The sequence below is a fragment of the Cricetulus griseus genome, chromosome 7, assembly GCF_003668045.3.
Source record: "Cricetulus griseus strain 17A/GY chromosome 7, alternate assembly CriGri-PICRH-1.0, whole genome shotgun sequence".
NCBI classification, from domain to species: domain Eukaryota; kingdom Metazoa; phylum Chordata; class Mammalia; order Rodentia; family Cricetidae; genus Cricetulus; species Cricetulus griseus.
Window position 1 is genome coordinate 87,438,035 of NC_048600.1, and position 144,179 is coordinate 87,582,213.

General features: G+C 39.7%; 7 protein-coding genes, 1 long non-coding RNA gene and 3 pseudogenes across 8 annotated transcripts; 1 reads left to right on the forward strand and 10 right to left on the reverse strand.

Moving 5' to 3' along the window:
• Nucleotides 1-5,681: 5,681 nt before the first annotated feature.
• LOC100761499 lies at nt 5,682-7,710 on the reverse strand (annotated as a pseudogene).
• A 4,102-nt stretch (nt 7,711-11,812) lies between these two features.
• Nucleotides 11,813-12,748, reverse strand: LOC100761786 (olfactory receptor 1496). Its single transcript, XM_027426154.1, has one exon. It carries the CDS (start codon nt 12,746-12,748, stop codon nt 11,813-11,815), a length of 936 nt encoding a protein of 311 aa, XP_027281955.1.
• Nucleotides 12,749-20,731: 7,983 nt separating this feature from the next.
• Nucleotides 20,732-21,422, reverse strand: LOC100762076 (annotated as a pseudogene).
• Nucleotides 21,423-37,224: 15,802 nt separating this feature from the next.
• Nucleotides 37,225-38,196, reverse strand: LOC100765282 (annotated as a pseudogene).
• Nucleotides 38,197-59,688: 21,492 nt separating this feature from the next.
• LOC100762375 (olfactory receptor 1468) lies at nt 59,689-60,627 on the reverse strand. The gene has a single exon (XM_027426153.1). The coding sequence runs from the start codon at nt 60,625-60,627 to the stop codon at nt 59,689-59,691; it is 939 nt and encodes a 312-aa protein (XP_027281954.1).
• Nucleotides 60,628-75,358: 14,731 nt separating this feature from the next.
• LOC100762667 (olfactory receptor 1496) lies at nt 75,359-76,297 on the reverse strand. Its single transcript, XM_027426152.1, has one exon. The coding sequence runs from the start codon at nt 76,295-76,297 to the stop codon at nt 75,359-75,361; it is 939 nt and encodes a 312-aa protein (XP_027281953.1).
• A 16,802-nt stretch (nt 76,298-93,099) lies between these two features.
• On the reverse strand, nt 93,100-94,035 carry LOC100762958 (olfactory receptor 1496). Its single transcript, XM_027426151.1, has one exon. It carries the CDS (start codon nt 94,033-94,035, stop codon nt 93,100-93,102), a length of 936 nt encoding a protein of 311 aa, XP_027281952.1.
• A 6,594-nt stretch (nt 94,036-100,629) lies between these two features.
• Nucleotides 100,630-101,268, reverse strand: LOC107980378. The gene is made up of 2 exons (XR_003487213.2): nt 101,209-101,268; nt 100,630-100,817 (listed from the first exon to the last, which is right to left on the reverse strand). It is a non-coding gene; the product is annotated as an uncharacterized LOC107980378 (long non-coding RNA).
• Nucleotides 101,269-116,545: 15,277 nt separating this feature from the next.
• Nucleotides 116,546-121,512, reverse strand: LOC100763247 (olfactory receptor 1496). The gene has a single exon (XM_027426791.1). It carries the CDS (start codon nt 118,286-118,288, stop codon nt 117,350-117,352), a length of 939 nt encoding a protein of 312 aa, XP_027282592.1. The 5' UTR covers nt 118,289-121,512; the 3' UTR covers nt 116,546-117,349.
• Nucleotides 121,513-124,552: 3,040 nt separating this feature from the next.
• LOC100763532 (olfactory receptor 1468) lies at nt 124,553-125,491 on the reverse strand. Its single transcript, XM_027426792.1, has one exon. The coding sequence runs from the start codon at nt 125,489-125,491 to the stop codon at nt 124,553-124,555; it is 939 nt and encodes a 312-aa protein (XP_027282593.1).
• Nucleotides 125,492-138,588: 13,097 nt separating this feature from the next.
• On the forward strand, nt 138,589-139,530 carry LOC100765576 (olfactory receptor 1468). Its single transcript, XM_027426150.1, has one exon. It carries the CDS (start codon nt 138,589-138,591, stop codon nt 139,528-139,530), a length of 942 nt encoding a protein of 313 aa, XP_027281951.1.
• Nucleotides 139,531-144,179: the final 4,649 nt, after the last annotated feature.

The following is a 144,179-nucleotide window of genomic DNA, read 5'->3' on the forward strand; positions in this document are numbered from 1 at the left end:
GGTATGAAAAGGGTTTCTCCTTGACTGGAGACCACACTCTTGTGGGGAGAAGTTCAGAAAGCTGACTGGAAAACCACCTCAAATTATCAGGTGTTATTCTGATTGTTAATGATTTAAAGTGTCTCATACAATAAAATGTTACTTAAGAAGCTGTCAGAAGATTTTTATGGGGGGGTCAAAGGGGGTCATGGGAGAGAGAGGGAACTGGGATTGAAATGTAAATCAAGATTGTTTCTCATTTTAATAAAATTTATAAAAAGAGTTCTACAAGGATGACTCCAACTTACAATGTAAACAATAGTGGAGATGCTACCTTAAATGCCCTCCCCTATAATGAGATTGATGACTAAATTATATGTCATACTAGAGCCTTCATCCAGTAGCTGATGAAAGCAGAAGGAGACACCCACAGCTAAACACTGAGCTGATCTGCTGGAATCCAGTTGCAGAGAGGGAGGAGTAATGAGAAATGTGTCAAGAACATAATGTGAGAATTACCAATAGGGAGTCAGGTAAAAAATATAAAGGTGTTTATTAGAGAGATGCCTTACTTACAGAGCAACCTAGCCAGCCAGCAGGGCACAGAGTAAATACAACAAGCCGATGATGAAAAGGAAGAAAGGGACTCCATGTGGGCCCCTCACTCTTAAACCTTCTCCATATCACCCTAACCACACTCTCGAAGGTGTGGTCAAGCACACCTGTAGCCAGTTCCTAGCAGGTGTGGTTACGGTGTCCCCTACAATTCCCCATTTAGTCTAAAAGAGGATTAAAACTTAATAGTGTAAAGTATCCAAAATTAACAATCATAAAGGTGAAATATAAGAAGATACAACAATCTGCTTATGTCACATCCTAACTATGTCTATTTTAACTAAACCTAAAGTCATCTGAAAGAGATGTCCATGCCTGAACACCTCCTTCCAATCCCAACCAAAAACAATAGGAAGCTACCCTAACTAGGTATACATTATCCTTAGTGACAACAATGCGGGAAAGGGAGCATAGCATCCTCCAAGTTACTTCCTGCTGAAAAGGGATGGCAATAGCCTCATGGAGTCCTGTAGGAAGAAAATGTTAGTGTAGTCAAAGTCTTGAATGGATTGTGTCCAGTCCATGTTAGATGGGATTTGCTTGGTCAAAGATCTCACTTGAAATCCTCAACTTGATTGAAGTCAGTACCTGAAGCTCTGGCCAGAGTGTCAGTTGAAATGGAGCAAATTGGATCCAGTGCAGCGAGGAGGTGTGGCACATTTTCTTTCCGGGGAATCCAGGGATTGCTGTCAGGCAGGTCTTCATTGGCTGTGTGGGACTCAAACATAAATGTTAGCAGAGAAATGTTTGCTTGTGTATGTATGCATACTTGGAAAGGCAACCATGGGAGAATAACAATTATGAGAGGGTGTACACCTTGAAAGAAAGAGCCAAGAAAAGACAAAGACTGTTCCCAACTTTTCTCTTATTCTGTATTACATCAATTGGCTTCTTGATATAATACAGAGACTCTAAAGTTTAGTTAAACAACGTGCTTGGATTTTGGAGGAGCAAAGCCAAATCCACCTCTAAAGCCAGCATTGGTTTAATTGAATAGGGACTAGGAAATAAAGAGAAATAGAGTTCTCTGAGAGACAGCTGTAAAGTTAACCATATGGCATATTCCCTTTTTTGAAGGTTATAGCTACCTTCTCTTCTTAAGTATCTACCAATGCAATGTCCTTTGACTTGTGGAGATGAGTTTTCCTATCAAGATAAAAGCAAAACACTCCCCCTTTCCTTTGGGAGGTTTCTATTTAGTTTATGAGATACCTTAGTAGAATACCTGTCATTTCTCCTCATCAAGAGGATTTTCCTTTTCAACTCGAATCTTGATCAACTCTGATGGTATCCAAAGTTTGTCTTCTCCTGTGGAAACAAATTCAAAACCCCTTCCCCAGTGTAACACATGTCCTGGTTTCCATACAGAGGTTAGTACATCTTTGAAGTACACCAGCTGACCAGCTGATTCAGTTTAGCAGGTTTATTTTTTCCTGTGGTCCAATGTCTTTCTGGTGCTGTTTATCCTTTCTCATTGGCATTTAGAAAGTTTAATGTTAATAAAGCATTATGCAACCTATGTTTGGGGGATTTTGTTTTCCCAGCCTGTTATGGAGCATCTCCTTTAGTGTTCTATTAGATATCCCAACCACTGTTTGTCCCATAAGATTGTGTGGTATACTGGTGACATGCTTTATGTTATAATATTTGAAAAACTGTTCCAATTTTGTGGAGACATATGCTGGAGCTTTGTCAGTTTTTATTTGTGCCATCATAAACGCTATCACCTCTAGCAGATGTGTAATAACAGAATCATCTTTTTCAGAGTTAAGAGCAGTAGTCTCACATCCCTGAGAATGTGTCTATAGAATGATGCACTTATTTCAAATTTCAAAATTCTGCAAAGTGAAAGACATCAATCTGCAAAACCTCATTTCTCTGAATGCCCTTAGGATTACAGCCTGCTGGCAATGGAGTTTGATTATAAAAGGAAGAAGTAGGACAGTTTCTCACTATCTCCTTGTCTTGTTGCCAAGTGATGAAGAAGTCCTTTTTCAAACCTTTGCTATTTACACGATGTTTCTTATGAAATTCTGAGGCTTCTAGCACACTTCCTAATAATAAACAATCAATCTCATCATTGCCTTGTACTAGTGGGCCTGGCAGACCAGTATGGGATATGATATGTGTAATATATATATAGGATTAATTCTGTTTCTGATTGTTTCCTGTAATTGTATAAACAGTGGAGTTAATTCTGTATTATCAGGACAGAATTCTGCAAGACTCTCTCTGCATGCCTGCATGTCTGCATGACATGACTCTCTCTGCATATTGAGAATCAGTAACTATATTAAGAGGCTCTGTAAAATCCATAAGCACCATGAGAATTACATATAATTCTGACTTCTGTACAGGTGAATATGGACTTTGAACTACTTTACTTACCTCTCCTGATTTATAACCTGCCTTACCTGATTTGTTGATATCAGTGTAGAAAGTAAGAACTCCAGAAATGGGAGTTTGTCTTACAATACATGGAAGAATCCAGACTGCCTTTTTATGAATTTAATTCTGTCAGTTTTGGGGTAATTGTTGCTAATCATTCCCAAAAATTTAGTAATAGCTATTTGCCAATATTCATTATCCTTCCACAAGGAGAAAATTTCCTCCTTAGTTAAAAGTACTATAATTTCTGCTGGATCTTTTCCAGTCAGGTGACAGAGTCTTAATTTGCCCTTTAGAATCAAATCAGAAATCTTTTCTATATATGTCTTTAGCTTTTTATTCTGTTTATGTTGCAGAAATACCCACTTCAATATGGTGTCTTCCCTCTGCATCAGAATCCCAGATGGGTATCCGCTGGATGGCAATATAACCAGAATACAGTCCAAATTAAGGTTTATCCGATCTACATGCACATCCAATATTCTGTTTTCTACCTATTGTAATTCTTTTTCCACCTCAGCAGATAATATCCGAGGACTGTTTAGGTCCTTCTCACTTTTAAGGGTCATTTTTAAATGCTTTAAGTCATGTCCTTCTATCCCAATAATCATCTGTAATTGAGAAATTTCCCCTAATAATTTCTGAAGAGAATTAAGAGTTTGATAATAATCTCCCCTAACTTGTACCTTCTGTGGCCTGATTCTTTGTAAGTTTATCTTGTAACCTAAATAGTTAATAGAATCTCCTCTTTGTATCTTTTCTGGGGCAATCTGTCACCCCCAATGAGGCAGAACTTCCTTCATCATTTTAAACATATATTCCAGAGATTCCTTATTAGAATCTGATAAAAGAATAGCATCCGTGTAATGGTAAACAAGGCAATGTGAAAATTTCTTACGAATTATTTCCAAAGGTTGCTGTACAAAGTGCTGACACAAAGTAGGACTATTTAGCATTCCTTGTGGCAAAACCTTCCACTGATATGTCCTAACTGGCTGTGAATTATATTAAGAGTTAGTATAGTAAATGCAAATTTTTCTCTATCATTTCTTGTAATGGCATTGTGAAAAAACAGTCTTTCAGATTAATGACTATGATCAGCCATCCCTTGAGAATCAAGGAAGGCAATGGCATTCCAGGCTGTAGAGAGCCCATAGGTTGAATGACTTTATTAATGGCTCTCAGGTCTGTAAGCATTCCCCAGGTCCCTGATTTCTTCTTAACAACAAATACAGGAGAATTCCAAGGGCTGGTATATTTCTCTATATGTCCAGCATCTAGCTGTTCCTGAACTAGTCTTTCCAAAGCCTCTAGCTTCTCAGAGGTCATAGGCCATCGTTCTACCCAAACAGGTTCATCTGTAAGCCACTTCGATGGTAAGGCCTTTGGCTCATCTGAAGGTCTATCATTTGTATTTAGTTTCTGTACAGCCTGGATGGTTGGTGATCGTTTTCCATAGTGACTTACCAGAACTTTTCTATTATCTAAAGATCGTACATAATTTGTATCTGACACTGGAGGAATATTAATCTGAGTATTCCATTGCTGTAAAAGATCACAACCCCCAAAATTAATAGCTATATCTACCAAATACGGTTTCAGTCTCCCTTTCTGCCTTCTGGTCCAATGCAGACCACCGAAAACTCTGTTGAACTCTAGATAAAGTTCCAATTTATAAAAATTGTACATTCGCCTCTCTAAGAGACTTTTGGGAAATAGTAGTTACATCTGCCCCAGTGTCCATCCCAGTAATAACTTTATTATTAATTCTCTCTTTTTTTGTTTGAATAATACTTTATTTACAAAAACAAGCAGTAGCCACTATCTGTGATGCTTTGCTCCTACAGGTAACAATGGAAGGGATCCTCTGTAGTTTGACAAGTACAGGCTTTCATAGTGGGTGGTAGAAAATGTAGATGAAGAGAACATTCAGTGACCACAAACACTGCATTCTTGTACAGCTTGGAGGTAGGGATGTTAATGGAATATTTCCTTTGTTCATGTTGATACAAACATTTGTGACAGCACTACCTGAGCATAACCTTAACTCATGGTTTGTCTAAGGTAGGAAAATTAAGTTTGCAATTTTCAGTATCTAAAATATGAACAATTTGACCTCTATCACCTTTAGCTAGAACTGTCCCTTTTACCAGTCTGAAAGAATGAGTACCAGCTGGCTGAATTCTTGAGATCAGGTTTTGAGTATCCTTAAAGGAGGGAGGCTCTCAAATCTTAAATTTCTGAAGGATAATGATAATAAATTACATGGTACAGAGGAGGGAAAGTCCACGGCCTATCTTAAGTCTTTTCCAATTTGGTGGTAACATCTAGATGTATGATTCCTTTCTTACATATGAACCAAACCTAAACACGATTTATTGATACCCATTGTTTTCTTCGGTATCTTCCATACCTTGACGAATCCATAGGGACATAGTAAATGCTCAGTACACCACTGTTGTACAAACAAACCCACCCAACAGATGTCTTAGCGTAAAGGATTCAGCCTTTGGATGGTCAGCAGAGACATAGCTAGCCTGTTCCCCACAGGAATTGGAGGGTTTATCCCTCTCCTAGAAGAGAAGGTAGCATCCTTTCACCAGTTTGCAGGCATCTCTGATGTTTAATAACTGGGGAGGTGTGTTACAGACATCAGAAGGTGGTAGGATGAACTGTTACTTCATTTTATGAACTAGTTTTCAAATCCCAAAACTGCCCAGAGTTCCACCAGCCTGGGTATAATACTTGCTATAATCTAGCTGGAGCAGTAACTGAGCCAAATCTGAGTTGATCTGGTGATTTCGAACACTGGAAAGAATCTTGAACAGAATGAAGACTGGTGACTAAAGCCCTTCATGAGAATGCTCAGCTGGGCAGCTCCTCGCTCATCCAGGGGACCCAGGTTCTGACTGACCAGTGAGTAAAAACTGTGACAGAGATCTAGGATTTCATTCAGGCAGTGAAACACAGGTTTCAGCAAAATAAAGGACTGGGCCAGCAAATTGCTTAGGAAGTGATTGTGGGCCAACTGGATGCTTTCAAAGTCCCTTGTAGAATTGATCTGATGAAGAAGCTGTGAGAACTGAGACTCCAACACATCTACCTGGAGATGGTACTGAATATCATCTACTAAGAAGGCCATGTGATTTCTTAGGCGCCACTTGACTGCATCTGTCTGGTTAGATTTGAGGTCCTTGCACTGCGTCTGGAGGGCCCAGCAGTGCTGCAGTTCAGCTTGGACACGGCACACACTCAGTAAGTACTTGAAAACAACATTGTACTTTTCCAAGACAGCTGGGGTGAAGAGAATATGCAGTGGCCACTGTACTTTGTAGGAGAGACCTAGAGCAGCCCAGCCGGAGGCAGGGGCTTCCCGGGGGGGGGGGGACATTTCCCGAGAAGGCCCTTCTCTTGGCTGGGTGGCATCTTTGTGGTCCTTCCATGATACTCGATTGTCAAGTGCAACAGAGGGAGAAGGTTGTCATCATCTAGCAGCACCTTGTGTGCGGACTGTTGAAAGGCCACATTCACATCATGCTCTGTTACTGCAGTGGGTGGTGTTTTTAACATGTGTTGAGCTGTGTCAATGAAGGCCTGGAACAGTTCTCCTTGTCCCAGAAGGGAAAAGTCTTTAATGATCTTCAGCTGACCCAGTAAGTCTGACTCCTCTACCATTAGTTTCCAGAGGTGCTCAGCTGCAGTGCTACGAATTCGATCCACCACCTGCTCAAAATCCACGAGGCTGAAGAGTGGCTGCTGCTTGAGCCAATGCAGCTCTGCATATGGTTCTTCAAGATGGACCCTTTTCTCTTCAGGTTCACATTTTGATTCTCAAACATCTGAACAGATTATCCAACAAAGAGGATTTTTTCAGCAACCCTCACTGGAATGTAGGATGGTAAAATCTCTACCCAAAGGAAAAACTGCTTCAGAGATGGGGCCAGCATGTTCTCTTCTTCAATTAGGCGCAGGTCCTGCGGTTCTCTCAGCTGTTTTCCTGTCAGTCCTCCAATACCCAGATCCTCTTCATCCTCTTCAGCCTGGGCATTAATATTACCAGAAGATGGACCCTGTTTTATAAAAAAAAAAAAAAAAAAAAAAAAAAAAACCTCTTCATGCTGGTCCAAGAGGAGTCCATGTAGCATCCAGGCCGAGAGCCGTTTATACATGACTCCAAGGCACACAGTTAGGATTTTTTCCAATGCACTTTGAACTGGAGGCAACCCCCACCACAGCTATGTTTGTAAACTGTTTCCAGGATTTGACAGCCATGAATCTTTTGGCTTTTAATTTGTTCCACTACAACCATCACAGAGGGAAAAAGGAGCTGGAATTGATCTAAGGAGTAATTGACATGTGATAGGGAGAGATGTGTGTCCCCCAGGAACTCCTTCTCACCTCTTGTTCCAGGTCAAACAGTGCTTGGCGATATGGCTGCAAAACTGAATCCAGCCCTATGCAGAAGGCCCTCGGGTAGATACCATGTAGCCCACCTTGGCCCGGCTGGGATGGATGGTGATCCTGTTGCTGCACATGGCCCGTGTTCTGTTCAATGAACTCAGTGAATCGCATGTAGTCTGTGCCAAGCCAGCAGAGCCGATTCAGGATGCTAGTCTCACTGGGGTGACGAAATGGGAAGTCTTGGGAAACCTGCAGGCCACTCCACTTATTCCAAGTGAAAATGGACCCTGGGTACCCACTCAGAGCCAAGAGCAATTCGTGAATCATTTCTGGGGTGGCCTCTGAGCTCCCAGACCTACCGCCTTCTCTTTGAGCGCCTCTGCAAGCGCCCAGTCACACCCAAACGAGTCACTCGCCCAGAAACACTGCAGATTAGCGCACGTGGAGCCTTCACAGCACCATGACCTGGAAGTGCTTGAGGCTCAGAGGCGCCCACCCATTCACTCCCGCCAGGGAGCGTCTCTTTTTTTTTTCTTTTCAGATTTTTTTGTTTGTTTGAATTAGAAACAAGATTGTTTTACATGCCAATCCCAGTTCCCTTCTCCCTCCCTTCCTCCCCTACCACTTCCCCAACTAAAACCCTACCCTGTGTAAATGGAGAGGATGCAGAGAAAGGGGAGCATTCCTCCACTGCTGGTGGGAGCATACAGAGACTATGGAATTCAGTATGGTGGTTCCTCAGGAAAGTGGGACTCAGTCTACCACAATATCCAGCAATGCCACTCTTAGGCATATACCCAAAAGATAAACATTCATACAACAAGGACATCTGTTCAAGTATGTTCATAGCAGCATTATTTTTAATAGTCTGAAACTGTAAGTTACCTAGATGCTCCTCAACTTAAGAATGGATAGAGAACATGTGCTACTTTTACTCAATGGAGTTCTACTCAGCGGGAAAAAAAAGCAATGGAATCTTGAAATTCACAAAATGGACAGAACTAGAAGAAACCATCCTGAGTGAGGTAACCCAGTCACAAAAAGACAAACATGGTATGTACTCACTCATATATGGATTTTAGATATAGAGCAAAGGATTACTATCTTACAATTCACACCACCAAAGAAGCCAGGTAACAAGGGGGACCATAAGAGAGACATACATAGTCCCCCCGGATAAGAAAAAGGGACAAGATCTCCTGAACTAATTGGGGGCATGGTAGGAAGGAAGAGGGATTTAGGAGAAGGAGAATGGGAGAAAAGGGGGGGAGAGGAGGACATGAGAGAGCAGGAAGATTGAGTCAGCAGAAGAATGGAGGTGAGCAAGAAAAAAAGATATCATAATACAGGGAGCCATTATAGGTTTAAAGATAAATCTGGCACTAGGAAAATGTCCAAGGATCTACAAGGTTGACCCCAATTAACAATCTAAGCAATAGTGGAGAGGCTATCTTAAATACCCTTTTCCCATTATGAGATTGATGACTAACTTATATGCCATCCTAGAGCCTTTATCCAGTAGCTAATGGAAGCAGAAGGAGACACCCACAGCTAAACAATGATCTGAACTCCTGGAATCCAATTGCAGAGAGGGGGGAGTAATGAACAAAGACCAGGCTGGAGAGACCCACAGAAACAGCTGACCTGAACATGGGTGAGGGGAGCTCATTGACACCAGACTGATAGCTGGGAAAACAAGAGAGGACCAACACAGACCCCCTGATGGTGTGGGTCACTTAGGGGGCCTGGACAATCTATGAGGCCTCTGGCAGTGGATCAGTATCTATTCTTAATATACAAATGGACTTTGGGAGACCATTCCACAAGATGGACACTCTCTCAGCCTAGACACATGGGAAGGGCCTAGGTGCTTCTCCAAATGATATGACAGACTTTGAAGATCCTCCATGGAAGGCCTCACCCGCCCTGGGGAGCAGAAAGTGGATGGTTTAGGGGATTGGTGGGAGGCAGGGGAGGAGGGAAGGGAGAGGGAACTGGTATTGACATGTAAAACAAGCTTTCTTGTAATTTAAATTTTAAAAAGGAAAATAAAACCATGGGATGCTAACAGTAAAATGATGTCAAAATCAGTATGGTGGAACTTATAGGAAATATTAGAAGGAAGTCTGGTGTTGGAGAGAATTCATTAGTATTGAGTGTCATAAATTTATTACTTAAACTATTTTAGTTGATATATCAGTGAACTTGGAAATCAGGGTGAAGTGGTAAGTTGCAGCAAATTAGAATATAAGGAATGGAGATCATGTTAGAGAGTACCTCTTCCAATATACATTTGCAGGTTTGTCTAGGGGAGGTAAGAAGGAAGATACTGCCAGATATTAAAGACAATCCTACTTTACTCAACTAAACCTCCTCTCTTATGTTCTGAACAGTTATGAAGCATTCCCTTACTATGATAAGGGACAACATCTGAAATAAAATTTGAATGTCTGTGGATGGAAGTTTCTGTTCCACCTGGTCCCACAGCCATTTAGTCCCAAATAAACACACAGAGGCTTATATTAATTAAACAGCTTAGGCATTGGCTCAGACTTCTTATTGGCTAGCTCTCCTTAATTATTAACCCTTTTCTATGTGGTCATGGCCTACCAGTGATATTCAGGCCTCTTGACTCCTTGGCAGCTACATGGTGTCTCCCTCACTCTGCCTACTATCTTTTTCCATCCCTGTTTGGATTTCTTGCCTGGCTAAATCATGCCTGTCCATTGGCTAAAACAGATTTATTCATCAAACAATAAGAGAAATATCTTTCACAGTATACAAAAAGACATCCCCCATCAATAAGATGTGTCAGCTCTTGGCAACAACAATCTACTTCAGAGAAGATGATGGGCATTGAAGAAAGTCCACATAGAGTTTACTTTCTTTGTGGCAAAAGTAAGCCACTGTGAGAATGGAAGTTTCTATCCCACCTGGTCCCACAGTCATTTAGTCCAAAATAAACACAGAGGGAGGCTTATATTAATTATAAACTGTTCAGCTGTTGGCTAAGGCTTCTTATTGGCTAGCCCTCTCTTAATTATTAATCCACTTCTATTAATCTATGTATCCCCATGTAGTGGGCCTCTTTCTTCATGGCATCTCTCTGTTCATTGACTCTGCATTCCTCCTCCTCACCCTCTCCTAGACTGGTCACCCCACCTATACTTCCTGCCTGTCTACATCCTGCCTGTCCATTGGCTTAAACAGCTTTATTCATCACCAATAAGATAAGCATACATTCACAGCATACAGAAGGACATCACCCATCACCACTGGGCAAGAAAGTGCCCTTGCCTTGACTGCTGATAGTATGCTGTCCAAATCAGACAAGCAGGACACCAAACAGAGTGACTGCAAACCTTGGCAAGACAAGGTGGGATAGTCTTTTAGAAAATCTTGCTTCACAGAAGAGTCTGTCAGATAGGCTAGGCTTGTAGACAAGGGATGGATGCCCCAGAGTGGCTGCAAACCTTGGCAAGACAAGGTGGGATAGTCTTTTAGAAAATCTTGTTTCACAGAAGAGTCTGTCAGATAGGCTAGGCTTGTAGACAAGGTATGGATGCCCCAAAATTGCAAGAGTTTGTGGTGACTGTCCAGGCAGCCAGCTGGTTTTGTCATTTCTCACATTTTTTGGAAGTCTCTTACTAGCTGTTCCTGTTTACTCAGTCAATATTAATTCCTTCTTGGGTATCTGTATCTGAGGGAGTTGAAGACTAGATACTTTGTATAGTTATAGTTTTCATCATTTTCCAGACTCAGAAAAGAAGCTCACTTAGGAGCTGTAAGTATAAAAGTCTAAGAGACATTAAAAATTAATTTGATAATGCAAATTAGGATAGAAAGTAAATTAGGTACAAGATTTTGGACTCACCAAAATAGGATAGATAATGGAGCATTTTCTGTGAATTTCTAAAATCCAAATGGACTAGACATTGTTGATGAACTAATTACATGCATGTGTTGTATGTACTTATTGTACTTATTGTATATAGTTTTTCTTATGTCAGTAGTTTTTTGTATTATACAAAAAAGGGGAACTGTGGTGATATTTTATTTATGATTTAGTAAATCTTGCCTGAGGATTCAGAAAACAAAGTCAGCCTCAAGCTATAGAGATCAGGTAGTGGTGGTACACAAAGATGACTTCAGCACCTGGGATCACACACCTTTAATCCCAGCATTAGTGAGGTATACAAGACATAAGCAAGTTCTCAGAGCTGGCATCAGTCTTACAATTCTCCAGCCATGCTGAAGAGAGCATAGAAGTTTGGGATTCCAATCTGATGTATGATGGAGTCAGGATTGTCTTTCAGTCTGAGGTAAAGGTGAGATCTAGGGAGTGGCTGCTGTGCTTTCCTGAACTTCACTCTCTGGGTCTTCTATTTATCATGTTACAAACATCCTTATGTTTCTTACATAAAATCTATTATAATGAAATTTTCTTACTGTAGACAACTCTTCTTAGTGCCCCCTTTATATCTCTGTTCCTCAGGCTGTAGATGAAGGGGTTCAACATTGGAGTCACCACTGTGTACATCAAAGCCATGGTAGTCTCCTTCACAGTTGAGTTATTAGGTGATGGACATAAATAGAGACCAATAATTGTCCCATAGAACAGAGATACCACAGACAAGTGGGAACCACATGTGGAGAAGATCTTTTGGATGCCTTGGGTAGAAGAGACCTTGAGAATGGAGGAGACAATCCTTGCATAGGACATAACAATGAGTAGGAATGGTACAATAGCTATCAGCCCACTCATGATTAATATCATCAATTCATTAATGTAAGTATCTGAGCAGGCCAGCTTCAGGAGAGCAGATATGTCACAGAAAAAGTGGAGAATCACATTGTTCTTGCAAAAAGACAGTCTAGCCATGAGCAGGGTGTGCATCATGGCATGTAATGCTGTCAGCATCCACAGTGGCAGCAATAGACTAGCACAGAGCTTGGGGCTCATGATGCTGGTGTAATGAAGGGGGAAACAGATGGCCACATAGCGGTCATAGGCCATGACCATAAGAAGGAAGCTCTCCATGTCTCCAAAAACCATTAAAAAGTACATTTGTGTCAGACAACTCACGTAGGAGATGGATGGGTCCTGGCTCTGCATGTTCTGTAGCAATTTGGGCATTGTGACAGAGGAGAAGCAGAGGTCAGAGAAGGACAAGTTGCTGAGAAAGAAGTACATGGGTGTGTGGAGATGGGAGTCCAGTAGGATGAGGAGGATGATGATGAGGTTCCCCAGGACGGTGGTGAGGTACATGGCCAGGAACAGGACATAGAACAGGTGCTGGTGCTCTGGGGGGATGGGCAGGCCCAGGAGGAGGAACTGAGAGATGACAGTTTGGTTTTCAATCATGATCTGCTTCGAATGACTTTAAGAAAAAAAAATCACCAGTTTCTTACACTCCCAGTGGTTGAACCTGTGTGAAATCATAAATTGACTCCATTCTTTTGTCTCATATAGAAAGAAGAATTTTTACTTATTTTTATATTCTTTGCTTCAATGTGGCATGGAATATACTTAATCACTTAATGACAATTGTCTTTGATAGATTATGACATGCTGACCCAGTCCTGTATACTCTGACACTTCTCAATCCATCTCTATATCCCAGTGAAAACAGGGTTGTTTCTATGACACAAATGGTGTGTTGCATGTTCTTTATTAATTTATCTTATTCTCACTAATGTTATTGTAATCTCTACACCCATGTAAGTTTAGTCATTATGTTCATGAATGACTTTTCTTAATATTTCTTTAGCATTCTCTTCTATTCTAGCATTGCCCAATCACTCCTAATTACTCCTGCTATGTAAAATGTATTGAAATATCTCTTTCTTGCCTGCCTGCATCTTGTAGGCAACCATAGTTCACTCCATTCTATAGTTTCTTATTCTGTGAATTTTCTTGAATTATTTTTGTACATGTAATTCTCATAATTCTATATGAGTACCGAGAAAAACACATATACTTTTATGTGCTATATCACCAATTAAAAGTCAGATATAGCAGTCTCTCTAACCTACAGACTTAGTTAACTCATTGTTGACTAATAGTTCTCCTTGCTTTTTTTCTTCACAGGCATCTAATGCTCAATGCATCCTAAATTTAGTCCCTTCTCTCTCAAGATCTGTCTCCCATATATTAAATGCCAAGCAAAACCTTTCTTGTGTCACTAAAGAGACACAATAAAACTTGCTATCATGTTCCCTCAGCATCTTGTACTCACCTCACAGCTACTGATGACCCTGATCACTGGTTCACAACTGTTGTTACCATAGTCTACACTTGATGGCATTACTGCTCTCACCCTTCAGCAAGGCTAGCTATACCAGGACATGACCCAGTGTCCATTAAGATTTCTTGGTTGTGCTGCATTTATGTTGAGGCAAATATTCTTTCATTTTTAAGTTATAAATGAACATTAAATAAAGATAATTTCTTCTCTTCAATTTCCTGAGAGTATAATCTCATCATTTAGAATAAAAATTTGATACTTTTTAAAATTAGCTTTACAGATGCAATAATGCATTTATGGAAAGTATTAGGGTGGTATGATGCAGTGCTCTTTTTAATAATACTAATGAATCAAACTTTTCATGCTTCAATTCCTATGATTTCAATGATATTGATGCAGGAAAAGAAATACAATGAACATTTTATAAAGTAGAGTTCATTTTTATCTTTCTCTTGACATCATATACAGATATCCATACCTAACTTGATAGTTAATTATTATAGAAACTGGACTATGTCTTGATAGCAATTTTGGGCAAATTATACTTCTGGATACTTCTAAGAAGGTGTTTTACACTGTCATTAACATTTAAATTATTAATTAACATTAAATCAGTGTAAAGTAACTATAATCCTTCATAGAATGACTAACTTTCTATGAACAATTGGCAGAAGATACAGAAAATCTGAGGTCTCCTTAGAAACTGCATCCAGACTGCCTTGAATTTGAGACTGTACACTTACTCTTCCCAAGGTGTCGAGTCTATACCTACTGGACTTATCAATTTCTACTTTTGTGGATTTCATCTTTAGAACGATTTATTGTCCTTATTTGGTTTCTTCTAGAGAGCTCTGTCTAACAAACCCCAGTGCATATCAAAGCTTTCAAAGAAAAACGAAGCACTAAGACATATTGGGATAAGGACTGGGGTTTGGCTATAGTTATCTAGCATGCCCAAGGCCTTGAGTTCACCTCTAATTAAAAAAAAATAGAAGGAAAGGAACAACCCACAGAGAGGTGAGAAATCCTTCCATTATACTATCTGACTACTGAATCTAAATGCTGTGGTCTGCATCCTGCTAATGGTTATTAGTGCAGCTGCACTAACAATTTAACACTCTCATGCTATGCTTATTTAAAAAGGGTAGAGAGGGGGGAAATCATGTACCTAGTTACTGAAAATGATTCTTATTGGGTGAATGAGTGGGGTCCATGACTTATGGAGTCTTACATGGAGAGATTGCAAAGCAGAGGTCACCTGTAAAGCTTGCTGCTGATGACCTAAAGAACTTCAGTTCTGCAATCATTGAACTCACATTTATCGACATGAATAGCAGATAAGAATCTCACATGGGAATGGTTATACTAGTAAATACACATGCAACTTACCTTAGATTCTCTGGAAACAGTGATTCTTGGTATGAAACTGATAATCAACTTTATAAATAGACACCCAGGTTATGTCAATACTCTGGTCAATGGGTTTCAGTAAGGAACAAGCTCTTATTGATAGGAAAGTCTGCTCAAAGTTTACTAATTTTCCAAAGTCAAAAATACTCTAAAAGAAGGCTTAAGAACTCCAGCATTACCCCTAAATGAGAAAGTTGTTATTAGGTTGAAATCATTACCAAAATTATTATCAATGCAACTGCGGAACAAAGTATTTCTACATTATGGAAATGACAAAGGATGCTATCATACCCGAAAACTGACACTCATAACTGTCGTAATACTGGAAATACAAGATTCATAGGTTGGAGGACAGTAAGGTACCTCCTGACTATTTATCTAGGATGACTGAAGGTTTATTAAGGTCCCTCCTTGATTCAGACCATGATCACCTTTATTCATTATAAACACAAGAAAGAACAACCTCTGCAGTCAAGACATTCTGACATGTCCCCTTCTAGATACTTCTGGGCCCAGGGGCTCTGGACCCAGAGGAGTCCAGATCTGTGTAATTAACCAGGTCCTATTTAGGACCAATACTCTCAGGACCCTGAGGTGGGGGCTGAATATTCTTAGGGGAAGGTGGAAATGAAGAGAAATTCAGATGTATGATTACTCTTTGTTTGCCTGTTTATGGAATAATAGGACTTATGTATAATCCATCTTAATTTTTTGATTAAGCTAAAAGTGGGCTATTTAAAAACCATGGCAGTAATTTTAAATCATTTTTGTTTAAAGAAGTTGGATTTTTATCTACATTATTAATTTGTGTAGATGCAGTTGTTCATAGTATTCTTTGTTTATCTCTAATTTTCTTTGGCATGTTTAGCATGCCTCCTCTTTCATTTCTCATTAATATGACTGATGCCCTCTTCTTCATTTTATAGCTTGAGTATTGGCTGTTTTATTGCTGTATTTAAAGGACCAACTTAGCTCACCCGGCTAACTCAGTCGGTAGAGCATGAGACTCTTAAAGGACCAATTTTTGCATTCTTTGACTTCTGCTGGTCTTCTGGCTTTCAATGTCAACCAATTTCAGGTGTGTGTGTGTGTGTGTGTGTGTGTGTGTGAGAGAGAGAGAGAGAGAGAGAGAGAGAGAGAGAGAGAGAGAGAGACTCTGTGAGACAGAGACAGTGATTCAGAGAGAGAGAGAGAGAGAGAGAGAGAGAGAGAGAGAGAGAGAGAGAGACAGAGAGGAATATTTTTTCCTATCCATCCTTAGAGTTTAAGGCATTCTTCTTTTTCTAGGTTCCTAATAATATTAATCTTAGAAAATTTTCCTTTCCAATGTTTGTATTTTGTGACATAAATTTCCCTATAATTTTAAGTTTACTCTTTCCCCTAGAGCCTTCATTCAGTAGCTGATGGAAACAGAAGCAGACACCCACAGCTAAACACTGAGCTGAACTCCTGGAATCCAGTTGCAGAAAGGGAGGAGTGATGAGCAAAGGGGTCAAACCCAGGCTGGAAGGACCCACAGAAACAGCTGACCTGAACATGAGGGAGCTCATGATCTTCTGACTGATAGCTGGGAAACCAGCATAGGACTATCCTAGACACCTTGAACTTGGATGTCAGTTTGGAGGTCTGAACAATCTATGGGGACTCTGGTAGTAGATCAGTATTTTCCCTAGTACATGAATAGACTTTGGGAGCCCACTCCACATAGAGGGATACTTTCTCAACCTAGACACCCTGGGTAGGGTCTAGGCCCTACTCCAATTGATATGACATTAAGATCCCCAATGGAAGACATCACCCACCCTGGGGAGCAGAAAGGGGATTTGATAGGGGTTCAGTGGGTAGCAGGGGAGGAAGGGATGGAGACGGAACTGGGATTGACATGTAAAACAAGCTTATTTCTAATTTAAATAAAAAGCAACCCATTTAGGATTGAGTATTGCAAAATCTCTCAACCTCTGTATACTGACCATTTGTGGGCCTCTGTATTTGTTTCCATTGACTGCAGGAAGAAGCTTCTCTGATGATGGCTGAGCACTATACTGATCTAGGGGTATATACAGAATGTGGCTAAGAGTCGTTATATTCTACATTTCTGAGCAGTGTTTAGCATGGGATCTATGTCATGACAAGACCTTAAATCCAATTAGATTATGCTTTGTGACTCTCACAAGTTTTGTGCTACTATAGCACTAGAGTATCATGTAGTCATGTAACCACTGTAGACAAAGGGTTTAGGAGTGAGTTGATACTTACTTTTCCACTCTATTAGTGCCTTCTAGTAGCGTGAACATAGTCAGTAGTGTTAAAGACTCTCAATTTAAAGCAGCTCAGTTTACATGTTTAATGAGATATGTAGCCACTGACTTAGCAAGAGGGCCTTACCATCAGTTTGTAAAGAAACCATGGTGCCTAGAATGGGTTATATCTATTTGAGTTACAGACTCAAAGGGCACAATGGAAAATGCCCATGCAATCCAGACCATTGGTTGCTCTCTACAAACTGATAGTACAAATGCTCAATCTTCCAATAAATAGTGTAAAAAATTTCCACATGCAGAAAAAGAACCAGAGGCTTTAGTAAAACTGAGCTACCCTTCTCTAAGACATTAATATTTAGAACAAAGTTAATTAAAGAAAAAAAGAAGTTCAGCATACATAGGACTTACTAAATGGCACATGGATAATAAGACAAATGAATGAATGGAATAAAACTAGCAAATTACCGCTTTGATCATCTATTCCTTTTCTGATATGAGAGACCACAGGAGAGTGGGAAAGAAGAGGAACAGGCTGAAGGTGGGAGTTTTATTCATTACCTTCTGTGCATGGAAGGACAGCAGGGGAACAGCTCATTCTCCTGATAATTTCCCTTGGATATCCAAGGGTGAGTCCTAGATCCCTATAAAAGATCCTCCTCTTTTTATTCACTATGGACACAGGACACCTCCAGGTCTTTAGTCCTCGCCAGTGCCTACACCACTTTTCACACATTTCCTCTGCAAGGACCCCTCCACAATAAGCTCTGTGTCTCAGAGGAGGCCAGGTACTGCAGAAACTCCTTAAAGGCAGTAACTTTTCAGGACCTCTATGGAAGAGGTAAGTGATAATTGTCATGGATCATCCACTTGACTGCACTTTATGGGGAAGTGTACTGGGAAAGAAATTCACAGGTGGGCTTACCTTGTTTGTTTGGTGTTACCTGTTCTTTGTGGGGTGAAGAGGAGAGTTTTAACAATTGCAAAGCAACTCCATGTGGAACAAAATGATGTTTTTAGAATATAATATTTTTTAAGGGTTTACAAATCTTCCAACTTTATTGCTATATTTTGCATATGTTTGTGCATCAGAGATAATGAGCTAATATACACAGTATGTTTTATCTGATAAGTCAAAACTATTTCACAGATGAACAACAACAAGCTCAACAAAACCTAAATAAACAAAGAAGTAAATCAGTGATCCTTGGGAACATGATGGATCAAAAATAAGTTGTTGTGTATGTTAAATTTGCACCATAAAATGAACACAATCCAATTACAATGCACAACAATATATAACAAAATGCTCATTACAGAGCTACATTCACAAAAAATAAAAAATAAAGCTACATTCAGAGTAAAAATACTCAGAATGCTCAATGGGATTATGAAAATATAGTATACAGATTGCTATAATATGACTTTTATATTTACCATAAACATATGTGTACTCCAAATGTGTACAATACTTATGAAAGAATAGAGAGGATAGAGAGAAAAAGCCAAGGACAAAGGTAAAAAACTATAGTCGACTATTAATATAAAGAACAAAAGAAACTTATCCACAAAAAGTGTGATGTTATCCAGTTACCTATGAATCTTCTTGTGTATAGAGATTAAATAAAAACAGACTTCAAAACTCCAATTAAATTAACTCAAAGTGACCCTTAAACTGTTGTTTCTGACCTTTCAGCTACTGATATTTCTTCCAAAGAAAGATGCCCCGTGCTCTAGAGCTCTCTCTACAAAAGGAGGAGACTTCTGTCTATGTCTCTGCACACCTTAAATCCTCCTGTGGTTTCAGGTAAACCCAGTCCCACTACTGCCCAATCCCAAAACAACATGGAAGAATAATTTAAAATCTGCTTCACGACAAATGGATTATGACCCAAGAAGTGTATCCTGACCTAACTCCCTGCCCAACACCATACACACCTGAGAAATCTCTACAGACCAGAAACATGTTTTTGTCCCCTGGAACTAAACAGCACCGAATCACACTATTGTGGCTGGTGGTAGCAGAAATTAGAAAGCATTCTAATTAAGTATTGCTGAAAGACAATGTCACCATCTTAATACCATTGTTTAAATTATTTGTAATATTTATGACAAAAACCTGAAAGTGGAATTCAATATTGAGAAATTCTAGAAACGACACTGTCTGTTTTCCAATCTGTTCCCACTGCACACCAAAAGTGTTACCTGTGTGCACACACTGGGCAGTGATACTATAGGCATCATATCCTTCCATGCGAGGGCTGCAGAGTCTCCTTCTATCCAAGAAATCCATATACAGGGAGGCTCAGAGGAAAAGGACAACTTCCAAGGTCACTGTGTGGATCAAGAGAACTAAGTCTGTTTTATGTTACATACAAATTCCAGCAGAAATGAGAGCTAAACAGACTTGCTCTCAACACCCTACAGTCACCATGGTATAGATTGTGTCCTTCCTTAAAACTCCCTAGGGCAGAAGGAGAGGGGAATCCTGGAAAGAAATTGCAAGCAACCTGCCACCAGTACTCCTGATTGCTAAACCTTCCCAGAGTCCCTCATGGACCAGCTAGGCCTAGAATATTAGCAGCCCCCCTTCCAGGTAATCAGATTTCAAATGACACAGATAGCATAGTCCTTCCAGCTCTGCTCTTCGAGCCCAGCCGGCAAGCACCTAGGCAAGAAAGTTTGTATTTTATTAGACATTCTTCCACTCTCCTGGAACACATCCTGCTCCTCGTGAAAAGCACAGGGTGTTTTTGTGCACATTCCATTATACACTCAATGTGCAGTGCTACCAACCCTTAACCTCATAGCTGGGAAATACTGCAGCCAACTGTATGTCACATAAAACATTAACTGTTGTTACTGTGTAAGTGTTGTTTAAGAAAAACAGGCCATTAATTAGAAAACATTGAGGAGTCATGGTAGGGCTTGGAGACAGGAAAGAGAATGTGGATATTATGTTGTTATGATCTAAAAAATTTACTTTGAAAACTTAAAAAGAGCTTAATAGCCATGTGCTCCAGAGAGTAGAGAATTTCGCTTGGAGCACATCAAGGATTTCTCAAACCATTTCTCTCACACTTATATCTAAACCCAGAAAAATAACTGTCCTCTTAGGCAGGGCATAACAGTTTACCCAGATCTATTTTTGTTTAGCTATTGTAGCTATAGCAATTTGTTTTCAAGATAAAGTCTCTCCTTTATCCAGTTTCTTTCTTTTTTTTTTTTAGTATGAGCATTTATTCAATTTTGCATAGAGCTTCATAGATCACAGCCAATGCTGGACACTCCATTGTTACCACCTAACTCCTCACCAAATGAGAATAAAAAAGTGTCCATGGTAACTTATTTGGTGGGAGGGGACTCTTATGCCAAGGGAATTGTCACCTTGACATGACATGAAAGAAGGGTCAATTTGCTTGACTAAGATCTTCAGGCTACAGAGCAGCCACAGTTACACACAGCTTTGTGTTGTAGGGTCTTATTCCTGCTTGGCTCAGCCACAGTCTCCTCGGCCCTCTGAATCTCATGGACAAGCAGAGCAAAGGCTTCCTCTACACCTTGCCGTGTCTTAGCTGAGGTCTTCACGAAGGGGACTCCCCACTTATGAGCCAGGATTGCTGCAGCAGTGTGAGCATCTCCAGCAATCGTCACTAGGTCACACTTGTTGCCCACAAGTACCAGGAGCAGCTGCTGCTTCTGATGTGGGCTGCAGGTGGACCATATCTGCTGCAGCTGATCCAGAGATGAGGGGTCATCAAGAAAAAAGACACCCAGCACACCATCACCAGCTGCTAAGCACTTGACACGTAGGGCCTGAGGATATCCTGCCCCACTGTGTCCAGCACATTCAGAATGTAGCCACCATTGTCCAAGGTCACCTCCTTCCAGTAAGAATCCTGGACAGTGGGGTATGTTCTTTCACGAAGTAGTGGTGGGTCATCTGGATAGTGCAAGCACTTTTACCAACACCAATTGCACCCACTACCACTACCTTGTACACAGGAAGCTGCCTGCCAGCATCTCTGCATTGTGCCCAAACCTCATGGCTTTCCTCTGGGGATCTGGTGCACTGTGTGTTGAGGCTCAGGCCCAAGATAATAGACATTGTTGGCAACGCCATTCCCCAACAGTCAGCTCAAGGAAGAGATGTAAACAGCAGGCAATGTATCCCTGGATTGGCGATTCGCTGAGGGGCTGCAGGCGGCTCTTTATCCAGTTTCTTGATTGCTCTCATCTGGCTGTCACAGGAACTTCAGACAATCAGAAGAGAAAAGTAGGAACCATATCGCAAACAAGATAATAGATATTTCTCTCATCAGAAGGCTGGATGATGACTCTAGTGTTGTAGGAGTTTCATTCCTTTTTGGCTTCACTTCTCTTCATGGCTGAGGTCTTTGAAGAGGCCACTGCTGAGGAAGGGTTCAGGGCACTCTCCTTGTCTTGCATCCATTTTTTCTCATTTGGTCTTCTAGTTACACTCAAACGTCCGATATTTCCCTCCTCCTCCTCCTTGGCAAGTGTTCTATAGTTTTTCACTATCATGAACTGCTTCATAGAAAAGAAAGCTGGTATGTATGCTTGAAGTAGAGAAATCAATACTTGTCAGTTGGTGGTATCATTTGAGATGATTTAGGAAATGATGCCCTGCTATAGCAGTGAGTTTCCTGAAGTCTCCAGCATCATATCTTTATGGAGATTATTCTAGGAAGGACCCAGCAAAGCCCACTCTTTCTGAATGAAGTCAACATGCCCATCATCACAGGTCACTGCATTCCAAGAGGAGTAGACAGCAGGAAATTATCAAACTCCTGGCTGAAATCACTGAAAGTGGAATGTAATATCCAGAACTTCTAGAATCCAGACCTTCAGTTTTCCAATCTGTCTTCCCAAGGTTAGAGGGAGGGATCTGCAGATTAATAACGACAAAACAGCAGGTCCTAGGATACAAATTTTAAGAGGCTTTTAAAGAAGCACCATTTGTCATGGCAACCTGTGAATATATTGTAACTCCCTGAAAACAAGCCCTGTGAGAAATGAGTGGTTTATTGGCATAGATCAAACTTCTATGATCCAACTTAATACACCACTTTGTACATGCTAAGATAGGGAATGTGTGAAAATTACATTTCCCCAAATCATGTTTAATTGATAAGAAAATTAAGCACACATTTCCATTTTTAGCTGCTCATTTCTAAGAAAAATCTTAATAGCTGTCCTAGTTAGGATTTCTATTTCTGTGAAGAGACACTATGACCATGGCAACTCTTACAAAGGAAAGAATTTAATTAGGGATAGCTTGTGATTCAAAGGTTTAGTCCAATATCATGGAGGGTGGCAAGCAGGCAGACATGGTGCTGGAGAAGGAACTGAAGGTCCTTTTCTCCACAATGATACACTTCCTCAAATATGGCCAAACCTCCACCAGCAAAGCACCTCTAATAGCACCACATCTTACTGGGGCCATTTTCTTTAAAACCACCACATTCCCGGTACCCCATATGATTGTAACCATGTCATAACGCAAAAGTGCATGCAGTCCAACTTCAAAAGTCCCCATAGTTTAAAACAGTCTCAAACTTATTTGAAAGTCTAAGGTTCCAGGTCTCTTCTGTGATTCATGAAATCTGTTTACTGCACTCCCATGTAAATTCAGCTTAAAGATGAGGATTGCTTGCTTCCAACTTATAACAGCAGAGGATAAACATTACTGTTCTAAAACAGAGAAGGGAGCATAATGAAGAAACACTGGACCAAAGCAAGAGTGAAAAACATCTGGGAAAACTCTAAACTCTGCATCTCCATGTCTGATGTCAAAATGCTCTTTAGATCTTCAGCTCCTATGTCTTTGTTGATTGCAACACACCTCTCGTGTTATCTTTCTTGAAAAATAAAGGCAGTCTGAGGGTCAGAAAGTGGAGCTTGCCACTAGCTAACTATAGAGGTATGGCGGTCTGTACAGACAGACAGGAAGTAGGATAGCTAGGCAGAAACACATTATAAGCAGGGAGAAACAGGAACTGGCTCTCTTGTTGGCTGAGATGCTAAGAGGTAAGGTGTGCCTGTGGCTTGCTCCTTCTCTCTGATCTCTCAGCATTTTCCTCTATATATGACTCTGGGTTTTTAACTAAGATGAATTAAGAACTCCACTTACAACTTCACTCTCCTAGGCTGGTCCATTCCATGGTAGCAGCTCTCCTCAACTTGTATTCTATGTTTCTGGCATCTCCAAAATCTTGGGGTCTCCAAAACAATCCAGGCTTCACCTTCACAGTCTCATTCAATGGCCTCTCTGGGCCTACATTCATGCACACACCTCTGACACATACCTTACCTTAGCAGTTTTCCTTAAGTATGAAAAAAGATTCCATAACCATGGTCTTCTATCATTGGCCAGAACTACATGGCCAAAGTTGCCAAGTTCTGCTGATTTCTGGGGCTGAAACATGATCCCCTTACTCAATTACATCTACATGAGCTTTCCCTTTTCCATGGTTTCCTTCCCTACATAAGCTTGATTCTCCTTGAACTTGTTATAGAGACTAGGCTGGCTTCAAAATCAGAGATCTCTCAGCTTCTGCCTTCTGAGTGCTGGGATTAATTCTTTACAAATTGGAAATTTAGTATGGTGGGATCATACCTTGAGGTCACCATTCCCATTATTCTATTTTATATCAGGATTTTCTTTAATCCTGATATAAATTTCTTTATGTCCTTGAACACAGGATTTAGTTCTATTACACTTCCTGATGCTCCTTTCTTCCTCTAATTGTACATTTCTGTTTTTATTTGCTCAGCTTTCTTCTTCTTCTTCTTCTTCTTCTTCTTCTTCTTCTTCTTCTTCTTCTTCTTCTTCTTCTTCTTCTTCCTCTCCTTCTTCTTGTTTTTCTTCCTCTTCTTCTTCTTCTATAAATCTTCATTAGTGTTATCACTAATAGCCTCATGACAGAGTCAGTACTAGCCAGTTTGAAATTTCATTTGCCAATGCAATTAATCCAAAACTCTTCACTTTAGCCTCAGGCAAACTTTTAAGACAAGGGCAAAAATACTGCCACATTGTTCACCAAAATATCAAAGTGTCTAGGCACATTTGTAGCATTCGTCTCTGAAATCTCTTGACCCAGGATCCCACAGTTCAAATCACCTTCAAAACCACTGCCTTCCATGTTCTTACTAGAAAGGCATATTTAAAACCACTTAAATTGTCCAACTGCTATTTCATTCAAAGTCCCAAAGTCCATATTCCTCTAAACTAAAACATGCTTCAGCCTACCACAGCAATCCCCCAATCCCTGGTACCAACTTCTGTCTTTTAGGGTTTTGTTGCTGTGAAGAAACACTGTGAGCATGGCAACTCTTATAAAGGAAAACATTTAATATGGGCTGGTTTACCATTTCAGAAGGCATTGTGTCAGTGGAAAAGCAAGGTCAGAGAAGAACAATTTGCTGGAGAAGAGGAGAAGAGGAGAGTTGAGGAAGACATGATGGGGCAGGGAAGTTGAGTTGGGGGAAGAACAGAAGAGAGCTAGATAAGAGATAATATAATAGAGGGAAACATAGGTTTAAAGAGAAATCAGGCACTAGGGAAATGTCTGGAGAGCTACAAAGATGACACCAATTAACAATCTAAGCAACAGAGGAGAGGCTACCTTAAATGCCCACTTCTGATGAGATTGATAACTAACTTATATGCAATTCTAGAGCCTTCACCCAACAGCTGGTGGAAGTAGAAGCAGACACCCACAGTTAAACCTTGAACTGAACTGAAATCCAGTTGCAGAGAAGGAGGACTGATGAGCATAGGGGTCCATACCAGGATGATGAAACCCACAAAAACAGCTTACCTGAACAAGGTAGAACTCTTGGTCCCCAACCCAGAGGGATAGCTGGGAAACCAGAATGAGACTGATCCAGACCCCCTGAATGTGGGTATCAGTGAGGAGACCTTGGAAATCTATGGTGCCCCTTGTAGTGGATCAGTACTTATCCCTAGAATAGGAATAGACTCTGGGAGCCATTCCCACATGGAGGGATACTTCCTGAGCCTAGACACAAGGGGTTTGGCCTAGGCCTTATCCCAAAGGATATGGCAAACTTTGAAGACCCCCTACAGAAGGCCTCACGCTCCCTGGGGAGCAGAACGGGTATGTGATAGGTAGGGTATTAGTTGCTGGACAGGGGAGAAGAGGAGGCTAGGGACCTGGGATTAACATGCAAAATAATCTTCTTTCTAATTAAAATTAGGTGAGTATACACACACACACACACACACACACACACACACACACACACACACACCACATTATCCTGTGATTCTGTACAACAATGGCTAATGAAACTATCGTATCTCAATGCTGACAAAAGAGGAGAAATATCAAGAGGTCTAAGCAAGTTTCTCTGAAATGCTGCATCCAAGTCTGACTGCTTACATCATCATGTTCTAACAGTATTTTTAAAAAGCTGAATTCAGAGTCTGCACACATAGACATGTGGATTAGCATTGCAGAAGAAGAAAACATGCAGGAAAATATTATGGACCATTTAAAAAGATGCTCTCCTTATGTATCCAAGACTGGCCTCAAACATGCAGCACTCCTCAGCTTCCTGGGCACTGGCATTACAGGCATGTGCCACTGTGCCCAGTTTCGTCTTCTATAAATGAACAGTACCTTTGCATTAGGTAGGCATGTGTGCAAAGAATACAAGCCTGATAAATCATCATCACCTGTTACCACTGATGGGCCAATGTACTTCACACTGTTTTAGATATAACAGCCCACCGTTCTCAAATTAAACGGCAAATAGACATCCCAAGGGATATGTTTTTAACATTTAGTACACTTGCCTAATCATTTTGAATTCTGTAGAAGCACTGAGTTTGAATGAATAGTTCTTGTACTTCTACATGAACACCTAGATGATATTAATGTCTTCCTTGATGGACTGACTTAGGAGTAAACACAGATGTTACCACTAAAACACAGGTTTGTGAGCTTGTGCAAAGAAAATGAATCATTATCTTGGGTAGGACATTGCTCAGAGTTTGCTAAGACTCCACAGGGGAAAGTATAGTAAACAATTGTTCAGCAATACATCAGTGAACTCCATCTGTCAGTGCTGTTCCTGTGTTGAAATGGTGTGATACTGAAAGAAAATTACATAATGAGTAATTTGTAATGAATGCATCAATATGAAAACCATTGTATAATGACCATGAAGAAAATACTTATACAGTATGGTGAAGTCTTGGGAGACAGAGAAAAGAAAAATATTGTAATATACCTGAAGAAATATTATGCATGACACTGAATTTTCATTTGGATTGACAGCTAGATACCAGCTTATTTTCCTGAATGTACCCAGCTCTGATGAGGCTAAGTCAAAGCTTCTAGTTTAGGATTCTGCTCACCCTTATTTTATTTGCAGGCACAGAAACTGGTGGCCTCTTTACAAATCATCTATCTGTCCCATCACTACTCACACCCCCACTGTTCCCATTCCTGGGCCTTAAGGGCCCAACATCCCATGGGAGTCCAGATCCTGTATAACTCATTAAAGACATAGTAATTATCTGGGACCTTTGTATGACCAATTTACCTCAGGTATCTTTAGTGGATAATATTTATAGTCACTGATCACTCCTTCCTATACTTAGGAGAAGATAAAATTTGAACAACAACAACAAACAAAACAAATAGCAGCCACAAGAAAACCAAAAAAGGTGGAAATATACATACCCATTGACTGTTGAAACACTGAATAGGCTTCTGTTTGACTGGAGCCCACTTTGTTAGAGGGAGAAATGAAGAAGCTGACTAGAATACCATCCCAGATTATCAGGCATTATTCCATTGCTAATGTCTTAAAGTTTCTCACACAACAAAAATTTAAACAAGAAGCCTTGGATAGTTCTGAAAGTTTTGGTTGTGATCCTCAACTTTAATGGCTGAGCCATCTCTTCAGCCTGTCCCACAGTAGGTTTTTTTTTTATTTTACACTTACAATATCTAGTCTACTTATACTTGACAAAATTAAATATTTAATTGTCTGTCCTATCCTGGTAAATCTAAAGTTTTATGTCTGATAAACATTTTTATCACAACTAAGAAAACATATAATTATAACTATCTAATTTTCAACTCCATCAAAGACCTCAGAAGGAAATAATATTACCTGAGTAAGCAGAAAGCACAGGCAAATGGCTTCCAAAAATGTGAGGAATGACAGAAACAGCTGGATGCCTGTAGAGCCATCAAGGATCCTCTGTAACATTGGTATCCATCTTTGGCTTATAGCCCTACCATATCTGACAGACTTTCCTGTGAAGTAGGGAATTTTGAAAGAATAATCTAGTGGAATCCACATGTGGAATCCAATGTTGCCAGAACTATTTGTTGATGAGACATGCTTCTGCTCTAGGGTGAAACATAAGTCGTGTTTAGTTTTAATTATTATTGATTATATGAAACGTTGCATGTTAAAACATTAGGTTTTTTCATGTAGAGAAAACGATTGAACTTATATGTTAATATCTTTATTTTGTAAATTTTATTTGAATTAGAAACAATCTTACTTTACATATCAATCTCAGTTCCCTCCTCCTCCAATACTCTCTTGTGCCCCATCCACTCCCCAGGGAGGGTGAGGCCTTCCATGAAATATCACCAAAATCTGTAAAGTCATTTGGAGCAGGACCTAGGCCCTCCCTTGTGTCTCTAGGCCAAGACAGTATCCCTCCATGGGAAATAGGCTCCCAAAGTCTGTTCATGGACTATACATCCTGGTTCAACTGCCAGAGGCCTCATAGACTGTGCAGTGCTCATAGCTGACACCCATGTTCAGGGGGCCAAGTTTGGTCCTATGTCGGTTCCCTAGCTGTCAGACTGGGGTCCATGGGTTCCCACTTCTCAGTTCAGCTGTTTCTGTGGGTTTTCCCAGCATAGTCTTGACCTCTTTGTTAGTCCACTCCTCCCTCTCTGAAACTGGATACCAAGAGTTTGGCTAACTGCTTAGCTATAGATCTCTGCTTCTGATTCCATCAGCTATCGGATGAAGGCTCTAGTACAGCATTTAAGGTAGTCATCTTTCTCAATATAGGGGGAATAAATTTAAGGTAGCCTCTCCACTATTGCTTAGATTCCTAGTTGGAGTCATCCTTGTGGATCTCTGTACAATTCTCTAGTGCCAGATTTCTCTTTAAACCTATAATGGCTACTTCTATTGATGTGTCTCTTTTCTTGCTCTCCTCTATTCATCTCCCCACTCAATCCTTCTGATACCTCATGTTCTCCTCCCTGCTACTCTTCCACCCTCCTCTTTCTCCTACCACACTCCCTCTCCTCTCATGCTCCCAATTTTTTCAGGCGCTCTGTGCCTTTCCCCTTCACTCATGTATGTTTCTCTTGTGTCTTCCTTGATCCTAGCTCTCCAGAGGTGTGGTTTGTAGGCTCGTAATCCTTTGCTCTATGTCTAATATCCATATATGAGTGAGTACATACCATCTTTGTCTTTCTGTGACTGGGCTACCTCACTTAGGATGGCTTCTTCCAGTTCCATCCATTTGCATGCAAATTTGTTTTTTTCCCACTGAGTAGTACTCCATTGTGCAAATGTACCATATTTTCTTTATCCATTCTTCAGTTGAGGGGCATCTAGGTTGCTTCCAGGTTCTGGCTATTACAAATAATGCTGCTCTGAACATAGGTGAACAGATGTCATTGTTGTATGAATGTGCATCCTTTGGGTATATGCCTAAGAGTGGAATTGCTGGATATTGAGGTAGACTGGTTCCCATTTTCCTGAGAAACTGCCATACTGATTTCCAAAATTTCTGTACAAGTTTGCACTCCCACCAGCAATGGAGAAGCATTCCCCTTTCTCCACATCCTCTCCAGCATAGACTGTCATTGGTGTTTTTTATTTTAGCCATTCTGACAGGAATAAGATGGTATCCCAGAGTTGTTTAGAGTTGCATTTCCCTGATGGCTAAGGATGTTGAGCAATTTCTTAAGTGTCTTTCTGCCATTTTAGATTCCTCTATTGAGAATTCTCTGTTTAGTTCTGTAACCAACTTTTTAACTGGATTGTTTGGTGTTTTGGTGACTTGTTTCTTGGGTTCTTTGTTTATTTTGAAAATCAACCCTCTGTCAGATGTGGGGTTGGTGAAGATGTTTTCCCATTCTGTGGGCTGCCATTTTGTCTTGTTGGCTGTGTCTTTTGCCTTAAGGAAGCTTCTAAGTTTCAGGAGATGCCAATTATTAGTTGTTAATCTCAGTGTCTGTTCTACTGGCCTTATGTTCAGGAAGTGGTCTCCTGTGCCAATTCATTCAAGGGTACCTCCCACTTTATAGCCACAATTCTGCTCTCTGTTCCCATAAGTTCATCATTTCTAGGTTACACATAAAATTGAAATTGTGTGGCATTTGTCTTCCAGTGTGTCACTTATTTTTTGGCAAGCATATTAATTTCTTTTTTTAATAACTCAAAGTTCATCTCATGCAGGTCATTCACCTGTTTGGTAACAGTTTCCCCAAGATACTTTATGTTGTTTGTGGCTATTGATATTTCTCTGATTTCTTTCTCAGCCCTTTTATTGTCTCTATGTAGTAGGGTTACTGATTTCCTTGAGTTAATCTTGTATCCTGCCACTTTGCTGAAGATGTTATCAGCTGTCGGAGTTTCCTGGTAGAATTCTTCAGTCTCTTATGTAAACTAATATATCCTATGCAAATAGTGAAAGTTTGACTTCTACCTTTCCAATTTGTATCCCCTTGATCTCCTTTTGTTGTCTTATTGCTCTAGCAAGAACTTCTAGTACAATATTGAAGAGATGTGAAGAGAATAACAACCTTGTCTTGTTCCTGATTTTAGAGGAATCACATTGAGTTTCTCTCCATTTAGTTTCATGTTGGCTATCGGTTTGCTGTACATTGCTTTTATTATGTTTAGGTGTGTTCCTTTTATCCCTGATCTCTCCAAGACCTTTATCATGAAGGCATGTTGAATTTTGTCGAAGGCTTTTCAGCATCAATTGTGGTTTTTCTTTTGCACTTTTTTATGTGGTGGATTACACTGATGGATTTTCATATGTTGAGCCACCCCTGCATCTCTGGAGTGAAGCCTACTTGATTATGGTGGATGATGTTTCTGATGTGTTCTTGGATTCAATTTGCCAGTATTTTATTGAGTATTTTTTGCATCAATGTTCATGAGGTCTGAAGTTTTCTATCATAGTTGTGTCTTTGTGTGGTTTTGGTAACAAAGTAATTATAGCCCCATAAGAAGAGTTTGGCAATGATCCTTCTGCTTGTATTGTATGGAATAATTTGAGCAGTATTGGTATTAGCTCTTCTTAGATGTTCTGGTAGAATTCTGTACTGAAGCCATCTGTCACAGGGCTTTTTATGGTTGGGAGACTTTTGATGACTGCTTCTATTTCATTAAGGGTTACAAGTCTATTTAAATTGCTTATCTGTTCTAGATTAAATTTTTGGTAAGTTATATCTATTCAGAAAATTGTCCATTTCCTTTAGAATTTTGAATTTTGTGGAGTACAGGTTTTCAAAATATGACCTGATGATTCCCTGGATTTCCTCAGTGTCTGTTGTTATGCCGTCCTTTCATTTCTGATTTTGTTAATTTGCATGTTCCCTCTCTGTCTTTTGGTTAGGTTAGATAAAATTTTGTCTATCTTGTTGATTTTCTCAAAGGACCAACTCTTCGTTTCATTGATTCTATGTATTCTTTTTTTGTTTCTACTTTTTTGATTTCAGCTCTCAATTTGGTTATATCCTGTATCTACTCCTCCTGGGTGAGTTTATTTCTTTTTGTTCTAGAGCTTTCAGGTATTCTGTTAACTCTCTAGTGTGGTTATTCTCCATTTTCTTCATGGGGGCACTTAGTGCTATGAATTTTCCTCTTAGGCCTGCTTTCAAAGTGTCTCCTAGGTTTGGGTATGTTGTGCCTTCATTTTCATTGAATTCTAGGCAGTCTTTAATTTCTTTCTTTATTTCTTCCTTTACCCACAAGAGATGCAGTTGACCATTGTTCGATTTCCATGAGTTTGTTAGGTTTCTGTAATTTTTGTTGTTGCTAAATTCTAATTTTAAGCCATGGTTGTCTGATAAGATATAAGGAATTATTCCATTTTTTTATCTATTGAGCTTTGCTGTATTGCTGAGTATGTGGTCTGTTTTAGAGAAGGTTTCATGTTGTGCTGAAAGAAGGTATATTCTTTTGTGTTTGGATAGAATGTCCCATAAATGTCTGTTAAACCCAATTGAGTCATAAGTTCTGTTTGTTCCTTTTTTGTTAAGTGTCTGGTAGTCCTGTCCAGTGGTGTGAGTGGGGTGTTGAATTCTCCTACTATAAATGTGTGGGACTTTAATGTGTGATTTGAGTTTTAGTAATGTTTCTTTTAGGAATTTGGGTGCCTTTGAATTTGGTGCATAGATGTTTGGAATTGAGACTGCATCTTGATGGATTTTTTTTCTTGTGATGAATATGAAATGACCTTCTTCATCTCTTTTGATTAATTTTAGTTTGAAGTATAATTTGGTAGATATTAGGATGGCTACACCAGTTTGCTTCTTAGGGCCATTTGATTGGAAAATCTTTTCCCAACAGTTAACTCTGAGGTATCCTTTGTCTTTGAAGTTGAAGTGTGTTTCTTGTATATAGCAGAAGGATGGATACTGTCTTCTTATCTGTTCTGTTATCCTGTATCTTTTTATAGGTGAGTAAAGACCATTGATATTGAGGGATATTAGTGGTCATTGACTGTTCATTCTTATTTGTATTGGATTTGTTTTTGGTGGTGGTATTGTTTGTGAATTTCCCCCCTTTTCTTGATTTTGGTAAAGTGGTATCTATCTATTGCCTATGTTTTGTTAGTATAGTTAACTTCCTTGGGTTTGAGTCTTCCTTCCAGAACTTTCTGAAGGGCTGAATTTGTGGATATTTATTGTTTAAATCTGGTTTTGTCATGGAATATCTTGTTTTCTCCATCTACAGTGATTGAGAGTTTTGCTGGGTATAGTAGTCTGGGCTGGCATCCGTGGTCTCTTATTGTTTGTAGAACATCTATACAAGACCATCTTGCTTTCAGAATTTTCATTGAGAAGTCAGGTGTAATTCTGATAGGTCTGCCTTTATATGTTTCTTTTTGTTTGTTTGTTTTTTCCCTTTTTTATTTAAATTAGAAAGAAGATTGTTTTACATGTCAATCCCAGTTCCCTCACTCTCCTCTTCCCCTGCTCCCCACTAATACCCTACCTATCCCATACCCTTTCTGCTCCCCAGGGAGGGTGAGGGCTTCCATGGGGGATCTTCAGAGTCTGTCATATCCTTTGAGATAGGTCCTAGGCCCTTCCCCTTGTGTCTAGGCTGAGGGAGTATCCCTCTATGTGGCATAGGCTCCAAAATTCCATTCCTGTGCTAGGGATAAGTACTGATCTTACTACAAGAGGCCCCATAGATTTCTGAGGCCTCCTCACTGACACCCACATTCATGGGGGTCTGGATCAGTCCTATGCTGATTTCTCTGCTATCAGTCTGGGGTGCATGAGCTCCCCCTTGTTCAGGTCAGCTGTTTCTGTGGGTCTCACCAGCCTGGTCTTGACACCTTTGCTCATCACTCCTCTCTCTCTGCAACTGGATTCCAGTTCAGTGTTTAGCTGTGGCTATCTACTTCTATTTCCATCAGCTGCTGGATGAAGGCTCTAGGAAGGCACATAAGGTAGTCATCAATCTCATTATCAGGGGAGGGCATTTAAGGCAGCCTCTCCACTGTTGCTTAGATTGTGAGTTGGTGTTCATCCTTGTAGATCTCTGGACATTTCCCTAGTGCCTGATTTCTCTTTAAACCTATAATGGCTCCCTCTATTATGGTATCTCTTATCTTGCTCTCCTCTATTCTTCCCCCGACTCAACCTTCCTGCTCCCTCATGTCCTCCTCACTCCTCTTCTTCTCCCCTTCTCATTCTCCTAGCTCCCTCTCCCCCGTCATGCTCCCAATTTGCTCAAGAGATCTTGTGCCTTTCCCCTTCTCCAGGGAAACATGTATGTCTCTTTTAGGTTCCTCTTTGTTTCCTAGCTTCTATGGTAGTGTGGATTGTAGACTGGTAATACTTTGCTCTATGTCTAAAACTCCATATATGAGTGAGTACATACCATGTTTGTCTTTTTGTGATTGGGTTACCTCACTCAGAATGGTTTCTTCTAGTTCCATTCATTTGACTGTGAATATCAAGTTTCCATTTTTTCCTGCTCAATTGTGTAAATATACCACATTTTCTCTACCCATTTTTCAGTTGAGGAGCTTCTGTGCTGCCCAGTTGGGAACTCCTGTCCTGGGGTCTTCAGGCAGTTCAACTTCCTTTGTATGTTGGTTGGCCTTTGTTCTTTATTGCTCTTAACATTCTTTCTCTATTCTGTAAGTTTGGTGTTTTAATTATTATGTGGCAAGGGGAATTTTTTGTGTGCTTTTGTTTTTGTTTGTTTGTTTTTGGTCCAATCTATTTGGTTTCGGTAAGCTTCTTGTACTTTCATAAGCATGTCCTTCTTCAGGTTGGGAAAGTTTTCTTCTATGATTTTGTTGAATATGTTCTTGTGGCTTTGAGCTGGACTTCCTCACCTTCTTCTATACCTATAACTCTTAGGTTTGGACTTTTAATGGTGTTCCATATTTCTGTATATTTTGTGTAAAGGATTTGTTGGAGTTAAGATTTTCTTGGATCAAAAAATCTATTTCCTCTAGTTTATCTTCAGCACCTGAGATTCTCTCTAACATCTCTTGTATTCTGTTGGCTATGCTTGCATCTGTAGTTCCTGCTCATTTACCCAGCTTTTCTATTTCCAGTGTTCCCTCAGTTTGTGTTTTCTTTATTGTCTCTATTTCAGTTTTCAGGTCTTGAGCTGTTTGAATTGTTTCTTTCATCTGTTTGATTGTTTTTTCTTGGCTTTCCTTGCTTTTTTTTTTAAAAAAAAAGATATTTGTTGATTTCTTTCATTTTTTGGTTTGTTTTCTCTTCCATTTCTTTAAGTGATTTTTATAACCTCTTTGCAGGACTCTATCATTTTCATTAAGTTGTTTTTAAGGTTATTCTCTTTTGCTTCATCTGCATTGGGATGTTCAGGTCTTGCTGGGGTGGAATCCCTAGGCTCTGGTGGTGTCATGTAAGTCTTTCTTTTGTTGGCTGTGTTCTTATACTGTCACCTTCCCATCTCTTCTTCCAGGGAGTACATTTGGGATCTCTTCCTCTCCTGATGGGTATGGGTTCAAGGCTCTATCCTCACTTCTCTCCAGGAGGGGTGCAGTGGCAAGACAGGTATGGAGGCTGATACTGGATGCTTTGTTCTGCCTCCAGGCCCCTCTGGGTGATATGGTGGCAGGAAGTGTCTGGTGGTCCCAGGTCAGGGGACTGGAAGTGGGCATATGTTAATATTCTTTATCATTGATGATTCTGTTATACTATGCCACTGAGATTTCAGTTTATCTATGACAACAACTGCTGTGACCTTTGCAACCACATAGAGAATAATATTCCAGGAAGAATATTCCTGGAAAAAGTCACAGCATAAAAGCTCTATGAATCATTGTCATCTTTTATGGGTAGTATGCACATACATAAGCATCTGTTCAGGTAATTAGGTGGGAGATGATATTATAAATCAAAACACGAAAGGACAAGGAGAAGATCTGATAGAACTTAGTGTTCAAGTTTGTGGGTGTTAAGGTTTAAATGCTCACAGAACCTTACATTAAGATGTCCACTGGACAGACATGCAGAATAGCAGAGAGCTCTAGGGGAGCTGGTCTTTGAATGAAAATGAGAAAGTCAGTGAAGTCTAGAATACAGGAACAGATTTAACATCATAACTTGTAGGGACAAACAAGGGAATGAATAGATCAAAATAAGAGACCTATTTCATGGCAGACTAAAGTGTGTAACAGTTCATGTGACATGAAAGTAGTTGGACAGCATATTTTTCAAGTATTATAAAATATCTGCATAAGGAATTTTGCAGGAAAAAGAAAAAAGAAAACAAAAGACAATGTTTGAAATTGAATTTCCATTATATTCCAGCTTCTTTCTATGGTTTGGGGCAAATAAACTTTGAATGGCCCTCATCTAATAATTCCAGGGAAATGGTACAAATAACAGCATTATATAAGAGGATGACAAAAATTTGTCCTGAGTCAGGATAAGTCATTAAAAACAACACAAAAATTAAAAGAAAGGGGAAGGATAAGAGATGAACTAATGTAAAAATTAGTAGAGTAAGAACAGTTGGGGGCATTAGAAAAAGGTTGTGTTTGAGTTATTTGGATGCTATTGGAAATCATCCCAGGATCATGATATATCATTTACTCATATTTAAATATTATACTGCAGTCAACACAGAAATTTGGATAGAGTAATAAAATTTTGGGAAATTTTGGAATCAATCTACTTTAAGATCCAGCTATATGCCCAAAGGATGCTCCATCCTACCACATGGACACCTGCTCAAGTATGTTTAATGCAGCTCTATTCATAATAGTCAGGAACTGGAAAAAGCCTAGATGTTCTGGGTTCCATTTGGTTGAACTGTTGGTTGTGAAAATCCTGTGCAAATACCGAAACAACCCAGGATGATGCTAGAACAGAAGTCAGTTCACTAATAGTGACAGAGGAGCTAATTGCCAGAGATAACATCTGTGCATCACATTGAACATACTGAGGTTGAGTTGATGAAATCTCATAGCCTTCACCCATATATTCTCGTCTCTTTAACGTGTGAAAGAACTCTGTAGGCTACAAAAAGAGAAACCTGGCCACCAACCCAGAAACAAACCACTCCACCTATAATCTGTCCTGCCTACAAGATGTGCTGGAGAAATAGTAGTACAGAATTTGTGTGAGTAGCCAATCCATGCATGGTATGTGTTTAGGCCCATCCCATCAGAGGGATCCCATGCCCTGGATGGCCAGGAACCAGGGACTGCATAGTCCAGGGACCTGGGTAGAAACAAACTGCCAAAATATCAAGGAAATGATTCCTAATGATATTCTTCTGTTCTCATAGATTGGTGCCTTGTCCAACCATCATCATAAGAGACCTCCTCCAGCAGCAAATGAGAGCAGGTTCAGATACCAACAGTCAGTAATTAAACATAGAGAACATCTAAATTGGATGTCTCCATCAGGCTACCAGTGCCCTCCCCTTCAAGAGTAGGGAGCACCATGGAAGAGGTCCAGGAAAGATTATAGGTGTTAGAGGGCATGGAAGACACCAGAAGAACATGAACCACCGCATTGGTTAAGTAGGGCTCACAGAGATTGAAACTGAAAGAATGGGGGATGCATGGTTATGTACCAGGTCCTCTGCATATACTTAGGACTGTTAACTGGGTGTTTTTTAGGTATTCCTAACAGCAGGGGTGGGGTTATTATGACTCTTTTGCCTGGTTTTGAGACTCCATTATTCCTACTGGTTTTCCTTGCTCAGCCTCCATTTGAGGGCCTTTGCCTTGTGTTATTGTATCTTTTTTGGTTGTATTTGGCTGTCATCTCTTGGAGGTCTGTGTTTTTCTGAAGATGAAACAGAGTAGTATTAGATATGAGGGAATAAGGAGGTGGTGAGGAGATAGGAGGAGTGGAGTGAGGGGAGACTGTGGTTGAGATGTATTGTATGAGAGAAGACTATTTTTCAATAAAAAATAAAGTAAGTGATGGAAAGCTGATAAAACAGTGGCTCTTACCTAATGATTTTCTAGGATCACACATGCAAAGCAGAAGGTGATATCACTGAGTCATTGGGGTCCCTGTCCTTAACTGAACAACTTTGCAAAATTCCTGTTAGCAAATGAAAATATTATGTAGTTTTTTCTTGTGTGGGGGTCTCATTGTAGGGAAATATTTTTGATATTAATGTCAATATATTTACAAGATAAATTTAAGTAAAAATGCTAGTATTGCCACTATAAGGAGAATTTTATTCTTGTAAGAAACTCTTATCAGGGCCTCTTTCATGTCTCCATTCCTCAGGCTGTAGATGAAGGGATTGAGCATGGGAGTCACCACTGTGTACATCATGGCCATGGCAGTCTTTTTCACAGTAGAGTTGTTACTTGATGGACATAGGTAGAGGCCATTAATTGTCCCAAGGAACAGTGAGACTACAGACAGGTGGGAGCCACAGGTGGAGAAGACCTTGTAAATAACCTGAGCAGAAGAAGCCCTTAGAATTGAAGAGACAATTTGTACATAGGAAACAACAATGAGTAAGAGTGGGATGACAATAACAAGCTCTCCCAAGATTAATATCATTAGTTCATTAATATAAATGTCAGAGCAGGCCAACCTGAATAGGGCAGATATGTCACAGAAAAATTGGGGGATCACGTTGTCGTCACAGAATAACAATCTAGTAAAAAGTAGAGTGCGTAAAATGGAATGCAGCATGGTAAATATCCAGGACAGTGCTACCAGATATACACAGAGCTTGGGGTTCATTATACTGCTGTAACAAAGTGGGAAACAGATGGCCACACAAAGGCGATAGGCCATGACTACAAGAAGCAAGCTCTCCATGTCTCCAAAAAACCATTAAAAGTACATTTGTGTCAGACAGCCTGCATAGGGGATGGATGGGTCCTGGCTCTGCATGTTCTGCAGCAATTTGGGCATTGTGACAGAGGAGAAGCAGAGGTCAGAGAAGGACAGGTTGCTGAGAAACCTGGGTGTGTGGAGATGGGAGTCCAGTAGGATGAGGATAATGATGATGAGATTCCCCAGGACAGTGGTGAGGTTCATGGCTACGAACAGGACATAGAACAGATGCTGGTGCTCTGGGGGAATGGGCAGGCCCATGAGGAGAAACTGGGTGACTGGAGTTTGGTTCTTCATTATCATTCTTCATATTCTTAATCTCCAGTATCCTAATGAGAAAATATCAGAGTCCATTACAATTCAAAATAAAAAATGAATGTATATTTAGCATACATATTCTAAAACAATGGATCTGACAGTAATCACAGTAGTTAGAATCTCAAACCCCAAATGTGTAGGGAGCCGTCCCTGCATTCTCCATTACAAGATGGCGCCTGCATCTGGCAGGCACCGAATGTAAACAAGTTAGTGCGCAGGCGCTGGGTAACTTTCCATCCCTTGGTCTCTGCCTCTCCCGTGGCGTCATATGGTCCGATGAGCTGCAGCGAGTCAGGGGGTAACACGTCCGAGGCGGCGGTTGCCAGCCTATATAAGGGATGGGTTCTTGGGAGTTCGGGGTCTCTGCCCTGTAAGCCTATGCTCTCCCTCTCAAGATGCATTAAAGCTTTACTGCAGAAGGATCCGAGTGTCCTGTGTCATTCTTGCTGGCGAGACGATCGCGCGGGACATCTGGTGCCGAAACCCAGGAACTTGTTAACATCGCCGGCACCGTGGAGACCCCTCGGGGGACGGGGCGGATTCAGAACTGCAGGGTGGTAAGTTCGGAGAGGTATGCTTAATCCTGATACCTTTTTTTTTTACTTTTTCCTTAATTTGTCACCACCATGGGATGGGTCAGTAAAAGCCTTAACTCTGGTCTTCATTCTTCTTTTGTTCATATTGGTCTTATATTGTGCTCATTGTGGCTGGTGTTTCAGTTCGCGACCAAGCTTACCCCAGGTAGCCGCCAGCATAATGGGCTCTTCAAAACAGAGAGACGTAATTAAAAACCGTCTAGAGGATGAGGCTTGCCGTCCCACAGTAGCAGAGAGTCAAAAAACGCTTAAAGAGGTACAGGATAATATATCAGAAACCGAACGAGATGAGAGATTAGGAGCTCAAAAAAGGAAGGACATGTCTAAGAAAAAGGGCCCTCCCCAGGATACAAAAAATGGGGGAGAGACGATAGGGGATGACCAGTCACACCCCGGTAAATTTAAGAGAAATAAAGACTCAAAACCTAGTCTCTACCCTACGGTGAAACTAGAGGCCTTGGAGCTGAGCAACTCAGACTCTGAGATTTTAGACTCTAGCGAGGAAACAGAGCTAGAGGAGGAGGCAGCACGATATAAAGAGGACAGATACCACCCAGATAGATATCAGCTGCCAAAAGTGAAAGCAAATATGAGGCCACCGCCTGTTAATCCAGCGGGTGTACTTCCATCAGCACCCTCATTATATGAGTTACAACAAAAATTTGGTACTGACTGCTTTTTACCATTAGAGGAGCGGAGGAAACTACAGATGGCTTTCCCAGTCTTTGACAGAGGAAAAGGCCGCACATGTTATCCAACACTGCTTGGAGGCCTGGGGTGCCTGGGGAAAGCCTCATATCCTAAAGTTGTTAAAGGTCAGAGAAAAGGTTGTTACAAGTCAGAGAAAATGTTCTGTTTCCTGGTAGCCAGCCATATGCAACCTGGTCACATGACTAACTGGTCGCCATTTTACTAAAGTTAAAAAAAAAAAAGGATACTTAAACCGCCATCTTGACTAAAGGTGACCATATGGAAATTAGAGGTACCATCTTAAAAACAAGTTTTTCAGTTAAGATTTAAAATGTTAATGCTTCTATATATTACAGAAAGACCTTAAGGGAATTTAAACTTCTTTTTAAAACCAATTTTCAAATGTTTGATTTTATTAATGTTTGTACTTAAAGAGCTTCAATTTAGAATTATTTTTAAGCAAAGCCTGACAATGTAAAGTTCTTGTTTTATAAAAGATGCTAATCTATTATAAGATGTTACAGTTTATGTTTTTAGAAGTTAAGTTTAGGATGTTGATAGCACACACCTTTAAGCTCAGGGTGTTGGTGGCACATGCCTTTAAGTTTAGGGCATTGGTGGCACACACCTTTAATCCCAGCACTCGGGAGTAAGAGGCAGATGGATCTTTATGAGTTCAAGGCCTGCCTGGCCCGGCAGATTGAATTCCAGGACAGGCTCCAAAGTCACAAAAAAACCCTGCCTCAGAAAGAAGTTAAGCTACTGTTTAAGAAATATAATGTAGCTCTATATAGTTTTAAGTTCAGCTGTATTACAGAAATAAGACTTTACCTAGCCACCTGTGTGCTTCTTAAAAACAGATAATGGGCCGGCTTATACCTCTCAAAAGTTCCGGCACTTCTGCAGACAGATGGAGGTTACCCATCTGACTGGCCTACCTTATAACCCTCAAGGACAAGGCATTGTGGAACGTGCCCATCGCACGCTTAAGTCTTATTTAATCAAACAAAAGGAAGGAATGGGAGCATCCTTACCCTCGGTGCCAAGAGTTGCAATATCCATGGCACTCTTTACCCTTAATTTTCTAAACATTGACGCTCAGGGCCATACTGCGGCCGAGCGCCAGACCTCAGAACCTGAAAGGCCAAAGGAAATGGTAAAATGGAAAGATATCTTAACTGGTCTTTGGAGAGGCCCGGATCCTATTCTCATAAGATCCAGGGGAGCTATATGTGTTTTTCCACAGGACGAAGAGAATCCCCTGTGGATCCTGGAAAGACTCACCGGAAGAGCCCCTTCGGACCCTCAAAAGTCAGAACTCCACCTTCTCCCCGGGAGTTGAGAGCCGCTATTATCCAGATTAACTCCACGCGCCTTGACCTGTCCTTGAAGGAGGGATTGTCATCATGGATCGCTTCAGCTGTCTCCTATTTTAAGGAATGGGTGGGGGTGGGATTGTTTGGTGCAGCCGTTTGCTGCGGATTGGTGTTGCTTCTCTGGCTGGTCTGTAGGCTCAGGGCTCAAACTAAGAGAGACAAGGTGGTTATCGCCCAAGCGCTTGTAGCTTTGGAACAAGGGGCTTCCACTGATATTTGGCTAACTATGCTTAAGCAATAGGCCGCCGGCCAGACAGCTCTTGCACACCCGGAGCCTAGGCTCATTGCACAGGGTAGAGTGTCTGGCTTGAGCAGCCCATGAGGGATGTCGAGCAAGGCATCGCACAGAGAGTTGCCCAGTATGCAGGCTTCTCTGGGAGGCATGTTGTCCTGCATAAGGGTTGCCTGCCCTAGTCTCCCTTTCCCAGAAAAACGGCAGAGGACAGGTCGAGAGCACTTCGGGTCAAGCTAACAGCCTAATGGCGACTCTCGTACACAGTCTTAATGTTTGATTGGGAAGGTACAACCTCTGCCTCTATCCCTCAACATATGGGTGACCTATTTGCTTGTAAAAATATGAAGCCTTATCATTAATTAATAAAAAAGGGGGAGATGTAGGGAGCCGTCCCTGCATTCTCCATTACAAGATGGCACCTGCATCTGGCAGGCACCGAATGTAAACAAGTTAGTGCGCAGGCGCTGGGTAACTTTCCATCCCTTGGTCTCTGCCTCTCCCGTGGCATCATATGGTCCGATGAGCTGCAGCGAGTCAGGGGGTAACACGTCCGAGGCGGCGGTTGCCAGCCTATATAAGGGATGGGTTCTTGGGAGTTCGGGGTCTCTGCCCTGTAAGCCTATGCTCTCCCTCTCAAGATGCATTAAAGCTTTACTGCAGAAGGATCCGAGTGTCCTGTGTCGTTCTTGCTGGCGAGACAATCGCGAGGGACACAAATGTCTGTAATCATTACAATCATCATTGATTTTTCTCAGCTTGTCTAAACAGATTTCTATCTCCCATCTTTTCCTAGACAGTTATATGTTATTTCCACTGATATACAAAATAGACTAATGCTTCTCTCTCCTGATACCTGCTCAACTCTAGTTTGTTCATTTGTAGTTTGTTCTATGTTATTTTGTATCATTCATGTTCTTGAATAATTTGGATAAATTTTAACATCATAATAGTATATAAATTTCTAGAAATCCATGGAACCCAGTCTTAGAGCTGGGAAACTAGCACAGGAATATTCCAAACCCCCTGAATGAGGATGTCAGTTTGGAGGTCTGGGCAATCTATGGGGCCTCTGGTATTGGATCAATATTTACCCCTAGTACACGAATGGACATTGGGAGCCCAGTCCACATAAAGGGATACTCTCTCATTCTAGATATATGGGAGAGGGTCTAGGCCAGATATGACAGATTTTGAAGATCCCCCATAGAGGGCGTCACCCTCCTTGGGGAGCAGATAGGGGTTGGGATAGGGGATAGGGGTCAGGGGAGGAGGAGAAGGAGAGGGAACTGGGATTGACATGTAAAAGAAGCTTGTTTCTAATTTAAATTGATCTAATTACATTATAAAAATAAAAAATATATAAAAATCTAGAAATCCTTGCATGCTCTAATGCCTTAGATTACCATTTCAAACTTAGACATGCATGTCTCTATAACATACAGTTTTCTGATCCACTGTTCACTAATTATCTTCTCTCCATTGCATGAATGACACACATCAGAAGCTCATAAACCCCAAGTGAAATTCATGTCTTCACTCTACTTTTTCACAAAGCATTCCTCAATCTCTTACCTCCAAGTCTTCCATTGTATTGCAAAAGAGGAAATTAAGGTTTGAGTGAGAATTCTATGAATTTTGATCCATTCATTTTTTCTTACATTCAACTGTTGCGGTATATTAAACAGAGTCTCCCCTTTATTCTTCTCCTATTTCATCAAATTCTTTCTGTGAGATTGTATCCACATATGAGGATCACATCTTGCCTTTACAGGAATACAAAAGCAGACTATATTCATGTCTATGTTCTCGTGTGTCCTGATCATTCTCTTTCAATCTGCAGCACTTACGCTGTGGAATTCTAACAGAGCAGTTACATCATCTCTTTCCTGATTTATTCTTCAGATTTCCAGTGTTGCTCTGAGAATGAGGACAAAGTTCCTGTCAAGGACACAAATTCTTTTTCATTGTCTCACATGTGTCAATGGTATATCCCCATATGGTCCCATGGTGACATTTGCTTTTCTCTCTTCATCAATTTTGGGATTAAAACTCTTCACCTCCAAAATTTCAGAGTTTCTCCTTCACTCTCCTATCACTTCCTCTCCTGTTTCTTTTTTCATCTGCTTCATCCTCCTTTATGTGTAAGGAATATTGCTTATCACATACACAGCTAAATTTACTCTCTCTCCATAAGTGAGAGCTTCAGCCATGTTCCATAGTATCCTATATGTATTCCATACACTTAATACTTTGACCACTGCTTTAAGATTCCTCACTACCAATTGTAAACTATGTGGAGGAAAGGTCTCATATGGTCTCTTTCTGTTTATTTATTTATAATCATTGCTAATCTCCTACTAGGACCAATACCTGTCATGATGTTTGAATTTGACCAGTGAAGATTTGTTACAAGCTGCTCAAACTAAAGCAGATTTCTTCAACTTAAATGATAGAAAAATCTCCATTTAAACAGAAAGACTTGGCAATTAGCAGTAAATTTTACACTTTATAATGAGTGCTGGAGATCTTTCTGCAGTGTTAGGGTTAATCATTTGTACCACTCCTCAGTAATACTGATACTCAAATCTTATACTTTAATCCACAAAATGTCGTTGATAGTGATGCAGAGGTTGGGATGAGAAGTTTTATGAATAATAAAAAGAAAAGGCAACAATTAATTTGGAATCTTCACTTGAGTTACTCCTCAGATACTGTGTTTGATGGTTAATTTATACCTTAAGTGGGTTAAGCCCAATACCAATTTTGGACAAATATTAGTTGCTATTATTCATGACAAGGTTTCTTGGTGTAACTATGCAAATATTCTATAAATGTTATTTAATATGTAGAGTTTGAATAAAGTAACTAATACTTCATAATATGATGAATTTCATGAAATCAGATGAAGGAACTAGAGAGAAAGGACAGTTAACAGTAAAAAAAATAATTTGCATTTTCTGCCAAAGATATAACTGTATAACTTCTACTCTTTTCAAGGATTCTAATATTCTAGACAGTTCTTCAAATATTGTTCTTATCAACCTGTCACAATGAGCAGTTTTTATCTTAAGTCACATGCATGGGTGCCGCCCCACCACATGTGTTATCTATGATTCTGTACAACACTGGCTAATAAATCTATCACGTTTTTAAAGTTGACAAAAGTGTAACACCATCATGAGATCTAAGCAACATTCTCTGATATGCTACACCGAAGTCTGACTGCTTGTATCTTCACAGAATGGCAGTGTTCCACACAGCTGAATTCAGAGTTTTCACACTTAGACATTATAGATTAGCATTGCAGAGGAGAAAACATTCAGGAAAAATATCATGCACCATTAAAAAGATGCTCTCCTTATGTGTCCAAGACTGGCTTCAAACACACAGCACTCCTGCCTCTGCCCGCTGAGCACTGGGATTACAGAAATGTGCTTCCATGCCCAGTTTCTTTCTCCTGTAAATGAACAGCAACTTTGTGTTAGGTAGGCAAATGTTCAAAGATTACAAGCCAGAGAATTTACCTTCAACTTTTACCACTGATGGGCCAATGGACCTCATACCATCATTGGATTTTCGGCCCACAGTTCTCAAATTAAATAGCACATAAAAATCTCAAGTGATACATTTACAACATTTGGTACACCTGGCTATCATCTTTGATTCTGTAGAAGCACTGAGTTTAAAGGAGTAGCTCTTCTTGTACTTTTACACGAACACCTAGATGATATTAATGTCCTCCTTGATGGACTACACCTAGGAGCAATCACAGATGTTACTACTAAACCACAGATTTGTGAATTTTTGCAGATAAAATTAATCATCATCCTGGGTATAACATTGTTCAGAGTTTGCTAAGATCCCATGGGGAAAGAATAGTAAAGAAATCTTCAGCATTACAGCAGTGAACTCCATCTCACAGTGCTGCTCATGGGTTGAAATGATGTGATATTGAGAGAAAATGACATAATGAGTAATTGTGATGAACTCATCAATATGAAAGTAGTTATATGGTGATCTTGAATACTTTCCCAGTGTGGTGATATCTTTGGAAACAGAGAAAAGAAGAATGTTACCGTGCCTGGAAAACTGTCCTCCACCACACTGGAAATTCATGATTTGACAGCAAGATACCAGCTTATTTTCCTGAGTACTCTGGTCTACTGAGTCTGAGTCAAAGTTTCTAGTTCTAGATCCTGCTCACCTTTATTTTATTTGCAGGCACAAATAGTAGTGGCCTCTGTACTCATCATCTATCTGCCCCATCACTTACTCACATCTCCCTGTGGCCATTCTTGGACCTTAGGGTCCCTGCATCCCTTAGGAGTCCAGAGCCTATATAACTCATTAAAGACATAGTAATTACCCAGGGCTTTTCTAGAACCAATTTACCTCAGGGATATCTAGTGGAGACCAATTATTATCACCCATTACTCCTTCTTACACTTAGGGGAATGTAAAATTTGAAGAAAACAATAAGCAAAAACCTAAACACATAGCAGCAACAAGAAAGCCACAAAGGCCTGGAAAGATGCTAACTCCTGCTTGTTCAGATAATGTGCTGGGTTTCTGCTTGACTGGAGCCACTTTCCTGGGGCAGGACGGGGAGTGAAGAAGTGTGACTAGAAAGCCACCCCAAATTACCAGGCATTATTATTTTTTTAATGATTTAAAGTGTCTTACATAACATAGATTTACACAAGAAGCCATCAGTAGTTTGTTTTCAGGGGGATTGTTTGTAAGCCTAGCTTTTAATGGCTGAGCCATCTCTCAAGCACAACCAACAGTAGTTTTTAAGCAGAGTGTGACTTTAGAAAACCACACAAATTGGGAAGGCTGTCAAGGACAGCATCTAAACAGGTATACAACCTTCTGGAAAATTTTAAACTTCATCAGCCAAACTTCTATGTGTACCAATATGTGAAAAGTTGGGAACACATCAAGCAGATGGCATTGTTAATGCTTCTGTAAGCCAGTAGAAAAGCAATCCACATTCCTATGTTTGTTCACTCATTTTGTCTTCTTCTCTATGAAACCTTAATTGATAAGTACAACTCCTGTGAACACTAATATAGTCATTTACTTGAATCAATTTTTGGTATGTATGTAGGCATATTGTAATTCTACATTTAAAGGTTATTTTGCTTTTTTAATTTTAATATATTATAAATTAAAAACTATTCTTATTTAGAGTAGCCCATAAGGTAGTTGTATTCCTTATGGCATTTTCATTATTAATTTTGCTCATCATCTACTCAATGCCTTTTTACCCTATCTATTCCCATCTCGGCACTAACCTTGCCACAATTAAATATTCTGTCTTCCATTTTTATATTACATGTATTCTATTGTCCTTCTGCATCTCCCCTTAAGGCCTCCATTTTTCCACTACCACAAGTAATTTTTTAGTGTTCTTCCCTCTATACACAATCCCACATAAACACAAATATATAACAATTATTAATGGGGCTGGAGAGATGAATCAGTGGTGAAGAGAATTTCCTGCTCCTGCAGACAATAGATTCCTTTCCCAGCACCAATGGGATAGCTCATAATCCCTTGCAATTACAATTCCAGGAGCTCCATACATTCTTTTGGCCTCTGTGTATACCAGGCATGCATGTGTTGCAGTATTTATATATGTATATGCAAAACACTTAGATACATAAAATGAAAAAGAATCCTTTCATTTAGTTTAGTTTAGTAAAATGGTGGTTATAGGCTCTTCTCTGAGATCCATAACTTCACTATCCCAAGGTAGTTTGTCCCACAGATTGCATATAAGTCCTTATTTTCCCTTTTAATTATCAGCTACAGGCATCTAAGATGACAAAAGGATCATGAGTAAAAGTGGGTATGCAAGCATCCCTGGAGAATACTTAGAGCATATGCTCAGAAGTGGTAAAGAATATGGCAATTCTATTTTGGGTTTTAGTAAGAAAAGCACATATTCATCTAAATATCACCTTCAACTGTTTACACTTTGGTCAATAGTGAACTAAGGAGCCCTTGCTCCTTGACATTGTTTGGTGACATTTGTTGTTTGTTTTCTTGATGATTGTCTTTCTTACTGGAGTGAAATGAAATCTCAAGGGAGTTTTTGTTTTGATTGTCTTGTGGTGAGGGATGGTGAATACTGGAAAACATATCTATTGGCCATTTCCATGTCTTCTTTTGAGAACTCTCCATGCAGTTCCTTTTGTTTCCTAGTTCTTTGGATTTTTGAGTTGTTTGTTAATTCTGAATTGTTAAAATAAATCTTTCCGCCAAAAGCCACTGAGCCCCACCGCCACCTGTGTGCTCTATGCCAGCCGCCCACCTGAGTTAGGGCCCCAATTAATGAACAGAGAGACTTGTATTAGGTACAATGCTGCTTGGCCAAAGACTAGGATTTCTCATCTGTTAGCTAAGTCTTAATTATCATAAATTTATATATTTTATAAGACTTATCTTATAGAGGATGCTTCTGCTGGCACCCTCTCTTGCCGGTGGCTCACATCTTGCCGCTGGAGGATGTGAAGGGGAAAAGGGGACACTTCCCGTTTCTCCTTGTTTAAATATGAGTCTCCTTGCTATGTCACTTCCTGCCTGGATCACCACTTCTCTACTACATTTCCCAGAATCCTCTTTGACTCCTAGTCCCATCTAACTTGCTGTCTCATTGGCCAAACAGTATTTTATTTAACAATCAATAAGATAAACATACACAGAAGTACTTCCCCCATCACTGAATATTAATCTTCTGTTTTTTTATTTTTATTTAAATTAAAAACAAACATTTTTCCATACCAATCTTGGTTCCCTCTCCCTCACATCCTCCCATGCTCCCCACAAACCTCCCATCATACCTGCCTGTCCACTCCCCAGGGAGAGTGTGGCCTTCCATGGGGTATCATCAAAGTCTGTCACATCATTTGGGGCAGGACTTAGGCCTCCACCATGTATCCAGGCTTAGAGAGTATCACTCCATAGAGAATGGGTTCCCAAAGTCCCATTCTCTATGCATAAGGATAAATACTGGTTCCAGTGCCAGAGACGCCATAGACTGCTCTGACCCCCAACTAACACCAATGTTCAGGGGGCCTGGTTCAGACCTATGCTGGTTCCCCTCTGGGGTCTGTGCACTCCCACTCACTCAGGTCAACTCTTTCTGTGGGCTTCCCCAGCATGGTCTTGACTCCTTTGCTCATCACTCCTCCCTCTCCTGGAGTTTGGCTCAGTGTTTAGCTGTGGATCTCTGCTTCTACTTCCATCAGCTGCAGGTGGAGATGGTATTTTGAGTGTGTTTCCCTTTTTTGTTTTTCTCTTGTGGGTTTATCTATTGTCTTTGTTTTGTGGGGGTAGTTACCTTCCTTGGGTTGAATTTTTCCTTCTAATACTTTCTGTAGGGCTGCCTGTAAGTTACCCCAAGGTTCTTCTGCAATGTTGGGGCATCCATCTTTGGCCTATGGCCCTAGAATATCTAACATACTTTTCTGTGAAGTAGGAATTTTGAAGGACTGTCCTATCTTACCTTGGCAAAGTTTGGCAGTTGCCTTCCTTTGTGTCCTGCTTGTCCAATTTGGACAGCATTCAATCAACAGTTGAGGTGATGGCAGTTTTTTACCCAGTGGCTAACTTTGCCACAAATAAAAGCAAACTCCATATGGAGGTACTTTGATGTCTGTCATTTAAAAAATAAATTGGTGCTGCCAGGAGCAGATGTGTCTCACTGTCATGAAAACCCTCATTAAAACATTTTAAATGTCATTCTGTATGTCCTTGAAGTGTTTGAACACCATCTATTTAAAATACATCTGCTTGACCTTGAAAACATACCTAATATGACTATAATTTTTATTGCTATAGATGACTAATTACTAGCATGTCTTTCTTTATTATCCTAAATAGATTTCAAAGACTAAAACTTTATATTTTAAAAATAAATTGCATAGGTACAATATCTTAAACAAGAGTAGAAATATATATACAGTAAAATAAAAATAACATTATATATTATATATATATATATATATATATATATATATATATATTAACACAAGTATGGATTGTGTGAATGTGTAGTGTGCACAAACCAGTTACAGATAATTTTTTAAATTTTATGTTTGTGCAGGTTAAAGGCATCTATTAATTTTATAAGTTTGTTTACACTGTATCTATCCATTCCATATGAAAGGATGGCATGTAATAATAAGTCATGAGGACTCTGTAGCCAACAAGATTGTTCATATTTCACCTGGTCTGAGAGCTGTTCCCAAGTAGAGGGACCAGCATATATGTCACTGTCCTTTAATCTTTCTTGGTTTCTTTCTTCATGTCTGAAGCCAGGATTTTCAGGAGGTCGCTGCTAACAAATCTGATCATTAAATGGAAGAGAATCATAACTTTGTGTTTCTTGTGGAAACAAAGGCATATAATCTCCCCCAATGCAGCACATTTCCCAACTCCCATTCTAAAGTACATAGGCTGGTTCAATTTGGCAGTCCCTTTCATAATCCAATGTCTCTCAGCAGCTGCCATTCACTCAATAGCATTCAAAAATACAAAGTCAGCAAAAACAATACACAGGATCCAGATATCCTATGCATTTCCCATCTTTATGTGGCTTTTTTCTATTACATTACTTTATTTTCTCTTTAGAGACTATTATGATTGTCTATACCCATTTTATACTGTATTTGTTTAAAGGTTTTCTCAGTCTGGACCACTTTATAGAGCTCCTGTAGCTTTCTCTGACCACATGAGCCAAATTTTAGAGTGTCATATTAATTACCATGTGACTCAGCTTAATGCATAGCTCTGGTGCATGGTTAGGACAGCTGGCTTAGGACTGCAGTTGCTGTGCCTCTAAATGTCAAGCACTGGGCCACCTGAGATTCCAGGACCAGAAATCCATATCCAGCTCCTTAACCAGAACTTTTCTTACCTTTATCAGGTCCTATATTTAGCTATTCAAGTCTCCACATTGGACACCATATGTAGACAGATTTTTCTTTGGACTGGCAGCTCACAAATAATGACACAAAGACTTATTGCTAATTATAAAAGCTCGGCCTTAGCTTAGATTGGTTCCTAACTAGTTCTCAAAACTTAAATTACCCAGTATTTTTAAATCTATGTTTCATAATGTGGCTCAATACCTTATCTGTATTTCCTATTCCCCTTCCTCTGTGCTGGCTGGTACCTCTCTCTCATGTCTAGATCACAGCAATATATCTTCACACAGTGTATGAGTATCCCACAAAAGAGTCTCATGGTATAGCTTGAGCTGACCTCACAGGGTCACACTGGGTTGACCTCACATTTGCATTGATGCTTCTTCCTGAGCCTCATGAATGCTGGGAATCACTGGCATGATTCATCACACCTGCATTGATTTATATCTTTTTTATTAAGTTTTCAGTTAACCTCTCTTTGCCTCCCTCCTCTTCTCTTTAGACCACTTCCATTCTGACACAGTCCATCCTCTAAATTATATATTGTATTCATCACATTGTATTATGTCATACAATTGTATAGGTTATATATCAGTTAAATATGTTTAAGATATGTACATTCTAAGCTATATTTTACATTGTAGTACTCCTTTTTTATTATTCAAAAATATATTTATAGGTCAATTCCATTAAAGTAAACAAATACTGGAATATACTGTCTGTTCAGAGCTTCATACTTTTTCCTTTTGGTGAATGGCATAACTTCTCAGCCCCAAGTGAAGCTGGACTCTAAGAAGCAGTTTCGTTTCTTCCATCTCCTTTACCTTACATACTTATTTCACTACCAAATTCTTTTTTTTGATGTTTATCCATATCAATTTTTATTATTTTTTATTTTTGAGATTATAATCACATTATTTCTTACTTCCCTTTTTTCCCCACAAACCTCCCCAGATATCTATCCTTTTTCCTCTTTCAAAACAATGTCCTCTGTTTTCACTAATTGTTGTTACACACAATATGTACCATCTACATATATTCTTTTTTCTCTCTTATTATTATTATTATTATTATTATTATTATTATTATTATTATTAATTCAAGTTAGGGAACAGGCTTGTTTCACATGTAATTCCCCTCTCCCTCCCTCCCCTCCCCTCACCCCCATTCCTTCTCCCCCACCTCCAACCTACCCCCCACCCCATCCACCCACCACTCCCCAGGCAGGGTAGGGCCCCCAACCGGGGCTCCACCAAGTCCATCAAATCTTCCTGTGCTGGGCCTAGGTCCCTCCCCATGTGTTAAGAGACAGAGTACATCCCTTCAAGTGGGATGGGCTCTCGAAGTCCCACACACACACCAGAGCAAAACACCAGTCCACCTCCGGGGGCTCCCAGGAGTGCAGGGGCCTCCCCGATGGCATCCATGATCAGGGGGCTGGATTAGTCCCCTACTGGCCTCCCAAAGAGTGTCTGGGGTCGATATGCTTTCCCTTTTTCAGGCCAACTGTTTCTGTGGGTTTCTCCAACCTGGTACAGACCCCTTCGTTCTTCATTCCTCCCTCTCTTCAACTAGGTTCCAGATTTCAGCTCAGTGTATTTCTGTGGATGTTGTCTCTGCTTCCATCAGCCACTGGATGAGGACTCTAGGATAGCATAGAGAGTAATCATCACTCTCTTTCTAGGGGAAGGGCTTCTAGGCCATCCTCTCCTCCACTGCCTGGACTGTCAGATCGTGTCATCCTTGTAGGTCTCTGGAGATCTTTCTAGTACCAGATCTCTTCTCGGACCTATAGTGGCTCCCCCTGATATGGTATATCTCATCCTGCTCTGTCTCCTCTATTCTTCCCCCAACTCAATATATCTGCTCCTCCATTTCTTCTCCTCTCCTCTTCTTCTTGTGCTCTTATTGTGGCAGCACCCACTCCCCTACCCTCATGCTCTCAATTAGCTCGGGAGTTCATGCCACTTCCCATTCCTGGGGTCCATTTATCCCTTAGAGTCATTCATGATTTCTAGTTTCTTTGGGGAAGAGGATTATAGGCTGGTAAACCTTTGCTCTATGTCTAAAAATCATATATGAGTGAGTACATACCATGTTTGTCTTTTTGTGATTGGGTTACCTCACTCAGGATGGTTTCTTCTAGTTCCATCCATTTGCCTGCGAATTTCAAGATTCCATTGCATTTTTCTGCTGAGTAGTACTCCATTGTATAAATGTACCACATTTTCTCTTTCCATTCTTCAGTTGAGGGGCATCTAGGTTGCTTCCAGGTTCTGGCTATTACAAACAATGCTGCTATGAACATGGTTGAACATATGTCCTTGTTGTATGAACATGCACTATTTGGGTATATACCCAAGAGAGGAATGGCTGGATCTTGAGGTAGATTGATTCCCATTTTTCTGAGCAACCGCCATACTGATTTCCAAAGTGGTCTTACAAGTTCACACTCCCACCAGCAATGGAGGAGTGTTCCTTCTTCTCCGCAACCTCTCCAGCATAGGTTGTCATTGGTATTTTTGATTTTAGCCATTCTGACAGGTGTGAGGTGGTATCTCAGAGTTGTTTTGAGTTGCATTTCTCTGATGGCCAAGGATTTTGAGCACTTTCTTAAGTGTCTTTCAGCCATTTCAGATTCCTCTGTTGAAAAATCTCTCTGCACCCCACTTTTTAATTTCATTGTATGGTGTTTTGGTGGCTAGCTTCTTGATCTCCTTGTATATTTTGGAAATCAGTCCTCTGTCAGATGTGTGGCTGGTGAAGATCTTTTCCCATTCTGTGGGTGGTCGTTTTGTCTTACTGACTGTGTCCTTTGCCTTACAGAAGCTTCTCAGTTTCAGGAGGTCCCATTTATTGATTGCAGACCTCAGTGTCTGTGCTTCTGGCGTGATGTTCAGGAATCGTTCTCCTGTGCCAATTTGTTCAAGGGTTATTCCCACTTTCTCTTCTAGAAGATTCAGTGTGGCTGGATTTATGGAGAGATCTTTGATCCATTTGCACTTAAGTTTCGTGCATGGTGACAGGTATGGATCTATCTGCAATTTTCTGCATGTCCGAATCCAATTGTGCCAGCACCATTTGTTGAAGATGCTATCTTTTTTCCATTGTATGGATTTAGCACCTTTGTCAAAAATAAGGTGTTCGTAGGTGCATGGGTTAATATCTGGGTCTTCAATTCGATTCCATTGGTCTATCTGTCTATTCTTGTGCCAATACCAAGCTGTTTTCAGAACTATGGCTCTATAGTAGAGCTTGAAGTCAGGGATGGTGATGCCTCCAGAAGATCTTTTATTGTAAAGAGTTGTTTTGGCTATCCTGGGTTTTTTATTTTTCCATATAAAGTTGAGTATTGTTCTTTCAATGTCTGTGAAAAACTGTGTTGGGATTTTGATGGGGATTGCGTTGAATCTGTAGATTGCTTTTGGTAGGATTGCCATTTTTACTATGTTAATTCTGCCTATCCAAGAGCATGGGAGATCTTTCCACTTTCTGGTATCTTCTTTAATTTCTTTCTTTAAAGTCTCAAAGTTCTTATTGTACAGGTCTTTCACTTTTTTGGTTAGTGTTACCCCAAGATATTTTATGTTGCTTGTGGATATTGTGAAAGGTGATGTTTCCATGATTTCTTTCTCATTGAGTTTATCATCTGTATACAGTAGGGCTACAGATTTTTTTGAGTTAATTTTGTATCCTGCTACCTTGCTGAAGGTGTTTATCAGCTGTAGGAGTTTCCTGGTAGAGTTTTTCGGGTCACTTATGTAGACTATCATGTCATCTGCAAATAGTGAAAGTTTGACTTCTTCCTTTCCAATTTGTATCCCTTTGATCCCCTGTTCTTGTCTTATTGCTCTAGCTAGAACTTCAAGTACAATATTGAAGAGGTATGGAGAGAGTGGACATCCTTGTCTTGTTCCTGATTTTAGAGGAAAAGCTTCGAGTTTCTCTCCATTTAGTTTGATGTTGGCTATTGGTTTGGTGTATATCGTGATTATCATGTTTAGATATGTTCCTGTTATTCCTGTTCTCTCCAAGATCTTTATCATGAAGGGATGTTGGATTTTGTCAAAGGCTTTTTCAGCATCTAGTGAGATGATCATGTGGTTTTTCTTTTTCAGTTTGTTTATATGGTGGATTACATTAATGGTTTTTCGTATGTTGAACCATCCTTGCATCCCTGGGATGAAGCCTACTTGATCATGGTGGATGATTTTTCTGATATGTTCTTGGACTCGATTAGCTAATATTTTATTGAGTATTTTAGCATCAATGTTCATGAGGGATATCGGTCTGTAGTTCTCTTTCTTAGTCTTATCTTTGTGTGGCTTGGGTATCAAAGTGATTGTAGCCTCGTAGAAAGAGTTTGGCAATATTCCATCTGCTTCTATTGTGCGGAACAGTTCGAGGAGTACTGGAATTATCTCTTGTTTGAATTTCTGGTAGAATTCTGCAGTGAAGCCATCTGGCCCTGGGCTTTTTTTGGTTGGGAGGCTTTTGATTACTGCTTCTATCTCATTAGGGGTTATAGGTCGATTTAAACTGTTTATCTGATCTTGATTTAATTTTGGTAAGTGATATTTATCCAGAAAGCTGTCCATTTCCTTCAGATTTTCCAATTTTGTGGAGTACAGGTTTTCAAAGTATGACCTAAGGATTCTCTGGATTTTCTCAGTGTCCGTTGTTATTTCCCCCTTTTCATTTCTGAATTTGTTAATTTGCATGCTCTTTCTCTGCCTTTTGGTTAGTTTGGCTAGAGGTTTGTCTATCTTGTTAATCTTCTCAAAGAACCAACTCTTTGTTTCATTGATTCTTTCTACTGTTTTCCTAGTTTCTACTTTGTTGTTTTCGGCTCTCAGGTTGATTATTTCCTGGCGTCTACTCCTCCTTGGTGTGTTTGCTTCTTTTTGCTCTAAAGCTTTCAGTTGTTCTGTCAATTCTCTAATGTGACTTTCCTCCAGTTTTTTCATGTGAGCACTTAGTGCTATGAACTTCCCTCTTAGCACTGCTTTCAGGGTGTCTCATAAGTTCGGGTATGTTGTGTCCACATTCTCATTAAATTCTAGGAAGTCTTTAATTTCTTTTTTTATTTCTTCCTCAACCCAGGAATGGTGCAATTGGGAGTTATTCATTTTCCACGCAAATGTAGGTTTTCTGCAATTCGTATTGCTGTTGAATTCTAGCTTTAATGCATGGTGGTCTGATAAGATACAGGGGGTTATTTCAATACTTTTGTAACTGTGGAGGTTTTCTTTGCTGCCAACTATGTGGTCAATTTTTGAGAAGGTTCCATGTGGCGCTGAGAAGAAGGTATATTCTTTTGTGTTTGGATGGAATGTTCTATAGATATCTGTTAAACCCAGTTGGATCATAACTTCTTTCAGATCCTTTGTTTCTGTGTTAAGTTTCTGTCTAGTGGTGTAAGGGGGTTGTTGAAGTCTCCTACTATAAGTGTGTGTGGTTTTATGTGTGGTTTGAGCTTTAGTAATGTTTCTTTCACAAATGTGGGTGCCTTTGTATTTGGAGCATAGATGTTCAGGATTGAGATTTCATCTTGATGGACTTTTCCTGTGATGAGTAAGAAATGCCCTTCTTCATCTCTTTTGATTGATTTTAGTTTAAAGTCCAATTTGTTAGATATTAGGATTGCTACACCAGCTTGTTTCTTGAGGCCATTTGATTGGAAAATCTTTTCCCATCCTTTTACTCTGAGGTATCGCCTGTCTTTGAAGTTGAGGTGTGTTTCTTGTAAACAGCAGAAGGATGGATTCTGTCTTCGTATCCATTCTGTTAGCCTATATCTTTTTATGGGTAAGTTAAGACCATTGACATTTAGGGATATTAATGTCCATTGTTCGTTGGTTCTTGTTGGTGGTGTCATTGTATGTGGATATTGCCCTCCTGTTTCTTTTTGTGTTTGGCAAAATTAGATTATCTATTGCCTGTGTTTTTGTGCATGTAGTTATGTTCCTTGGGTTGGAGTTTTCCTTCCAGAACCTTCTATAGTGCTGGATTTGTGGATATGTATTGTTTAAATCTGTTTTTGTCATGGAATATCTTGTTTTCTCCATCTATAATGATTGAAAGTTTTGCTGGGTACAGTAGTCTGGGTTGACATCCATGCTCCCTTAGTGCTTGTAGGGTATCTATTCAAGACCTTCTGGCTTTCAGAGTTTCCATTGAGAAGTCAGGTGTGATTCTAATTGGTTTGCCTTTATATGTTACTTGGCCTTTTTCCTTTGCAGCTCTTAATATTTTCTCTTTATTCTGTAGATTTGGAGTTTTGATTATTATGTGTCGGGGGGACTTCTTTTTGTGGTCCAGTCTGTTTGGTGTCCTATAAGCTTCTTGTACTTTCATAGGCATATCTTTCTGTAGGTTGGGGAAGTTTTCTTCTATGATTTTGTTGAATATGTTTTCTGTTCCTTTGAGCAGTGTTTCTTCACCTTCTTCTACACCTATTATTCTTAGGTTTGGTCTTTTCACGGTGTCCCATATTTCCTGGATATTTTGTGTTAGGGATTTGTTGGACTTGAGGTTTTCTTTGGTTGATGAATGTATATCCTCTAGCGAGTCTTCAATAGCTGAGATTCTCTCTTCTGTCTCTTGGATTCTATTAGTTATACTCACGTCTTTAGATCCTGATCGTTTATCCAGTCTTTCCATTTCCAGCATCACCTCATTCTGTGTTTTCTTTATTGTGTCTAATTCAGCTTTCATGCTTTGAACTGTTTCAAGAGCCACTTGTTTGGTTGTTTTATCTTGGGTTTCTTTAGCTTCTTTAAGAGATTTGTTTATTTTTTGAATTTTTTAGTTTGTCTTTTCCTCTATTTCGTGTAATTTTTTGCTTGCTTTTTCTTCTATTTCTTTAAGGGATTTTCTTGTTTCCTCTTTGAAGGTCTTTATCATCTTGCTGAGATAATTTTTGAGGTCCATCTCATCTTCATGCACTATGTTGGGCTTTTCAGGTCTTGCTGGAGTGGAATTCCTAGATTCTGGTGGTGTCATATTGGTCTTTCTGTTGTTGAGCGAGTTCTTATTCTGTCTTCTTCCCATATCTTTTTCCAGTGAGTGCAGGTAGGATCACTCTATCTCCTCTTGTTACTCTGTAGTGTGTGTCGGCCAGGAATTCAATGTCCGAAGCTCTGGATGGTCTTGCTTCTCCTCGTAGTCTCCTCACTCTGAAGGAGTTAGGCCTCCTGGCGGATTGGTCCTGGTCTGGTCAGGTGTGGTCTGTGATGAGTCCGCGGAAGGGGAAGGAAGAGTGGCCTGTACCCAGATTCAGGGAGCTCCTCCCTGCCTGGGCATGTCTGTTTCAAGCAGGGACAAGCCTGGAGGGATCTGGGTGAATGGCGCTTAGGACAGAAGTTGGGTAAAAGCAGGGGGTTGCTCACCTGGTCTGGTCTGTCTGTAGTACTCCTTTATGTTGCTCAGAAGAGCTTTTGTTTCTTTCCTATAGTTCTACCTACAGTCATTGCTAATGAATATAGAATCTATTTCTGTCTCTTAAACTTTGTTTTTCACAGGTTGAATAAAGTGCTGTAATTTACTTTCCCTGGTAACTGGCTATCTTGTCCCTGATATCATGACAATGTCAGAGTTTACCTATGAAGATATCTTGTGCTGTGTTAACTACATGGAGAAAATAATAATAAAAATTCTTAGAACAACATTTAATTAAAAAGGTACAATTCAAAATTCTATGAGCTATTATACAGTTTTGTAAATATATGTATATACAGGTAATCTGTTATATATTTCACTGTGTAGGAGATGACATCGTGATTCAAGAAACAAGATAAAGGAACAAAAGAGTTCAAGGTGTGCACATTCCTCTTAAAGTTTACACAGAGGCTCAAGTGCAGATGTTCACCAGGTACTGAGAAGCCCTAGAGGCAGGATTGGCTTCACCTGGAAACTAATGTTCCGGGCAACTCAGCAGAGTGTAAAGGACAAGGTTTGTATCCATCACCTATCAAAAGCAACTGAGGAATTGAGCAGGGGCCTCTGGGTACCAGCTTCAGTGTCCCCTCAGGGTTCAAAAGAAGACTTATAGCAAGCACAGAACTTAGAAGAAGAATATGAGGGTGAAATGAACTCTCCAATATATACTTTTCTGCATCAGTCTGTTTATTGTTCTCTCATTCTGTAAAGTTCCCAGCTTATACACACACAAACAAAAGCAATTCTCTCTGGTAATAGCAAGGTTATAGGACTTGCATTTTTTCAGGGTCATAAGAACAGACAAGCTGGGATACACCACCCATATCTTGGAGGTTCCAAATGTGATCTATATGAAGGACTCCTCTTCTGATGAAATATCCTGCCAAATAGAAGATTATTGCAGGGAGCTGGCTTCTAAGTTTATCGCAGGGAACAAAGCAGAGATTATAGACTGTAGGGACTAAGGTTGTTGATTGTGTGACTGAATTTTTCACCAGAAGTACCACAGGGTTGGAGGAAGTGACTCAATATAAAAAGTACATGGGAAAAATCATGCCAAATAATCTATACACTGCTGGATCTTGCACCAAAAGAGAGTGCTTATGGGTTCACAAGAGATTTACTGTAAGAACAGCTGTTATACAATATATGGCAGGCCTAGTGTCTTGCAGCTGGATTTGTCTCCATCAGAACACATTCATTCTTGTGGGTCAACATTCTGCTTTATCATCTGAAATCTCACTGCATAATTCTTGAGGACCAAAACAGGATATAAAGGAACAAGGTTTGTTCATGCCATATTGAGACCAATAATATAAAAAACAAAGAAAAATTCCTTTTTCTAAAGTAAAGAAATGAGACAAATAATTGAATTGGTCTATGACTTAATGCATATTTAACCATTGCCCCTACATGTGAGATGGGAAGTCGCTGAATTTCATAGTATTCAGTCAGTGAAACAGAATCTTCTCTATCTCCTTGAGACTATCACAGGAGTAAAATAAAGCCATCCACTATAAACAGGAATTCTACAAAGTAAAACATGAAATATAATTGAGACATTACAAGCTTTTAGCTTTCTTTCTTCTTTCCCTCATCTTAGAAAAGTAAATTGAATGGTACTTTGTTATTAGTCAACTTAAGAGCAAATTGCATAAATGACATTGTTATACAAAAATGATTTCTCCATATTTGTTTATGGTCAAGAGTAATCATGAAAGATAACAAAGTCATGAAAAAATGGAGAATTAAGATAAAAATGATGTGGACAATCAGGGTGAGAGAACCTGTAAGAAATATTAGAAGGAAGGTGGGTGGTGGGGAGATTTCATTGTTAGTAAAAGTCATAAATCCATTACTTACACTACTTTAATTGATCCACCAGAGAACACAGAACTCAGCTAAATGAAAAAATGTCAAAGCAACTTAAGAACGTAAGGAACAGTGATAATATTAGACAGAACCTCTTCCACTATGCTTTTCCAGGATAATTTATGCAAGACAAGGAGGTATATACAGTCAGATATCAAAGACAATCTTTCCTACTTTGATTACTCCACCACAAATCATCTCTTTCAGGTATTGAATAGTTATACAGCATGCCCTTTCATATAGGTTCTATGATGAGAGACAACATCTGACATAAAATACTAACATTGTTACATTTATTACATAAAATTATGTAAAAATCCCAAGTATTACCATTACAAAGAGATTTTCTTATTGAAAATAACTCTTATCAGGGCCCCCTTTATGTCTCTGTTCCTCAGGCTGTAGATGAAGGGGTTCAGCATGGGAGTCACCATTGTGTACATGATAGCCATGATAGTCTCCTTCACAGTAGAGTTATTAGCTGATGGATAAAAGTAGAGACCAATAATTGTCCCATAGAACAGAGAAACCACAGTCAAGTGGGAACCACAGGTGGAGAACACCTTGTGGATAACCTGGATAGATGGAACCTTGAGAATAGAAAGGATAATCCTTGCATAGGATATAACAATGAGTAGGAATGGTATAACCATGATGAGACCACTCATGATAACTATCATTAACTTGTTAATGTAAGTGTCTGAGCAGGCTAGCTTCAGGAGAGCAGATATGTCACAGAAAAAATGGAGAATCACATTGTTCTTGCAAAAAGATAATCTAGCCATGAGCATGGTGTGCAACATGGCATGCAATATGGTCACTATCCACAGTGGCAGCAATAGACAGGCACAGAGCTTGGGGTTCATGATGCTGGTGTAATGAAGGGGGAAACAAATGGCCACATAGCGGTCATAGGCCATGACCACAAGAAGGAAGCTCTCCATGTCTCCAAAAACCATAAAAAAGAACATTTGTGTCAGACAACTCACATAGTTAATGGATGGGTCCTGGCTCTGCATGTTGTGCAGCAATTTGGGCATTGTGACAGAGGAAAAGCAGAGATCACATAAGGACAAGTTGCTGAGAAACAAGTACATGGGTGTGTGGAGATGGGAGTCCAGTAGGATGAGGATGATGATGATGAGATTCCCCAGGACGGTGGTGAGATACATGGCCAGGAACAGGGCATAGAACAGGTGCTGATGCTCTGGGGGAATGGGCAGGCCCAGCAGGAGGAACTGGGAGATGACAGTTTGGTTGTTGCCAGTCATATTTGCCTTCAAGACTTTAAAAAACATTAACAATTTTATAAACTCCCCATGATTGAGTCTGTAATTTTCAATCTCATATATTTTATTTTAGAAAGAATGATTTTTTATATTCTGTAATTGTTATATTTTTTGCTTCACTATGGCATGGAATAACCTTGATCCCTTAGCTTCTTTAGTTGTCCTTGGTAGGTGATGACATGCTAACCATGTCCTATATACTCTGTCGACACTCCCCCAATCCATCTCCACATCTTAGTAAACACAGATATGTTTCTGTGACACACATGGTATGTTGCCTGTTCTTCAGTAATTAATCTTTCAACAAAGTTATTGTAATCTCTACGTCCAAATATTTCTAGTTATTATAGCCACGAATGGCTTCTCTTAATGTTGCATTAGCATGCTCTAATAGTCTAGTTTTGTCTAGTCACTACTTATTGCTTCTGATATGCACAATGTATTGGTATATCTCCTTCCTGCATTCCTGCTCATTCTGGGCAACTGTAGTTCACTCCATTCTGTAGGATTTTTCTGTGAATTTTCTTGAATGATTTTTAAACACCCAATCCACTTAATTCTATATGGACCCCAAGAAAAATTCATAAACTTTAGTGTGTTAGATTTCTGATTACAAGTCAGTCATAGCTGTCTCTCAATCCTACAGAATTCACTACCTCATTGTTGACTAATAATCTTCTACATTTTCCCCACCAATATCTGAGGCTCAATGCATCCCAAGAGAAAAATCACTTATCTCTCTACCAACATCTTGTCTCTCATGTCTCTTGTTTCTCATAATACATTTAAATTAATCCAAGATCTATTATATGTTTTATTGCATTTTTTCTTACCTTGAACTCTAATCTAGCACAGTATATAGTTTCGCATCTTCATCCTCTTCTTTTTATTTTTTTGTTTTTGCTTTTGGAGACAGGGTTTCTCTGTGTAGCTTTGGAGGCTGTCCTGGAACTAGCTCTTGTAGACCAGGCTGGTCTAGAACTCACAGAGATCTGCCAGCCCCCTGCCTCCCAAGTGTTGGATTAAAGGCGTGTGCCACCACCACCTGGCCTTCATCCTCTTCTTACCCAGGCATTCAAAACTCTCCAATTGTATTCTTAGAAATGGATACCATCATTTCATACCTGAAATATTGAAGTCATAATTCAATTGCAACCCATGTCTAAACACTATTTTCTCCAATATGTTTAGCACACACTGGCATTCTGAGATGGATACAGTCCTCCCTTCCCTGATTATTTCCTCAGATTACCATCTTGTTCTAAGAACAAATTTACTATCATTCATACAAATGATGCTTGCTTATCCAACTTGTACCATCCTCTACAGCCCATTATGAACTCACATGGTGTCTATATTCTTCTCTTCAGCCATGATGTACTTCAAATTGAAGTTTGTGCCTCCAACATTTATGATTTAATATTCATTACACCTATTACATTCCTCTGTGGTGTGGCTTGTCCTATTTCTGTTTCTACAATTTGATTTGTCATATGCTAAGTTAAAGCTTCCTTGTGTCTCTACACAAAGAAAGACTTGGTACAATGTTCCCTCTCATATTCATCTCACAGCTACTGATGGCCTTGACACTGGTTCACAGCTATTTTTGCCAGACTGTAACTTCATGTAGGAAGGGCCATGACCACCAGCATACTGCAACCAGGCCAGTCCTGCCTGGATGTGACGCAGTATTCATGAAGATTTCCTGACTTTTGTGTATCCTGAGAAAAAGACACTTTCAAATTTAAGGCAGAAACTCACATTATATTCTGGTGAGATTCTTTAATATAAATTCACTAAACTGGACCTATTAGCATGAAAATTTGATACTCTGTGATTAGCTTTTCAGATGCAATTGTTTGTAATATGGAAAATATTAAGGTAAGATGCAATGCTCTTTTCAACAATACTAATAAGTCATAATTTTTATGCTTCAATTCAGATGATTTCCCTGACAGTGATGTAAGAAAATATATATTATAATATATATGTATGTATACATATATATTATAATATATATATAAATATATTATATATATTATAACATATATATTATAATATATTATATATATTATAATATATATGATGATGAACATTTTATGTAGAAGCAGTTATTTTTATATTTCTCTTGAGTGCATCTTCAGATATCCATAACTAACTTGATAGTTAATTATGCTCTAGGTCCTAATAACAATTTTGGTTAAATTATACTTCTAGATGTTTCTATGAGGGTGCTTTACACTGTTATTAGCATTCAAATTGTAGTTAATGTTAAATCATAGTAAAGTAACTCTAACCCTTCATTATGTGATGAGCCTCATGCAATCAGTTACTGAAAGAAACAGAAAAATTACAGTATCTTGAGAAATTTCATCCAGTCTGCATTGGATTTGAGACTGTAAACTCCAGTTTGCACCTATGGGACTATTCAAGTCCCAATTGTGTGGGCTGTACCTTAAAAAAGTTTCTTGTCTTGTTGTTTCCTTCTAGGTGACTCTGTCTAATGAATTCTAATCTATATCAAAATTGGCAAAGAAGTCAAGGAAAAGCACAGAGATGTGGGGACAGGGACTGGGCTGTACTGAAGCTATCTAGCATGTCCAAGTCCCTGAGTTCCACATCTAACTGAAAAAATAGAAGAAAATGAACAACACAGAGAGAGGTGGAACATCCTTCCAGGACACTATCTGACTGAGTCTAGATGCTGTGGTCTCCATCCTGCTAATGGTTATTAGAGCAGCTGCATTAACATTTAACATTTGGTTGTTACATTTGATTGCAAAGGGAAGAGAAGGGTGAAACTTGTACCTAGTTACTTAAGAATTATTCTTTTTCTGTGAATGAGTAGAGTCATGTCTTTTGGAGGCTTACATGCATAGATTGCAAATTAGAGGTGACCTGCAAAGATTGCTGATGAAGAGCTAATGACCTTCACTTCCTCAATTTTAAACTCATAATTATTGTCCTGGATAGCAGATGGGAATCTCCATGGAAATGTGTCTAGCAGTTAATATACATGCAACCCATCTAGAATTCTCTGAAAATACTGACTCTTGTTTTGACACTGATAATCATCTTTATAAATAGACACTCGGGTGATTTTGATACTCTGATTGGTAGGTTGCAGTTAGGAGCAAGCTCTTTTTGATAGAAGATCTATTCAAAGTTTACTAATGTCCCAAAGTTGAAGATGTTTTAACAAGAAACTTAAGAACTCCAGAATTGTTCCTACCTTCTAAATAGCTATTATTAGGTTGAAATGGAAAAAGAATTGCCTTGTAAGTAATTGTAATAAAACTGATCATCACCAAAATGACTATCAATGTAACCATGAAACAAGGTGTTTCTACAATGTGACTAAGTGTTGCAAAGTATTGAAATGATAATGCTATCATACCTGAAAACTGCCATTCACAGTGTCATAAAACTGGAAATGCAAGAGTCATAGGTTGCAGAACAGTAAGTTACCTCCTGACAATTTATCTAGGATGACTGAGGGTATATTCAGGTCCCTCCTTCAGATCCTGGTCACATTTATTTATTATGATCACAGGGGAAGAAAACAGCCTCTGTAGTCAACATCTTCTTAGATGTCTGCCTCTAGCCATCTCTGGATCCAGGGGCTCTACATCCCAGAGGAGTCCAGATACTGCTTAACTCATTAGAGGTATGGTAATTACCTAGGACCTATCTAGGATCAGTTTTTTCAAAGCCCTGTGATTGGGGCTGATGTTGGCCATTTATAACCCCTGAACATTTTTACGGGGAAAGTGTTTCAAATGCACACTTAACACTATGCCTGTTCACGGAATGTTCAGGATTTATGTGTAATTCCAGCTTAGATTTTTTAATAGGCTAAGGGCAGGTGTTTGGGATAAACCTGCCAGCATAGGGAACCTTGGTGGACCCATGGCATGTGAGGTTGACCAAAGTGGGGGACAAACATACCAGGCAGATGGAGCTTGAGTGAGAAGTTTTATTAGAAAGGGGATGGAGGAGGAAGAAAATAGAAAAGAGGTAACGAGGCACAGAGACACAGAGACAGAAAGAGGACAGAAGAGAAGATGGAGACAGGAAAAGTCCTGTCTGCCTACAGGGGAACAGTAGGAAAGAGAGTGTAAGTGGGCAATGGTCTTTCTTTTAAAGACCTGGGATGACCAGGGTACTGCCTGAGTGCATTCTGCCAAGTGACAGGGGCAGGCCAGCATAATGCCTGAAACCTTATAGTGAGCTATTTGAAAACCACTGATGTAGTTGCAAGTTCTTTCTGTTTAAAGAAATTGGTGCTTTGATCTAGATTATCAGGTTGTGGTAATGCAATTGTTCATAATATACTTTTGTTACTTTCTAAATTTTATTGACATGTATAATATGCCTCCTCTTTCATTTCTCATCCTTGTGACTTATGCCCTCTTTCTTCATTTTTTTAGCTTGGCTAGTAGTTTTTTTTTTTTTAACACTGTAGTAAAACGCCCAGACTTTGGCTTCACTAACTCCTTTTAATATTTGGTTTTTAATTTCAACTGATTCTCTCTCTCTCTCTCTCTCTCTCTCTCTCTCTCTCTCTCTCTCTCTCTCTCTCTTTCTGTCTCCACCTGAGTGTAATTTCTTTTTCTCTGCCTCCTTTAATTTCCTAACACAATTGACTTTAGATATATTTTTCTTTTTCAATATTTGTGTTCCATGCCATAAATTTCCCTCAAATAATATGTTTACTGTTTTCTGCTGAACTCAGAGTTTTACACTTAGACATGGTGGATTGGCATTATAAATGGGAAAACATGTAGGAAAAAGAAATCAGTTTTTAAAAGATGTTGTCCTTATGTATTAAAGACTGACCTTGATCATGTGACAGTCCTGTCTTTGCTTCTTGAGCACTGGGATTACAGGCATGTGCCACCAAGCCCAGTTTCTGCTTCTCCTGTAATTGAAATGAGCAGTGCCTTCATGTCATGTAGGCATGTGTACAAAGATCAGAATCCAGATAAACCACAAGCAGCTGTTACCACTGACTGGGCAATGGACCCCATACCTTCTTTAGATGTTAAGTTCACAGTTCTCAAATTAAACTGCACATAGAAATCCCAAGGATGTGTTTCTTGCAATTGGTATACCTGTATATCATCTTAGATTCTGTAGAAGTAATAATTTTGATTGAGTAGATTTCATTTCACATTTAACATTTTCACATTTAATTTTCATTCCTTGATGGACTGCACTTAGGCAAAATCATAGATATTACCTCTAAAACACAGATTTGTGAACTTACACAAATAAAATCAATCATCATCTTGGGTAGGACATTGCTAAGAGTTTGCTAAGACCCCACAGGGGAAAGAATAGTAAACAACCATTCAGCACTACAGCACTGAACTCCATATCTCAGGGCTTCCTGTGTGCTGAAATGGTGTGATATTGAGGGAAAATTACATAAAGGGTAATTGTGATGAACCCATCAATATGAAAGTGGTTATATTGATAATAATGAAACAAATACTCACACAGTATGGTGAAGTCTTTGGAGACAGGGAAAAGAAGAATGCTATCATACTTTTAAAACTGTCCTGTATAACACTGGAAATTCATTTAAATTGACAACAAGACACCAGCTTATTTTCCTGAAAGTACCCAGCTCTACTGAGGCTGAGTCAAAGTTTCTAGTTCAATGTTCTGCTCACCTTTATTTTATTTTCAGCCACAGGAACTATCTATTGGACTCTATACCCATCAGTACCTTCCCCATCCATACTTGAATCCCTCTTCTGTCATCCCTGAGCCTTAGGGGCTCTGTATCCCCAGAGGAGTCCAGATCCTGTATAACTCATTAAAGACAGTGATTACCCAGGACCTTTTAAGACCAATTCACCTCAGGGATACCTAGTGGAGACCAATTATAGTCACACTCCTTCCTACAGGTGGGGAAGGTAGAATTTAAAGAACAACAAACAAAACAAATAGCAACAACAGGGCCAAAAGATGAAAAGATGCACACTGATTGCCTGCTCGAGTAATGAACAGGGCTTCTGCTGGACTGGAGCCAATTTTATTTGCAGGGAAAGTGAAGAATAACCACCTGAAAGCCACTCCAAATTATCAGGAATTACTCTGGTTGTATGACTTAAAGTGTCTCACATAATAACAATTTACAAAAGAAGCCATAAAGTTTTCATATTTTTTTGTTGTGAGCCTAGCCTTTACTCTCCAAGCCACCTCTCCAGACCATTCAATGCTAGATTTTAAGCAGAATCAGAGTATAGAAAAACATGCTTACTGGGAAGACTTCAAGGACAGAAACTTAATTCAACATGACTGACTACCTTCAGAAGGTCTTATATTCACAACCTTATAGAAAATAATTTAAATTTAATCAGCCAACTTTTATGTATACCAATACATGAAAGGGTAGGCACACATAAACAGATGACAAGTTTAATGCTTCCTCAAGCAAACAGAAAAGCAGTCCATGTTTCCATGGCTGCCCCATTTTGTCTTCTTTCCTCTTCATGGAAACCTTAATTGTGCCTACTATGACCATTACACAAACCCCTCTCCACGTATGTGAGGTCACTTCTTATAGCCATGTTCTATGACTTCAGCATTGCATATGAGGCCATGGGTGACATTTATAATCCCTTCCTTCAGGATAGTCCTGAACTTGACAATGATTGGTTAGAGGAAGTTCTGTACATAATAATGAAACACAAAATTTCTACCCCCAGAGAATCTTGATCTTTCCTGGGTTCTTAGAGATTATTAACTTTGGTTTTGATACGTCTACAACACAGCTCTCTACAAGAATAAAGTTTCATTGTATATAGGTCCATATTTTCACTTTTCATTCATCTGCTATAGACATCTAAGATGATTCAATTTCTTTGCTATGGGAAGCAGAACATCAATAACATGGGCATGCATGTGTCTCTGGAGAGGATGTGAGCGCTTAAAGCATATACTCAGAAGTACTAGTACATTTGTTAAATGTATTTTGGATTTTATTAAGAAATGCCCATACTGATTTACACATCAGCTGCAACTGTTTACATGCCAGTCAACAGTGAATAAGAAATCCCCTTAAGGACTCCTTGCCAGTGTTTGGTGGCATTTGTTTTCTTGATGATGACCTTTCTTACTTGAGTGAAACGGAATCTCAGGGTACACAAGTCAGAGATCATAAGTCCCCCCTAAGACCTGTTTTAGATCACAGCTCAGATTGAAATAAGGAAAAAAGTTGAATTTTTCCGAAGCTGCCAGGATATCTGTGCACTATCTTCAAAGTAGCTTTAGATAAGCCCAAGAGCCTTGCTAAATTATTTTCAAAAAAAGAAGCCCAGTTTATAAGGACATATAGCCAGATATCCGATTTGTTGAGCTAAAGTTAAAATTCATAGTAACCTAACTTCTGTGCCAGTTTATTTTTCTAGGTTTATTTTTATGTTGGGTCAATAAATTCTACAGGTGACGGAGCAATTAACCGAGATCTAGAAACAAAAACAATATAGATTCTTTTTCATTTCAAAGATAGAAAAATCCCCATTTAAATTGAAAGACTTGACCAGTTAGCACTAAATGTATAGACACTTGTTTGAATGAATTCTTGCAGGTATGTACCTAGTCATATGGTAAGTGCACATTAAAAGGGTTTTTTCTTTTATTATTTTTGGCTTATTTCAAAATAAAAACTATTTTTATTTGTATTAGCCTACAAGGTTGTTGGATTCCACTTGGCATTTTTATTTGCACTTAGCTTTGTTAACCATCTGCTCAACCCCTTCTTTACCCCATCAGTCTGCCACCCGTATCTACTTTAAACATGCTGCAATTCAGTGTTTATTATTACATTATTGCATCATGTTTATTCTGTTTTCCTACTACATCTCTCCCTTAAGGCCTCTTTTTTATCCCTCTTATGAATCATTCTTTAGTGTTTTACCCTCTATACACAATCCCGTATAAATACAAATATATAACAATTATTAAGGGTGCTATAAAGATGGTTCGGTGGTTAAGAGTATTCCCTGCGCCAGCAGAGAATAGAGATTCCTTTCCCAGCACCAATGGGGCATCACACAACCATTTGCAATTCCAATTCTACTAGATACAACATCCTCTTCTGTCTCCTGGAATGCATGTGTTACATGATTTACATAGGTGTGAGCAAAAATTCTTATATACATAAAATAAAGAAAATCTTTTTCAAATTATTGATCTATACTATGCTGGTTTAGTAAAATGGTGACTATTGTTTCTTCTCCAAAATCCATGACTTCACAAACCCTGATTAGTTGGCCCCATGGATACAGCTACAAGATAACTCTACACCTGAATAAAATCCATTTTATACAGCACCATATTTTCACTTTTTATTCATCAGCAATAAACATCTAAGATGATTCCATTTCCTTGCTATGGGAAGAAGAGCATCAATAAACATAGGCATGCAAGTACCCCTGGAGAGGATGTGAGTACTTAGGGCATATGCTCAGATGTGCTGCAGAATATGGCAATTCTAGTTTGGGTTTTATTAATAAACCCCCATACTGATTCACATATTGTCCTCAACTGTATACACTTGTGTCAAGAGTGAATAAGGGCTCCTTGCCAATGTTTAGAGATATCTGTTTTCTTGATGGAGCCTTTCTTACTGCAGTGGAAGAGAAGAATCTCAAAATATTTTTCCTTTTTATTGCCCTGGTCATGAGGGATGCTGAATACTTTAGAAAGTGTATATTGGCCATTTGCATGTTTACTTTAAAGAACCCTCTGAGTAGTTTCTTTTGCACATTTTTATTGGATTCCTTGTTGTCTTGTTCTTTGGATTTTGAGTTCTTTGTGTTTTTTGGGTATTTATCTTCTGTCAGATGTGCACCTGCCAAAGATTTCCTCATACTCTAAAGGCTGTTTATTCACAAAGGTCACTCTTTCCTTTGTTTTGCTGAAGATTTATTTTTTACTTTTTTATTTTTTATTAGTTCAAATTAGGAACAAGCTTGTTTCACATGTCAATCCCTTCTCCCTTCCCTCGCCCCCACCCTTCCTTCCCCAACCCCGACCTACCCCGCACCCTATCCACCCTCCACTCCCCAGGCAGGGTAGGGCCCTCAAAGGGGGCTCCGAAAAGTCCACCATATCATCCTGGGCCGGGTCTAGGCCCTTCCCCATGTGTCAAGGGCAAGAGTGGTGGAAGCAGAGGCAGACATCCACAGATATACACTAAACTGAACTCTGGAACTTAGTTGCAGAGAGGGGGGAATGAAGATGGAAGGGCTCGGTACCAGGCTGCTGAAACCCACAGAAACAGCTGGACTGTACAAGGGGAAACACATCAACCCCAGATGCTGTCTGGGAGGCCAGTACAGGACTGATCCAGACCCCTGAACATGGATGTCAATGAGGAGGCCTCTGCACTCTAGGGGCCCCCCCCCCCCCGGTAGTGGATTAAGATTGTTTTATTACATAAGATCATGATTATTGATTGTTGTCATTAATTACTGAGCAACTGGAGAAAACTTCAGAGGATCCTTACATACTCTCATCTCTTGTGCTGATTTTCCTGCTCTGTCCCCGAAGAGAACACTTTCAGAGTTTCAAGACCATTGCTCAAGTCTTTGATCTACTCAGAATTATTTGTTCAGTTTGTTTGTTTTTACCTCCCAACCAGTTTCCCAACCCTCCTCTCTCCTAATCACTCACTCCTCCCACTTACCTTCTCCTCCCCTATCCACTCCTCCTCCCCTGCTTCTCTTCAGAAAATTGCAGGGCTTCCATGGATATCAGTCAGCCACTCACTATCAAGTTGCAATAAAGCTAGGCACCTCTTCTCCTTAAGGCTAGAAAAGGCAACCGAATAGGAGGAAAGTGTCCCAAAAGAAGGCAGAGACAGCCCTTCCTCTCATTGCATAAGGATTTGCATAAGGAGACCAAGATGCAATACTGTACCATATATGTAGAGGGCATAGGTCAGTCCCATACAGGCTCCCTGGTTGTTGGTTCAGTCTCTGTGAGCACCTATGAGCACAAGGTCATTGATTCTGTAGGTTTTCTTGTTGTGTCCTTGACCCTTCTATCTCCTACACTCCATCCTCCCTTTTACCTAAGTTCTGTCTCACGTTTGACTGTGGGCTTCTGCATCTGTTTCCATCAGTTGCTGGGTGAAGCATACCTGGTGATAATCTGGCAAGAAATCAATCTATATAGTAGAGTATCATTAGGAATCATTTCATTCACTTTTTGTCAGACATATTTGACTCCATTCTAGGTCTCTGGGCTTTCCAGGCTCTGAGTCTTCATCTTCAGACTGTGTCAGGGGTAACTCCCTCTCATGGTATAATTCTCAAGCTGGACCACTTATTAGTTGGCCACTCCCACAATTTCTGTGCCACCTTTACCCTAGCACATCTTCAAGGCAGAACAAATTGTAGGATGAAGGTTTGTGGCTGGGTTGATTTGATTTGTGTCATATTAAAAATTAGAGCTAGTTTCATTCTTCTACATGTAGATACTCAGTTCCTCAGCACTACTTATTACAGACTCTTGTCTCCTTAGGAGTATTTTTGGAATCTTTGTCAAATATTAGGGGTCGGTATCTTCAGGGGTTTAAACCCAGAGATTTGTTCTGTTCTGTTGATGCTATCATGACTCTGAAATATAACAGAAAAAGAGGTATGATGGTATCCATAATCATATTTATTTACTATTATTATTTGAATATCCAATATCTTCTCTGCTCCCATATGAATGTTTTTTTTCTATCTCAGTGTGAAATGTCAGCAGATATTGCAGGAATTGCATTGAATTTGTGCATTGCTTTCAGTAAGACATTCATTTTTTCAATATTGATTCTTTCAACTCATGAGCATGGGATGTCTTTGTAACTATGTGTGTCTTTTTGCAATTTCACTTATTAGTCTTCTAACGTGTTTGTGACAGAGATCATTGACTTCCTTGCTTATGTTTCTGTTTTCACTTGCCTTTTAAAGAATTTTATGTATGAGTACCATATTTACATCATTTCCACCTCTCAATTTCTTCCTCTAACTCTTCCCATATCTCTCTACTTCCTTTCATATTTATGACCAGTTCTTTAATATTATTGTTTCATAACACACACACACACACACACACACACACACACACACACACACACTGTATATATTTAGTGTTTCTGGTATGTTCATGTATTTAGGGATGACCTACTAATAGATCAGGTAACTAGATATTCTCCATCATATAGCAGCCATTATTGCCATTTTACTAAACCAACAGGATTTCTGTCATATTTTAAATTCACTGGCGGGGGGTGGGTTGAGAGTTCATGGGTGCTACTTTCCCGTCATGTCCAGAAGATACTATCTTGCAGCAAGGTACTAGTTATCTGTTTTTTTAAATTTTTGTCCCCACATTCAAGATGGTGCCGACCTTGGGTGTACAGGTTGCTCTGAAGATGCAGCAATTGGGATTGTGAACATGCCACAGTCACAAGTCCTCTGCATTTGACCAGTTGTAAATATCTGGAATAGTCTCCATCTGTTGCAAAGGGAAAAAAGGAATCTATAATGAGTAGGGATAGCCACACTTATCTCTGTGTGAAAGGATAAGCATTTAGAATACAATGAAAAGCTATTACTTAAAAGAAATGGAACAACAGCTCTGTGTCATGCCTTATGACTGGGGTGGGCAGGACACACCAAGTGCTACTGGCACAAGGCAGTCAGGCACCATTGTGGTGAATGGGTACAAGGTGGGTAAATGGTAGATAGAGAGGCAGAATGGTTCATGGGCTGGGTAGAAAGGCAGATCTGAAGAGATGAGGGTGGTGAAGAACAGGCTGGTGTGAATCATCTGTTAACCACCCAAGTCCCAGGTGATGTCTGGGCCTGGACAATTACCAAGGGCCTGGTCTTGGATATCTGTGGCTCTTATCACAGACATCCTATATAGAGGCTGGCAGTCTAGACTGCCACCAGGGTCCACATTAGCATCTGTGGGCAATGTTGCCTTGGGGGCCATACTGCCCTGAGTGGCCAGTGATGCCACCTGTAGCCAAGCTGACTCACAGGCTTTGATGATGAGGACCATGTCTGAATCCATGGCCCTACCACATCCAGGGTATGTGTTGATGTCCTTGGCTCTTGTTGCCATCAAAGACCACATGGATGCCCAGGGTCTCAGCTTCAATCTTTGGCCATGTGGGTATTCAAGGAATGTGCTTTGCCAGGGCCATACTGATCTGAGTGGTCTGTAGTGTCATCCAGAGCTATGGTGTCATCAAGCAAGGACTGCTGATAACTATGTCTGGGGCCATGGACTTACATCAGCCAGGGTGTGAGTTGATATCCTTAGCTCCTGTTACCACCAAGGGCCATGTCTGGACAGCCATCTGAGACCATGTCAATGCCCAAAGGCCATGTTGCCACCACAGCCATACTGATATGGGTGGCCTGTGATGCCACCAGGGCCATGATGACATCAAGGCCTGAGCTGCCGCCAAGGGCTATACATGCATCTGTGGTCCTGATACAGCTGAGGTCAGTGTTGCTGTCCATGGTCTGTGTTATTTCAACAGTAACCATGCTTGTTCAAATCTGAGGACCAGGCTGTTCTGGCTCTGACCTTCAGTGCCCTGGGATAGCCAGCTCTGCCCCTATCAGGATACTTCGTCAAGAGACCTGGTCCTGCCCCCAGAGAAGAGTGGCTCCTACACATGACCCCACCCCTCATCACACCTCACATGGGCAGCATACTAGAGCAGACCCTGTTAGGGATGCAGGTGAGCCAGCCCAAAGGGCATGAGAATAGAGATGAACCAGCCCCCATCATCTGACACGTGTTAGCATGGGTGAGAGAAAGACGCTCTCCCCACCTCATTCAATACCAGCTGCAGCAGGTGAGGGAGCTGGTCACAGGATCAAAAGAGTGGAAGAATTAGTCCTGCTCGCCACCAGCTGCAACACACAAGAGATCAGGCTCTGTGCTGACTCTGGGCAACGCACTAGAGCTGACTATGTTATCAAGGCTGCAGGTGAGGCAGCCTTGAGGGTGTGAGAGCAGAAGAGCCGACCCCTCCTGCACACCTATGCACACTACAGCAATTGGGGGCAAGGGCCCTGCATCTTGCCTGGGCAAAACAGTAGAGCTGGCCCTGGTGGTGTGAGTGAGGGTGAGATGGACATGAGAACCTGAGAGCAGGGGGACTGGGACTGCTTCTTGCTTAAAGCTGCATTTAGTGAGCTAGCTGAGGCAGTGCCACAGAGCTGGCAGAGACAATGAAGGAAAGCTGGGGCTGACCAACCCAGGCACAGAACTAGGGTTATGAGTTAGCCCACCCCAACATCCACCTTACCTGTGAACTACTGGAGCATGTAAAGGGGATATAACTACAGATCCAAAACTGAAGGATCTCCATGACACAGGACAACAGCAGGATATCTAAGAGAATCCCCAGAAGAGCCCATTATCAATAGTGTAGCAGAAGCCAGAGGCCTCAAACCAGACCAATGACTCATAGCAATTAACACTTATTAGTAAAAATGAACACACTAAGGGTAAACTGTGTGACTCAACAGGCTACCTACAGCTTCAACAATAAGATTCTTCTCCCTTTTTTCTGTTTGTTTTCTTTGGTTGTATTTTTCTTTTAAATAATGTTTTGTTTTGGGGGGGAAGGTTGCAAGGGTAGAGGGCAGATGTGAGGATAATTGGGATCAGGATGCATGCTATAAAATCAATGAACAATCAATAAAAGATAAATAATTTTAAGGTGGCAGTATTGAATGTCCTCTAGGGCCTATGATTGGCTAAGTATTCAGTACTAGGCATGAATTCCTTCCTACTAATTGGGATGTAAGTGCAATTGAAGAGCTATTGGTTACTCTCAAGATAAGTGTCACTATTGCACCACTTCAGATACCCTGTGCTGCTTCTCATTGCTGTGGTTCAAAAATTTAAGAATGGAGTGTGAATATTGATTGATGTTCACCCTGGCATCATACATAGACCTTCCAATACTATGAGAGCTAGTCCCGAAAGAGGGGAATCAGTTCTAGCTCATTTTTTCCAAGTTCTATCTCTGAAATATGTGGTGTCTTCAGCAATGGGATCTTACCTTCAATGTCTAGTAGTAAACCAATCACAAAGGCAATAGCCTATGTTGATTTTACAGTTTCTTGGGCTAAGCTCATCAACAACTTGAAAGGATGCTTCCCATGTCTGACACTGGGATTTTTTTCAGGTACCCTATGGCCCTTGGGAGAAGCATTAACACACAATGATTCAAAACTACATTTAAAAATATATATTCACACCCACATGTACTGTATATGTTTTATTAGTATGATTATGAAATAATGAGCTTGCCCATGGCCATTTCAAGCATCCTGAGTATTATTTTTCTCTGCTTCACCCCTCTTTCTCTGTATTACCCTCCTCTCTCCCCAGTTAAATCCTTCCCCTGGTTTTCCTCTTTTCCCCTTCAAAGCACCTGTGCCCAACTATCCCCCCAAAATATCTGCAATAAATGCTGATGAGGAGGAAGATGTAGAAAGATATCAAAGACTGTTCTTCTTTTGACTATGCTGCTAAACTTCTGGTCTTTTATGTATTGAACAGTTACGTGGCATGCCCATTTGTGTAGATCATGACAGACAACAATTAAAATAAAGTATTAGTATCAATACTTTTATTACAGAAAATTAGATAACGAGCCCAAGTGCTACCATTACAAAGAGATTTTCTTATTGTAGATAACTCTTCTTAAAGCCCCCATTATGTCTCTGTTCCTGAGGCTGTAGATGAAAGGGTTAAGCATGGGAGTCACCACTGTGTACATCATGGCCATGGCAGTCTCCTTCACAGTAGAGTTATTAGTTGATGGACAGAAGTAGAGACCAATAATTGTCCCATAGAACAGAGAAACCACAAACAGGTGGGATCCACAGGTGGAGAAGACCTTGTGAATGCCCTGTGTAGAAGAAACCTTGAGAATAGAGGAGACAATCCTTGTGTAGGACATAACAATAAGTAGGAATGGTACAAGAATGGTGGGCCCTCCTGTGATGAATATCATCAACTCATTGACATAAGTGTCTGAGCAGGCCAGCTTCAGAAGTGAAGGTATGTCACAGAAAAAATGAGGGATTACATTGTTCTCACAAAAAGACAATCTAGCCATGAGCAGGGTGTGCATCACAGCAATGAATGTGGCCAGCATCCACAGTGGCAGCAATAGACAAGCACAGAGCTTGGGGCTCATGATGCTGGTGTAATGAAGGGGGAAACAGATGGCCACATAGCGGTCATAGGCCATGACCACAAGGAGGAAGCTCTCCATATCTCCAAAAACCATAAAAAAGTACATTTGTGTCAGACAACTCACATAGGAGATGAATGAGTCCTGAGTCTGCATGTTCTCCAGCAATGTGGGCATTGTGACAGAGGAGAAGCAGAGGTCAGAGAAGGACAAGTTGCTGAGAAAGAAGTACATGGGTGTGTGGAGATGGGAGTCCAGTAGGATGAGGATGATGATGAGCAGGTTCCCCAGGACAGTGGTGAGGTACATGGCCAGGAACAGGGCATAGAACAGGTGCTGGTGTTCTTTGGGGATGGGTAGGCCCAGGAGGAGGAACTGGAAAGTCACAGTTTGGTTGTTTCCACTCATGATCTGCCTCCAATGACTTTAAGAAATACAATTAATAGTTTTGTAAACTCCCAATGGCTAAATGAGTATGAACTCATAGATAAATTCTAGTCTTTCTCTCCTTTCTTTAATTTAGAATGAAATCTTTTTATATTCTTTAATGTTTATACTTTTTGCTTCACTATAGCATGCAGTAACCTTGATAACCAAATTTCCTAAGTTGTCTTTGGTAAGAGATGACATTCAAACCCAGTTCTTTATACTCTCCTGGCAATCGCTCCCCTAATGCATCTCCATGATCTAACAAAAACAGACATGTTTTCCTTATACACATGGAATGTTGCAAGTTCTACAGTAATTAATCTTACTCACATAAAAATAATTGCAATCTCTACATCCAAACATATTCAGTTATTATAGCTATGAATTGTTTTTCTTAACCTTGCTTTAGAAAAAAAATTGTTTTTTGAGACAAGGTTTCTCTGTGTAGCTTTGGAGGCTGTCCTGGAACTATCTCTTGTAGACCAGGCTGGTCTCAAACTCAAAGAGATCTGCCTGCCTCTGCCTCCAAAATGCTGGGATTAAAAGTATATGCTACCACTTCTCTGGCTGCTTCAGAATGTTCTAATACTCTAGTATTGCCCAATGATTCTTAATTGCTTCTGTTATGGAAAATTTATTGACATATATACTTCCTGCCAACCTACTTATTCTAGGAACTATATTCACCGCATTCTATAGTTTTATAGTTTTATTGAATTTTCTTCAAGAATTTTGTACACACAATCTACATACTTCCATATAAGTTCCAAGATAAGCACAAATACTTAAATGTGTCAGATTACCAGCCTCACCCAGTGCCTGTATTCTTTCTTCAACAATGTTCTATTTCAAATTGAAGTTTGTGCCTCCACAATTGTTTATTTGGGATTCTCCTTGTCTATCACATCCCTCCTTTTTATTATGAGTTGTTCAACTTATTTTCTACAATATGACATGCCATATTCTAAATTAAACCTTCCTTGGGTCCCTACACACAGTAAGACCTGCTACCCTGGTGCTCTAGCATCTGGTATCACTTCAAGGATACTTTTGGTCCTGAGCAAGTTATTGTTGCCATACTCTAACTTCACTCAGGAAGGGTCATGTCTGCCCTCATCCTTAAGCAAGGCAGCACTAACTGAGACATACACTCTTTGAAATTTAAGGAGAAAATGCACAGTAAATCCAAACAATTACTTTTCTACAGTCTCCCAAGAATATAAAGTCACTAAAGTTTAATTTTCCCACGAAAATTTGAAACTCTGTGATTAATTTCACAGACATGATTGCATTTGTGAAAAGTATTAGGGTGATGAATATATTTTGTTCTTTTTAAAAATACTAATGACTCAAAACCTTTGTGTTTCAATTCATATGAGTCCAAAGATAGTGATGTAGAAAAATAATTATAATGAATATTTCATGATTACCAAAAAACAAACAAATGACAAGCAGGAAGTATGTTTAATCCTTCACTTAAATTTATCTTCAGATATTCATACTTAACTACCTAATGTGATAGTTAATTATTGTAGGAAGTGGTATAGATCTTGATAGCAATTTTGGTCAAAATATAGATCTGGATATTTCCATGAAGATTTTTTGCAATATTATTAACATTTAAATTAGTAATTCATATTATCAGGGAAAAATAACACTAATCCTTCATAATGTAATGAGCCTCACTTGATCAGTTGGAGGAAACAAGAGAAAGTCTACAGTTTCTCCAGAAATATCACCCAGAATGCCTTGGATGTAAAACTGTTACCTCCACTCTTCCAGGGAGTCTGGTTTACAGCTACTGGACTTATCAAGTCCCAATTGTGTGGTCTCTATCTTGAAAGAGTTCCTTGTCCTGTTCTGTTTTCTTCTAGATAACTCTGTCTAATAAAACCCACTGTACATCAAAGCTGGCAAAGAAGTCATGAGAAGCACCAAGACATGTGGGGACAGGGACTGGGGGGTTTAGTTCAATGGTACTGTAATTATCTAGCTTGCCAAAACCCCAAGTTCACCTCTAGCTGAAAAAAGAAGAAGAAGAAAATGAACAGCATACAGAGAGGTGGGATATCATTCCATGGCAGTATCTGAGTTTAACTGCTGGATTTTCCATCCTGTTAATGGTCATTAGTGAGCTGCACTGGCAGTTTAACACTTGGATGTTCTGTTTGGTGACAACGGGAAGAGAAATACAGGAGAAGTTGTGCACCTATTTTTTTTAGAATTACTCAAATTCTGTGAATGAGTGGGGCCCATGTTTTATGGAGTCTTACATGCAGAGATTACAAAGCAGAAGTCACCTGTGAAGCTTACTGCTCATGACCTAATGGACTTCACACCTTCAATTTTTAAACTCAGTCTTGATCTGAATAGCAGATGAGAAACTTACATGGACACAGTACTGGCAGATAATGTATGCGTACTCACCTGGTATTCTCTGAAAACATTGGTTCTGCTTTTTGAATCTGATATTCAGTTTAATAAGTGGACACTCAGGTGATGTCAGTACTCTGGTCAATGTGTTGCAGCAAGGAGGAAACTTTTTGATTGAAGATCTATTCAAAGTTTACTGATGTTCCAAAGTTTGAGATGGGCTAAAAGAAGGCTTAAGAACTCCAGTATTGCCCCCACTCTAAAGAGCAATTATTAGACCGAAATGGATAAAGGCCTGCCTAGTATGTCATTGTAATAATCCCCATCATTACCAAAATCATGTATCAAAATCATAGTTACATTATCAATGTAACTATTGTCAAGGTTTTTTACAGTATGGCATAGTGTTGCAAAGTATAGAAATGGCGAAGAATGTTATCATACCTGAAAAATGGCGCACACACTGTCATAAAACTGGAAATGCAAGATCCATGAGTTGGAACAGAGTATGTTACCTCCCGACAGTTTATTCATCATGGCTGTGGGTGTATTAAGGTCTCTGCTTCAGGTCCTGGTCACATTTATTCCTTAAAAGCACAAGAAAGAACTATCTCTGCAGTCACCACCTTCTTACACGTCTCCTTCTAGTCATCTCTGTACTCAGGGGCTCTGCATCCCAGAGGAGTCCAGATCATGCATAACTCATTAGAGATATGACAATTGCCCAGGACTTATGTAGGATTAATTCTTACAAAGCCCCAAGGTGGGGGCTAATGATGGCCATGATTACTCCTGAGCATACACAGGGGAAGGTGGAAATAAAGACAATTCAGATGTATACCCTTTGCATGTTCGAGGAATGTTGAGCGATTATGTGTAACTGCAGCTCAGATTTTTGAGTCAGATAAGGGTGTGCTATTTAAAACCACTAAAGTAATTGTAAATGTTTTGTACTTAAAGATATTGGTGCTTTGATCCAGATGATCAATGTGTAGGGATGCTGTCATTCATAGTATTCATTCATTACTCTTAATTTTATTGGCATGTATCGCATACCTCCTCTTTCATTTCTCATCCTTGTGACTTATGCCCCCTTTCTTTATTTTTATCTCAGCTCATAGATTCTTTTTAATCACTCTATTAAGAGGACCAACTTTTGTCTTCATTGACTCTCTTTAACATTTGGTTTTCAATATCAGTTGATTATCTATCTATCTATCTATCTATCTATCTATCTATCTATCTATCTACTTACCAATCTATCTGTTTGCCTATCTATCCATATCTATCTGTTTGTGTGTGTGTGTGTGTGTGTGTGTGTGTGTGTGTGTGTGTTTAGGGTGATCCTTGACATTGTATAACCTATCAGGGAACTAGATCCTGGAGAAAACTGATTCTCCCTCTCACAGCAGCCATTTGTTGCCATTTTCCTAAACTAACTTAATTTCCACTGTATGTTAAATTTATCAAGGAGTTGAGAGTTCATGGTTACTGGTTCCCTGTCATTTCTATAACACATTATCTTGCAGCAAGTTACTGATTTTTTTGTTGTTATAATTCCTCCCCTTCTAAAATGGTGCCCTAGCCTTGGTTGAGTGGTTCTTGACATACCACAGTCATATGTTCTCTGCATTTTTTCCAGTTGTAGTTCATTGTAATAATCTTCATCAATTACAAAATCTGATGCAAGGTTCTGTGGAAGATGCCAGGGCAAAAAAAATTAGTCATACTACACTGTAAAGTTTATGAACTATAGCCATAAGCAGTGTGGAAAGGTATCCCCAGTGACGCAATAGTGGCACTTTTAACTTGGAAGTAACCAACAGCAGTCTAATTGCACTTAGCAGACAAATTAATAGAAAGGAATTCATGCCTGTCAAGGGTAGGACTGCAACACACCACATTCAATGTTCTTTGCAATTTGGCCATTTGTGTATCTCTGTAATAGTTTTCATTAATTATAAAAAAAAAGAAAAGAAAAGTTTCTTTGATGAGGAATGAGAGCTATATTTATACAGGTTTAAGGATACGTATTTAGAATACAACTGAAAACAATGTTAGTTCAAGAAAATGATAATATTGGATTTGATGTTAGTGGTGGTATTGTGTGTGGATTTGCCCTCCCCTTTTCTAATTTGGTTTTTGGTAAATGGGATTATCTATTTCCTATGTGGTTGTGAGTGCAGTTCACTTCCCTGGGTTGGAGTTTCCCTTCAAATACTTTCTATAGGGCTGGATTTTGTGGATATTTATTGTTTAAATCTGATTTTGTCATGGAAAATCCATTTTCTCAATCTATAGTGATTGAAAGCTTTGCTGGGTATATTAGTCTGGGCTGGCATCTGTGGTCCCTTGGCATTTGTAAAACATCTATCCAGGACCTTCTGGCTTTCATAGTTTCCATTGAGAAGTCAGGTGTAATTATGATAGGTCTGTCTTTATATGCTATTTGGCTTTTTCCTTTGCTACTCTTAATATTATTTCTTTATTCTGTATGTTTGGTGTTTGATTATTATGTGGTGAGGAGACATTTTTGCGGTCCAGTCTATTTGGTGTTCTGTAAGCGTCTTGTACATTCAAAGGCATGTCTTTCTTTGCTTCCATGATTTTGTTGAATATGTTTTCTGTACTCTTGAGCTGGGATAGCTTTCTTCTATGATTTTGTTGAATGTATTTTCTGTATCCTTGAGCTAGGTACCCTTCTTCTATACCTCTTACTCTTAGGTTTGGCCTTTTCTTTTTTTAATATTAGAAGCACTGTTATTTACATACCCATTCCCTTGCCCTCCCATTCTCCCATGCTCTCCACCACCCCTAACCCACCACCACCCACTGCCTCCTCAGGGAGACACATAATTTGGGGGAGGGCTCAGGCCCTCCTTCCTGTATCTGGGCTGCAATAGTATCCCTCCATAGGGGATGTGCCCCCAAAGTCCATTTGTGCTCTAGGGAGAAACATTGGCTCCACTGTTAGAGGTCCCATAGACTGTCTTGGCCTCTTAGCTGGTACTCACATTCAGGGTTCAGTCCAATGCTGCTTCCCCGGCTTTATGACTAGGGTCTCCATGCTCTCACTAGGTCAAGTCAAATGTTTCTGCGGGTTTCTCCAGCACATTCTTGGCTCTTTTGCTCATCCCTCCTTCCTCTCCACAACAGGATGCCAGGAGGATTGCTCAGTGTTTACTTGTGGGTGCCTGTTTCTGCTTTATCAGCTACTAGGATGAAGGCTCTAGCAATGGTAACCAGGGTAGTCATCAATTTCATTATAGGGGAATGGCATCAAAGGCAGCCTCTCCACCACTGCTAGATTCTTAGTTAGAGTCATCCCTGTGGATCCCCTAACACTTACCCTGTGCCAGACCTCTCTCCAGACCAGTACTGTCTCCCTCTATCAAGACATCTCCTTTCTTGCCCTCCTCTATTCCTCCTCTGTCTCAATCCTCCTGTTCTCCTCCCCCCTCCTTTCTCCCCCTCTCCTCTTGGCACCACTGTCCTCTCTCCTGGTCCCTGAGCTCCCAATTAACTCAGGGGTTCTTGTCCCCCTCCCCTTCTTCAAGAGACCATGCATTCTTCTCTTGGGGTCCTCTTTGTTTTCTAGCTCCTCTGACAGTGTGGATTGTAGACTGGTAATCCTTTGCTCTATGTCATAAATCCATATATGAGTGAGTGATACCATGTTTGTCTTTTTGTTACTGGGTTACCTCCCTCAGGATGTTTTCTTATAATTCCCATCCATTTGCCTGTGAATTTCAAGGTTCCAATTTTTTCACTGAGTAGTACTCCATTGTGTAAATGTGTCAATTTTCTGTATCCATTCTTCAGTTGAGAAGCATGTAGGTTGCTTCCACGTTTTGGTTATTACAAACAATGCTGCTATGAACACAGTTGAATTTACTTCCTTGTTGTATGAATGTGCATATTTGGGTATATGCCCAAGAGAGGACTTTTGGGTTCTTGAGGTAGGCTGATTCCCATTTTCCTTAGAAACTTCCATACTCTTTTCCAAAGTGGTCCAACAAGTTTGCACTCCCACCAAAAATGGAGGAGTGTTCCTCTTTCTCCACATCCTCTCCAGCATAGACTGTCATTGGTGTTTTTAATTTTAGCCGTTCTGACAGGAGCAAGATGGTATCTCAGAGTTGTTTTGAGTTGCATTTTCCTGATGGCTAATGATGTTGAACACTTTACTAAGTGTTTTTTAGCCATTTGTGATTCCTCTGTTGAGAATTCTCTATTTAGTTCTGTACCCCACATTTTTTAAAAGATTTTATTTATTATGTATACAACATTCTGCTTCCATGCACATCAGCACACCAGAAGAGGGCACTAGATCTCATAACAGATGGTTGTGAGCCACCATATGGTTGCTGGGAATTGAACTCAGGACCTCTGGAAGAGCAGTCAGTGCTCTTAACCTCTGAGCCATCTCTCCAACCCCTGTACCCCATTTTTTAATTGCATTATTTGGTGGCTAGCTTCTCGAGTTCATTGTATATTTTGGAAATCAGCCCTCTGTCAGATGTGGGGTTGGTGAAGATCGTTTCCCATTCTGTGGGCTGCCATTTTGTCTTGCTGTGTCCTTTGCCTTACAGAAGCTTCTCTGTTTCATGAGGTCCCATTTATTAATTGTCGATCTCAGTGTCTGTGCTACTAGTGTTGTGTTCTGAAAGTGCTCTCCTGTACCAATTTGATCAAGGGTATCTCCAACTTTCTCTTCTAAGAGGTTCAATGTGGCTGGATTTATGTTGAGGTCTTTAATCCATTTAGACTCAAGTTTTGTGCATGGTGATAGATATGGATCTATCTGCAATCTTCTACATGTATGAATCCAGTTATGTCAGCACCATTTGATGAAGATGCTTTCTTTTTTCCATTGTATAACTTTAGCTTCTTTGTCAAAAATCAGGTGTTCATAGGTATGTGTGTGTGTTAATATCTGGGTTTTCAATTCAATTCCATTGGTCCACCTGTCTACTTTTATGCCAATGCCAAGCTGTTTCCAGGACTATAGCTCTTTAATAGAACTTGAAGTCAGGGATGATAAAGCCTCTGGGAGTTTCTTTGCTGTACATGGTTGTTTTGGCTATCCTGGGTCTTTTGTTTTTCCATATAAAGCTGAGTATTTTTCTTTCAAGGTCTGTGAAGAATTGTGTTGGGATTTTGATAGGGAATGCATTGAATCTGTAGATTGCTTTTGGCAAGATTGTCATTTTTTACTATGCTGATCTTACCTATCAAAGAGCATGGGATATCTTTGCATTTTCTGGTATCTTCTTTAATTTCTTTCTTTAAAGACTCAAAGTTCTTAATATAAAGGAGTTTCACAAGTTTGGTTATCGTAACCCCAGGATATTTTATGTTGTTTATGGGTATTGCAAAGGGTGATTTCTTTTTCAGGGTTCCTGTTGAAATGGAGAAGTGTGCCGGACATACTGTGGCCTATAGCCTGAAGATGGATGCCCCAACGTTACAGAGGAACTTTGGGTGACTATCCAGGTAGCCAGATGTCTCTGTCAATTCTGTGGTCTTTGATAGAGTTGAAGACTGATAGCTGTGGTTATAGTTTTCTTCAGTTATTATAAAAGATAAGTTATCCTTCTTTTTATTTAGACAGAAAAGAGGAGATGATGGGGAAGTGCTTTCTGTGTATGTGTTTGTCTTACTGGATGATAAATAAAGTACTGTTTGGTCAATGAGGCAGCAAGTTAGGCAGGACTAAGAATCGAGGAGGATTCTGGGAAATGTAATAAGAAGTGGTGATCCAGGCAGGAAGTGACATAGCAGGGAAACTTCCTCATATTTAAGGAAGGACAACCAGGAAGTGGCTCTTTATTCCCCTCCGTTCTTCCTCGAGATTTGCGATGTGATCCACCGGCAAGGGAGGATGCCAATGGAAGGTGTTCAATAAGTCTTATAAAATACATAGACTTATGATAATTAAGACTGAGCTAACAGATGAGACTCCTAGTCATTGGCCAAGCAGCATTTGTATATAATAGAATTCTCTGTGAATTAATTTGGGCCCTAACTCAGCGGGCAGAACTCAGGCGGCTGGTGGAGACCACCCACGTGGCGGTATGGCTCGGGAGGCTTTTGGAGGAAAGATTTATCATAACAGACTATGTTTCTGTGAGTGTAGTTATCTTTGTTGGGTTGGAGTTTTCCATCCAATACTTTCTGTAGAGCTAGATTTGTGGATATGTATTGTTAAAATCTGGTTTTGACGTGGAATATCATGTTTTCTCCAGCTATGATTGAAAGTTTTGCTAGATACAGTATTCTGAGCTGGCATCCATGTTCCCTTAAAGTTTGTAGAACATCTATCCAGGAAATTCTGGTTTTCATAGTTTCCATTAAGAAATCGGGTGTAATTCTGATAAGTTTGACTTCATATGTTACTTGGCCTTTTTCTTTTAATATTACTTAATATTGTTTCTTTATTCTGTAAGTTTGGTGTTTTGATTATTATGTGGCAAAAGGACTTCTCTTTGTGGTCCAGTCTATTTGGTCTTCTGTGAGCTTCTTGTACTTTCATAGGCATATCCATCTTTAGATTGGGGAAGTTTTCTTCTATGATTTTGTTGAATATATTTTCTGTACCTTTAAGATGTATTTAGTTGCCTTCTTCTATACCTATTATTCTCAGGTTTGGCCTTTTCATGGTGTCCCATATTTCCTGGTTATTTTGTCTTAGGGATTTGCTGAACTTGAGATTTTCTTTGTTCTATGACTATATATCCTCTAATGAGTCTTCAACACCCGAGACTCTCTCTTTCATCTCTTGTATTCTATTGGTTATACTAGCACCCGTATTTCCTGATCGTTTACCCAGCTTTTCTATTTCCAGCATCCCCTCAGTCTGTGTTTTCTTTATTGTTTCCATTTCAGCTTTCAAGCCTTGAATGGTTTGAATTATTTCCTTCACTTGTTTGGTTGTTTATTCTTTTGATTCTTTATGAAATTTGTTTATTTCTTTAACTTTTTGGTTTATCTTTTCCTCCATTTCATATATTTTAGTTTGTTTTTTCTTCTATTTCTTTAAGGGACTTTTCTCGTTTCCTCTTTAAGGGTCTCTATAATCTTCATAAGATAGGTTTTAAGGTCCATCTCTTCTTCCTCTGTGTTGGGCTTTTCAGGTCTTGCTGGTGTGTGTGGAGTCTCTAGATTCTGGTGGTGTCATATTGGTCTTTCTGCTGTTGAGTGTGTTCTTATACTGTCCTCTTCCCAGCCCTTCTTTGAGTGGGTGCATGTGGGGTCTCTCCCTCTCCTCTAGTCTCTCAGTGGCATAGGTGGGACAAGACTTCAGTATCTGCAGCTCTGTATGGTCTGGCCTTTCCTGTTATTCTCCTCACTCAAACAGAAGGCAGAGGGTAGCCAAGGGCGAGGTGTGGCCAGACTCAGTGTGGGCCTCAAGCAGAGGATGAGGGTGGAGGGGTAACCAAGAGTGAGGTGTGTCCAGACTCAGGGTTGTCCCCCCTGCCTGGGAGGGTCTACTCTATACCAGGAACAGCCTCAGGAAGATCCAAGGAGGGGGAGATGGCAAGAGTTGGGGCTGATGGTGAGTGTCATGGCCCGGAATATCTCAACCCCAGACCAAGGAAGCCACGAGGTCCAGCCCGAGTGGGGGAGCATGGACTTGGAAATTCCTAGTAACCCAATGGCAATAAAGACCAGACATAGGCATCTTGTCATCTTTAGAGAGCTCCCACTTCCATGCTGCAAAACTGGAGTCTCTTCTTTAGTCAGCATCTCCTTGGCTGTTTTCTAACCGTACTTCCCTGACCCTGAGACTGCTTCTCTTCCATCTTCCTGGACCCTATCCACAGATAGAGCTCTCTCTCCTCTGGTAGAACTCCCCACCAGCTTAACTCTCTCTGTCCTCATTGTCCCATATACCTAGCCCTCCACCCTGGTGCAGGCCTATTCAAATGCTTAGTTCTATAGAGATACAAACTAGGAGGCATTCTTCACTGAGGCTATGCCATTCAATAGCAGATTAGCTAGCATCTGCTATACAATTGTAGACCAAAGATACAGATTACTGGAACCAGAGGTTTGGACCTCCAGAAATCCTCTAATGGAATTTTCCTGGCTCCCAACAGGAGAGCCAAGACTCACCTCAAGCAGAGGATATAGGACAGAGGGGGAACCAAGAGTGAGGTGTGTCCAGACTCAGGGTAGTCCTCCCTGTCTGGGCGGGTCCACTCAATGCCAGAAACAGCCTCAGGAAGATCCAAGGAGGGGGTGATGGCAGGAGTTGGGGCTGGAAGAGAGCCCAGACTTACCTCAAGCAGAGGGCAGAGGCTAGGTTTGGCCTTTTCATGGTGTCCCACATTTCCTGGATACTTTGTGTTAAGAATTTGTTGGACTTAACATTTTCTTTGGTTTCCTTTAGTGAATCTTCAACACCTGAGATTCTCTCTTCCATCTTTTGTTTTCTGTGGTTATGCTTATATCTGTAGTTCCTGATCATTTACCCAGCTATTCTATTTCCAGTGTAAGACCCTTGGAAAGCTGAGGCTTCCAGAATCTTAGCCCAGGACCATGGCCAACCCAATCACAGAATGGAGGCGAAAGCTTGATGCAAATTGCATGAGGCTTTATTGTAGTTTAATGAGCTAACCCCATGTTAGCTCGGGTCTTTGACCCACCCACTATGGCAGATGGCTAGCAAAGACAGTTCGAAGCTGCTGTGTACAGATCTTTATAGGGCAGAGTAAGGGGAGTGTCTAGGGGTATGCACAGGCTCAGGATTGGCGTGCCTCCAGGCTTGGAGGGTTTGCCCTGTGTTGATTGGTCAACTGGTTGTTACGGCCCATAGGCCCTCCCAGGGTGGTTGCTATGCTCTCTACGTCATTGCTGTGTACTTGTCCGTAAAGCACATCCAGAGTCGTAAAGCATAGCGCCACCAGCTAACTTTTGATTGGTTCCTTGTCACGAGGCAGGCATCTGACTTTCTAGTGTCTAGGACAAGGTCATAGAAGCATGTGTTCGGCCGTTATGGCTGCCAAAAGGGAAGGAAGCTGGTCCCTTCACCAGCAACCCCTCATTCTGTGTTTCATTTATTGTTTCTATTTCAGCTTTCAAGCCTTGAATCATTTGAAATGTTTCCATCACTTGTTTCTTTGTTTTGTTATGATTTGGGGTTTGTTTTTTTTTTTTTGGCTTCTCTTGGTTTCTCTAAGAGAACTGTTATTTATTGAAATTTTTAGTTTGTCTTTTCCTACATTTCTTGCAATTTTTGTTTGTTTTTTCTACCATTTCTTAAAGGGATAGCCAAAACAACATTATACAATAAGGAAACTTCCAGAGGCATCAACATCTCTGACTTAAAAACATACTATAAAACTATAGTAATGAAAAAGATTGGTATTGCCACAAAAACAGACAGGTAGACCAATGGAATCAAATTGAAAACCTGATATTAATCCACACACGTGTGAACACCTGATATTTGACAAAGAAGCTAATACAATGGATAAAAAGCATTTTCATCAAATGGTGCTGGCATAACTGGATGCTGACATTTAAATAATTAAAGACAGATCCTTATCTTTTGCCATGCACAAAATGTAAGTCCAAATGGATCAAAGACCTCAACCTAAATCCAGCTACACTGAACCTCTAAGAAGAGAAGTGGGAGGTAACCTTGAACGAATTGTTACAGATCACATCATGAACATCACTCCAGTAGCACAGACACTGAGATTGACAACTAATAAACAGAACCTCCTGAAACTGAGAAGCTTCTGTAAGGCAAAGGACTTAATCAACAAGACAAAGCGGCAGCCCATAGAATTGGAAAAGATCTTCAACCCAACATGTGACAGAGGGCTGATTTCCAAAACATACAAAAACTCAAGAAGTTAGTCACCAAAACACCAAATAATCCAATTGGAAAGTGGGTACAGAATGAAATAGAGAATTCTCTTTCTTTTTTAAAAAAATTTAAATTGTAATTAGACCAATTTTAAATTAGAAACAAGCTTCTTTTACATGTCAATCCCAGTTACCTCTCCAAACTGGCTGAAAGACACTTAAGACATTGCTCAACATCATTAGCCACCAGGAAACACAAATCAAAACAACTCTGAAATACCTGTCAGAATGGCAAAACAACAACAACAACAACAACAAAAACAACAAAACAAAATACCAATGATGGTTTATGTTGCAGAGAATGTGGAGAAAGGGGAACACTCCTCCATTGCTGGTAGGAGTGAAAATTTGTGCAGCAACTTTGGAAATCAGTATGGCCTTTTCAGGAAAATGGGAATTAGTCTACCTCAAGATCCAGCAATTCCACTCTGGGGCATAAACCCCAAGGATGCACATTCATACAAAAAGGGCATCCGTTAAATTATGTTCATAGAAACATTGTTTGCAATAGCCAGAACATGGAAGCAACCTAGATGTCCCTCAACCATAAGATGGATGGAGAAAATAAGGTATATTACACAACGGAGTACTACTCAGCAAGAAAGAAAACAATGAAACCTTGAAATTCCAAGACAAATAGGTAGAACTGGAAAAACCATCCTGAGTGAATAAAGACAAACATGATATGTGCTCACTCAAATATGGATATTAGACATAGAGTAAAGGACTACCAGCCTACAATCCACACCTCCAGAGAAGCTAGGAAACAAGGAGGGCCCTAAGTGAGACATACATGGTCCCCAGGAGAAAGTGAAAGGGACAAGAGATCCTGAGCAAATTGGGAACACTGGAGGAGGAAGGGGGTAGTAAAAAGAGAAGGGGAGAAGAAGATGGGGGTGGAGAATATGAGGGATGGGGGAAGAATATAGGAAAGCAACAAAAGAGATACCATAATAGAAGGAGCCATTATAGGTTTAAAGAGAAATCTGGCACTAGGGAAATGTCCAGAGATCCACAAGGATGACACCAATTTAGAATCTAAGCAATAGTTGAGAGGCTACCTTAAATGGCCTTCACCTATAATGAGATTGATGACTAACTTAAATGCCATCCTAGAGCCTTAATCCAGTAGCTGATGGAAGCAGAAACAGACATCCACTGCTAAGCTTGAGCAGTACTCCTACAATCCAATTGTAGAGAAGGGGGAGGGATGAGCAAAGGGGTCAAGACCATGCAGGAGAAAACCACAGAAACATCTGACCTGACCAAGTGAGAGCATACAGACCCCAGTCATGAAGCTGGGGAAGCAGCATTGGACTGACCCAAGCCTTCTGAATGTAGGTGTCAGTTAGGAGGCCTGAGCAGTCTATGGCACCTCTGACAGTGGAACCAGAATTTATTCCTAATGCAAAAATGCAATTTGGGAGCTCATTCCCCATGGAGGCATACTCTCTCAACCCGGATACAAGGGGGAGGGCCTAGGCCCTCCCCCAAATGATGTGACACACTTTGATGATCACCCATGGAAGGTCTCATCCTCCCAGGGGAGTGGATAAAGGATGGGATGGGGCTGGTGGGGAGCATGGGAGAATGGAGGGAGAGGGATTGGGATTTATATGTAAAATAAGATTGCTTCTAAATTAAATTTTAAAAAAGACAATGGCAGTTGTAGGATCTTCACTAGGGTCTATAACTGGCTAGGTTTGCTGTACTAGGTATGAATTTACTTTCTATTGATTTGGATGTAAGCTCACATAGGCAGCTGTTGGTTACTCTCAAGATAAAAGTATCAATCACTATTGTACCACTGGGATCCTTTCCCATGCTGGTCATTGTGTTTCAGAAACTTTACAATGGGTTATGTCTACTGATTGCGTTTCTTTTCTGGAATCTTGCAGAGCACCTTCCAATACTGAAGACCTAGTCCCCAATATGGAGGATTCTGAGTAAGTTGTAGCTCAATTCTTCAAAGTTCTATGTCGGAAGTGCATGATGTCTTCAGCAAAATGAATATACTGTCAATTTCTAAGAGAAAACTAAGGACAAGAGCAATAGACTATATTGTTATGGGAGTCTCTTGGACTCAGCTAACCAGCAATATGAAGGGAGGGTTCCCATGCCTGGCCCTGAGATTTTTGTTAGGTAGTCTGTGGCACTTGTGAGAAACACTGCCATGCCATGAAGCAAGTTAGGAAGGTATCTGTGAGTTCAAGGCCAGCCTTGTCTACAGAGAAAGTTCCAAGATAGCCAATGATAGCCAATGGCTACACATTATGAAAGCCTGTCTTGAAAAATCTATATATTCATGTATACAATATATGTGTTTATCATAAGAATAAATTATTTGCCTATGATCTTTTCAAACATCCTGAGTTTTATTTATCTCGGTATCATCCTTCTTTCTCTGTATTACCCTCTCCCCACCCCCAGTTAAGTTCCTCCCGTGTTTTCCTCTTACTCCCTCATAGCACCTGTGCCCTACTATCCAAAAAATAACTGATAACATAAGCTGGTAAATATCCAGAGTCAAGGGGAAAACTCATTCACTATTGGTAGGATCTAACCACCATGGAATCCAGTATGAAGAGTAAACAAAATATATTGGCATGTCCTAAAGGAATCAATATACTTCTTCAGACATACTTGCTTAACTGTGCTTATTGCATCTCTATTCACACTAGCTGCAAAGGAAAGTAGCCTAAATGTCTTTCAGCTGAAGGGTGGATAATGAACATGCAGGGCAGACACACAATTCTATTCAGGTGTAAAGGGAAATGAAATCATGAACTTATAGATAAATGGATGGAACTAGAAAATATTACACAGTGTTATATCCCAGATCCAGTCTCCATGTTCTTTAGTACTTATTGATCATATCTCTGAAAAAAAATATATATCCTTAAACATGTTCCAGGAAAGCACAAAGGGACTATATACTGGAGGAGGGACATGAGAATAAGTCTTGTTCGGGTTTTTTCCATTGCATTATATTTGATGAATATTGTAAATTTCATTACTGTACTTAATAACAGTGGGAAAAGTGGATATTCATGCCTTATTCCTCATTTCAGGAACAACTTTGTCCTGAGTGTTTTAACCATTAAGTATAATGTTGGTTACAGCTTGGGCAATTATATTATAGATAATTGGGTAGGAGATGGCATCATAATTCAAGAAATAAAATAAAGAAAAAGAGAAGACTATATGGGAATGAAAGACTTAACGGGCTGCATGCTCTTGTTGAAATTTATATAGAGGCTCAAGTGGTGATGTTCACCAGGCAGTGAGAAGCCCTAGAGGCAGTATTGGCTTCACATGGAGATGGAGGCTGTAGCAAATCAGCTGAATATAAAGGACTGGGTTTGTATGTCATCATCTACAAAGAGTAACTGAAGAAATCAAAGGAACAAAGTTATTCCATGCCATAGTGAGCCAAAGAATAGAAAAAATGAAGAAGCATTCCTCTTTCTAAAGTAAAAAACCTGAAACAATTGAGTGGAATTAGTCTATAATTCAATACACACTCAACCATTTCCCTTTGACGTGAGATGGGAAGTCAGTGAACTTCACAGTATTCAGTCTGTGAAACAGAATCTGCTCTATCTCCTTGACATTGTAACAAGGTAAAAGTAAAGGCATACACTATGAACAGAAATTCTAAAAAGTAAGTATGTATGAAAGTATGTAAGTATTATGAAACATATATGAGGCATTACCAGCTTCTAGCTTTCTTTCTTCTTTACTTTATCTTAGAGATGTAAATTGAATGGTCATTGGTTATCAATTTCAAATTAAGAGAAAAATTGCATAAATGACACTGTAGTACAAAATGAGTCCCCTAATTTGTTCATGGTCAAGAGTAATCAGGAAAGATATCAAAGACATGAAAATAATGAGAGAAAAAAATGATGTCAAAATCAATGTGGAAGTATCTGTAAAAAATATTAGAAGGAAGTTGGATGGTGGAGAGATTTCATCGCTATGAGTGTCATAACACCATTACTAAAACTATTTTAACTGAAACATCAGTGAGCATAAAGATCAGGATAAAATGTTAAAGTGTTGCACGTGTGGCCAGATGGTGGTGGTGCACACCTTTAATCCAAGCACTTGGGAGGCAGAGGCAGATGGATCAATGTGAGTTTGAGACCAGCCTGGTCGACAAGAGGGAGTTCCAGGACAGCCTCCAAAGCCACAGAGAAACCCTGTCTCGAAAAAAAAACAAAAAATAAAAAATAAAGTGTTGCAGGTGCTTAAGAATGTAAGGGATAGAGATCATAGTAGATAGTACATCTTCTGCTATGCATTTCCAGGATCATTTATGCAAGGTGAGTAGGATAATGAAGCCAGGTATTAAGACAATCTTTCAAACTTTAATTACACTATTACAATTCTTATCTTTCACATATTGAACTGTTATGTAACATGCTCTTTATGTAGGTCATATGATGAGGAAAACTCTGGATAAAATATTAGCATCATTATATTTATTACATAAAATGAGGTAAAAATCCCAAGTGCTACCATTACTAAGAGATTTTCTTCCTGTAAATAACTTTTATCAGGGCTCCCTTTATGTCTTTGTTCCTCAGGCTGTAGATGAAGGGGTTCAGCATGGGAGTCACCACTGTGTACATCATGGCCATGGTAGTCTCTTTCACAGTAGAGTTATCACCTGATGGACATACATAAACACCAATAACTGTCCCATAGAACAGAGACACCACAGAGAGGTGGGAACCGCAGGTGGAGAAAAGTTTGTGGATGCCTTGGGTTGAATGAACCTTGACTATAGAGAAGACAATCCTTGCATAGGACATAACAATGAGTAGGAATGGTGCAATACCAATGAGACCACTCATAATAAATATCATTAAGTCATTAATGTAGGTGTCTGTGCATGCCAGCTTCAAGAGAGCCAATGAGTCACAAAAAAAGTGGGGGATCACATTGTTCTCACAAAAAGATAATCTAGCCATAAGCAGGGTATGCATCATTGCATTGGATGTGGCCAACATCCATAGTGGCAACAACAGACAAGCACAGAGCTTGGGGCTCATGATGCTGCTGTAATGAAGGGGGAAACAGATGGCCACATAGCGGTCATAGGCCATGACCACAAGAAGGAAGCTCTCCATATCTCCAAAAAACATTAAAAAATACATTTGTGTCAGACAGCCTACATATGAGATGGATGGGTCCTGGCTCTGCATGTTCTGTAGCAATTTGGGCATTGTGACAGAGGAGAAGCAGAGGTCAGAGAAGGACAAGTTGCTGAGAAACAAGTACATGGGTGTGTGGAGATGGGAGTCCAGTAGGATGAGAACGATGATGATGAGATTCCCCAGGATGGTGGTGAGGTACATGGCCAGGAACAGGGCATAGAACAGGTTGTGCTGCTCTGGGGGGATGGGCAGGCCCAGGAGGAGGAACTGGGACATCATAGTTTGGTTGTTTCCACTCATGATCTGCCTCCAATATCTTTAAGAAATATAATTAGCAGTTTTATAAACTCCCCAAGGTTGAGCATGTATGAGAAAGATCAATTCTATTATTCAGTCTTGTTTACTTTAGATTTTTTTCTTTTTAAAAATTTTGTAATTATTATATTCTTTGCTTCACTGTGGCATGGAATAATCTTGATCTCTTGATTTCTTCAATTGTCCTTGGTAGGTGATGTCATGCTAACCCATTTTTAAAACCTCTGCTGACAACTGCTCCCCCAATCCTTCTCCCTATCCCAATAAAACCAGACATATTCTGAACACACATGGTATGTTTCATGTTCTTCCATAATCACTATTACTCTCTTCAAAGGTACTGTAATCTCTACATCCCAGTATATTCAATCATTATAGTCATAAAAGGCTTTCCTTAATGTTGCCTTAGCATGCTCTAATAGTCTAATATTCTCTAATCACTCTTAGTAGCTTCTGATATTGACATCTATCTTTCCTACCTGCCTACTTATTCTGGGCAACTGAAGTTCACCCCATTTGGAATGTTTTTTCTGTTTTCTTAAATGGTTGGTAAATACCTGCTCCTCTGAATTTTATATGAACCCAAGGAAACACATATACCTTCATGTGTTAGATTATCAATTAAAAGTTATATATAGCTGTTTTTCTAACCTACAGAATTCACTACCTTATTGCTGATTAAGCATATCCTATGGTCCCACACATACAGGCTTCCGTGGCTCAATGCATCCCAAGAGAAAATGAATTCTCTCTCTCCCAACATCTTCTATCTCCCATGACTCTTGTTTCTCATAACACAATAAATTAATTCAAGATTCAATATACAAGTTACATTGCACTTTTCTTACCTTGAACTTAATATAACACAATATAGTTTCTCATCTTCATCCTCTTCTTACCCAGGCATTTAAAGCCATCCAAGCATATTCTTAGAAATGGATGCTGTCATCTCCTGTCTGAAATATTAAAGTCAGCATTCAATTCCAACCCATGTCCCATGTCCCATGTCCCATGTCCCATGTATAATCACATATTTCTTCAGTATGTTTAACCCACAGAATTCCCATTCTGAGATGGTAATACAATTCCCTCTTTTCTGATTTATTATTCAGATGACCACCTTGTTCTTAAGGACAAAATTCCTATCGTGTGTACAACCTATGCTTGTTTTTTTCTGACTTTTACCAACCTTTACAGCCCAGTATGGACTCACACCATGCCTACAGGCTTCTCTTCTGCAATGTTGTATTACAAATTGAAGTTTGTGCATCCATAATTTCTGATTTGATGTTCACTTTACCTATTACATGCTTTCATCTGTGGTGTAGCTTGTCCCACTTATGTTCACAATAGGATATGCCATATACTAAGTTAAACCTCTCTTGTGTCTCTACACACAGTAAGATCTACTGCAGTGTTCCCTCTGCATCTTGCACTCATCTCACAGCTACTGATGGCCCTGATCTCTGGTTCACAGCTATTGTTACCAGACTTTAACTTCATGTAAGAAACGCCATGCCTGCCCACATATTTCAATAAAGCCAGCCCTGCCTAGATGTGACTCCATGTTCATGAAGATTTCCTGGTGATGTTGTATCATGAGAAAAAGACTCTTTCAAATTTAAGCTAGAAATGAACATTAAAACCAAATAATTACACTTCTTCAATCTTCCCAGAATATAAAGTCACTAAACTAGAACATTTTAGAATGAAAATTTGATAATTTGTGATTAGCTTTACAGATGCAACTGTGTATTCATGGAAAGTATTAGGGTGGGTAAGATGCAATGCTCATTTCAATAATACTAATGACTCATCATTTTATGCTTCATTTCAAATGACCCCACTGAAAGTGATGTAGGAAAATAAATATGATGAACATTTTATGAAGTAGCAGTTATTTTCATCCTTCTCTTGACTTCACCTTAAGATAGGTATATGTTACTTTATAGTTAATTATAAAAGGAACTGGTCTAGGTCTGGATAGCAAATACTTCTGAAAATGTCTATGAATGTGTTTTACACTGTTGTTAACATTTAAATTAGCAATTAATATTAAATCATTGTATAGCAACTGTAACTCTTCATAATGTGATGATTCATGCAAGTAATTATAGGAAGAAACAGAAAAACTGCAGTCTCTTGAGAAAACTTGTCTAGACTGCCTCAGATTTAAGACTGTAACCTCCACTCCTCCCAGGGACTCTGGTCAGCAGCTACTGGATTTATCAGTTCCCAAGTAGGTGGACTGAATCTTTAAAAGACAGTTCCTTGTCCTGTTCTCCTTTCTTCTAGATAACTCTGTCTAATGAACAGCACTAGTCTGCATCAAAGCTGGTGAAGAAGTCATGAGACACACAAAGAGATGTAGGAGCAGGGCATTTAGCTCAGTGGTACTATAGCTATCTAGCATACCGAAGGCCCCGAGTTTCATCTCTAACTGATAAAATAGAAGAAAATGAACAACACACAGAGCAGTGGGACATCCTTCCACGACACTATCTGACTGAGTCCAGCTGCTGGAGTCTCCACTCTGCTAAAGGTCATTGGTGTAACTGCATTAACAGGTTAACACTTGAATGCTATGCTTGGTGGCAATGGGAAGGGCAATATAGGTGAAATCGTGCATCTAGTACCTCTTATTCTGTGAATGAATGGGGCCCATGTCTTATGCAGATGTGGGATATTTTGATCATACTCTTACACTTGTGAGGCTGACAATAAAATTTGCCTTGAATTAGAGAACAGAGCTAGCTACTAGCCGACCAAAATTAGCCACAGAGGTTTTGGAGAACACATGAAGTATTAGGGAGGGGTTTATTCTTTTGCCCTTTTTATTTAAATTAGAAACAAGCTTGTTTTACATGTCAATCCCATGTTCCCTCTCCCTCCTCTCGTCTCCTGCCCCCCACCCACCCCCTATACCTTTCTGCTCCCTAGGGAGGGTGAAGCCTTCCATAGGGGATCTTCAAAGTCTGTCATATCATTTGGTGCAGGGCTTAGACCCTCCTGTGTGTGTCTAGGCTGAGAGAGTATCCCTCTATGTGGAGTGTGTTGCCAAAGTCCATTCGTGTACTAGGGATAAGTACTGATCTACTACCAGAGGCCCATAGATTAACCACACCTCCAAACTGACATCCTCATTCAGGGGGGTCTGGAAATGTTCTATGCTGGTTTCCCAGCTATCAGTCAAGAGTCCATGGGCTCCCCCTTGTTCAGGTCAGCTGTTTCTGTGGGGTTCTCCAGTCTGGTCTTGACTCCTTTGCTTATCACTCCTCCCTCTCTGCAACTGGATTCCAGAGTTCAGCTCAGTGTTTAGCTGTGGGTGTCTGCTTCTGCTTCCATCAGCTACTGGATGAAGGCTCTAGGGTAGCATATAAGGTAGTCATCAGTCTCATTATCGGAGAAGGGCATTTAAGGTAGCCTCTCCACTATTGCTTAGATTGTTATTTCGGGTCAACCTTGTAGATCTCTGGACATTTCCCAAGTGCCAGATTTCTCTTTAAACCTATAATGGTTCCCTCTATTATGGTATCTCTTTTCTTACTCTCCTCTATTCTTCCCCTGACTCAACCTTCCTGCTCTCTCATGTCCTCCTCTCCCCCCTTCTTCATTTCTCTTTCTCCTAACTCCCTCTCCCCTCCCCCATGCTCCATATTAGCTCAGGAGATCTTGTCCCTTTCCCCTTCTCTGAGGGACCATGTATGTCTCTCTTAGGGTCCTCTAGGGAGGGGTTTAGAAAGCTTCTCAGCCCTTTTGGATAGAGGAAGGAGAGAGTGAGGAGATCATTGGTCATGTCTCACCAGCTTCTCTGATCATTCTTCCCCTTATATCTGACTCCTGAGTTTTTATTGATAAAGAATAATATAATAAATGAATTGTGTAGCCTTATATTCAAGATTACAAAGCAGATGTCACCTTTGAAGCTTGCAGTTTCTGCCAATGGACTTTACTCCTTCAATTCTTGAACTGAATAGCATATGAGAGTCTCCTGTTGACATGGTTCTATCAGTTAATATAATGCAATTCACCTGGGCTTCTCTGAAAACACCGACTCTGTTTTTGAAGCTGATACTCACCTTTATAAATGACACTCAGGTGATGTCAATACTCTGGTTGATGGGTTTCAGTAAGGAGCAAGTACATGCATTACTTGCTCTGAGCTCTTTTGGATAAAGGATCTGTTCAAGGTTTATTAATATTCCATAGTGAAAGATGCTTTTTAAAAATACTTAACAACTCCAGAATTGTCCCTAACCTTGAAATGGAAAAATAATTACCCTTTAAGTAATTGTAATAAACCTGATCATCACCATAATGATTATCAATGCAACTGTGGAACAAGGTATTTTTACTGTATAGAAAAATGTTGCAAAGTATGGGAATGGCAAAGAATGGTATAAATACCTGAAAACTGTCGGTCACATTATCACAAAACTGGAAATGGAAGATCCATAGGTTGGAAGACACTAAGGTACCTCCTGACAATTATCTAGGATGACTGGAGGTCCCCTTCATTCATTATAAGAACAGGAAAGAACAGCATCTGTAGTCAACACCTTCTTACATGTTCTCTTTTATCCATCTCTGGACCCAGGGGCTCTGCATCCCAGAGGAGTCCAGATCCTGCTTAACTCATTAAAGATTACTGTAATTGCCCAGGACTTATTTAGGACTAATTTTCCCATTCCCCTGAGGTAGGGACTGAAGATAGCCTTGGATCATGCCTCAATATACTTTGGGGAAGGTGGAAATGAAAAGAATATCAATCCGTATTGCCATTTCCCTGTTTATGGAATGGACAGGATTTACATGTATCTCCAGTTTAGATTTTTATGTAGGCTAAAGGTGGGCCATTTGAAAACAACTGATGTAATTGTAAATGCTTTGTGTTAAAGAAATCTGCTGCTTTGATCTAGACCATCATTTTGTGAGGATGGAGTTGTTTCCATAATTCTTTTTTACTATTTAAATTTCCTTGGCATGTATAGAGTGACTCCTCATTCATCTCACTCCCTAGTGACTTACATCCCTTTCTCCATTTGTTAGCTGAGTTACTGGATTTTTTTTTTATTTTATCACTCCTTTAAAAGTACCAGCATTTGATTTCCATAACTTCTTTTGATATTTGGTTTTCAAATTCTATGGATTCCTACCCTGTGTGTGTGTGTGTGTGTGTGTGTGTGTGTGTGTGTGTGTGTGTGTGTGTGTGTGTGTGTGTGTACAAGCACACATACATGCTTGTATATGTATGTGCATAGCATGTAATTTCTTTTTCCCTGCTTCCTTTGAGTTTAAGACATTCTTCTTTTCCTAGGTTCCTACTACAATTAATTTTAGATCTTTTTTCTTTTTCAATGTGTATAATCCAGCATAAATTTCTCTCAAAATTCTATGCCCAATTCTATGTGGTATTCCCAACAATGTTGATAGTCTGTAACAAGTTCAAAGCATTTTTTTTTTTGGTTTATCGAGACAGGGTTTCTCTGTGTAGCTTTGGAGCCTATCCTGGCACTCTCTCTGGAGACCAGGCTGGCCTGGAACTCACAGAGATCTGCCTGCCTCTGCCACCCGAGTGCTGGGATTAAAGGCGTGTGCCACCAACATATGGCTCAAAGTATTTTTAAGTCCTGGAAATGTAAACATTTTATCAGGTTGTAGCAAAGAACAACAACATAAAAGAACTAAACTATTTATATATGCAGAAGTACATGGGTAGGTTATTCATAGTCAACACAATTTTTCATTCATAATTCCAGAGAGTCTCAAAGAATGTTCTAGAACTACTAAGCTAACAACATCATAGGATCCGAAACTAAAAGTATATATTAAAATATTGTAAAGTCACTCAGTAGTTTGTTTTTAGTGTTTCAAAATATGGCAATTTCTCCCTCCCACAGGGGAATATATTCAAATTCCTCAGAAGATGTCTGAAAACAAAGGTGGCACCAAAATCCTATACTGTTGTGCTTTCTTCCACAAATATTTGTGTATAGTAAAGTTCCACTTCCAAGTGAGGAACAATAAAGACCAACAGTAACAAATGATAATAATTAGTTATAGTAGTAATTTACCATAATTAAAGCCATCTATTGCTCTCTATTTTCATTCTCAGAAAATATACTGTACTATACTGTACCTTGCTACTTTTGAACATTCAAACAATTACAATGCCTATGCAACAGGAAGAAAGGGGTTAGACACAGGAAATGTGATACAGCTTTAGCCTTCTCTCTAAACCTCACTGAAGATCTACCTGTAAATATTTATATAAGGCTTCACAGAAAAGGAGTTGACTTGGTTCTCAAGATAGCTGAAGAGCACCTCACAGGGAGGGCAGCAGATAGGATGTATAAGTGCTAGATGAGCTGATTATTCAAATCTCTTGTAGGATGGAGACCGAGAGCACTTGGTTTTCATAATATGGGGAGAGCAAACCATTTAAAACTGTGAACTGTTAATCTCTGGCATTTCAATTTAATACAGTCAGACTGCAACTAAGGGAAGGTAGCTGAAACTGTAAGTCTTTATTAAGGAAGAATCAGGGATGAAGTCTCTAAAATGCACTATACACATACATGAAGCTCTCAAGAAAGCCATTTATTTTGTCTCATTGTTTAAGGGCTTAGGTCCACCATAGGAGGAAGGCATGACAGCAGGAATATCAGACAACTGGTCACATTGTATTCACAGGCAGGAATCACAGTGGTGAAGGCTGTTCCATAATCTAGTTCTGTATGTATAATATCCATATTATACTTTCAAAACTGTAAAATACAGATTAAAGAAAAAAACAGCTTAATGTATATTTTGATATATGATTTTCTTGTACTGTAAGGTTAATTTTTTTCCTTTTTTATTATAAAGAAAATTATTTTACATGTCAATCCCAGGTCCCTCTCCCTCCTCTCCCCTCTGCCCCCCAACTAATGCCCTATCCATCACCCCAGGGAGGGTGAGGCCTTCCACTGGGGTGGGGGACTTCAGAGTCTGTCATATCCTTTGGGATAGGGCCTAGGCCAACCCCATTGTGCCTAGGCTCAGGGAGTATCCCTCCATGTGGGATGGGCTCCTAAAGTCCATTCCTATGGTATCAATAAATACTGATCCACTACAAGAGGCCCCATAGATTTCCAAGGTCTCCTCACTGACACCCACATTCAGGGGGTCTGGATCAGTCCCATGCTGGTTTCCCAGCTATCAGCCTGGGGACCAAGTGTTCTCCCTTGTTCAGGTCAGCTGTTTCTGTGGGTTTCACCAGGCTGGTATGGACCCCTTTGCTCATCAGTCCTCCTTCTCTGCATCTGGATTTCAGTTCAGTTCAAGCTTTAGCTGTGGGTGAAAGGATAATTTTGTTTAAGATGTCGTCTCTTCAATACAAAATGAAATTACATCACAATTCCAACAAGAACTATTTGTACAAATTGATTGTGTGCTTATAAAATTCACATGTAAAGCAATTGAAAATTTAGCTTTTCGTGTTTTATTGAAAATAGATTTTTTTCACACAGTATATTCTGATTTTGTTTCCCCTCCATCTCTTTCCAGATCCTCCTCAAATATTCAACACCACACCTTCTTTCTCTGTTAGAATACACATAGGAAAAAGAAAACCAAAGAAAAAGTACAAGGAACACACACACTCAATAAAAACACAAAATCAGAAACCATAATATATGAGCAAAATGCCCAAACAAAAAATTAAGAGACAAAATAAAATCTTTACAACATTATCATTTAATTTCAGTTTGGGGATTTTTTTGTTTTTTGTTTTTGTTTGTTTTGTCTACCACTGAGCGTAGAGCCTGCTCTTAAGTGTTTGTTACTCACTGAGACTCTATTGGACAAAATGAATTTTTTCCTTTGTGAGTGGCCATTGGTGGTAGCTTCTGTTATCATGATGGGAGATCATGAATACTTCCCCTTCTCAGCACTGGATCCCCAAATTGGACTTGAGCAAACCCCAAGCATGCAACCACAGGCTCTGTAAGCTCATATGTGCATCAGTGCTGTTGTGTCTGAAAGGCATTGCTTCCTTGGTGTCTTCCACCCTCACTGACTCTTACAATCCTTCATCTTCCTCATCCACAAATTTCCCTGAGCCACAAGGAGAGAGGTTTGATGGAAGTTGTTGCAAGGTCTCCCAACCCCTGTACATTGCCCAGTTTCAGGTCTCTGTGCTTGTTTCCATTGACTGCAGGAGGAAACTTCTCTGCTGGTTGCTATTCAAGTCACTCATTTGTGACTATAACAGGATGTAATTAAGAGTCATATGCCTACATTTCTTTAGCAGAACAATAGTATTTGATTTCCTCATAGGTCCATGGCCTATCTTGTTCCAGATTTTAGTAAACTGAGCAGTATCTGAAATGGGGTCCATCTCAAGGAATGGACCTTCAAACCCATCATATAATATTATACTTCCACGTGTGTTTGCTGCTATTGCACCAGTGCATCATGTAGGCAAGTCCCAATTGTAGAGCAAAGGGTTTAGAGGTAAGAGGGTATATACTGAAAGACCCCCAGACCCTTAGGGGCCTCAGGATCCCGAGGAGCCCCCAAGACTCAGAAACCAGACCAAGAACTGCAAAATCAAGAGGGTTTATTGAACAAATTCGCATTCGGGTGCCAGCAATATCAGGAAAGCTGCACACCCCAGCATGGGGTGCAAGCTCCTTATATAGGAAAAGGCCACAGGTCAGCATACAGGCAAGGGGCACAAAGTGACTGATTACAAAGTATGATCTCATGTTAGAGTGGTCACCCAGGTGTGACCTGCTTTTCTACAAAGGAAAAACCACAGAATGTACCCTGGAGAGTCCCCAGTTGTCTGTTGGCCAGGTGTGACCCAAAAAGGATTGTTTGTCTGCCCTAGGGTTGGGGCCAACTTCCTTGTCCTGGGCCAAGGCCTGTGGGAAACTTTTTCTCTCAGCAAACTAAAATCTTTCAATACTTTCCTTCTCTAGTACTATGCAGAATACATTCTAGTACCATGAATATATTTAGTAGGTATTAAAGCTCTAATTAGGCACCAGCTGGATTCTGCATGTTCAATGAGATGTGTATGTGTGATTTAGCACTACAGCCTTACCATCATTTGTAAAAAAAACCTCCAGTGCTTGGAATGTGTTACAACTAAATAGGCCAAAGGGGCACCAAAGAAAGCCAACAAACAATCCAGCCTATTGCCAAATCTATTGACTGTTCTCTACAAACTGGTGGCACAAATACAAAGTCTAAAAATTTTCACACGCAGAAGAAGAACCCCAGTATGCCTTTCTCACTGTGCAAAATAATTCATTCTTAGTATTTGCATCAGTGTAGAGAATATCCCCCATGACATCTTTCTCTGTGATCCAGAGAGGTCTCAGTGCAAAAAATGGAAAGACTATTCAGAAAGATGGAAATGAGATGCTGTCCCATCCACCTAGTGTGGTAGTTTGAAAGAAATTGGCCTCCAAAGGGAGTGCCAGTATTAAGAAGTGTGTCCAGGATGGAGTAGGTGTCTTCTTGTTGGAGGAAGTTTGTCACAGGCTTTGAGGTCTCATGTATGATAATGTCATGCCCAGTGAGACAGGCCAATTCTAGTAGCCTGCAAGATGCAGGACTCTCAACTACTTCTCCAGCACCATGTCTGCATGCATGCTGCCATGTCCCATCATGATGATAATGGACTGGCCCTCTGAACTGTAAGTGAGCTGCCCCAACAAATGTTTTCTTTATAATAGTTGCTGTGGTCATGTATTTCTTCACAGCAATAGAAACCCTAATTAAGACTCATATTTAAAGTATAGAACTGGTTCTGTTGCTGAGCTGAAATAAATTTTGGGACAGGAGGACCTACAGTGGTATACAAAGCTGACATAAATCTCAAGTGTGTGTTCTTCTGCTGGGGAATATAGCAACGGTTTCACCAATATGGAAGTTGAGGTTACCATTCAATCCTGTCTGCTCCTTTTGTTATTTCTGGATCTCTGTGATTAAAGAGTTAAAAAGACTCCTTAAAAGAGGAAAGAATTGTTATTCTAGTCATGATTTCAGAGGCTTCTATCCATGGTCAATTGGCTTGGCTTAGCATTACTGATCTCACATTGAGATGATAAATTAATAGATAGATAAAGGAAAAAAACTGTTCACCTCATTCCAACAAAGAAGTAGTGAGGTGGTGATGGAGCAGAAATGAAGTGTATTCTTCAAAAGTATGCTTGTCGTCTACTTCTTCCAAATAAATCTCACATTCTAGTATCCTCAGTCTTTCCACAATGCCATCGTATTGTGACTTCATCACTGGATGGATCCATTGACTAGGCCAGGGTTGTAAACATCCTATCATATCTGCATAGCTGTCTGAATACTGCATTTGTGACCAAGCCTTCAACACATAATACTTGTGTAAAATACTATATAAAGAGCAGAGTTGTCATTTTAGGTTGGGTGAATGACACTTGTTACTAAAGGAAATCTTGAGTTTTACATACAGCTAGAACAGAGAGCTGAGTTTAGATTATTGAAAAATTATTGAAAAATACTGCCACAAAGTATTTCCATTTACAAAAATAGATCTTAATACAATGTGTAATTATATAATAATTGTAAGACTGATAAATATGTATATTTTGCCAGGAAAGAAAAATTTTAACATATCACTACATATGGCATCTTTACAACATTTGAACTAGATGATGAGAGCCAAGTACAAGGAACAGTCATTAAAAGTGCTGTCACAAATGTCATCTATGATTCTGTGCCCAATGGTAGGGTTATCATCACAGGATAGGCTGTTAAGGTTTGCCTAGAGAGATAACGGTCCAAAAGAAACAATGAGAATAAGGATCTAAGATTTTAAAAGATATTGACCTGAGAAATATTTGAACATGACTTGAGGGTGTTGTTTTTTTCTTACTCCAGTCCTTTCCATTTATTGGTATACATACAAAATTGGCTCATATATACCTGTTCTTTTCGAGTAGCATGTGTATCTCTTCTAGGGCCTGTTTACAAGTTGAGTTGTATTGAGTGTGTGTCATGTGGAAACCTTTCCAAAGCATGTAGTTTTCATGGTGGCAGTTGTCATGAAATCTGATGAATTAAAATGTGAATGACTATACTGCTAATACATTTTAACTCATGCACAGTTTGGTGCTTAAGTAATTTAGGAGTCTCCCAACTGCACTTTAAACTCTCAATAAAGTAGATTCTAGACTTGTGACATTACTGCCTATCCTTGGTAGAACCAATGACTACAGATCCATCCATGATTGTCACGCCATTACCACCTTTCCCCTAAACATAGCCAGATATGATCAGGGCCATAATCAGTCACAAATGTAGGACTCTTATTTGCTCTTGGCAAGGTTGTGACTAATTACTTTGTCCTACTGAGCTATTTCAGGATCTGAACTCCTCTGGAATCAGGTTCCCTTAAGCCCAGAGAAGAGTGGAATCAGAGATATGAGTGGGAATAGTTCACAGATTATGACCATAGAGGCATTCTATGGTCTTCATAAATCTGTAATTAATTAAGGACAAAGGATTGCAGGCTCTTGTCTTGGAGTAACTTGCAGACATCCTAATGAGTTGGAAGGATGATCACTATCTAGCTTAATGTCCTTCTGACTCAAAGGTCTAGTGTTCCCATATATGTGACAGTCCTCAGCGTAGGGTTTTAGGTGTGATACTTCTCAGTTCTGTAACTCTCTGCCTGTCAAGTCATCCTAACCTCCTACAAGTGTGTTGATTACTGTTTTCAAGATATTTTTGTGAATGACAATATTTGTTAATATTACTACATACTATATTTTTTTAAAAGACACTATCACTTCAGTGTAATTCTGTCTCTCTCATCCAAATAGGTTTTATTCCCTAGTTCTTAAATTTTGTTTCATTTAAAAATCATCACAAGAGATTTCAGAAATTTCAGATAGGCCTCCTCTTAAGGAATATACTTCAATTCTTAAAACACACACACACACACACACACACACACACACACACACACACACACTGGAAATTTGAATTTATTTTACTCAATATTTTTTCTTTTTTATTTAATGAATATTATTTAAGTTATATACCTCCTGCCTCCTCCTATATACCGCTCTCTCTATCCGCTCCTCCTCCATCTCCATTCAGAAAGAGGCAGGCTGTTCATGGGCTTGAACAAAGCATGGAACATCAAGTTGAGGCAGGAATGAGCACCTCCCCCTGCATCAAGACTGGACAAGATTAATCAGTATGGGGAACAGGTTTCCAAAATCCACCTAAGAACCAGGGACAATACATGATCTCACTGCTAGGAGCTTTACAAACAGACCAAGCTACACAACTGTCACACACAGGCAGAGGGCCTAAGTCTTTCCCATGTAAGCTTCCTAACTGTTGGTCTAGAGTCCATGAGCTCCCACAGGCTCTGGTCAGCTGTCTCTGTGGGTTTCCCCATCATGGCCTTAACCCCTAGCTCAAACAATCCCACCTCCCTTTCTTCAAGAGGACTCCCAATGCTCAGCCCACTGCTTGGCTGTGGATCTCTGCATCTGCTTTCATCAATTACTGGATAAAGGTTCTCTGAGGACAATTAGGGTAGTCACTGATAGGTTTCATACCCTGATAATATGTTTCTCTGCCAAAGTAGTAGGCCAGATCAAGCCAAATTAGAAAGACCAGATTTATTGAGCCAAGTACTATGAGGTGACTTTTCCAGCCTTCAAAGATGAGGCAGGGAAAGGGAGAAGAAGAAATCACTTGGCCATTCTTGAAGATTGGGTTTAAATACCCTGCAGGTGAGGTCTTGAGCACATAGTAGCTTTGGGAGAAAATCCTGGACTTTTGGTGGTCTTTCTGAGAGAGTGGGATTAGTTTGGAATGGGGCTGAGCTGGAGAATCCAGCTGAATATCCTGACCATCTTGGATATATGGGCACCAGTTTGACTCTGGCTACTTCCTGTTGGCATGTGACTGTGTTTGGAGGGTGAGCTGGGAGTCTGTGGGCTCATACTCAGCAGGAGGTATGGGTGAAGAAGCGTTCAGATAACTGCCATTCTGGAAACCTCAGGAATTTGTTTCTTGAGGAATCAGAGAAGGCAAGTTGCTAGGAGAAAAACATAGGTTATTATCACCAGCCCTATGAATGAGGATAGCCATGGGAACAGTGGATATTAACAGTAAGAATGGAATGTAAATGTGACCTGGTTGTACAAATGATACAAGGGTAAATGAGCATGACACAAAAGCAGATATGCCCTCCATTGGATCATTTTGGAAAACCAGAAGGTGGAGGGTCCCAGTTCCTGGACAGACAATTTATCCTGAGCATATGCCAGATTGTATCTGGAGAGGTGTTATCAACACAGATATCCCAGGAGCTTGGTGGGATATGGAGTTTCCAGAAGATGTTAAGGGCTTCAGACATGAGCTAGATGACCCTGGAAGTGAAGGCTGGGCCATTGTCTGTTTGGATTGTCTGTGACATTAGAAATCAAGGGATGATGTAGTCCAGGAGTACCTGAACCACCACATCTACTCTTTCTCTGGAGGTGGGGAGTGCCTCCATTCATCTTGTAAAGGTGTAACATGACTAAGTAGATAGCAGAGCTTTTTATGAGTGGGCATGTTGGTGAAGTCAACTGTCAGTCCTTGCCTGGTTGGTGTCCACAAAGCTGGTGCAAGGGTTGGTGTATCTGGAGGGCCTCCTACAGGTTGGCCTTGGCTCATGTCTGGAAGGAGGAGTGAACCTGTAATATATGGGCTTGAATGGGTGGGTTCAAAGAGCTGATCTAGAGACTGATACTAGTTCCCACAAGGCCAGATTCCTTTATACAGTATCAGAACTCTTTCCCCAGGAACACGCAGGTGCCTGTAAAACAGCTGGAACAGATTTACACCTTAATGTTATAGCAAAGTTTGTAGTTTTGGCTTAGAAGGTATGAACATCTTCCCTAGGGCCAGGTTTTAGCCTGAAGAAGCACACCTTTAAGTCTATACTTAGAAGAGAACCAGAGGAAATGTAAAATCATGAGCTTGTGACTGAATAGTAAATAGCCAGTGTCCTACCAGTTTGTCAAAACTCCATTTTTTCAATGCTAAGACTCTGAATCCATGGAACTCTAGTGTTAATAGTAGCCCAGAAGGGACAGAAGTCTGAAACATATTTACATGTTCTTTTAATGGGAAGTGACATCTGAAACCTGTTTATCCTTTATTATGAAGCCCATGAGCAAGGCAAACCTGTCTGTATATTGAACAAGAAACTTAACTAATGAACTACCAAGGTGGTTGTAGTCTTTGGGGTTGGGGGAGAGCTGTTGAACTGGTAAAGCTATCAGTACCCTAGTCGTCAAATACCATCAGATCTGAGAAGGATAAATTTCACCTGAGTAAGCAGAAGTGAAACAGCTTATGAAAATGACACTGGGTTACTGGACACATAGATAGCTACACCAGGTTCCTCAGTGGTGTTGGGGACAGAGGTCTCAGGGCAGTATCAGACTTCAGCTGCCAGGCCCAGAATATCTGACAGACTTTCCTGTGGAGAAGGAGTTTGGGGAGACCAGCCTACCTTGTCTTGGCAAATCAGAGAAGTCAATTCCCCAGTGTTTTGCTTATACACAGTATGGACAGGGTGTTGGTAGCAGTTGAGATAAAGGCAATTTTTCTGCTCCATGACTGGCTTTGCTATGTTTAAAGCAAGCTTCAGGTGGATGTTCTTCAGTGACCATCCATCTTCCTTGGAGGAGATATGGATGCTGCCAGGAGCTCGCACGTCTCTACCATGAAAAGCTTTTTGATTAAATGCCATATTCTCAGATCTCTGAAGTGTTGAGGATCAGGGAATCGTTACCTGTTAGGTATATGTAAACTAGACAAATGTTGAGTTTCAGTTATTTGTTTTAGTCTTAAACTTGAGAACATATATGTAAGCTAAATCTGAACCTATTAAAGAAGTTGATCCTTTATGAGGTGACTCTCAGTTAACTTGTGTCTCTAAAATCAATACCAAGGAGATTACTCTTACATTACAAAATTTGGCTGCCAGCAAGGTATGTCCCTGTACATGAATGCATGGAGGTGCAGTTTTATTACCTCTTTAAACCAGCATTATTTTAAATTTTGCCTTTCATAAACCTTGTTTTTGGGACAAGACAGGAATTATCAGACAGAAATCCATCCTAATCCAAAATATCTTGGAAATCTGTTATCTCCTTGGTGGGCCTACTCCACATGTTCACCTTTAACCAAGAAGGTGATACAGTTACCTGACCTCCCTTGTCTCCAACCTTAGTCAAAATGGTGGCTGCCCCAGTGCCTGTACTTGATTAAGGTGGTCACAAACCAAGTGTTGTTTCTCAGAGCAGTTCCAATTTTAGTCACAAGTTTTAAGTTAACTTTTTGTTACAAATTTTAACTATGTCCAATCTTTAGCCGTTTTTTATAAGGTAGAACAGCATAAAATAAATATAATGTTATTTATACAAAATGACATATGAATCTCTGCCATTGCATCAGATTCAATGGCCAGAAACCCCAGAAGCAAATTCTTAGCCCAGCAGCTAGTTGGAATAGTAACAGCTGAGCTATTACCAAAACACACAGAACACATAATCTCAGGCATCCAAGACCAGTTAGAAACAAGAATGCAGTGTCTATATACATTCATACACCCAAGAAGCCTGAAGTAATTTTGTTTGGTTCCCATGTCCACAAGAAAACATACAGGCACAAATATATCCATACATATAAAATAAACAGGACTTTTCTAACAGCAAGACAAAACTTTCAACGGGAAACATACTTTATTAATACAAATTATGTAGCTTTTTAAACAATGTCCGATTAGCAACTATAAATCCTAAAATAAGAGCTCACAGTAGAACACAGCATGTAAGAAACCATAGGAATAAAAGAATTTTTAGGAGTGAGGAAGTAAAACCTTGGAGGCTTTGGAATGTAGGTCTGCAGGCCAAAAGAGCCAGAGCCACGTGGAAAATACAGCAGGCTAGGGCTTAAACTGTGGGTCTCCCAGGCTGCTGGGAGAGGAGAACAAGCAGGAGAAATGCTCACATCGGTGCAGTAAGCTGCAGGAGCGAGACCAGCACAAATGTGTCTGTGTAGAAAGTCATGTAGGAAGAATCAGACTCTAAGATTTGGAGTCAGATTCACTCACAAACAATGATCCATACATACCCTGTTGAAGGCCAGAACAGCAGATACTGTAAAGGAGAACACAAATTGAACACTTATTCAATTGAAGGTGGAAGAGCAGGCAAAAACAGGCAAAGAGAATGGATCTGTTACAAAAGGCAAATTGGGTACCCTGCCAAGGTGTGCCTCTAAGAGAACACATTGAAAATAGCAGAGTTGGTGCAAGAGGTTGATTGGGGGAACGGGAAAGCAAAATAGCAAAAAGCCATCTTGGAGCAAGACATGAGAGGAAGGTAAACTGACCAGCAGAGAACATGGACGGGATGGGGTGGACATGTCAGTGACTCATGCGCCACAGTTTAGGGTCACAGTGCCCAGAAAAACGAGAGTCTGGAGGCACTGCAACCCTAGCCAACAAAGTTTGGGCACTAGCTATGGAGGGGGGAGATGAGAGCGCAAGACCCAAAACCTCTGCATGTACCAAAGCTCAGACCATTTGTCCACACGAAGGCAGAAATTTTCAATAACAGGAAGGATGTTAAAGTCAGGAGTTCCTTCTGATAGCCATCTTGAGCAGTTATCAAGAGCATATGAGGCCAGGCTATACAGCGCAAGGAAATCAGGTGTTTTGGACATATGGTATCAGTCTCAATTTGGATAAATTTCATAGTAGACACAACGAGGGTGCCCGGGAATCGGGCTTGTGTCTATAATTACCAATTTCCAAGTTTTTGCTGGAGACCAAAGGCTATAGAAATGCATCCAGCACTGTAGCCTGGGACCAAGGGAGGTGGATTAGGTTTGGAGCTGCCTTTGCGCAGAATGTGTCTAGTACAAAGGACTGCATGGAACAGAGATGGTCTCTGCTCTGGGAAAGGCCGGGTTTGCCTGGTGCTGCTGAAGCTTTGTAGGGACCCCGGAAGTCTTTGACCCACAGACGGTCAAAGACTCAGAAGAGGTCCTGGAATTCATAGTTTTTTTTGCTTGGAAATAGGTGACTTACCCGAGTCCAAGAGTCAATCCAGTCTGGTGAAGAGGGAAGAAAAAGAAGAGTGACTTTCCACATGTCCAGGGAAGCAAAGGGGAAGACTCAACTTTAACTAGGCTCCGAACCAAGATTAAGTTTTCAAACCCTGATAATCGGTTTCTCCAACAAAGTAGTAAGCAAGGTCAAGCCGAATTTAAAAGACCAGGTTTATTAGGCCAATCACACTCAGACGACCTTTCCAGCCTCCAGAGATAAGGTGGTGGCGGGGATCGGGGGGAAAAGCAGGAGAAATAACATGAAAATTCCTGAACCGGAAGGGCTTAAATACAAGTAACAGCTTCAGGTGAAGAGCCTGGACTTTTGGTGGTCTTTCTGAGAGGGGCAGGGTTTGGAATGGGGCCAAGCTGGAGACTCCAGATAAAAAGCCACTAATCTGATTACAGTAGATGAACAATTTAGGCACCCTCTCGACAATTGCTAGGAGTCCTAGCTGGGATCATCCTTGTGGATTCTAGGGAGTTTCCCTGGCACCAGGTTTCACCCTAACTCAAAATGCTCCCCATAAAGATGTCTCTTTAATCTCCCCTTCCATCCAGCCCCCAACCTGCCTTCTGTGCCTAGCCTGCCCAACCTGCTCCCTCAAGTTCCCATCCCCCCATCACTACACCCCCACAACTAGTTTACCCAAGAGAGCTCTTCTAGTTCCCTTTCCCAGGGAGATCCATGCATCCCTCTCTGGGACCTCCTTGTTACCGAGCATATCTGGGACTGTGGATTGTAGGGTGGTTATCCTATATTTTACTGCTAATAGTCACTTAAATCAATAATGCCAATGACAGTCTATGCTGGAGAGGATGTGGAGAAAGAGGAACACTCCTCCATTGCTGATGAGAGTGCAAACTTATACAACCACTTTGAAAATCAGTATGGTAGTTTCTCTGGAAAATGGGGATCAGTCTACCTCAAGATCCAGCAATTCCTCTCTTGGGCAGATTCATACAATAAGGACAGATGTTCAACTATGTTCATAGCAGCAGTATTTGTAATAGCCAGAACCTGGAAGCAACCAAGATGCCCCTCAACTGAAGAATGGATAGGGAAAATGGGGTACATTTACACAATGGAGTACTACTCAGAAAAAAAAAAATCTTGAAATTCGAAGGCAAATGGATGGCAGTAGAAGAAACCATCCTGAATCCTGAATGAGGTAACCCAGTCACAAAAAGATAGACATGATATGTACTCACTCATATATGGTTTTTAGACATAGAGCAAAGGATTACCAGTCTACAATCCACACTGCCAGAGGAGCTAGGAAACAAGGAGGACCCCAGGAGAAGATTGCATAGTCCCCCGAAGAAGAGGAGGGGGACAAGAACCCCTGAGCAAAGTGGGAGCAAGGGAAGGGGGTGGGAAGGGAAAAGGGGGAGGGGGAGGAGAACAAGGGGACTGAGACAGGGGAGGGATAGAGGAGGACAAGAAAGGAGATGCCTTGATAGAGGGAGACAATACAGGTACAGAGAGAGGTCTGGCACAGGGGAAATATTAGGGGATCCACAGGGATGACCCCAAGTAAGAATCCAGGCAGTGGTGGTGAAGATGTCATTGATGCCCCTCCCCTATAATGAGATTGATGTCTACCTTGGTTACCATTCCTAGAGCTTTCATCCAGTAGCAGTTCGAAGCAGAAACAGGCACCCACAGCTAAGCACTAAACCATACTCCTGGAATCCAGTTGTGGAGAGGGAGGAGGGATGAGCAGAGGAGCCAGGACGGTGCTGCAGAAACCTGCAGAAACAGTTGACCTGACCTAGTGAGAGCATGGAAACCCTAGTCATAAAGCTGGGGAAACAGCATTTGACTGAATGTGGGTGCCAACTAGGAGAGCAAGACAGTCTATGGGACCTCTAACAGTGGAGCCAGTGTTTATCCCTAGAGCACAAATGGACTTTGGTGGCCTGTCCCCCATGGAGGGATACTATTGCAGCCCAGATACAGCAAGGAGGGCCTAGGCCCTCCCCCAAATGATGTGACAGACTTTGAAGGTCCCCTGTGGAGGACCTCACTATCCCTGGGGAAGAAAGGGGAGTATCTGTTGGGGAGGTTGGTGGGTGGATGGGAGGATGGGAGGGTGAGGGAATGGGGGGATGTATAAGTAAATAGGAGTAGTAATTAAAGAATTTAAATAAAAAATCACAGAGGGAGGAAAAAAGAGTGAGTATATTCCATGTTTGTCTTAAAGGTCTGGGTTAACTGACTCAGAATGATTTTTTTCTAGTTGTATCCATTGGCCTGCAAATTTCATGATGTCATTGGTTTTTACAGTTGAGTGTAAATGTACCACATTTTCTTTATACATTCTTTGGTTGAGGGGCATCTAGGTTATTTTCAGGTTCTAAATATTACAAAGAATGCTGCTGTGAACAAAGTTCAACAAGTGTCCTTATAGCGTGATTGAGCATCCTTTTGGTGTATGCCAAGATTGGTTTTGCTGAGTCTTTAGGTAGATTAATTCCCAATTTTCTGAGAAACTGCCATACTGATTTCCAAAGTGGATGTAAAGTTTGCACTCCCACCAGCAGTGGAAGGAGGTTTCCCCTTACTCCACATCTTCTTCCATAAAAGCTGTCATCAGTGTTTTTGATCTCAGAGTTGTTTTGATTTGCATTTCCCTGATGACTAAGGATGTTGAACAATTCTTTAAGTGTATGTCAGCCATTTGAGATTCTTTCAGTTGAAAATTCCCTGTATCCCATTTTTGCATATTTTATCTTTTTTATTTTAAAAACAACCTTTTCTCATTTTACATAACATACCCAGTTCCCACTCCCTCTCCACCTCTTTCTACCCCCTCCTTCCATCCACCCAACCCCTATCCACTCCTCATAGAGGCTAAGGATTCCCATGGGGAGTCAACAAACTCTGGCCCCTTTGAGTCAGGACCAAGGCCCTCCCCCTTATATCTAGGCTGAGCAAGCTCTCCCTCCAAAGAGAATAGGCTCCAAAAAGCCAGTTCAAGCACTAGGGATAAATCCTGGTCCCACTTTTTAAATTGGTTTATTTGATATTTTGATGTCTAGCTCTTGGGTTCTTTACATATTTTGGATATCAGTCCTTTGTTAGATGTGGGGTTGAAGATATTTTTCCATTCTGAAAGCTACCATTTTTTTTAGTGACTATGTTTTTTTCCTTACAGAAAATTTTCAGTTTAAGGAGGTCTCATTTATTAATTGTATATCTCAATGTCTGTTCTACTACTGTTATATTCAGGAAGTAATCTCCTGTGCCAATGCATTCAAAGCTACTTCCCACTTTCTCTGCTATCAGGCTCAGTGTAACTGGATTTAGGTTGAGGTCTTTGGTCTACTTGGACTTAAGTTTGATGCAGAGCAATAGATATGGATCTATTTGCATTCTTCAACATGCTGACATCCAGTTAGCCAGAACCATTCATTTTGTTGATCATGCTTTCTTTTGCCATTGAATAACTTTGGTGTCTTTGTCAAAAATCAGGTGTTCATAGGTATGTGGATTTATGTCAGGATCTTCAATCAATTCCCTTGGTCTACATGTCTGTTTTTATGATAAAACCAAATTGATTTTATTTATAACACTATAGCAGAACTTGAAGTCAGGGACAGTGATACTTCTGGAGGCTCCTTTATTGTTTTAGATATCCTGGGTTTTGTTTTTTTCAAATGAAATTGAATATTGTTCTTTCAAAGTCTCTAAATAAACGTTCTGGGATTTTGATGGGGAATGCATTTGGTCTGTAGATTGCTTTTGGCAAATTGCCACTTTCATTATGTTAATCTGCTTATCCTTGAGCATGGAGGTCTTTCTATTTCTGATATCTCCTTCAATTTCTTTCTTCAACAACTTAAAGTTCTTGTTATACAGCTCTTTCACTTATTTGGAGAGAGCTACCCCAAGATATTTTATATTATTTGTAGCTATAGTAAGGGTGTTCTTTCTATGATTTCTTCCTCAGCAAGTTTATCATTTGCATACAGAGGGGCCACTGATATTTTTGAGTCTATCTTGTTGTACCCTGCCACATTACTGAAGGTGTTGAGTTCCCTGGTAGAATTTTTGGGGTCACTTATGTATACTATATGTATACAAATGCAGAAGTTTGCCTTCTTCCTTTCCAATTTGTATCACCTTTATCTCCTTTGTTGCCTTATTGCTCTAGCTAGAACCTCACATAGATGTGAAGAGAATGAAAAGCCTTGTCTTATTCCTGATTTTAGTGGAATTACTTTGAGTTTAACTTGATGTTGGTATCAGTTTGCTGTGTATTATTTTATTATGTTTAGATATGTTCCATTTATCCCTGATCTCTCCAAGACCTTTATCATGAAGTGGCTTTGGATTTTATCAAAGACTTTTTAAGCATTAATATGATGATCATGTGGGATTTTTTTCAGTTTGTTTATATGGTGGATTAAATTGACAGATTTTTTTCCTTTTTTATTTGAATTACAAACAAGATTAAATTACATGAAAATCCCAGTTCCCTTCTCCCTCCCTTCCTCCCCTACCACACACCCCCCAAAAATTAACAGATTTTCATATGTTAAACCATCCTTGCATCTCTGGGATGAAGCTTACTAGATTATGGTGGATATATTTTATATGTTCTTGGATTTGGAGTGCCAATACTTTATTGAGTAATTTTGCATCAATGTGCATGAGGGAAATTGGTCTGTAATTCTCTTTCTTTGTTGCATCTTTGTGTAGTTTGGGTATCAAGGTACATGCAGCCTCATAAAAAGGATTGACAATTTTCTTTCTGTTTCTATTGTATGGAATAATTTGAGGAGTATTGGTATTAGCTCTTCTTTGAAATTCTGGTAGAATTCTATGCTGAAACCATCTGGGTCTGGGCTTTTTTTTTTTTTTGGTTGGGACTGCTTCTATTTCCTTAGGAGTTATAAGTCTATTTAAATTATTTATCTAGTATTGGTTTAATTTTGGTATGTAGTACCAATCAAGAAAGGTGTTCATTTCTTTTAAATTTTCCATTTTTTTCTGACTTTCTAGAATGGTTTATTTTTTTTATTTTTTAACTCTTTTCTTTTTTATTTAATTTTTATTTAATTTTTACAAATTATAATTTCACATGTCAATCCCTTCTCCCTCTCCCCCCTTCCCCCCACCCCCTCACTATCTCCTTCCCCCCTCCACTCCCCATAGAGGGTAGAGCCCTCCACGGGGGCTCCCCAAATTAAATTTTCCAATTTTATGGTGTACAGATTTTTGAAGTATGACCTAATGATTCTCTGGTTTTCTCACTGTCTGTTGTTATGTCCCCTTATTCATTTCTGATTTTGTTAGTATGATATTCTCTCTCTGCCTTTTGCTTAGTTTAAATGGTTTGTCTATCTTGTTGATTTTCTCACAGAACCAGCTCCTTCTTTCTCTGATTCTTTGTATTGTTCTCTTTGTTTCTAATTTATTTATTTCACTCCCTGAGTTTATTTCCTGCCATCCACTCTTCCTGGGTGAGTTTGCTTCTTTTTTTGTTCTCAAGCTTTCAGGTGTGCTGTTAAGTAGCTAGTGTGTAACTTCTCCAAATTCTTTATGTAGGCACTTACTGCTGTGAATGGACCCTGGAGTTATAAATCAATTTCAAACTAAGAGTAAAATCACATAAATTACACTGTTGTCCAAGATGATTACCCAAAATTAGTTCATAGTCAAGACTAGTCAGAAAAGATAACATGGGTATGGAAAGAGTAAGGGGAGTTAAGAGAAAAAATGATGTCAAAATCAGTGTGGAAGAACCTATAGGAAATATTAGAAGGAAGCTGGGAGGTGGGAAGATTTCATTGTGATCAAATGTGATGCATATATTACTTAAACTATTGTAACTGATGTATCAGCGAATACAGAATTCAGGGTAAATGATAAAAGCTTGCAGAACCACTAAGAATTTAAGGTATGGAGAACATATTAGGTAACCTCTCCCACTATATATTTCCAGCATCATTTATACAAGGCAAGAAGGCAGATATCGCCAGCTATCTAAGATGATCTCTCTACATTGACTACTCCACTAGACACCTCTAAACTTTCATGTAGGTTCTATGATAAGGGACAACATCTGACAAAATATTAACATCACTAATTTATCACATAAAATTAGGGAAAAAATCCCAAGTGCTACCATCACAAAGAGATTTTCTCATTGCAGGTAACTCTCATTAGGGCCCTCTTCATGTCTCTGTTCCTCAGGCTGTAGATGAAAGGGTTAAGCATGGGAGTCACCACTGTGTACATCATAGCCATGGTTGTCTGCTTTACAGTAGAATTATTAGCTGATGGACATAAGTAGAGACCAATTATTGTCCCATAGAACAGAGACACCACAGACAGATGGGAACCACAGGTGGAGAAGACCTTATAGATGCCCCAGGTAGAAGAAACCTTGAGAATGGAGGATACAATCCTTGTATAGGACATAACAATGAATAGGAAAGGCATAATAACAGTGAGCCCTCCTGAGATAAATATCATCAACTCATTAACATAAGTGTCTGAGCAGGCCAGCTTCAAAAGATCAGATAAGTCACATAAAAAGTGGAGAATCACATTGTTCTCACAAAAAGACAGTCTAGCTGTGAGCAGGGTGTGCACCATGGCATGTAATGTAGTCAGCACCCACAATAGCAGCAACAGAATAGCACAGAGCTTCGGGCTCATGATGCTGGTGTAATGAAGCGGGAAGCAGATGGCCACATAGCGGTCATAGGCCATGACCACAAGAAGCAAGCTCTCCATGTCTCCAAAAAACATATAGAAGTACAGTTGTGTCAGGCAGCCTCCATAGGTGATGGATGGTATTTGGCTCTGCATGTTGTGCAGCAATGTGGGCATTGTGACTGAGGAGAAGCAGAGGTCAGAGAAGGACAAGTTGCTGAGAAACAAGTACATGGGTGTGTGGAGATGGGAGCCCAGTCGAATGAGGATGATAATGATGAGGTTCCCCAAGATGGTGGTGAGGTACATGGTCAGGAACAGGGCATGGAACAGGTGCTGGTGCTCTGGGGGGATGGGCAGGCCCAGTAGTAGGAAATCTGAGGGAAAAGTTTGGTTGCTTCTAGTCATGATATGCTTGCAATGGCTTAAGAAAAAACAAACACTTTATTATACTCCCAATTGTTGAGTGTGTATGAAATCATAGCTCAACTCGACTATTTTGTCTCATTTGTTTACAATAGAAAAAAGAATTTTCTTTATTTTTATATTCTTTGCTTCAATATGGCATGGAATAGCCTCAGTCCATTTATTCCCTCAGAGTTCTTGGTAAGTGATGGTGTCCAAACCCTGTCCTATCACTCTACCAGCAGCCACTCCTACACATCAATCTCTATATCCCAATGACACCAGACATGGCTTGTGACACACATGGCATGTTGCGTGCTCTAAAGAAACTAATCTTACTCTCATGAAAGTAATTGTAATCTCTACATTCAAATATGATCAGGCTTTGAGGCCAATGAATGACATTTCTTAATCTTGCCTACCATATACTAGTATTGCCTAATCACACCTAATTGCTTCTGGTTTGCAAAATGTTTTGGAATATCTCTTTCCTGCCTGCATTTTATTCTGGGCAATTGTAGTTCACCTCATTCTACAGTTTATTTCTGTAAATTTTCTTTAAGGATTTTTGTAACCTTATCCTCATAATTCTATATGAACCCCAAGAAAAACACATATACTTTAATGTGTTAGATTACTATTACAAATCAGAGGCAGTTGTCTGTCTAACCTAGTGAATTTACTCTCTCACTGTTGACTAATCACATTCCACCTACCCCAACATGGGCATCTGAGACCCAATGGATCCTAAGAGAAATTCACTCCTCCCTCTCCCAAGCTCTTTCTCCTAAGTCTCTACTATGTCATAACATGAAAAATTCATTCAAGACCTAGTATATGAGTTTTATTGCATTTTTTTCTATTTTCTTCCCTTGAACTCCAATTGAGCACATTATACAGAGTCCCATCTTCATCTTCTGTTTTCCAGGCTTTAAAACTACCCAATCATCTTCTTAGAATTAAATGCCATCATTTCTTGTCTGAAATACTGGTGAGAACTCAATTACAATTCATATTCCATTTCTCAATACTATTTTCTTCAATATTTTTAAGCCACATTGGCATTCTGAAATGGAAATGCAGACTTCTCTTTCCTGATTCATCATTCGTAAATGACCATCTTGTTCGTAGAATAAAATTCCTAGCATGTGAACAAACTAGTCATCCTTAACTGACCTGGACCAACATCTACAGCCTAATATGACCTTACATAGTACCTACATTCTCTCTCAACAAAACTACTTCAAATTGAAATTTGTGCCTCCATTATTTCTGATTTGATGTTCTCTTTGTCTATCACATCCTCTCCTCGGTGGTGAGGCTTGTCCCACTTATGTTTCCACAATATAGCATGGCATATGCTAAGTTAAACCTTTCTTTTGTACCTACACACAGTAATACATGCTACCATGGTCCCACAATATTGTGTACTCATCTCATAGCTACCAATGGCCCAGATCACTGGTTCACAGCTTTTGTTGCCAGTCTGTACACTTCATGCAGAACCGGCCAAGCCTTCATCTTTTAGCAAAGCCAGACCTGTCTAGATGTGGCCCTGGGTTCATGAATATTTCCTAGCTGTTCTCTAGTCTTAGAACACACTCTTTCAAATTTAAGTCAGAAATGCACATGAAATCCACATAATTACCCTTCTTCAGTTTCTCCAGAATATAAACTGGCTAAACTTGACATTTACCATGAAAATCTGACACTCTGTGATTAGCTTCACAGATGTAATTGTATTCATGGAGAGCCTTACAGTGGGTAAGATGTTTTGCTCTTTTCAATAATATTAATGACTCAAAACTTTTATGATTCAATGCATATAATCCCAATGATAATGATGTAGGAAAATAATTATGATGAATATTACATGAAATATCAAAAACAAACAAAAACCATTAGGTATTTTTAATCCCTCACTTAAGTTTATCTTCAGCTATCGATAACATGATAGTTAATTATTTTAGGAAGTGGTACAAGACTTGATAGAAATTATGTTCAAAATATAGTTCAGAATATTTCTATGAAGGTGTTATTAACACTTGAATTAGTAAGTCACATTATCAGAGAAAGTAACTGTAACTCTTCACAGTGTGATAGGCTTCACATGAGCAGTTGGCAGAAGAAACAGAAAAACCACAATCCCTTGAGAAACTGTATCCAGGTTGCCTTGGATTTGAGACTATAACCTCCACTCTTCCCAGGGATGCCAGTCCACACCTATTGGACTTATCTAGTCCCAGTTTTGTGGGCTGTATCTTAAGACACTTCCTTGTCCTGATCTGTTTTCTTCTAGATAACTCTGCATAATGAACCCTAGTCTGTATCAACACTGAAAAATAAATCCTGAGAAGCACGAAGACAGGTGGGGACAAGACTGTGTATTTAGCTCAGTGTACTGTAGTTATCTAGCACCTCCTAGTTCCCGAGTACCACCTCTAACTGAAAAAAAAAAACAGAAAAAGAAAATAAAGGACACACAGAGAGGCTGGAAATCCTTCCATGACACTATCTGAATTTAGCTGCTGAGATCTCCATCCTGCTAATGTTTATTGGGGCAGCTGCACTAACAATTGAATACTTGAATGTTATATTTGGTGACAAAGAGAAGAGCAATGTAATGAAATAGTGCACCTAGATTCTCAGAATTATTCTTATCCTATGAATGAGTGGTGGCCATGACGTATGGAGGCTTATATGCAGAGATTGCAGAGCAGAGGTCACCTGTGAAGCCTGCTGCTCATGACATAATGGACTTCACTCCTTCAATTTTCAAACTCAAAATTTTGGGGGTAAATAGCAGATTAGATTCTCACATATACATGGTTGTAGAAGTTAATGTATTCACAATTCACCTGGGATTCTCTGACAATACAGACTCTTTTAAAACTGACATTCAGCTTAATTAATGAACACTCGGGTAATGTCAATACTATGTTGGATGGGTTGAAACAAAGAGCAATCTCTTTTTGATAGAAGATCTGTTCTAAGTTTACTAATGTCCCCAAGCTAAAGATGAGCTAAAAGAAGGCTTATTAACTAGCATTTACCCTACTCTAAAAGAGTTTGTATTAGGTTGAAATGGAAAAAGACTTACCTAGTAAGTAATTGTAATAACTCCATCATCACCAAAATAATTATTAATATAACTGTTGAATAAGGTATTTCTACAGTATGGCACAGGGTTACAAAGTATAGAAATTGCAAAGAATGTTATCTTACCTGAAAAATACCACTCATACTGTCATAAACCTGAAAATGCAAGATCCTTAGGTTTCAGGACAGTAAGGTACCACCTGACAATTTATCTAGGAAGAATGAAGGTACATTAAGGTCCCTCGTTCAGATCCTGGTCACATTTATTTATTATAGGCATAGGAAAAAACAGCCTCTGTAGTCAACACCTTCTTAGATGTCTGCTTTTAGCCACCTCTGGACCCAGGGGCTCTACATCCCAGAGGAGTTCAGATACTGCTTAACTCATTAGAGGTATGGTAATTACCCAGGTCCTATCTAGGAACAATTCTTCCAAAGCCCTGTCGTTGGGGCTGATGATGGCCATTTATAACTCCTGAACATACTTAGGGGGAAAGTGTTTCTGATGCACACTTACCCTGTGCCCGTTCCCAGGATTTTTAGGATTTATGTGTAACTCCAGCTTAGATTTTGAGTCAGCTAAGGGTGTGCTATTTGAAAACCACTGAAGTAATTGCAAATTCTTTGTGTTTAAATTAATTGATGCTTTGATCTAGATTATCAATTTAAGAGGCTGAAGTTGTTCATGGGATTTTTTTGTTACTCTCTAAATTTTGTTGGCACATATAGCATGCTTCCTCTTAAATTTCTCATCCTTGTGATTTATACCTGATGTAACTTCCCAAAAGGCTATTGGTGTTAGTTATCCCTCCCCAGATTCCTTCCAATAACCTGCCCTCCCATCTCCCACTACATTTAATCCTTGTATTCTAGTTTCATCTTTATGCCTTTATAACACTATACCATATTTTACATTCCCTGGAAGAGTCTCCTCTTCCCCTGTGGTGAGATTTTATTTTTTATACCCTAGATTCTTTTGTTTAGATTTATTTATTTTATGATTGTTTTGGTAGCATCGATTTATGTGCACCATGTGGATGCTAGTACTCACAGAAGGCAGAAAAGGGCATCTAGTAACATATAGCTTGAGGTTTGTGTGGTTATGAGCCACCATGTAAGGGCTGGGAATCAAATACAGTTCCTTTGCAAGAACAGAAAATATTCACTACTGCTGAGCAATCTCTCAGCCCCCAATAGTAGCCATTCTTACTTGGGTAACCTGGAATCTCAAAACTGTTTTAGTTTATATTAACCTGATACCTAAAGATGTTCAACATGTGTTAAAATATATATCATTTACACCTCTCAATTTCTTCCTCTAACTCTTCCCATTACTCCCTACTCCCTTTCAAATTCATGACCAATTATTTAACATCATTTCAACACACACACACACACACACACACACACACACACACACACACACACACACACACACATCTAGATCTGTGGTCCTACCACCACCAAAGCCAGAGGCCTCAAACCAGACCAGTGGCTCATAGATATAAACACTTAAGTAATGATGAATGGACTAACTGATAAACTGTCTCAGTAGGCCACACTACAATTTCCACAATGAGATTCTTCTCCCTTTTTTCTGTTTGTTTTGTTTGGTTTTGGTTTTTCTTATAAATTTTGTTTTGTTTGGCAGGGAGACATTGCAAGGGCAGAGGGCAGATGTGAGGGGATAGTGAAATAATTGGGATCAGGATGCATCATATAAAATAGAACAATCACTAAAAGTTAAAAGAATTTTTTTAAGATGACATAAGTATTGAGTGTCCTCTAGGGCCTATGACTGGCTAAGTTTTCAGTACTGGGCATGAATTCCTTCCTACTAATTGCTAAGTAAGTGCAATTGAAGAGCTGTGGGTTACTCCCAAGATCAAAATGCCACTATGGCACCACTAGAGATACCTTGTGCTGCTTCTCATTATTTGGTTCATAAACTTTAGAGTGGTATTGAATGTGCTGTTCTCCCCTTATTACGATAAACCTTTCCACCAAAAGCCGCCTGAGTCCCACTGCCACGTGTGAGCTTTACGCCAGCCGCCAGCCTGAGTTATGGCCCAAATGATTACACAGAAACTTGTATTAGGTACAATGCTGCTTGGCCAATGACTAGGATTCTCATCTGTTAGCTCAATATTAACTATCATAAACCCATATATTTTATAAGACTTATCTTATTGGTGTCCCTCCTTGCTGGTGGATCACATTGTGCCGCTGGAGCAGGAGCAGAGGGGAAAAGAGGGACGCTTCCTGTTCTCCTTCTTTAAATATGAGTCTCCTTGCTATGTCACTTCCTGCCTGGATCACCACTTCTCTACTACATTTCCCAGAATCCTCTTTGATCCTAGTCCCGTCTAACTTGCTGTCTCATTGGCCAAACAGTATTTTATTCAACAATCAATAAGATAAACATACACAGAAGTACTTCCCCCATCATCCCCTGGCATCTTACATAGCACCTTCCAATACTATAAGAGCTAGTCCCCAAGGAGGGGGACTTCTGAATCAGTTCTAGCTCAATTCTTCCAAGTCCTATCTTCAGGGTCTAGTAGGAAAGCAAGGTGGTTTTTACAGTCTCTTGGGCTCAGCTGAACAACAACTTGAAGGGATGTTTCCCATGTCTGGCACTGGGATTTTTGTCAGGTAGCCTATGGCTCTTGGGAGAAGCATTACCACACAATGAGGCAAAAGTACATTTAATATATATATATATATATATATATATATATATATATATATTCACATATATACTGTATATGTATTATTAGTATGATTATGAAATAATGTGCTTACCTATGGCAATTTCAAGCATCCTGCATATTATGTTTCTCTTATTTATCCCTCTTTTTCTGTATCACCCTCCTCCCTTCCCATTTAAAATCCTTCCTCTAGTTTTTTTTCTTTTCCCCTTCATAGCACCTATGCCCTACTAGCCCAATAAATATCTGCAACAAATGCTGGTGAGGAGGAAAATGTAGAAAGATATCAAAGACTATCCTTCTTCCTTTGACTACTCTACTAACCTTCCTCTCTTTTGTGTAGTGAACAGTTATGTGGCATGCTCTTTCACACAGATCATGAGGGGCAACATCTGACACAAAATATTAATATCAATACATTTATTACATGAAATTGGTAGAAACCCACATGCTATGATTACAAAGTGATTTTCCTTTTGCAGGTAAGTCTTATTAGAGCCTGCTTTATGTCTCTGTTTCTCAGGCTATAGATGAAGGGGTTCAGCATGGGAGTCACCACTGTGAACATCATAGCCATGGTAGTCTCTTTCACAGTAGAGTTATTATCTGATGGAGAGAAGTAGAGACCAAAAATTGTCCCATAGAACAGAGACACCACAGACAGGTGGGAACCACAGGTAGAGAAGACCTTGTGGATTCCCCGAGTAGAAGATACTTTGAGAATAGAGGAGACAATCCTTGCATAGGATATAACAATGAGTAGGAATGGTACAATAATGATAGGCCCTCCTGTGATAAATATCATCAACTCATTAACATACGTGTCTGAGCAGGCCAGCTTCAGAAGAGCAGATATGTCACAGAAAAAGTGGGGAATCACGTTGTCGTCACAAAAAGACAATCTAGCCACAAGCATGGTGTGCATCATGGCATCCAATAGGGTTAGCATCCACAATGGCATCAATAGACAAGCACAGAACTTGGGGTTCATGATACTGGTGTAATGAAGGGGGAAGCAGATGGCCACATAGCGGTCATAGGCCATGACCACAAGAAGCAAGCTCTCCATATCTCCAAAAGCCATTAAAAAGTACATTTGTGTCAGACAATCCACATAGGAGATGAATGTGTCCCGGCTCTGCATGTTCTGCAGCAATTTGGGCATTGTGACAGAGGAGAAGCAGAGATCAGAGAAGGACAAGTTGCTGAGAAATAAGTACATGGGTGTGTGGAGATGGGAGTCCAGTAGGATGAGGATGATGATGAGCAGGTTCCCCAGGACAGTGGTGAGGTACATGGCCAGGAACAGGGTAAAGAACATGTTCTGGTGCTCTGGTGGGATGGGCATGCCCAGGAGGAGGAACTGGGAGATGACAGTTTGATTGTTTCCCATCATGATCTGCCTACAATGACTTTAAGAGAAATAATTAACAGTGTTGTAACCACCCAAATGGTGGAACATGTTTGGGTTCATAGACTAATTCTAGTTTTTTCTCATTTCTTTAGAAAACAATTTTGTTTTTATATTATTTGATTTTTATAATTTCGCTTCAAGCTATATAATAACTTTGATAGCTTAACTCCTTCAGTTGTCCTTGGTAAGAGATGGCGTGCAAACCCAGTCCTTTGTACTCTGTTGAAATCCACCCAATCCATCTCCATGACATAATAAAAACAGATATTTCTGTCACACATGGCATGCTGCAAGTTCTAGAGTAGTTATTCTCATCTAAATGATTGTAATCTCTACATCCAAGTATGTTGAGTCATTATAGCGCTGAGTGGCTTTTCTTAACATTGTCTAATAGTCTGGTATTGCCTAATGACTCCTAATTGCTTTTGATACACAAGATATATTGACCTATCTACTTCCAGCTTGCCTACTTATTCTAGGCAACTGCAGTTCACCCCATTCTCTAGTTTTATTTTGTGAATTTTCTTGCAGGATTTTTATACACACAATCCTCTTAATTCTGTATATGCTCCAAAATACACGCAAATACTTTAATGTCCTAGAGTACCATTTAAAAGTCATATGTAAAAGTCTCTTTTACCTACAGAATTCACCTCATTGCTGACTAATAATCTTCCTTGGTTTTTTTTTTTTTTTAGAGTTATCGAAGGCTCAATGCATGCCAAGAGAAATTCACTAGTCTCTCTTCCAACATCTTTTTCCCATGTCTCCTGTTTCTCATAATGTAATAAAAGGAATTGAATATCCATTATATGAATTTTTGCATTTTTCTTATCTTAAACTCTAATCTATCACCTCATATAGATTCTCATCTTAATCTTCATCTTATCTAGGCATTTAAAACTATCCAATCATATTCTCAGAATTGGAAGTCACCATTTCTTGTCTGAAATATTGAAGTCAGCATTCAATTTTAATCCATGCCCCATATCTCAACACTATTCTCTTCAGTATGTTTAACCCACACAGGCATTCTGAGATGGAAATACAATCTTCTTTCCTGGATCATTCTTCAGATGAGCATCTTGTTCTTAATGACAAAATTCCTTTCAAGTGCACAATCAATACTTTCTTACCTGACCTGTACCAACCTTTACAGCACAGTATGGCCTCACCCGATGCTGGTATTCGTCTCTTCAGCAATGCTGTTCTTCAAATTGAAGCTTGTGCCTCCATAATTTCTGATTTGGTATTCTCCTTGTTTATCACATGCTCTTCTTTGTGGTAGGGCTTGTGCAAATTATATTTCGTCAATATGGCATGCCATATGCTAAGTTAAACATTTCTTGTATCCTTGCACACAGTAAGATCTGCTATCATGGTGCCCCATCATCTGGTATCATAGCTACAGATGACCCTGATCTCAGGTTCACAGCTTTTGTTGCCATATTGTAAACTTCATGCAACAAACACCATACCTGCCCTCATCCTGAAGCAAGGCCAGCTCTGACTGGATGTGACCCAGTGTTCACAAAGATTTCCTAACTGTGCTGTAGATTGAGTAAAAAATCTTTCAGATTTAAGGTAGAAATGCACATTAAGTCCAAATAATTACTCTTCTTCAGTCTCCCAAGAATATACAGTCATTAAACTTGATTTTTACCATGTAAACTTAATATTCTATGATTAGCTTCACAGACATGATTGTATTTATAGAAAGTATTAGGGTGGTGAAGATGTTTTGCTCTTTTCAAAAATATTAATGACTCAAAACTTTCACGCTTCAATTCATATGATTCTACAGATAGTGGTATAGAAAAATGATTACAATGTATATTTCATGAAGAGCAGAAAAACAAACAAATATGAAGCGGTGGGTATTTTCAGTCCTTCCCCTGCAGATATCCATACCTGACGTAATGGTTAATTATTGTAGGAAGTGGTATAGGTCTTGACAGAAATTTTGGTCAAAATATAGTTCCTGATATCTCTATGAAGGTGTTTTGCACTGTTATTAACACTTGAATTAGTAATTCATATTATCAGGGAAAATAACTCTAATCCTTCATAATGTAATGAACCTTTTGGAAGAAAGAGAAAGTCTACAGTTTCTCCAGAAACATCATCCAGACTGCCTTGAATGTGAAACTGTAACCTACATTCTTCCAGGGAGTCTGGTATACAGCTACTGGACTTATCAGTCCCAATTGTGTGGGCTCTATCTTAAAAGAGTTCCTTATCCTGTTCTGTTTTCTTCTAGATAACTGTGTCTAATGAAACCTAGTGTATATCAAATCTGGAAAAGAAGTCATAAGAAATACAAAGACATGTGGTGACAGGGACTGGGGGTTTAGCTCAGTGGTACTGTAGCTATATAGCATGCTCAAGGCCCTGAGTTCCATCTGTAACTGAAAAAAATAGAAGAAAATGAACCATGCACAAAGAGGTGAGAAATTCTTCCACTGACACTATCTGACTGAATTTGGCTGCTGTAGTCTCTATCCTGCTAATGGTTATTAGGGCAGCTGCACTAACAGTTTAACACTTGGTTGTTATGTTTAGTGACAATGGGAAGAGCAATATAGGTGAAATCAGGCACCTGGTTTCTCAGAATTATTCTTATTCTGTGAATTAGTGGGGTCCATGTCTTATTAAGGTTTATTTGCAGAGATTGCAATCAGAGGTCACCTGTAAAGCTTGCAGCTTCTAACCAATGGACTTTACTTCTTCAATTCTTGACGTGAATAGCAGATGAGAATCTCTTATTGAGATGGTTCTACCAGTTTATATACATGCAACACACCTGGGCTTCTCTGAAAACACTGACTCTGGTTTTGAAGCTGATATTTTACTTTATAAATGGGCAGTCAGGTGATGTCAATACTCTGGTCAATGAGTTGCAATAAGGAGCAATCTCTTTCTTGGACAGGGGATCTGTTCAAAGTTTACTAGTGTTCCAAAGCTAAAGATGAGCTAAAAAAAAACGGCATAAGAATTCCCGCACTGCCCTATCCCAAAGAGCGGTGGTGGCTCACGCCTTTAATCCCAGCACTCAGGAAGCAGAAGCAGGGGGATCTCTGTGAGTTCGAGACCAGCCTGGTCTACAAGAGCTAGTTCCAACACAGCCTCCAAAGCCACAGAGAAACCCTGTCTTGAAAAACCAAAAAAAAAAAAAAAAAAAAAAAGAAAAAAGACTTACCTAGTAAATAACTGTAATAACCCCATCATTACCAAAATGACTATCAACCTAACTGTGGAACAAGGTATTTCTACAGTATGGCAAAGTGTTGCAAAGTACAGAAATGGCAAATAATGTTATCATACCTGAAAACTGCCACTCATAGTGTCATAAAACTGGAAATTTGAGATCCATAGGTTGGAGGACAGTAAGGTATCTCCTGACAATTCATCTAGGATGACTGAAGGTATACTATGGTCTCTGCATTAGATACTGGTCACCTTTATTCATTATAGGCACAGGAAAGAACAGTCTCTATAGTCAACACCTTCTTACATGACCCCCTCCAGCCATCTCTGGACCCAGGGGCTCTGCATCCCAGAAGAGTTCAGATCCTGCATAGCTCGTTAACAATACAATAATTACCCAGAACCTATCTAGTACCAATTCTTTCAAAACCCTGAGGTGGCCACTGATCACTCCTGAACATACTTAGGGGAAGATGGAAATGAAGAGAAAGTCAAATTCACACTTATACTTTGCCTTTTCAGTAATGTTCAGGATTTGTGTGTTACTCTAGCTTAGATTTTTTTGAGTCAGCTGAGGATAGACTATTTGAAAACCACTGAAGTAGTTATTAAAAAAGTGGTTATTTGATCTAGATTATCAGTGTGTGGGGATGGAGTTGTGCATAGCATGCTTTAGTTACTCTCTAAATTTTGTTGGCATGTATAACCTGCCTCCTCTTTCATTTCACATTCTCGAGACTTCCGCTCACTTTCTTCATTTTTTAGCTTCGCCAGTGGCTTTTTTATCACTCTATTAGGAGGACCAGCTTTTGGCCTCATTGACTTATTTTGAGATTTGGTTTTCAATTTAAACTTATTCTTTCTGTGTCTTTGTCTGTTGCTCTGTCTCTCTCTCTCTCAGTATGTCTCCGTGTTTTTGTATACTAATGTGTGAAATTTCTTTTTCCCTTCTTCCTTTGAGTTTAAGGAATTCTTCTTTTTTAAGTTCCTAACACAATTAACTTTAGAACTTTTTCTTTTACGATGTTTGTATCCCAGGGCATAAATTTCCCTTTAAATTCTGTTTGCTGTTTCCCAACAAGTTTGATAATTGTCAATTTCTCTATGTCAAGTTCAAAGTATATTTAAGTCTTGGAAACATAATGCTTTTATCATGGTGTAACAAAGAACAACAACAACAAAAAGAACTAAACTATTTGTATTTGGGGGGTTATCATAGGCAATGTGATAGTTCATTCAGGATTCCAGAAACTTGAAAAAGGGTTCTAGAAGTACTAAACTAGCAACATCACAGGATACAAATCTGAAAGTACATATTGAAATAGTTCCCAATCACTACATAATTTGTCACCAGCTTTTCAAAATACATTAACTTCTCCCTCAAACAGTAGAATATGTTTCAATGTCTCAGAAGACGCCTAAAAACAAAGTTAGTACCAAAATTCTATACTGTGAGTTTTTCTTCCATAAATGTTTGTATGCAGTAAAGTTTTACTTACAAATTAGGTATGGTGAAGTCTAACAGTAACTAATAATAACAATTAGTCATAATTTACCATAATTAAGACCGTCTGATGGTTCTGCATTTCTCTCTCAAAAAAGCACTTCACTGTATTATCCTAACCTTTCTACTGTTGGTCCTGAGAACTGTAATGCCTATGCAGCAGGAAATAAGGTGAAGGACACAGGCAATAGAGTACAGCTTTAGGCTGTTCTCTAAGATTCATTTGCAGATTCACCTGCCACTTCCTGCATAAGGCTTCACAGCACAAGAGTGGATTTGGTTCTCAAGAAGGCTGAAGAGCACCTCACTAGGAGAACAGCTGATAGGATTCGGAAATGTTAGATGAGACGATTATTCAGATCTCTCACAAGATAGAAACAGAGCACTCAGTTTTCATCATACTGCATGAGGTGATGTATCATTTAACCCTGCAAACTATTCACCTTTGGCATTTTCCATTCAATATATTCAGACTGCAGCTAAGTGGAAGGAGCTGAAACTAAGTCTTTATTAGGATTAGGGAAGAATAAGAAGTGGAAGTCTCTAAAATGCACTATACACATATCTGAAGCTGTCATAGAAACAGTTTATTTCGGCTCATGACTTGAGAGTTTAGGTCCACCATGGCAGGAAGGCATGACAGCAGGAATATCAGGAAATGGTCACATTGCATCCACAGGCAAGAAGCACAGGGGGAAATGTTGATATTCCATCACCTAGTACAGTGTTGTAAAATCTATTTTTAAAAACTGTAAAATACAAATTAAACTACTATGTTGAGTGTTAAGTTCATGTGGGTCCGTGGAAGAATCAGGGTCACTCTAGGATGAATTTTAGCCTTTGCAGCCACAGGGGAGTCAGCCTCTGGCAAACTGACTGTAACTTTACTAAAGGCCTTTTTTAATGTTATACCTTAGCAAGTCAGTTTCTACATACCAAAACCTCTTATCTAAAGCTCCCCAAAGAGAAAAATGCCAAAGCAATTCCCAAGGTACAGAACACCTCAGTTTTCTGAGTCCTCCCACAAGCAAGTTTTACATAGGCTTTGAACCTTCAGGAAACTCTCAGGTAAGATTTACAAGCTTCAAACAGAAGGTACCAGACACAAAAGGCAGATCAAAGCCAAATGCTAACACTCGGGAATCAAACCAGCTGCAGAGCTCTGCTGGAACTCTTGCTACATCTCTCCCTTTCTGTTTATGTTCCAGTTAATTATGTTGAAGATTAAGCAGCCTTACAGCAAATACAATCTTTTTTAATTCTTTCTTTACAGTCCTATGTAAGTCAAAATACATTTTAAAGCCACTAAGGTTACTGTTGTCAGAACAAGGATAACATTTGTCAAAACAAGAAATCTATCAAAGTGATTTACAGGGTTGAATGAAACTATCATATCTGCAAGACTTTCTGTAACATCCATTCCTGTCATATCAGGAAACTTTTTGTAAAAGTTCTCTTAATTTCTTGCTGTAAATCATAAATAATTTGAGAATTAGGATGACCCATCAAATGCTCTTAGCCTTTCCCCAGGCATACTTGCTATTATTGAACTTTAAAGGTGTAATACAATAGGATGTAACATCCCAATCACATTTTTAATTTTATCTGTTCCTTTAATATTTCTACCTGATCTCCCAACAGTATAAAAGCTTATCTCATATCAGCTATTTTATTAACTATCTCACTGTCTGCTTTATTTTGTTGGGTCCAAAGTTCTGTAGAATGCTTATATGCCAGTCTCTAACAAACTCAGCAGTTTGAATTTCTTTAGGAAATGCCAATCCAGCTATCGGAGCTGTAGTAGTCAATGCAATAATGCCAAAAAGCTGTTACAATAATCAGTCCAAGCATTCTATGTGTGTCAGGAGCTGTCCAACCTAGTCTCAGATCAGCATGGGTTTCTTCCAGGCAAAGCACCTGTGAAAATGAACTCTCACCTGTCAAGATCCAGTAGTCCACAGGACAGCATAGGAATTTGCTAAATTTGCACAGCTTGCAGGCTCTTTTCTCTCTCATATTTGTGATTCTTTGGATGGTTTTTAGTTTTACTTTGTCAGTAATACATGCAATAACTGTAATTTTCCTTGGAAATTCTTCTGTTCTTCCTTGAATATTTTCCTCTAAGATTCAACAGGGATTGACTGCTTCTCTAATCTCTTATCTGGAATTACTAATTACAATTCCTAATCCTGGGAACTTTTCTGACTCAGTAGAGATAGTTAGGTACATATGAGAAAACAACACTTGGAACACTGACCATGTTTCAGTTCTGGAAAGGAGAGTAAGGCATGCATACACACAATAGGGGAAAACGCCTCAGGAATACACATAGTGCCAACTGTTGCGAGTAAGTTCCCTAGACACCAAGCATGTAGATAGGAACCAGTATGATCCAATGGGGGAATTCAATGTAAAATATGAGATGGATAGATCCATCTTTACCAAACACAGGAGCTTATATTTGTGGAAGAAGTATGAAACAGTGAAATGGGAAAAGAGTACCTTATCTAAGTTTGCCTTTTATAGAGAGTTTGAGACACGGGATCCCTCTTGTGGAAAAGGAACTGTATAAAAGCATATCTTGCACACAGGAAAGAATTGTTTGGATTTTAATATGGTTGCCCTTAAAACATTGTACCCGTGTCTATTACTTTTTAACTTTGTAACCACAAGCAGCTGCCAGCTGATGGGGGATGTCCTTCTGCATACTGTGAATATGTTTCTCTTGTTGGTTGATGAATAAAGCTATTTCAGCCAATGGACAGGCAGGATGTAGCCAGGTAGGAAGTATAGGCAGGGATACCAGACTAGGAGAATTCTGGAAGAAAGTGAGTTGACAGGGAGACGCCATGTATCTACTGGGAATGTAGGTCTCGGGCATTCTCCAGTAAGTCAAGGCCACGTGGAGATACATAGATTAATAGTTATGGGATAATAATTTAAAAAGAGCTAGCCAGTAAGAAGCCTGAGCCACTGGCCAGTTTATAATTTATAAACTGGCCTCTGTGTATTTGGGAGTAAACAGCTACAGGACTGGACAGGACAGAAAATTCCATCTACAGCCAGCTGTCATAAGTGCTGCAAGAGCAGGATGTGTCTGGCTCAATGTTTAGTTAAGTCTGCAAAAACTTAGAGTTTTCAGCAACTCTATGTTTAGAATAGGTTATACAGGGGGTGGGGAGGTGTATTTTGGGAAACATAAAGGGGAACAATGGATACTTTCATAATGATCACAATGTATTCCTTAAATTGTCTTGTATTAAAATAAAAAATAGAAGCCAATAATAAAGCTGTTCACGTAACCCTGGTAAGAAAAACTCTGCTTAAGTATAAATAAAGGCAGCTTGAGCTATTCAGGGTTGCTTGTTTGAATCCACTTAATTGTCAGAAGTTTTTCTTGTGCTGTCACCCCTTTCCTGGCCCCGGACCTGAACCCAAGCCAAGGCTGGACCTCAGCAGTCATGTTGTTCTTAATATCTTTTAATCGAGCTTCTGTACCAGGATCATTATAGGAGAGTCTTGCCATGGCCTTGACAAGTTCACCGGTATTCATATTGGGGCCTTGTTCTAAGATAGTATAAACTTTCAGAGGTAACATTTTAAGACATACTAGAATTAACACATATGTGAAGGGTACAGCATTCACAAGTGATGCTATAATTATAGGGTGCCACTGTACAGGCCCCTTCAGTAGCAAGCCAGGTAATGGCACACATGCTTTAAAAGGATGGCTTTAATTTAGTCTAAAAGACAAATCATACTTATCATCCTTAATGTTTAACCTTCCTTTCCATGCTGTAAGAGGACAGAAGGCATGTATTAATTTCCACAAATTAATCTGAATTTAATTGCCAAATTGCAGGAGAGGACATTGCATTTTCTTCAGTGTCCCCATAATGATATCATATATTGATCAACTATGTTAGGGTTGTGAAGATTCTATCATATCTGCGAAGTCTTCTGTATACTGTTTCTGGAACTAGGCCTTCAACACACACATTTGAGGGGACATTTCATAACCAAGGCATAATACATGCTTAAAATACTGTACAAAGAACAGAGTTGTCATTCTATGTGGAGTGATTGACTAAAGAAGATTATTAAAGAAGATCTTGAGTTTTATACACAACTGGAACAAAGAACTGAGCTTGGAATACTGAAGAATTTATAACTACCACATAATATTTCCATCTACAAAAATAAATGTTAATAAATCTATAATAATCTAATGATTGTAAAAACCAACAAGTATATAGACACCCTGAGAATGAAAGTTTCAGCATACCACTATATACAGCAATTCTACTGCATTTGAACCAGATAATGACAGCCAAGTGCAAGGAACAAGCACTGAAATGAGAAATTACAAATGGTGTCTATGATTCTGTGACCAATGATAGGATTATGATAGTGGGATAGGCTGTGAACTTTCACCTTGAGAGGCAAGGAGTCAAGAGCTTTTAAAAGATGTTGGCCTGACAAATAATTGAACATGATTGAGGGAGTTATTTTTTAATTTATTAACATAGATATAAAATTAGCCCATATACCTAATCTTTGTTAGTAGTATGTGTATATCTCTCTAGGGCCTGTATATAGCAAGTTGGGTTGTATTGAGAATGGGTCACGTGGGAGTATTTCCAAAACATGTGCTTCTTGTTGTAGTAGGCTGCCACAAAATTCGATGGATTCTAATGTGAATTATTATAAGCCTAATATATTTTAAATCATTCACAATATGGTGCTTAAATACTTTAGGAATCCCTGACTCTATCTTTTAACCCTCCATAATGTAGGTTCTAGGCTTGAATGATTGCTGCCAATCCCCAAGGGTATCAATGGCTACATGTCCATCTGTGAGTTTCATGCCAATTCCACCTTCCCCCTAAAATAGCCAGATGTGCTCAGGGCTGTATCAGTCACTATTACAGGACTCTTAATTGGTCCTAAAAAGGTCCTGACTAATTAATTTGTCTTTCTTGAGTTATTTCAGGATGTGAACTCCTCTGGGAGTGAATCCCCATGGGCCCAGGAATGAGTAGAATAGGAGATATAAGCAGGGATAGTAAAGAGATCATGACCATAGAGGTGTTACTTCACTAGCCTGAAAATAATAAAGGGAACAGCCTCAGGCTTGGGTCTTAAGAGTCACTTGAAGACATCCTAGGTGAGTTGGGAAGGATGGTGACTAACAGACTTTTAATGTCCTTCTAGCCAAAAGGTCTAGTTTCTCAGGTTGGATGATGTTCTGCAAGGTTGCGTTTTACATGTGATAGCTTCTCTATTCTGTACCTCTCTGCCTTTCACATCTTCCTAACTTCTACAAGCATATTCACTATTGTTTCCAAATACACTTGTTGATAATAATATTCATTAATATCACTACACATTATATTCTTACCAGACTCTATCACATTAGTATAACACCAACTCCGTTAGATGCAGTAGTTTTTTTTTTTTCTTTTGGTTTTTTTCTTTCTTTCTTTCTTTCTTTCTTTCTTTCTTTCTTTCTTTTTTTTTTTTTTTGGTTTTTCGAGACAAGGTTTCTCTGTGTAGCTTTGGAGCCTATCCTGGCACTCGCTCTGGAGACCAAGCTGGCCACGAACTCACAGAGATCCACCTGCCTCTGTCTCCCGAGTGCTGGAATTAAAGGCGTGCGCCACCAACGCCTGGCTGATGCAGTAGTTCTTAAGGGATGTTGAATTTTTTAAAAAAAATTGAAGGGATTTCAAAAAATTGAATAGATCTCTCAGGAATAGTACTCTAGCTTTACTGAAGAACCTAATGATGGGTAAATTTACAGGTGGATCAGTCCATTTACAACAGCAACTGACTTTTTTGGCTGTTAGTTAAAAATGAAAATCAGAACTGAAGGAAGACAAGCCATGTTTGAAGAAGATAGCCCAGTGATTTTCACTCACTTTATATTTTAGAAGCACCCTCTTAGGTGATTCTGTAGCTAAGGAACTTGTAGTTTCATGGGTCAAGAGACATGAAGCTGTTGCCTCCTCCACACAGTATCTACTTATGAACTATCTCATCTGTGATTCCTGGTCACTCTAGACACCAGAGATGGGGTCTTCTTAGGTACAAGGAAGGAAAACTTCTAACTCTGTATGTAAGGTTTGAATAGATATTTTCCCTCCCTTAATACCAGTAGAAAACTTTGAAATATAAAAGTTATTAAGATTGATTAAACATTTTAGGTGGGAGACCTGAAATGTGGTTATCCTGCAAGTCTTTATATTTCATTTGTCAGATATAAGGCAAAGTAGGGTTTATTGAAATAATAATATTCCAAAAATCCAAAGAAGCCATAACATACCCACATATAAAAGTGCATATAAATAGAGATTGATGGTGAGAGACAAAGAGTAAATAAATGTTCATTTTAATAAATTGGCTAGTTGGACTACAGAGACAGGCCGATCTGGAGTCTGTAAGTCAGGAAAGTGAGCTGATGTAAAAAACTGTCCTGGAACTACAGACTTGACACTAAAGGCACTCAGCAGCAGGGTCCTCGTCTCCTTGGGAGATTGCAGATTCTTCTACTAATACTTTTATGAAAGCTACTACATTATGCCAGGTGATTTGATTCATTCTCAAAGTGTACCGAGGTAAATGATAGGCAAGTTGCAAAATGTGTGCAAAACTAATATAGATTTAAGTTGACTTGGCACATAAAATTAACAAGCATTTGGGGCATGCATGTTGGAGAAGGAACTCACACAGGAAGAGGGTAGAAACATTCCCACACTAACTAAACTGCAGTCATATTTCTTCTTAGGATATTAATATCAATAATGTCACATGGAATGACTATAAAGACATTTAGGTTATTTTAATTGGTAAGTTAGTAAGTCTACATAAAGCTTCATGATATTGTCCCTGTTTGCAAAATTACCTACTTTTGCATTTAAAAGGAAGTCAAAATCATGGGTAAAGGGTTAAGGAGCATAAATTTTGTCAGAGAAGAACTAATGGTAGTAGTTATTCTAGTTTGACAGAAATTGGTGTCTTTAAAAGTGCAGGAGTACATTTACTAGTGCAAAAGGCAACAGATAATATTAAAGGAATATTGGGTAAATATCAGCATGCATGATGTCCCGGCTTCAGGATGAATGCAGCCATGCCTTTCCTGAATGGAGTTTATAACCTATAGGGAATCAGTGATAATTAGCTGATCAAGACATTGAGTGCTATAGGATGAGTACCATGGGAAAATGGCAGCAGGTCTCACCTACCCTCAACAGACTTGGGAGATTTACCTTAGAAAGCCAAACATACTGTACCTCAATGATAAATGGCAACCCAGGTGAGTGGGAGCAATGGGAAAGAACTGCTATACAGAAGGAGCACCAGGAATCAAAGGCAGAGCAGTGGAAGCTTTACCCTCAAACACAGATTTACTGGAGAATGGAATGCAAGAGTCACTGTGTGAGCAAATACAACTGTGGAGGTAGGGAAGATTGAGCACTGTAATGTCAAATGTTCCCCTGAGAGAAATATAGCTTTCATCTTACGAGTAGTGAGAATCCCACCAACAACTCATTCATCAAGGAAGGATGAATAGATTTCCACTTTACATGTAAAGAGTGAAAGAAAGCCATTTGTGAAGAATACTGAAGCTCAAAACGAGGGAGGTGAAATGAGAGGTGGTTTCAATAGTCCTAGGAGGATGATACCCTTGTCTAGGGTAGTAATATTTAGGACAAAGGTGAATTAAGCAAAGATTAAGTTTAGGGCCTATGAGTTTTACTTCATGGGGTATAGATAGTAAAATAAAAGAATGAATGAAATAAAACTCTGATTTCTGCTTTGATCATGGATTCCTTTTACTGGTATGAGAGAATGAAGGAGGTTGAGTAAGCAAAGGAACAGGATAAATATGGAAGCTTTATTTGGAATCTGCTGTGTGGTCAATGCTTTCAGCATACTCTTGGAAAAAAACATTCATCCTTAGTAGAGTTTTATAGGATAAGACAGAAATACAACCTGAGTCTTTAATAGTAATTTTAGCCATTCAAATGAATGATATTTCCATTGAGATATGTGTAGAACCATAATTTGAGACTGTTTACAGTCAAGGAGTAGAAGAAATAACATGGAGAGAATTTAAGGAGGGGAGGAAAGGGAGGCTTTACAACTGAAGTCAGGTTGTAAAACAAACAATAAATAAAAGTATAATTTAATGGATGTAATACTGAAGTATGGAAGTTTTACAAAAGAATTATGTCATTATGTCTATAGAAATTTTTGCAATTTGGGTATAGTGATAAAATTGATGACTTCTCTTAGATATATATTCATTTCATTTGAAAATTTTGAGGGATCCTACTATTTTCCTTACAGATATTCCAGAAAGATCATGTCTGAAGGCAATCAAACTGTCATCTCTCAGTTCCTCCTCCTAGGCCTGCCCATCCCCCGAGAGCAACAGCACCTGTTCTATGCCCTGTTCCTGACCATGTACCTCACCACCGTCCTGGGGAACCTGCTCATCATCATCCTCATCCTACTGGACTCCCATCTCCACACACCCATGTACTTCTTTCTCAGCAACTTGTCCTTCTCTGACCTCTGCTTTTCCTCTGTCACAATGCCCAAGTTGCTGCACAACATGCAAAGTCAAGTTCCATTCATCCCCTATGCAGGCTGCCTGGCACAAACATATTTCTTTTTGTTTTTTGGAGATCTTGAGAGCTTCCTCCTTGTGGCCATGGCCTATGACCGCTATGTGGCCATCTGCTTCCCTCTTCATTATACCAGCATCATGAGCCCCAAGCTCTGCGTGAGTCTGGTGCTGCTGTCCTGGGTGCTGACAGCATCACATGCCATGTTGCACACTTTGCTCTTAACTAGATTGTCTTTCTGCGAAAACAACGTGATTCCCCATTTTTTCTGTGATCTGTCAGCACTACTGAAGCTGGCCTGCTCTGATATTCACATTAATGAGCTGGTGGTATTGATCATAGGAGGACTTGTTGTTGTACTTCCTTTCCTACTCATCATAGGATCTTATGCACAAATTGTCTCCTCCATTCTCAAGGTCCCATCAACTCGAGGCGTCCACAAAGTCTTCTCCACTTGTGGTTCTCATTTGTCTGTGGTGTCACTGTTCTTTGGGACAATTATTGGCCTCTACTTATGTCCATCTGCTAATAACTCTACCATGAAGGACACTGTCATGTCTATGATGTACACAGTGGTGACTCCCATGTTGAACCCCTTCATCTACAGTCTGAGGAACAGAGACATGAAAGGAGCCCTAAAAAGAGTGTTTCAAAAGAAAAGTCTGTTCGGACTATGATAATCACCTTTTAGATGTTTCATAATAAAATCAGATAGCTATATAGATATTAATATTAGCATTTCTTGACTATTTTATTAATGGAACATTCTATATAATTATTAAATATTCAAAAACATGAATATTATTCAATTATTCAAAAATGTCTATTTAACTAGGGACCCCACTGTGACTTGATGTCCTTGTGATTTAGAAAACTATTGTTTAAGAACTTTTATGTAATAGTTTTCTAAAATGACATCTCTATTTCTTACATCATTAAAATGTGTCCTGGATATTATTATTTTGTTCAGAACTCTGACTTTGCTATTTAATCATCTTTAAACATGCTTCACAATCTGGGTTCAATATTCAGAAATATCCACACATTCCACTCTCTCAGATATGTGCTAATATTTTCCACATATGCCATTTCACACAATATTATATTTAGTGTTCTCCCCATCCTAATTTTCATGAATATGTAATCTGTCCTTAAATAGATTTTTCAACACTGTTACTACAGAATTGTATTTTGGATTTTCTTGGGAATTGTTATACCCAAGGATTGTAATTCGTTCTCTCCAGTAATAAGGCAAGAAGATAGAGACTGGTAGAAAGTTCAGGTGGTAAGGATGCTGCCCATATGTTTATTTGCACTTCTAGAATTTTGGATTTAAAAACTTTATAGCTGTGTTTATTTTATTTACCATAAAAGGAGAAATAGACACAGTAACCTGATTTGTTTTGCAGGTGGAAAGTGGAGCTCAATCATCTTCCATACCACACAGAATGAGATGAACTGAACCCCTGTATGATAGAAGACTATATGATTCTATAATTTCTTTTCCTTTTCTCCCACTTCAGAACAAAAGCGGGCCACTGGTCTTTTTAAACCCTTAGCATCAGTATGGTATGGAGCAGGCTTCCAGCTATGGTGGATTCCTTTTCTCTGCTGAGTATTCTCGTAGAAACCAATCCTACCTCCTATATCTTCTGTTAACCCCTACATATCCATGAGAATCCTAGACCTTCCTCCAGAGTTCCCAGTTGCTCTTTTCATATACCCAGAAGACAGCTCCAGTTGGATACCTATGGCAGTTAAATCTCAAGGTGAAGAATCTTGAACTCTTCTGTTTTTCCTAAGTCTGACCTATGCCTATTATTATATGTGTTGGTTTATGATGTCACTTCCCACCTAGTGACCTGAGCAACCACATCTGTACACATATAAACTCCTAATGGAAGTTTGCCTTAGACATGGTATCACAACAAGAAAAAAGTAACTAATATATGGCGCCCACACATAGGGCCAGAATTTCCATGTAAAATGTGATAAAGGCTTAAAAAGGGATTCTAAACACAAAGGAACAGAGGCAAGCATGGCTTCTTGGTAGCAGCATTTTCTTGGGTGAGCTCTGTTTGCTAGAGGCAAGCAGAAGCTTCGACTCCTTTAAGAGAGGCTTTCCTGACTCAGTGTTAGCAGCAAAAACTGCAGGGCTCTTTTAAGAGGCCCTGCAACCAAACAACTAAATGGTGTTTACGAGAAGCTGGGGGCAGCATGCTTCTTGGTGATGACATGAATCTAGACCATAAAGCCTAGACTCTCAGAAAGCCAAGGAATAGAATGGGTCTAGCTGTCACTTTACTCTTAGCCATGCATATTAAAGACTCCTGTGGTCAGAAAGAAATAAAGATATACAGTAAAGACAGATTCAGATGAAGAAAACCTCTAAATGTTTTACAATGTGTCAAAAAATATATGTAGGCTTGGGAGAGAAAAGAAAAAGAATAGAGAAAATCCTTAAAAAAGAAATAGAGTAGCTGGGTGTGGTGGCACACACCTTTAATCCCAGCACTCAGAAGGCAGAGGCAAGCAGATCTCTGTGATTTCAAGGCCAGCCTGGTATACAGAGTGTGTTCAACTAAAAGTACACAGAGAAACCCTGTCTCAAAAAACAAAAAAATAAAAGTAAAAATAAAGAAATGGAGTTTTTTTAAGAAAAAGAAAACCACATAAAGTTGAAAAGTGTTACTATCCTAGCTTCTCCCTCTCCCCAGGTCTTAGGCAACCTGGCCCTGTTCCTGCTCCTAACTCCTCTCCTTCTCCTTCCCCGGTGGTTTCACCTCAGCACCTGCCTGTCACTTTGTGCCAGCATTCTCCTGGGCCTGTGCCTTCTCCTTAGAAAACCTTTACTGGTCACAGGGCCTCTCTAATCCTCGGGCTTCCTCCCTTCCAGGGATCTGTCTTCTCCTGGCTACCTTCCCTCGCCCCAGGATCCATCTTTGATCGCTCCTCACGGACAGCTGTCAAAAGTTGCATGGCTGCATTGTGCATGTATTAGGTGACTTCATAAGGACTCTGCATGCAGAAACCAGCATGGTTGTGTTGTGCATGCATTGGGTGGCTGCATAAGGACTCTGCATGCAAAAACCATGTGGGTGGAACTGGAGCCATGTGGAACTGGGCCAGCAGCAGCAGCTACATGACTCCCGTTTCAACAGTCCCAACTGCTGAGACTCGTTCTAAACTGCTCCCATTCCCTGTATAAGCAAGAGTCTCCTGCCTGCTCTCTCTCTCTCTCTCTCTCTCTCTCTCTCTCTCTCTCTCTCTCTCTCTCTCTCTCTCTGTCTCTCCCTCCCTCCCTCCCTCCCTCCTCCCCCCTCCCTCCCTCCCTCCCTCCCTCCCTCCCTCCCTCCCTCCTCCCTCCCTCCCTCCCTCCCTCCCCTCTCTCCTCTCTCTCTCTCTTCTCTCTCTCTCTCTCTCTCTCTCTCTCTCTCTCCTCCATTTCTGCTCCTGATCGGTTAACACCTACCCCTCCCTTTGCTCCATTTCCCAATAAACTCCATGTGGTTTTGTTGAGTTTGGTGGATCGTGTTCATTGCCTGAAGGTGCAGCAAAGAGCAACAGAAAGTACACAGAGAGTCTGGATACTGTATGTTATTGTGTTGTTTTTGAATTGTTTGACTGCTGAGGAAGGAGCAACAACTACTAAAAGAATTTGAGCCAGGCGTTGGTGGCACACACCTTTAATCCCAGCACTCGGGAGGCAGAGGCAGACAGATCTCTGTGAGTTCGAGGCCAGCCTGGTCTCCAGAGTGAGCGCCAGGATAGGCTCCAAAGCTACACAGAGAAACCCTGTCTCAAAAAAAAAAAAAAAAAAGAATTTGATTAAAAGTGTTGTTGAATTAATCCAACCTATATATTTTGAAAGTGCCTTGACTTCAAAAGTTAAGTCTAAGGATATGTTACTTTGGGAAAAAAAAAAAAAAAAACATGTTGTTTTTGTTTGCACAGAAGATGAAAAGCTGTGGATGCTTTCCAAACTAATAGGGTTTGATCAAATAAGACCCCCTGAAGCAGTGACCCAGGTGATTCAACATCCAAAACAGCTGAGATGATGTAGCCTCAGAGTACTACAGCCAGGATTTGGCCCAGTTTCTGGGGTTTCTCAGGATCCCCTTAGGATCAACAGCACCTGAAAACAGCAGGGAGCAATTTGGAGAGAACTATGCACAAATTCTCAGATACTGTTTTCATTTAAATGGCCTGGTTATAAATGGATAATCATCACAGTCAATTTCTTTCTAAAGAAAAAAGGAGAATATGATATAGAAATAAATACTTTGCATTAGTATGGGTCTTGGTTTATTAATACAAACTTATGGTCAATTTTGTTATATTTCTACTCTTGTTTAGTTTTTGTGTTTATACAGCTCATTTAAAATGTAATGTATAATTAAATACAGATTATATATAGTCACCTGCAGTAGTCAAAACTTATGTTAGGTAGGTTTTCCAGATATACAAAGATATATGTTAAATGGATAGATATTCTCCAAACCTTTCAAAGATCTACAGAAAATGACATTTAAAATGGTTTATTAGGGTTTTTCATGACAATGAGACACAACTGCTCCTGGCAACACCAATTAAACCAGAGAGGAAGATGGGCATCAAAGAAGCTTGTTATGGAGTTTGCCTTCAACATGATAGAAATAGCCATTTGGTCAAGAAACTGCTCTTGCTGAGACTGTTTGACTGTATGCTGTATAAACTGGACATTCAGGACCCACAGGAAAGAGACTGCTGAACTTGCCAAAACAAGATGGAATAGCCCTGCAGGGTTACTGCTTCATGGAAGTCTGTCAGACATTCTTCAGGCCACAGAGAAAACTGTCTGATAAAGTGCCAATACAAGTGGACAGTTTAAAATTCCTTATTTCACTGAAAAGTCTGGCAGACACACGATGGCCTATGGGCTGAAGATGGATGCCCCAACATTACAGAGGAGCTTTGGGTGACTGTCCAGGCAGTGAGATGTCTCTGTCAATTCTAGAGTTTATATATTATCCTTCTGAGGTCTTTGATGTAGTTGAAGACAGATAGTTTTGGTTATGGCTTTCCTTAGTTATGATAAAAGATAAGTTACATATAAAACTTTAGATTCACAAAGATAGGATAGATGATAGAACATTTTCTTTAAATTTCACCAAATGTTAATGGACTAAATATTGTTAAGGATAGTTCCTGCTTGATAACTATTTTTGTTATGTATAATTTTACTATGTTATAGTTAAAACCTTTCTTTTTATTTAGACAGAAAAGAGGACATGTTGGGAGATTATATATATATTTCTCTTATTGGCTGATGAATAAAGCACTGATT

Bases quoted from the DNA above. Each gene is read 5' to 3' on its own strand.
- LOC100763532 (XM_027426792.1), bottom strand. From the start codon at position 125,491: ATGATGGGAAACAATCAAACTGTCATCTCCCAGTTCCTCCTCCTGGGC.
- LOC100763247 (XM_027426791.1), bottom strand. From the start codon at position 118,288: ATGACTAGAAGCAACCAAACTTTTCCCTCAGATTTCCTACTACTGGGC.
- LOC100762667 (XM_027426152.1), bottom strand. From the start codon at position 76,297: ATGAGTGGAAACAACCAAACTGTGACTTTCCAGTTCCTCCTCCTGGGC.
- LOC100761786 (XM_027426154.1), bottom strand. From the start codon at position 12,748: ATGATTGAAAACCAAACTGTCATCTCTCAGTTCCTCCTCCTGGGCCTG.
- LOC100762375 (XM_027426153.1), bottom strand. From the start codon at position 60,627: ATGACTGGCAACAACCAAACTGTCATCTCCCAGTTCCTCCTGCTGGGC.
- LOC100762958 (XM_027426151.1), bottom strand. From the start codon at position 94,035: ATGAGTGGAAACAACCAAACTATGATGTCCCAGTTCCTCCTCCTGGGC.
- LOC100765576 (XM_027426150.1), top strand. From the start codon at position 138,589: ATGTCTGAAGGCAATCAAACTGTCATCTCTCAGTTCCTCCTCCTAGGC.